The sequence below is a fragment of the Ictidomys tridecemlineatus genome, chromosome 8 (genome assembly GCF_052094955.1).
Source record: "Ictidomys tridecemlineatus isolate mIctTri1 chromosome 8, mIctTri1.hap1, whole genome shotgun sequence".
Lineage (NCBI taxonomy): Eukaryota > Metazoa > Chordata > Mammalia > Rodentia > Sciuridae > Ictidomys > Ictidomys tridecemlineatus.
The window spans coordinates 30,828,807-30,961,809 of NC_135484.1; the positions used below are offsets into that span (position 1 = coordinate 30,828,807).

General features: G+C 36.3%; 3 protein-coding genes and 3 non-coding genes across 7 annotated transcripts; 2 read left to right on the forward strand and 4 right to left on the reverse strand.

Annotated features, from left to right (window-relative positions):
- Positions 1 to 47,628: 47,628 nt before the first annotated feature.
- Rps12 (ribosomal protein S12) lies at positions 47,629 to 50,113 on the reverse strand. Its single transcript, XM_078019106.1, has 6 exons — positions 50,017 to 50,113; positions 49,845 to 49,895; positions 49,550 to 49,666; positions 48,545 to 48,647; positions 48,119 to 48,220; positions 47,629 to 47,713 (listed from the first exon to the last, which is right to left on the reverse strand). The coding sequence occupies exons 2-6, from the start codon at positions 49,856 to 49,858 to the stop codon at positions 47,651 to 47,653; spliced, it is 399 nt and encodes a 132-aa protein (XP_077875232.1). The 5' UTR covers positions 49,859 to 49,895; positions 50,017 to 50,113; the 3' UTR covers positions 47,629 to 47,650.
- LOC120889380 (small nucleolar RNA SNORA33) lies at positions 47,855 to 47,985 on the reverse strand. Its single transcript, XR_005733287.1, has one exon. It is a non-coding gene; the product is annotated as a small nucleolar RNA SNORA33 (small nucleolar RNA).
- LOC120889385 (small nucleolar RNA SNORD100) lies at positions 48,301 to 48,376 on the reverse strand. Its single transcript, XR_005733290.1, has one exon. It is a non-coding gene; the product is annotated as a small nucleolar RNA SNORD100 (small nucleolar RNA).
- On the reverse strand, positions 49,257 to 49,329 carry LOC120889366 (small nucleolar RNA SNORD101). The gene has a single exon (XR_005733274.1). It is a non-coding gene; the product is annotated as a small nucleolar RNA SNORD101 (small nucleolar RNA).
- Positions 50,114 to 58,879: 8,766 nt separating the features above from the next.
- On the forward strand, positions 58,880 to 91,434 carry Slc18b1 (solute carrier family 18 member B1). Of its 2 annotated transcripts, none has more exons than XM_013360519.4 (14): positions 58,880 to 59,086; positions 60,274 to 60,413; positions 65,643 to 65,738; positions 66,304 to 66,377; positions 68,229 to 68,376; positions 71,234 to 71,390; positions 77,336 to 77,472; positions 79,927 to 80,028; positions 82,722 to 82,813; positions 83,875 to 83,970; positions 85,394 to 85,468; positions 87,227 to 87,320; positions 87,423 to 87,475; positions 87,739 to 91,434. In XM_013360519.4, the coding sequence occupies exons 1-14, from the start codon at positions 59,047 to 59,049 to the stop codon at positions 87,806 to 87,808; spliced, it is 1,374 nt and encodes a 457-aa protein (XP_013215973.2). In that variant the 5' UTR covers positions 58,880 to 59,046; the 3' UTR covers positions 87,809 to 91,434. The 2 variants fall into 2 exon arrangements, with proteins under 2 accessions (XP_013215973.2, XP_005329877.2); XM_005329820.5 differs by having other exon boundaries at positions 87,742 to 91,434.
- Positions 91,435 to 99,047: 7,613 nt separating this feature from the next.
- On the forward strand, positions 99,048 to 112,708 carry LOC101975419 (pantetheine hydrolase VNN2). Its single transcript, XM_078019107.1, has 7 exons — positions 99,048 to 99,296; positions 99,420 to 99,550; positions 101,896 to 102,088; positions 104,009 to 104,297; positions 106,048 to 106,421; positions 107,295 to 107,465; positions 112,204 to 112,708. The coding sequence occupies exons 1-7, from the start codon at positions 99,084 to 99,086 to the stop codon at positions 112,378 to 112,380; spliced, it is 1,548 nt and encodes a 515-aa protein (XP_077875233.1). The 5' UTR covers positions 99,048 to 99,083; the 3' UTR covers positions 112,381 to 112,708.
- Positions 112,709 to 133,003: the final 20,295 nt, after the last annotated feature.

Genomic DNA, 133,003 nt, shown 5'->3' on the forward strand with positions numbered 1-133,003 from the left:
GTTTGCCAAACATGCTTGAGGCTGTAGGTTCAATTTCCAGCACCATGCACACACAAAATGAATGAGAAATCTTTATTATTTTCTCAGTATAATCACAACCAAATCCAAATATAATAGAAAATAAGGGAAAATGACAACATATTCTTTATGAGTAGCATTTCAAGGATCAACTTTGCAAATGTCTTCTTAAAAGTCCCCACTATGTAAAATGAACTTTAAAGATACTCTCTCGAATCAAACCCAAACCCTCCCATATAATGTTGCATTGAACTTTCAAATCAATCAAATATGTATTTGAATATATATATGCATATGTACAATTATGTATGTATCTCCTTGGAAAGGTCTCTTGGGTATGCATTAATTGTAGGATTTCCCCCAACTTAGTACCTTATACTTACAAGGAAAATTTGTACTTTTTCAGCCAACTAAATAAAAAATTTTTTCAAAAACTAATTTTGGGATTTACCCTAACTCTCACACTCATTCAGCAAGCACACACACATGTGCGAACACACACATTTTAGTTGTACTAAACTTAATGTGAAATTTTAGATTAGAGTCTCATTTATTGGCAGTTCTGGGAAAGGGTTTTAACTTAATCCCCAGTTAATGAAACCCTTGCTAGTGAGTTTCCTTTGTCAACACTGCGCTTAGTGTATAGTGCTTCATACCTGCTAGATCATCAAAATCCACAGTGATTAGGCTCAACTGGAATGCAAAAGTTGGAAGGCAGGATTTTTGTAAAATTTTATAAAAAGATTATGCTCAGATATTACATGAACTGGCTCTATTTAAAAACTATTTTCCAGCTTCTGTGTTTTGTTATTAAAAGCAACCAATAGCTATGATTCAAGCACACCAAAGCATTTCATGACAATCAAGCCTGAGTGACATATGGTTCCTTAAGGGAAAACAATCAAGTCCAATACCAGATCAGAATAATCCAGCATAGCCACTGCTCCTATTTTTGCCTTTTTAAGCCTAGACATACAAGTGGAAATAAATTCAAAAAATTACAGCAGATGACTATTTAGAATTTCTGGGAAATATATTTGATAATCAAATACTGAGCTTAAAGAAAGTTATCAGCAACTTATGAACTATTTTATGTTATTTATTTTTTAAAATACCTTTATTTTATTTATTTATTTTTATGTGGTGCGGAAAATAGAACCAGTGCCTCACATATGCTAGGCAAGCACTCTACCACTGAGCCACATCCCTAGCCCCTATATTACTTATTTTTTTATAATAACATTCAGTAGATACAAAATGCATATCACAATTTCTCTTTGAAAGTACAAGAGGAATTCTAGATTATATATTGTCTTCCAATATGGTGTCCCAGGTAGCTAAGGCAAAATTCCCACTAACAAATTGTAACCATCACAAGGCAGAAATGTGCATTCTAGAGATTACTTACTATTAGTATGAACAATCCAAGATGAGGCTGAGATTTAATTTACCTTATACTATAAAATTTAACTCTTTGATCGATAAGTACAATGAAATTTCCACCCTGATTTCTTTACCTTTGAGTAAATGAATCCATAATTCCTACACAGTATCACTTTAAAAGAATATATATAGATTCCTAATCAAAGTAAATCAAGGAGATAGATATGAGACCCAAAGTTTATTTTTAAAACTGAAAAATATTGTCTACATTTAAACTTTGTCTGCCAGAAAGGCCTTTCTTCTTGAGTTTCTATGAAGGGCTTTCTTATTTAAAATTGCAGGATATTAAATTAGAATGAGGATAAACTAAGTGCTTTCCAGGAATTTTTGAGCCTTGTCAGGTTGTTACTATTTTCATCTGAAAGAAAGCTAAGAAACTGAATAATTACTACTTTAACCCCAAACTACATAATTTCATTGATATGATTGCTTTGAGTGAATTTCTTCGAAGCTTAGCTGCACATGCCAACATCTAAAACAAAGAACAAAAAGTCCAGATGGAGAGCTGACCCCCAGGTGTAAAACAAAAATATCTATCATCTCTTCATAGGGTTTGGTTTAATCTCTTACACAATGGTGTGAGATTTGATAACCCTATTCTGTATTTTTAGAAATAAAACCAAACATTTGCTCCCAAGACCCCTGGTCCTAAACTCATCATACTGTTACTTCAGCTTGTGAAAATATATTTGCTTTTCTTTTCTCAAACTATTCTACTTTTTTAATTTCAATTTTTACTTTTAATTGACACAAAAAATTTCATATATTTATGAGACACCAATAATTTAGTACATGTATAATTCAATAGATGTAGTGATTATAACATTTTTATTAGAAAAAAATATCTAGATTCTTTGTTCTGTATGAAAAGATATCGTGATAAATTTTACTTTTGAAATAGAAGTATATTATACAAAGAGAGGGAAAAAAAGTACATATACCTATGTTAACATGCCTGTATTTTATAGCAGTCTGCATTACAATGAAAGGATTTGCTTTTAAAGAGAACCATTTGACAAAACAGAAAGTCCAAGGGCAAGAGCCCTCAGCCCTTCCCCCTGTGTACTGAGTGTAGGTGTGCAGCCTGGTGGGAGGCAGAATGGTCTGCAACGTGTCAAGAGGCTTTGCCCAAAATGACTAGAATATTCTTTGCTTTTCCACAATTGCTCAAATGTGGATTCAGAATTCTCTCTCCTCCTTAAACTGGAAACAGGGAATGTGGTACACCTCTTCTTTACAAGAATATTTTGGAATATATATTATCGCACTGATTGAAATCCTCGCGATAGGTGCTGTAATATTAAGAGCCCCTGAAGAGCCTTGAGCTTTTGTGGAAGCGAAGTCTCTATAAATAGTAATGAGGTCAATTCTCTCATATTTTGAAGGGCATGAGTGAAGGTTTATAGAATGAGATGGAGCAAAGGGAGCCTAGGCCTGGATGTAGTGATTTCAAGTGTTTACAACACTTCTGCTCCAGTGACACAGCAAAGCTAAACTTACAGTCCCTTTAAAATATGAGACTTGAGCTCGTTATTACCATAGTGGGTATTCTCTCCATACTTTACTGCTCCCTGAAACCATTCCTTTGGTTTATAGGTGAGTTTGCAATATTTTAAAAAGAAAAAAAAATCTCAACTAAGCCAATTAAAGCAACAATTTCCATAAGTAGCACAAACACCATTTGGATGTGAGTATGTTGTCATAGAAGAAAAGTAGAACAGTTGTGAATTTTTAAAATCTTCCATTAACATTAGTTAAAGATCTAACAGAATAAATAAATGAATGAGATTCTATATATCTGTTACTGGTGGGTCACAGATTTGGCTCTAGGATTTCAAACCACAAAGTATAAATTCAAATATAATAGGTTATAAAATTCAGTATCCATCAGGTTAAAACATAACCACATTTTGGGGAAAGCACTCTATATAATTGAGTTAGAGAGGTTTCTCATTGGTTTTCATTAGCTCTTGCCTGTATAATGTAACAAACAACCTTAATGTAGACATAGCAACTGACTTAATAGGGGCATCTTTATTATAATTAAAGCTAATGACCTCTCGCCAAAAAAGAAAAAAATTGCATAAAAGTAATGGGAGTGATTTAGTGAGAAGAACAAGGAGGTAATAATTGTAGTACACATCTGTGGCTTTCTGTGGCTTCTCCTTAGAATAGAATTTAGAATATCTATGAGTGGACAACATATTTCAGACAACGTTACACACATATTCATTTGAGCCTTCGAAAACTATTAAGTGACATTCATATATCAATTAAAATTTCTATCTAGTAATAAAAGTTATTAAGCAAGAGAAATGTGTAAATAATGGTTCTATAAACTTATTAGAATCTCAATGAAAATATCAATGTGATACTATTTATACAGTGGAGGGCCAAAAGAAAAAAGATACTAACATTTACTTAACAGAAAAAAAAATGTATAACTATTCAAAAAAAAAGGGGGGGACAATGGAAGAGGAGGATAATGTAAATTAGACACTACCATAGATTAAAATCTATTAGAAATCTACAATGAATAAATTTATGTGGAACTGCTCAAAATCATTGGACTAGATCCTGAAACAGACCCTATCTAATAAATATAAGTACTTTTAAAATGATGATTAAATTCTAATAAAAATGCATAAATATATTTAAATATTTATAAATTTTGCTGAACAAAACAACCTTAAAGAAAAACAATAAGAGATACTTCGCAAAAATCACAACTCAAATAATTTCCAGCTGGATATAAAAATTTGCTGCTAGCAAAAAAGAATTAATAAACTATTACAAAATGTAAATGAAACCATTTAATCCCAAAATAAAACTTTCTTGAATTTTAAGAACAATCTGTAATAAGTGGAAGAGATTCATAATAGATACAATGATGAAATATGAATTTTAAATAAAATAGTAAGAAATTTATAAGACATTTATTTGAGAAACAATATGATAAATTCCAATATGGACTGTATATTATATACTAAGGAATTTTGTTAATCATTTTTGGTATTTTAATAACATTATAGTATGTAGAAGAATATCCTTATTCTTAAGAGATACATAATGAAGAATTCATTGTTAAATGTTATGATGCCTGAAGCTTACTTCCAAATAGTTCAATAGGAAATAAATAAACTCTCATACACACACATACACACACACATTCCATGTATAATATTTATATGAGTAGGGGAATGTGACATAATATTATCAACGAATGAATTTAAAAGACTCACTGAATTATTCTTTCAATTTTTCTAAGTTTGAACATTTTTAAAGTAAAACCATGCAAGGAGATTAAGTGTAAACAGGTCAGTTAAAATTACCAAGGCCACTTAATGGACACTACCATCAAATCTGGAAAAAAAAATCCAAGGAAAATGTGCTTTGATATTAAGTATTAACCCAAATTTATGGCAACTTCAATTTTAATTTCAGCTAAAGTTTCAATGTTGAATTTTTTTTCATCAAATGAAAAGTTAACAAAATACTTTCTAATTCCAGTGTTAAAAATATTTTATAGGCTCAAACACTTCTCTGTGTGTGTGTCTGTGTGTGGGTGTGGTGCTGGGGATCAATCCCAGGTCCTGGAGCATGCTAGTTACACACTCTATCACTTAACTACACCCCCAGCCCCAAAGATCACCTATAATTTTATCCAAAGACTAGAAGTAAGCTAAAGTCTACTTTATGCTCTTGAACCTCTATGTACTTTGCATAACTAAAAAAATATATAATTTACTAATAACTAATATAATAAGCACCATTTATTGAATGACTACATTGTTCCAGACAGTGGTCTATATGTTTTGCACACAGTCATCAATTATTTCTTTCTTTCAGCAAAAATTTTTATTTAGTGTAATATGTGACGTCATTTATACCTGACACTGAACAAATGACAATGAAAAAAAGTACAATTCTCAGTATGTTTCTTAGACTTCATTTAATCATTACAATCAATTCACCATTGTTATTAAGTTTTTAAAGAAGAAAATGCCCTGAGAGATTAAATAATTTATCCAAAGTCATATAACTGACAGGGTCTCTGTCTTAAAATTTCTGAATCTTTCCATTTGAGTATACCACCTCTCATTAAATCATTGACTATGGAAAGTGAGACATATTTATAGCCAGGAGAACTGTTGAGAAGCTGATAATCACTGATAATCCATGCCAAGACCTTCTCACATATTACTTGTTCTGTGATGCATTTACTACAAATATAGGTTACTCCCCATAAAGTAATGCTCCCCTTGAAACCAATATTTCCTAAAACACTTAAACAACATTTAAAATTTATCATTGGATTATCACTAGATTGGAATCTAAAATACTCTATGGTCAATATGAACAACTTTCCAGATGTTTTATATAAGGTGAATGCAAGCAATTTTAATGAATCAAAATAGGTCAATTTTGTTTTTATTTTTTATTTATTCCTATATAAAAAACATCTATTATGTGCCCAAACCAATTCAATATACTAGCATACAATAATGAAACAAACAAGCAAAAAAAAAAAAAGGTAATAGTCTGATGGAACTCACATATTTAGTCATATGGTAGCATGTGGTAGCAGTAAAATAAAGAAAAATAGAGCTTGGAAGAGGACTGGGGACATAAAGAACCAGGATTCATAATTTTAATAGATGGTCAAGGAAAGTGCTATGATTTCTCCATTTATATGTTTATTGGAAATTAGTCTGCAATGTGACAGTTTAATTCAGAAGTGAGACCTTTGGCAGGTGATTAGGTTATAGTTGAATAGGATTGGTGCCCTTATAAGGCATGGAAGAGTTTACTTGTAGCAAGAAGTCATCATCTATGAGGAGCAGGTTTTCACCAGACACTAAATCTGCTAGCACCTTGATCTTGGATTTCCTAGGACAGTGAGAAATAAATTTCTTCTGTTTATAAATTATGAAGTCTAAAGCATTTTTGTTGTAGCAGCCTGAAAGGACTGAGATGGAAGGTTTCACAGAAAAGATAAAATTTGAGCAAATTCCTAAAGAATCAACAGAGTGAGTCACATGGATATTCAGGTAAAAGACATATCAAGTTCAATATTGCTGAAATGTTTGAAAGTTCTAGAGTTCAGTGAACGAATAGTAAGTGCATGAAAGTAGTTCAGAGGAATGATCATCTGTGTCAAAAGCTACTGACAGGCTATGGATATGAAGACTGACAACTATGAATTTAGCAACAGAGAGGTCACTGGTGATCTTGATAGAAGATGTGGTACAGGGAAAGGATGGGAGTAGAAGACAGAAAAGTTGAATCAAGAATCAATGGGAAAAAAGGAACTGGAGGCCAAAGGTAGTTACCTCTTTTGAGAAATTTTGCTGTAAGTAATGAAAACATGCAAGAACTGAAGCAGAAAGAAGGGTCAAGAAGATTTTCTTAAAAACAGGTTAAATTTGAATAATAAGTTTGTATATTGAAGTGAATGACCCATTAGAAATTGGTTCGAATGGGTCCCCCAAATTTCACCTTAATCCTCAAATTCAAATGTTGATTGTTTTTGGATGTGGGCATGTTGAATTAAATAAGACCATGAAGATGGAACACCCATGATGGCATTAGTGGTTTTACAAGAAGAGGAAGAGACACTCGAGCTGGCACAACTTGCTCTGTGATGTCCTCCACCATGTTGTAATTTAGCAAGAAAGTCCTCACAAGATGCCAGCACCATGCTCTTGGGCTTTCCATTATCCAGAACCATGAGCAAAATAAACCTCTATTCTTTATAAACTACCCTGTGTTTGATTAAAGTAACAGAAACAGACTAAGACACTCAGCCTTCAAGCAACACCCACATTTTGCCTCTGTCACCAATTAATTCTTTACCTCTTTTCATTTTATTCTTAGCTCTCTGTATCTTCTTTTCAAGTTAACCCATTGGAGAATTTATGTAGCTATGTCCTTCAGTTACCACTTCTACTGTATTCCCTCTCAATTTTATGTCCTGCCCTTCTTGGGTAATATATACTCAGTTGACAACAAGGCATCACCATTTTAAGGTTCTGGAAAATATCTTAAAATATCACATCTAAAAGCAAACAAACTATCTTTTGGCTTTGCCTGTGATAACACTCTTTGACACTCTTCTGCCAATTCCTTAGTTTGTATCCTTCTGGGATTAGGATGAGTTTCTCCTCATCTTTTTATGTCCACAAACATAAATAGACAACAGTATGTTCTGATTCCTGTAATGCAATTGCTTTGTCTCTTATCTTGCCCTCTTTATTGCCATGGCTACTCATCTAGGATAGCACTTCTCACTTCGCACTTGCTTTGAGGCAGTTGACTTCTAAGAGAGTTTCTGCTTTCAATCTCTCCAAGATCCAAGTCATTCTGCACACTCAGATGCCTGGATAATATCACTAAAACATAGATTTCATCATGTGATTGCTCTAATTAGCAGGACTTAAAATGCAAATCTTTAGCATGGTTTTCAAATTCTTCTACCACATGGGATTTCACAAATCCAGCCTTGCTCATTCCATCATATTTATCATTCTTTCTATTCTACAGACAGTCCATTCAAAATAGGTCAGCTCTCCACTTTTCTTAATACCTACCAGCTTTTCTCTCTGCTTTGATTTTCCTTTAGTGTCTCCCTCCCCAGGCACTACCCATATCCAACATCTTCTTCATGACCCAGATTTGCACCCATATCCAGCATCTTCTTCATGACCCAGATTTGCACACATATTCTATGACCTTTTACTACAGTTACCTTTCTCAGTCATACTCCCCTCGACAGGTGAAGATTAAACTTAGAGAAACAAGTCTTGAGTAACCAAATAATACCCAGGCACTGAGATTTTGTGAATGGCAAAAGGTACAATAGAGGAAAGCTACAAGAAAGTCCCCCATTCAAACTCTCAATAAATTTCAGACACATACAAAAACAGTCTCAAGATTATTTTTTAAAATTTTGTGTCTATTATAGCCAATAAGAGTTACCATTTGGCTGTTTCATACCTTCTGGATAACTATTGATAATTACAAAGATCACAGATTATTTTTGTTTTTTGAGTTTTTGTGACAAAAACATCCCAAATTTAAAAAGAAATACTTATTTCAAAAGCATAAGAATTCTACTTGTAGTTTTGTAAATTTTTGGTGGCACTAGGGATTAAACCCAGGACTTTATTCATGCTAGCTAGGCACTCTGTCACTGAGCTACATCCCCAGCCCAATAATGTCATTTTTAAAAATCAGAAAACAAATCTTGCAGTTTCAGAAAACCACTATACAGGATCATATGCTGTAGCATTCAAAGGAATTTGTCATTTAATCATTAATCTATTTTCAGCACTTGCATACAGTTTTGTGAAATTAATGATGAAGTAAGATTTTCCATTGCTATATTTTTACAATCATAGGTACATATTAACTATTCTTTGCAAAACAGAAAATATTGATCGAAGATTTATTAAACATTTCATATTATGAGATAAGTACTGTCATTTATTTCCTTTGTATAGAGTGGTTTAGATACATCTCCCATGTCACATAAATTGCAAATTCCAACATTCAAATTAAGTCTGGCTGTGCTTCTAGAAGCTGTGCTATAAACCATAACCTTATATTGCTATCTACAACATGGCACTCCTTATTCATGCTACCTAATTAAGATAAGATTTTGACATATTTCTCTACCTAGAAAAATTTATCCATAAGAGAATAACAGTTAAAATATTTTCTTTTCTTATAATAAATATCATTCCATTAAAAATGTGGTTTATGTAAACTATATTATAAACTACAAAAAAATTATATATGTTAATATGTATAATGTAATATTTCCAAATATATAATAATTGAGACCCTAAGATATAGATTAGGATGGTTTAATTTGATTGGAGAAATTTGGGGTAAAATATATTTTTTTATTTTGAAGTATTAGATGGATCCAAAAGAGAAGGGAAGTGAGGCCTATTTAAAAACATTAGAGAGAAATAGAAAGATGTATATAATGCATGTGAAATAGAAAAGAGAATAATCAATGCAAGACATAGGACTAGTATAAGGACAGATTTGGGTAAAATGGGCATCCAAAGGGAAATCCAAGGGGCTTGTATTGGTGTATACTATCCTGACCCTTTCCCTCACAGTTGCACCTGCAGAACCTATGGACAGTGGAAGCCTCAAGGAAACTTCTTGTTTGGTAAAATGCATGCTTGAGTTTATTAAAGTATCATGGAGCTTGGCTGTCCCAGGAGATGCAAAGGGTGATGTCTGCTGGTTTCCAAGCAACGAGAGCATGCAAGTTCACCTGCCTCTACTCTGTTAAGTTCCTATTGACTCAGTAGAAGGTGGATGGAAGGCTGAGGAAGCAAGACAGGATGGGAGCTAAGATTTCATGAAGGTTAACCAGTCAGGTAAAAGGTTTATAGCTTTAGGTTCTTTCCAATAGTGAAAGCAAAGTGTCCCATAGCAGATGTCTCAGTTCTGTCAGACCCACCACCATAAAACTCACTAAGCCCAGAAAACCCCCTTTACAAAAAGCTTCACAGTTATCCTAAGTTAGTAAATCACTTTTGCAAGAGTTGTGTTCCACAGGCCACAGATGTTTAAGGAAATGGTTCTGAGCTACAGTAAACTTGAGAGTTACCACACCATCCTCCTTCTAGGGGATCATGGAAAAAATTCTGTTTTACTTTAACACCTAATCAAGCATTTTCCAAACTTAACTATTGCATCCTTTCTTGCAGTATTGCTTATGAATAGAAGTTTAAAGAGAAGTTCCACTAAGAACATACTTTGAAAATCATTCTTTTTTTGGTTATGATACCTTATATGATCTCAATAAATGCAGCAGAAAATGGCATAGAAGGAATTTGTGGAAGAACACTATTCTAGACCAGAAGCTTATTCTCTACAAACAATGTGCTTTTTACTCTCCAGTGCAAGGCACTTAGCCAACACTCAGCAAATGTTTGTTAAATTTCTAACAATCAAAACAGAACACAATATTTTCTTGTCCTTTACACCAAAATGATACAAAGAGACCTTAAATGATTTTGTGTAGTGGATATATATGTTCACATAACAAATATGGACTGATAATTTGCTACCAAAAATAATAAATAGGGGGCTGGGAATGTGGCTCAAGTGGCAGCGCGCTCGCCTGGAATGCGTGTGACCCGGGTTCCATCCTCAGCACCACATACAAACAAAGATGTTATGTCTGCCGAAAACTAAAAAATAAATATTAAAAAATAGTAATAATAATAATAATAATAAATAGGGAAAGGCAATCCTAAAAAGAAATGTTTTCATAAGAATACTGTGAACTTAGTCTTTTTTCCATCATAGTTTTTCAACATTTGGAAAATATCATGTTTCAGTATATCTAAAGAACCAGAAATCACATTTTTTAAAGGCAAGAGCCAGTGTTATTCTCTATAAACTAGTGCAGGAGTTGAATTGTGAACCAAAGTCTGCGGGGACTTGGACTCACTACTCAGTTTATAGCCCTTAGTTATCAAACTGCTGGTAAAGTAGAAAAATACAACCAGGGACCTTGATTATTCTAACTCATGGCTGGTTGTTTAGCATCATATCCCTCGCCTCTCCACTATAACCTGAGAAAGGCATTTTGAATCAGCAAAGCAACCAGAAAAACAGGAAAGGAGGCTAAGTGGGGAGGAGAAATGCAATTTCTGAACTAAAAACGGAAACATGGATGCTGATGCTAACAAGCTTCCTCAAGGAGAGCCCTAGGTAAGCATGCGTAACTTTGAAGTGACCCACAAACATCACCCTTTAAAGAACACTCTGCATCTCGCCCAGATTGTATTTCCCATAACAGGAAACAAAAACCCTCGGGTTCTGCTCAAGTGAATGATATGCCACAGTCACAAGACCAAGCGTCTAAATATTCCTAGCAAGCTCATGTATTTATTGAATCCTGCTTTTAGAGTTTTTCAGAACTTGGCCTTGGAAGAATGAAAGAAATACAAACTGATTTGTTAAAAAATGAAAGTCCAGGTTTTTCTGGGGCTCACAAAGGAATCTGACGTACATTGCTCTATTAACAAAATGCTCCGTATTAGAGCCTCGAAGAAAAAAGTCACCATGTGCAAAACCACTTTTTTTAAAAAGATTATCCCAGAGATCCATTAGATTCTCAGGGACTGCCATTACATATTAAGTCCCTCTCCCACTTCCTTAACTATTATATATAATTATTACTATTATATTACTTTCAATTGTTTCTCTGATGTTACTAATAAATACTAATACTCTGGTGTTACTGATAACAATAATATATCTTAAATATCTAATTTGGATTTATTATTTCCTTATTATGTTCACATATTACACCAGACTTTATGCACTGTGATTAGCTAAGGTTACATATATATATGTAACATATATGTGTATATATATGTATACACACACACACACACACACACACACACACTCACATACACCACATTTCTCCCAAAGTTATTCAAACAATGTGATGAGCACAAGCTTTGGATTTACAGATATACCTATTAATATTATGCTAATCATACCAAAGACCAAAAGTGAGTGTGTTGGTCAGCATTGCCTCACTGTGACCTGACAAGAACAATTTATTTTGACTCATGGTCTCAGTTTCAGTCCATAATCAGCCAACCCCTTTTCTCTGGGTCCGAGCTGAGGTAGAACATTATGGCAGAAAGATGTGGCCAAGGAGAGCTGCTCTACTCATGGTAATCAATAGGCAGGCCTGGGGGAGAAGAGGGCAACAGGGAAGATGCACACTTCCAGGGCACCCACCAGCAACCACCTCCTCTAGTCACACCCCACTTGCCTACAGTTACCACCCAGTTAGTCCATTCATACTAGGATGGACTGATTAGGTTACAATTCTTAAAATCTAATCATGTCATCTCTGAATATTTCTGCACTGACAAAAGAGCTTTAGGGGGACACCTTATATCCAAACCATAACAGCAAGAGAAAAAAACCAAAGGAGGCTTAATAACATAGGCATTAAGAGTATGTCAGATCTGAAAAAGATATTTAACCTCTTAAAACTTGTGTTTCTTCAGCTATAAAATAGGGATGCAAAATAATGCTCAAACCTTCAACAAAGAGAAGTATATGGATTATAAGAGGATAAATTAAAAATACTTGGCTATGTAAATGCTAGCTACTATTGTTGATATATCTTTGTTTTATTGCCATTATTATTGTTAAGCCTCTCTAAATTAAAACAATTTTGAAATTCAATAGAAATTTTACCAATGCTAAATGTGAAGAAGCAAAGAAATGCAGCTAATGTTGTGACCTAATTAGAACTAAGGTTGTTTCAATAGTTCTGAGATGATTCTGTTCTGATCTCTTCTTAGAATATAGCTAATACTAAAAAGTCAGCACTTCTCAAATGAGAAAATAAAAGAGTCTACCAATAAGTAGATAACGCAAGATTTCTGATAAACAAAATGATCAAAATCAATGTTAGTATATGAATTAGATTCACTTTCACTCTTTGAATTGGATTCAATTTGAACTTGAATGCTCATTAAAATTCTTGAAAAATACTGGGGCTGGGGATAGAGTTGGTAGAGTACTTGCCTCGCCTGCACATAGGTCTCTAGGTTCAATCCCCAGAACCACAAAAAAAAAAAAAAAAAAAAAAACTTTTAAAAATACTGAAGTATCATCTATATATACTACAAGTTTATGCTCAGTATATAATATAGGGACTTGTGAAGAGGAGAAAGGCAAAAAGAAAAGACAAAAGGTAAAAATAAAAACATACATAGTTGCCCCCATAAATTATCTTTACTTTATTCTTACTATGTGCTTGAAAAATCAAGTGAAGACATTAACAACATTCCTATATTAAAAGTTTCTCATGTTGTTTTCTGTTCATTGTCTATGGATTCAGGAACATGAAAAACTTTCCAACAATTACTTTGCTAATATAAAACACAAAGAACTTTCTGAGAGGCTATAATTCCATATTTTATATTCAATGCATTTTTCCCAAGACGTTTGACCAAGCATCAAATATTCTATATAGCACCCAGCCCTGGAAAATCATGAATTATTTTTTATGAAAGTGCCTAAGCCTACAAGCAACTGGCTCTTAATAATAACTGATTGTCAACTTAAGAATGTTATTTTCTTTTTTACCAAAATGACTATACAGAATTGTAACAAAATCGTGATGCCAAAGTTGACCATGAGTCAGGTATAAAATATTGCAGACTTGCATCTAATTCATGCTACAATGGGAAGGTTCCTCAGCACTCTAGGTAGGCCTTGGGGACAAATCAGATGACAGGTACCTAAGAGTGTTTTTTCAGTGAAGGCTAGTGAATCAAGATTTTCCTGAAGAGTGGGCATGTAGCCAGAGAGCCTAAAGCTTGGGAGCAAATTTTTACCACTTGCACATCAGATAGAGCACTAATCTCTAGGATATATATAAAGAACTCAAAGAGCTAACCACCAAAAACAAACAAACAAACAAAAAAACACAGATAACCCAATCAATAAATGGGCCAAGGAACTGAACAGACAATTCTCAGAAAGTGATATACAATTAATCAACAAATATATGAAAAAATGATCAATATCTCTAGCAATTAGAGGAATGCAAACCAAAACTACTACTCCAGTCAGAATGACAGCTATTAAGAATACAAACAGTAAATGTTGGCAAGGATGTAGGAAAAAAGGCACACTCATACATTGCTGGTGGGACTGCAAAATGGTGCAGCCAATATGGAAAGCAGTATGGAGATTCTTTGGTAAAATGGAAATGGAACCACCTTTTGACCCAGCTATCCCACTCCTTAGTTTGTACCCAAAGGACTTAAAAACAGCATACAACATGGGGCTGGGGTTGTGGCTCAGTGGTAGAGTGCTCACCTAGCACATGCGAGGCCCTGGGTTTGATCCTCAACACCATGTATAAATAAATAAAGTAAATAATAAAAATATTATGTCCAATTACAACTAAAACAATAAATAAATATTTAAAAAACAGCATACTACGGGGACACAGCCACATCAATTTTAACTGCAGCACAATTCACAATAGCTAAACTGTGGAACCAACCTAGAAGCTCTTCAATAGATGAATGGATAAAAAAATATTATATATATATATACACACACACACACAATGGAATATTACTCAGCAATAAAAGAGAATAATATCATGGCAGTCGCAGGTAAATGAATGGAGTTGGAGAATATAATGCTAAGTGAAGTTAGCCAATTCCAAAAAAAAAAAATGCCAAATGTTTTCTCTGATATAAGGACGCTGATTCATGGTGAGGTTGGGAGGGGGAACATGGGAAGATTAGGTGAACTCTAGATAAGACAAAGGGATAGGAGGGAAAGGGAGGGTGCATGGGGTAGAAATGAAGGCAGAATGAGATAGACATCATTATTCTAAGTACATGTATGAAAACACAAATGGTGTGAATACACTTTGTATACAACCAGAGATGTGAAAAATTGTGCTCTATAGGTGTAATATGAATTATAATGCATCCTGCTGTCATATATAACAAATTAGAATTAAAAAATTTTAAAAAATAAGAATGAGTTTCATGGTAGTACCCAAACACAGTTTTGAAAAAAAAAAATATTTGTTGAATGACCAAACAAAAGATAATAAGTAGCCACATAATTTTAAAAAATTAATTATTCCCCAGTTTTGTTAGAATATATATACCATTTATAGGTTTTGAAAGTCCTTAGCTAAACCAAAATTTGAATCAAATTAGGACAGAGACCCTCTGGCAAACTTTGAGAGACCTTACCTTACATCTGAGAGCATTTCTACTTCTAAGCAAGAGGGTCTTGGGAGACCTCTGACCCTGTAGGAGAGTGGAGGCCAAGATGTGGGTGGTCATATTTCTCGAAGATCTTTTAGCAAAAGGTGCCCATTTCATGTTACATAAAGGTCATAATGATAAAGATGATAATCTCAGCTTCCCCCTTTTTGATTTAAATGTTTATTTCGTGTCATTTCCCACAAAATAAAAAGCCCTATTCAGAGGTAAATTTTTATATTAGAAATGGAAATTTCTGACATAAGCAGAAATGTGCAAGAGTTGAATTTTTTACTGTAATTTTACCCTCTTGTTTTTAGCAAGAAATTAAGAATTTTCTTCTCCAAACTCATAATTTTTATAGTATATGGCAATTTCGATGTGACAGTAACTCGAAGGAATAAAAAAATTTGAGGGAAGGAAAATTAAAACATCATTTTAAGGGAATAAGGATAATCATGAAGTAGTTCTAAAGAGTTTAGAAATACAGTCCAATGACTAGCATGTTGCCAGATCATTTGCCAAAATGTTGACATGAGAGTTTCCTTAAAATTTTGTCTTAAGTTTCCAAAAATTTCAGTAAGGATATTGCTAAAAGAATAAACAACCAGTTCAATTGCATACAGTGAAGACTAAGGTCTACTCCAGTGTGCATTTCTCTGTTTATAGCTGGGAAGAATTTAAATTACTTTCCTAGCATTCCTTTTCTCTTTTCAAGTATAAACTAACTCAAAAATTAAGTAAAAATTGATGATCTAGCAGTGTTTCTCTGGCGGCCATACAGTATGGGCAATGAGTTCTAGACTCCAATTTATTGGTTTGTCAGAAAGTTTGGTTATTTTCATCAATTTAGCTTTACATTTAACATTCCTGTGCTTAATTGAAACCATGCGGACACATTTGGTTAGCATCTACATTCCTACAAAAGTAAAAAGGGCACTTTGTTTCATATTCTGCACAGTTTACCAGTAAGTTATATTTTTCTTACAGTGACAATTAAACGTACAGTTCCCACTTGATACCAAGCCCTTCCTAATCCCTACTGTCAATGGGGACAACTTAGTTTTGACCAACATCCAGTCAGCTTATGGAGGAAAGCATTATCCATAACTTTCTTTTAATAAATGAATAAATGGTTTGGGGGGAACTAATCCTGAGATTTTAGAACATGGCCTTTGGAAAATTATGACCATTTTAGAAGCTTATTTAATCCCTCTCTCCATTCCTTGCTCTCCCGGGATCCCGCACCTAAATGCTGGCAGAATGTTGAGATCTGAGGGGTAAACCAGTAAGCAGCCAACTGATTGCTGTCTAATCTTCTTTTTTTTTTCCCCCTTTTCAATTTCATTGTGAAAAAATGACTCTGAATGGGTTTAGTGAGAAACAGGATTTGTACTTTCTCTGCATTGGCAAAGTAACTCCAATATGGCAATAATGCCACATCATTTTAGCTTAGATAATAGGTAAAATACAATGTTTTAAGATTGACTAACTAATGAAAAAAATAATGATGCCCAATCATTATTATTTATCACAACCAGTTCAATTGCATACAGTGAAGACTAAGGTCTACTCCAGTGTGCATTTCTCTGTTTATAGCTGTTTATCACAAGGAAAAAAAGTGGAAGCAAGAAAGAATGGCATGATCAAAAGGATGAATAAAAATGACCCCTAATCAACAATGACAGGGTGGGTCATCCTCACAGCCCACCTTATACTCTATATAGAATACTCAAAGGCAGGCCCACTGCTGGAGACACTACTCCATCCTTGTCAAATAGTTACTGAGAACTTCCTCTCTGCTACCTCCCAGAGAGGCTGTTGTCACAGAAAGATGCAGGTAGAGCCTTGTCTTCCTTTGCTTACATTCCAGTCTCTCCACCCACTTCCTTCTCTTCCTTGGGTACTGGGATGGCTAAGCACTTAGACTAGAGCCCCATTTCTGTCTGTCAGGACTGAGGCTGGAGCAAGGAGGCCACTTCTCCAGCCATGAAAAAAGCCAGCCAGAGGGCTGACAAAGTCAAAGGAGGGCCAGATGCCAAGTAGTAAGGGAGAAAGTCAATAAAGGTACCAAGGATAAGTCTGAGGGTAGATAGCGACAGGCCACCAAGCTAACAGTTCTCACCAGAGCCACTGATGGCCTCCCAATGCTGCCTTGCTTGCCCTCTTCCCTTTGCACTAAACCAGAGACCTTCCCATATGTAAATATGATCCTGTTACCCTGTTTCCACTGATTGCCTCAAAGATAAAATGAAGAATCATGGCTTGCAATTCCTTTATGAATAGGGCTTTTTTAACCTCTTGCTGCCTTCCACTTTGTACTCAACGTCCAGCCACTCTGAAATTTTCTCCCAGAACTTCTGTGCCTTTGCCCACTTTGTTCCATCTGAGAAAAGTGAGTTCCTGCTCCATTCTGCTTTTCCCACCTCCTTGCCTAAACGCTGGTAGAATTTCAGTTATTTAGAAGTTATTTCTCCTAGAGGGCCTTCCCTGACTTTCTAAATCAGAGCTTCTCAAGGGGTAGGCCTGCAGTGCTTCCTTAAAGTATTTCTAGGCCCTTTCCATAGTAACAGAATCAAAATCTCTGTGGCTAGGGCCCAAGAAATTGCATTTTAGCAAGCATTCCATGTATTGTGAGGCACACATATTTTGTGATCACTGGGTTAGACTCTGAGATGATATTTAAAATAGATAGATAGATAGATAGATCTATCTATCTATATATAAACCCATACAGTATAGTTACCAGCAATCAAAATGGACACAGAATGGACTCTGGTTGTCAATCTCTGATATGTACTAGTATATATAGACTACCCATCACCAGGTATTCCTATGCTGCTTTGTTCTACCCTATGCTGCTTAAATTCTACCCATCTAGAATTTACTGGATGATATTTATTAAGCACTTCCTTTGTCCAAGTATTGCACTAAGTTCTTTTCTTACATCACTTAAGTAACTTTCAAGGTAATCTTGTAAATTAAGTGCTAAGATTGTTTTCATTTTTCACATGGCAAAACCAATACAGAGATGTTAAGCAACTTGCTCAATGTCAAACCCCAGTGTGTATACTGGAGACCATCTTACACTGCCCCCAGCATGGTTATTTTAATTGCCAGTCTGGTTACTTGGCTTTACTATGTTCTTCATGGGATCAAACCTGGTACATGATAGGCTATCAATAAATGACTGGAGAATGGATTATATTCGTTCCGTTTAAAATCAAGAGAAAAGAAGGGTTAGGAGGATACCTGATTGCTTATTTTGGAGCTGCCTTTTAAAGAACTTCAAAGACATGGAGCTAGAAAGATTGCAAGAATTGAGACATAATAACCATCTGAGGTAACTGAGGCCTATGCACTAAAAAGCATCAGTCACAGAATTTTCTTTCTTACTCCAAGTATTTTCAAAGAGACAGAAATGAAACTAACATGAATGCACTTGGCCAGTAAGATCCTCACCCCCCTATAACACACACAGAGTTGAGAGGCAATACCCCTCCATATTAAAAAACAAAACAAAACAACAAAACAAACAAACAAAAAAAAACACCTTTCCAGGATGCTTGTTAGTGGGAACTGTTAGAGTCCTTAGCCTACATATCAGAACTGGCTGTGTCACCAGACTCATCACAGATCAAGACACTTCACTTCTTTCTCCACAATATCAAATTGATTTCTTCTCTCAGATTGGAACACTATGGTTGTCACTTAGCACAGCTGTGATCATTCTTCAGTTTGGTCCCATCTCAAACTTTTCATAACTGCTACAACATAGTACTTCATCGTTTACCCTTCTTCACATTTGCTCAGTCTCAGTCAGCCTCACCTGCATTTCTGCTCAAAACCCCCCTAACTCCAGTTTGGCTGTTTTGTGAGCCAAACTGCACCTCTGCTAGATAAACAAGTTTCCTAAAACCTTCTGGAGGAAAGGCAAAACTTAACTTCTACTTCTTAGGGTCTCTGGCAGGCCCTGAAAATTAAGTTGGCATAAGACAGATGAGCAGGAGAAAAGCATAGAGATTTTTTTTCACATGTACATGGTGTTTTGTGAGAAAATGAGGACCCAAAGAAGTGGCAAAACCTGGGTGTTTATACACTCAGTTGAACAAAGAGCTGCAATTGTGATATGATGTTACTTTTCCATGTTGTCTCTTTCCATGCCATCAGGAAACACAGATGCTTCTCTATGAATATCTATTTCTTCTGTCTGGATATCCTAAGATCCAGTTAGCAACATGTCTTTCAAACAGGGCTCAGTGACCACTCAAGTCCATGTACTTCTCTCTCTCTTTTCTGAGCTCCCATGGTATTCATCTTCAGAGCCAATCCCATTTTGATATTGAGTATATTCTGCATTGATTTGTAAATTAGCTGCAGAACTCAATACAGTGCAATATTGTAGTGTAGTACTCAGTCTAGTGCTGCTGAGTGCCCATTATACTTGGTAGGTGTAATTAAACTTAGAATAGGCCCCAAACCTTTCTCTTAGTGGCCCCCTGCTGCCTTAAAAAGCATTCAGATATTTGTAAAAATTTGAAAGTATTTGTTTAGCCTAATTCTTTTAATAAAAATCAGCATCTTGGCATCCACCCAATGAAGAAGTCCAGAAATCAGGGCATCAGAATCCATTAGGATTCACTTTCCTAACTTCACTTTGACCTGAGAGCCTGGTCAATCTCTGCGGTTGCATTGAATCATGAAACAAGACATCTTTCTGCAGACCAGAATCAGCTGTTTTGGTGTATTTTCTTCCAGCTACTCCAGGAAGCCACATTTCCCCCCCACTCTTTCCACATACCCAACAGTTTCTATTTTCTGGGCTAAGTTGTACACCATTGTGCTTAGGCCCTGATGTTTTTGCTTTTGTTTTGTTTTTTGCTTCAGTTTCCTGAAGAAATGCTTGAAAGATGCAGACTTGCCTCTGACACTCTGATCTCTCCTCTCCTTTTCCTTATTTCTCCAATGAGATTTTCCATTGTTTTCCATACATGGACTGGACTTGACCTGTGTTTATCTTGCCTGTTTGGAATTGTTCTTTTCTAATTGGCCCTCTCCCAGAGAAAGGGAGCAAGTAGCAAAAAGGGAGTTTGGGAAAATAAAAGTTAGAATTCACTCTTCACTTCAACCTGTTAACTTCCTGCTAACCCTCCCTTGCCCACTACCAGGTGTCTACCCACAAGGCCCACCACTCACTCCTGTCCAGCTTTGGTAACTGTGCTACCTGGAACAGTGGTCTAATACAGTACTGCTGATTTAGATCATAGCATAACTGGTCTAAATAGAGAAGAGGAATATAAGAATATTGAAATTAGCACATTAAACTGGTGTCTGTAGATATCAAAATTATAAAAATTTTGTTTTTAAAAATGGATTGACTCTCTTTTAGAACTAGCAAATGGACAAAGTATAGATTTTCGATAGAATACTCAATTTGGATGTAAAGACAGCAGAAGTCCTCTAACTATATTTGAAGCATTTTCAGAATGGGAAAGTTTCATTGAAATGCCTTCAAATTTTTAGTCTGATTCTAAAGTACACATTTCTATTACAATCCTGTTCACTGTTATAACCCATTATTTGTTCAGAGGTAGAAACATTAACTGAAATTCAGGCCATGGTGGGATTGCTACAATTTTTTTTTTATACTCTTAATCCAATTTTTAGAAAAATCTCTATTACTCAGTAAGCAATGAAATCTAGTAGGAGAGACAGTAAACAAGGATGAAAAAGATTAGTTTAGCTCTCTAGAAACTGACTTTTCTTAGTGTTCTATCATCCAGTGTCAGCATCTCAGGGTATTTCCTAGCCCTCACTTCAGTATTTGGTTGTCACTTTCAGAAGATAATTCTATTTCATATACACATTTAATATAAATATATATGTTTAAAAGCAAATTATTATAATAAAAAACATACATTCAAGGCATGCTTATATACTCAGATTTCATCCAGCTAGGAGGTTGTTGACATTGATAAACCACTCAACTCTTGCTTTTTTTAAATTTACAAGGTCATTAGGTGAGTTCAGTGAAACTACAGTCTCTATGTGCAGTGGAGAATATATGAAAGTCCTTATAATTTGTCAATAATTAGAATCCTCCAAAGAAATACTTTAAATTTATTAAGGACTTGACTCCCCAAAGTCTCTCGATTATATTACCCAGTGTAAGAGTAAAATCTGGCCACTTTATCATTGTCAGTAGATTTTCCCAAAGGAACAATCTTTATAGAAAATAATATCACACAATTCTGTTAGTAACTTTGGTTCTATTATCAAGATATCAGATAAATTGGAATTTATAAATTATCCATGTTAGCTAGAGGCTTAATTAAGAAAGTTTTGTCAGTTTGGAAACTCTACATGGAGGGAAATGGTTGAAAAAAAAAAGTAAGTAAGAAAGAAAGACAAAGTAAGAAAAAAAGTAAGAAAGTAAGAAAGACCAAGTAAGAAAAAAAGTAAGTAAGACCAAGTATACTCTAAAATAAATACCTAATAAATTTATGAAAAAATATGCCATATACATTATTTCCATAGCCAATGTAGATGCTCAGATGGCAATTTCCCAAAGATATTATTTTCTATATTTTTATTTATGTTTTTGCCTACTTCACTGTTTACATTCCAGTTATAACTTGAATATCAGTTATAACATTTTAAAGGGTCACATACAACACATTTAAAAGCTTACTATCTTGAAAACATAACTCCCTTCAGGGAGTATAGCATGGGTTTATTGGATTCTTGCCTTTGTTGACATTTCATAGGGTTATATCCACAAGTGAAGTCTTGGAAATTTAGTAACCAACGAATTTTTCATAACACAATGTAACTGATTCCCTTAACAATATGGTGCTAGGACCAGGAAAAGAAAATTTCCTCCATTGTCTGTGGCTATTGCTCTGAGTTTCCTTTCAAGGAGACTAGAAGGCAGGACCCAACAGTTTAATAAACCTGATAGAAAGAGAGAGAGTAAAAATTATGAGCATACACAGAGAGGCTGGGTGAAACTGAACGGTAGGGAGGGAAGCTGACACATCAGGCAGAGATCATCAGTCACAGTGTCAATTTTGCACTGGTTTATGAACCAGGATATTGGGGTAGGAAAGCAGGGCTTGTGAACAGGAGCTAGGAGGAGGGGTTGTTTTTAATATAGTGTTTTTCCTTTTGGTTTTTCCTTTTAATCCTATGGTGTTGAAAACACAGCTTTCACAAAGACAATCTGACCTCTAGTCAACATTATAAATCATTTTCCTAACCTCATAAGCTGAAGCTTTCCGTGAAGATCTGCAATCAATAGTGTAACCCATTCTTCCAACCACATGAGGAAAAAAAAAAAAAAACTCTAACATCCTTATGGTCAACTCTAGAAAGGAAATTTCAAGATGTGGTGCTGTTTCCTTTCTTTCTTTTTCTCAGAAAATTTATATACAATGATACTACTTGAAGTGATTACTTTTTAATCCAGGGCTCAATATCTTGAGCATGACTCCCCACTGACATTTTCTAAAATCAATAAATGTAGGATGCAAAATAATGAGAATATTGTTAACAGTACAATTAATAATTGGGTTACCACCTCAAAATTTAAGATAATGAACATTCTGCTTTTAAAATTCCAATTAATGTTACTTTGAGCCATTCCTCTATGTAGCATTCATGTCACCCAACTTAATAGAACACAGGCTGGTTTCTGCATATCACTTACACAAGTAACTATGTATCTGTAGGACAGAGTTTAAAAAGCTAAGCTCCAGAGTAGCCCAAGTGAGATGTCAGAAAAGTGCTGAAGAAGGAAAAAATAAAAAGATCAACTTGAGCAAAGAAAGAAAGAAAAGTGCCGAAGACAACAGCTCTGAGTAAGAAAATCAGTAAGAGTATATGTGGCAGGATTGCAAAAAAAAAAAATAAATAAATAAATAAATAAATAAATAAATAAATAACACCCCCATAATTCTAAATTTAGGAAATTTTTAGGTCTTTATTCTATTACTGGTCAGAGTGATGGATTTTTTTGACTGCATCTGGGTGTGATATTTTTAAATGAACTACAGAAAACAAGACAGTGTCTAATGGAGAAAGAAAGCATCAACTATGAAGAAAAGTGGCAAAACTAATTTCTGAGACAACTTGAGAGAGAAAATGTGAGGGTAAAATATAATAGTACATGTCAAAAATTGAAATATCAAGAGTAATCTCTGCATCTTCAAAAAACACAACCTGGCAGTTTTGTTAAAATGACGTTTTGATCCATATAGAGCAAAAATGGTGTGGTAAAAAGTAGGGGTGGCCAAATATGATTTTGAGTATCCAAGCAGGGACCTTGTGATCATGTGCCAAGGGGGAATGATGAAAAGATTCTTAACTTTTCACCCAACATTATGATTTCATACACATCACTGCATGATCCTTTGCCAAGCATAACTTTTTGTTTTAAAATCTTTGAGATCAAAAAGCTAGAAATCACTTAAAAGTTTAAATTTAGCATATGACAAAGATACATATCCATCCTTTATTATTCACTAGTTTATCCTACATGTATGGCCGCTAGTACACATTGAATAATGTTATAATAATACACTTATGATGAAATAATAAGGAAGGGCAGTAGATTCAGGCACCACTTATGTTACTGAGCATGTTAATAATAGCTTAGTAATAATATCTCGTAGCAGGTGAAGTCTGTATTATATGCAATATGAGAAAAATGTTAAATATAAACAGTGGCACCAGAATTTGAAGTTGGCAAGGCTGATGCTATCACTAACATTTTATAGAGGATTTCCATATGCCATTTTTACATGTAAGAAAAGGTCATGTGCTTAGATTGGACCACACACCCAGAGGGATCATTTAGATTCCCCTGCCCTTCAGACTCTCTTCTCAGTATCACTAATTAATCTACCTAATCATCATTTATTTAAACACATATTTATACCTTCATTATAAGAGGGCATAAACTCCCTCTGTTTAAATCTATTTCTTTGGATTCTTTATGCTTTAAAAGCATTAACATTCTACTATATCCATCTATACTTTTAATATTTTCCATTGTATTTATGGAATTGCATGGTGAGGATTGATTAGAAGAATTAAAGTATCTTTGTATGTTAGTGATTGCTCTTAGAGTTAGATGCATGCTGAGAAAAAAAAACACAACAATCCTGCATGTTTGGGATCTATAAAGCATTTCCCATTTTTCTGTATTCCTTCCCTTTATTAATTTTTTTATCGTTTTACCACTCCCTGACATTCTGTGACAGGGTCACATCCCCAAACCCAAACCATTAGGACTAGCAATGTTTCAGAATTCAATTTAGAAATTTTTATAAAACTTCACAGTATACTCCAATCAGGGTCTGTGACAGCTCTCCATGACCAAACGTTAATACTTCTTCAGTGTCATGTATTGAAATGTCTTCTAAGTGGGATAAAGTCTACAAATAGCTTCACCTTTCTTCAGGTCAAATTTTACTGCCAGATGAGTTCATGTTAGGTCACTTTTACTGCCAAATGAGTCAGGAAATACTTTTCAGTTCAAAGAGCTTTTGATTTTCAGAATCACAGATAAGATATTGTAGATCTATAAATATTTACTCTTTGTCTATTTTCTGTCCATCTCTCCAACTAAAATTTAAGAGCAATGATATGTTAATATTTTGTGTTTCTTCTTCACTGTGCCTAAAAAGTTTAAAATAATAGAAGACTCAAAATCTCAATAAATAGCTGTTCAGTGAATGAATGATTGAATGCATGAGAAGATCTGCCATCAGAGTTCTGGTTCTGCCCATAAAAGAAACTCCATATTTTATGACAAATCCTTGTTCTTTTAGACTTTACATAGTAATACACAGAGTAGACAAAGGTTATGGACAGATGCAGAAACTGAAAAACAAGAAAAAATTATCTATGGCGAGAAGGAGCATTAAGCAAAATGATGGCAGAAATAAAAGATGCAAGTAAACAGAAGCCATGAAGCCAAAGAAGAGAAGATGTCATTAGTTAAATTTACTAAAAATAACAAAAACAACTGAAAAGAGATGCTTGAGTCTGCATAATGACAAGAGTCTAAAGATTTGGTATCAGTGATACCCTACAGATTCTTAAAATAAACTTCCATTAACTAAATGTTTACTATACAACTTTGTTCCTTACAACTTGAAACAACTAATTCTTTAGAGAAATCAAGAAACTTCTCTGAGCCTTGATTCTTCATGATGAGGTTGAAGAAATGATGTCAAAATTTCTTTTCAACTAAAATAATTGTGTATATGACAGTGATTCAAAACACTAGTTTACAGAATTTCTTAAAGAAATTGTCAGAATTCAGATTGCTAGATACCATTCCCCAAGTTTTTAAGACTAAAGTAAGATTTGAGAATTTACCTTTCTAAGGTGCAACTGATGATATTAGTGTATTAGGATTCCCCATAGAAACAGAACCAATACAATGTATCCCTTTATCCATAAAGAAGGAGGGACAAAAAGACAGATTGATTATAAATAATTGGTTTACATGATTATGGAGGCTGAAATATACAAAAATCTAAGGTCTGAGGACCTGAGAACAAGAAAGAATGATAGTATAAGTTCTAGTCCAAGACTGAGGCATAAAAAAACCAATGTCCTAGCTCAAAGATCATCTTGAAGAGGGAACATTTTTCTTCCTTACCCCACTTTAGTGTTCTTTTCTGTCCTCTAAGAGACTTGATAGGCCCACCCACATTGAGAAGGGCAATCTTCTTTTGTCATTCTACTGATAAAAGTGTTAATTTCATCCAGTAACACCCTTGCAGACATACCCAGAATAATGCTTAACCAAATATCTGGGCACCTCATGGCCCAGTCAAGTTGATACATACAAATACACTGATGCTGTTGCTCTGGAAACCACAGTTTAAGAACCATTGGCCTCTTACATAAACAATGTTTATTTACAAGGCATATATAAACCATTACTCAAATCCCAGTTCCCTCTGAAAATAATTCAAGTTTGTCTATCTGTAAAGGTATGTTTATATTCCCACCAACTTTTGATATTCATTTGTTTTCCAATCGTAATGGAGATCTTCTAGAGAAAAAAAAAAAACATGAAGAGAATCTTTTCCCACTGTGAAACTTATTTAACCATGAAGCTTACTTTAAAAAATTTTTTTTTAATGAAATTCACATTTAATATTTTCTTCAGACACTGAAAAAGAGTCCTCACAGAAGAAATATTTCAGTATTCCTGTTTCCTTTGGACTTTCTCATAGCAATGGCTTATTTTCTTGCAAACCAAAATTTTCAATTTCAAATGACATGGCATAACCAATCTAAGTCCAACTGAACTTAAAGATCTTAAAAAGTTTCTCACCTCCTTGGAAGCAAATCTTAATTCAATGAAAACAGAATAATTTTGATTGCTCTTTTCAATGCAAGAGAGAAGATACACAGCTTTTTTTTTAACACTCAAATCAAAATTATCATTAGAAAAAAAAAAGATTTCACATGTGGCAGATTTAAAAGTAAAGTCTCAGAAAACCTACAATCACCAAATAAATAGACTGACTTCTTTGGAAATAATTATACTTCAAAGAAAGTAATGCCATTATTCACTTTCAAAGGCATGAAAACAAGATATAAATTGTTGTAAGTATTTCATAGTTCACTGGTAAACTTCTTGGAAAAACATTTTATTACCAAATGACACATCAACAGAGATACCTACCCAGGTTTCCTACAGGAGGAAAATTTGAGTGGAGGCACAGCGAGCCTGGAGCAGTTTTCTAGAGGATTGATCCAGGAGTGATTAATTATCACATATATACATGGGTGTGACAAAGCATATAAAAGGCACTCTAAGTGCATGTCTGGGTCACCTGATTTTCTTCTAGAAATGAACAATGGACCTCTGAAGACTGAAATAAGCATGATACCTTAGTCAAGGGGGGGGGGGAAGAAAAGAAAAGATGGAAATGGGAAGATTAAAAGGTTGACAGCAGGTTTTTTATTTTTTTTTTTCTTCCAAAGCCAATTTATTTTTCTTTGAGCTAAAGGGACTTTGGCTTGAGGCTGGGGTAAAATAGCCGTGCCCAGAAGCCACATTCATCACACCGAGCAAAAGCACCACAAAGGAGACAGCATGATAAATACCTGGTTTCAACATTCCAGGATAGAGTATCCAGAAATAAGGGCAAGAATTTATTTATCTCCTTAAACCTGGAATCTAGCAAGCTCAAATAATAGTCTTAACAAAGATTGCCTCCAAACACTCAATCTATTCATTGATTTAAAATGTTAACTATATTAATTACATGATGCTTCATCACTTTCTAAAATGGCTGATAGAGTTGTTCACTCATCTAGGACACACATGCAAGTTATTTGTTATGGTGATTACTTGCTTTGCAGAGTCCATGCCCTTGACCCAGCCCCATAGATCAATGTCCGGCCAAGAGAGATCTCTAGCAAGGGACAACATGAACCCTGTCCTCAAGGTTAGGCTTTCGAAGCTAATAGCTGATCCTGGATTCTGGGATAAGACTAGCCTGGGTTTTAATTTTATAACCAAACACAAAGTTGTCTGACCTTAAGTGACTTAACCTCTGGAAACCTCAATTTCCTCAAGCATAAAATGAACTAATTATAAACCATGAGTCAAAGTATGTTTTTAAGTCAAATGTGAGATATTATATATAAAGTATCTATGTGTGGCACATAGTAAGTGTTCAAGAAATATTAGTTACTATGTTACTAATTTTTTTATAGCAGAGCTTCCCTAAATGACCTTCAATAAATTGATTATCAGATTAATTCACCCTGCTATCCATTCCTTCTGTTAAATATATGTATTGATATCTGTGACATTCTAAATGCTCTAAACAACAGACTTCATCTCAGAAGGCCTATACAATATTGCTCCTGCCAGTTGAGTTTTATGCTTCACAAAAGTCAAATAAGTTTATTTTCAAATCTGTATGATCAGTATAATTGTTACTGGACTTTTGTAATTTAAAACACAATATGTAAAGCTATGAAATAAAAGTGAAACCAAAAAGTCACCTCTCTGAACTAAGTTAAAAGCTTTAAAAAGATATATAGAAAAATGATTTCTGCCACATTAAACCACAAAATTATAAAAGGTTATGGGGGGTAAATCATAATAATTTAGAAAGTACTACACTTAGAATGCCTCATAAGTCCTTTAAAATCTTTCCACATTTTAAAGAAACTACAGTGGAAATTATAAAGCATGCATTTTAGATATTGTTTATGAAGAAGGTATTGCAGAGCTCCAGTCAGCAGACCAGTATGTGCAGAAATCACCCTGGCCCTGCCTCAAAAGACTAATAACGAAAGAGCCATATGTATTTCAGAGTTAAAATAAACTATTTGACATATGAATACATAGTCCCCCCTTCCTTTACATGAAGTTTTAACAAGTGACAATTGCTGGTCCCATCTGAATCAGATAAGAGAAATACCCCGAGTCATTAGGCCTCTTCTTAAAAGAGCTTTAAATTTAAATAGAAAAATGTTCATCAGTGGACACATCTCAGACAGTTGGGAATAAGTTCAAGAGAGCTATTGTACATCACAGTAAATGCACTTAACAATATATTTTATACTTGAAAATATCTGAGAGTAGATTTTAAGTGTTCTCAACACACACACACACACACACACACACACATGCACACACACATGAAGTAATGCAATTGTTAATTAGCTTGATCTAGCCAGTCCACCATGTATACATATATCAAAACATTATACTTTATACCATAAATATGTACAAATTAACATGCCAATTTAAAAATGAAATGTGTTTAAAATTTTTTAACATAAATTTAAATAGGGAAAGGGAGTTACTTTTGCAAGCAGATAGGGATTTGTTTTTGTTGATTTATTCACAACAGTATTCAGTCACATACAAGAGTGGTTTTTTTGTTTGTTTGTTTGTTTGTTTGTTTTTGTAGCACATTTGGTCCAGGATGAAAAAATGTTGTGAGGTAGCAGAAAAAGGCTAGGGTAGAAGTTCTCAAAAGGTGTTCTAATAACTGACTATTTTTAAATCACCTGAAGAACTTTGCAAAACTGAAACAAACAAACAAACCACACACACATTTCTAAAACTCATGTCTGTTATGCTCAAATTCGGGACCCCCAAAAGACCACCAGAGACCAAGATCTATGTAAGCAGCAAAGAGGTGTTTATTGCGAGCTAGCTCGGTCCTCTGCACACACACAGCAACTGGTAATGCTGAGAGGCCCTGAGCCCAGGGTTTGCAGCAGTTTTATACACTCTTTGGGGAAGGCAGGGACTTCACATATATCATAGCATCTCTTAGCAAATCATCACACACCGCAGGAAAATCAAATAACAACTCTAAAACATGATTAGCATATTCACTGGCAGGAACAAGTTGGTTAAGGGTGATTGGTTAGTACAAGAGGGGAATTCGTTTGAACTGATTGGTTTAAGCCACGAGGGGTGTACATGCTGAACTACATGGTTTCCCAACATGTTATCAACCACCATAAACTACTGGGAGGGTCATCTGGCATTCCAAGTATTTTCCCTGTTTCATGTTGATTGGTGGTTGCAAAGGGGGTTGCTATGGGTCCTTACCTAGCCTGACTGAGTCAGGGACACCTGGCTCCACAGATCTCCTGTTATTTGTAGATAAACAACTCAGCAGGATGGGTATGTGTCTAGGAGTGCTCTGTGGGTCTTTCCAAGGACAAGGGTCACGCCCCCTTCCTTGGACAGGCTTTGCTCTGAGGTAGAGGCTGGTTTCTCAATGTCCAGTAGTCTGATTTAGTAGGTTTAGGAAAAGGCACAAAAAAAAGGGTGGGGGGGAGGGATTTTATATGCATCTGACAGATAACTAGGTTTGAAAATGACTGATATTGAACAGTGAAGCCTAATCAAATCATAATGTGAGCCACAAACATGAGCAACATTTTCTAGTAGCATCATTTTAGAAAGAAAACAAAAATTGTTAATATTTTAATTTCTTAATTATATCATATATTTTATTTAAATCAATAAGCCCCAATACTATCATTTCAATATGTAATCAAAATAATAATTACTAATGAGATATTTTACATGCTTTAAACTCATGCTAAGTCTTGAGAGGGTGTGTTTAACACCCATAACATATCTATTTATACCTGCCTGACTCCAGGTACTCAAGACTCCCAATGGTTACTGGTATTCCCATGTTGTGAAGGGAAAGTATAGAATACAAAAAGGTAGACTGTCTTAGTGGTAGAGTCTGTCTTAATAATGATATTGCATTTTAGAAGTTCATTACCATTAAACTTTTAAGGAAAGGAGATAATTAGGAAGATCAAAAAGAATGAAAGAACATGTAAATTTCAGGATTAATATGACATTTAACTCCCAAGTTTGTGTATTATGAATTAATGAAACACATAAATATTTAAAAGAAAATAAGGGAAATTGATGCTCATGCACTCAAAATGGGATAAAGTTTTAGAATTGTTACTGTACAAGAGTAAAAAAAAAAAAAAAGTTGAATGCCATGATATTTTAGTTAAAAAACAGAATTCCCACAAATTTCATGTTCTCCTTTCAGGGACTCATGGGACAATACAGTGTGGAACAGAAATACCTTTACAGAGAAAGTAAATTTCCTAGTGTACAAGGAGAAAGCAAGAAGCAATTCCAAATGTTTTATGCTGTGCACAACTGCATGCATTTATCACATTATCATGTTAGAGAAAACACATTTTCGAGGCTGAAATAATAAGTGTGAAAAAGAGCTTAAGATAGACTGTTGCACATTCTCCTCTGAGAATTCAAAACTAATTTTTTAAAAACTTCAACAGTAAAGTACTCTCATCGGGAATAATATCACAGCCCAAACTGCTGTAAGTCAAACAAAATATTTGTGAAAGAAAGCTCCTTTATTCTATACTAAACATTTTTATCAATAAAAAAATAATGAGAACAGAACAAATTCAGTGTCAGAGATTATGCATGATGTACCAGATTGCAGAACTTTATTATATAGTATGTAAAAGATTCTATAGGGGCCCACTTTTTCATTTCAAGCTGAAAATTGTACCTACACATAATTACATCATGTTTTCTAAATTTTTTTTCACATTTTTCCTCTTACCCAATAACTACAAGTTACATAAAATTATTTTTTAAAGCATCTATAGACATTGATGAAATTCTAACAATTAACCTAAAACTGAATTCTTTAATACACAAATTCATAAACACTTGAAGGTGTTGGTAGAGCTCCTTCACCGGGGCCTACATTTGGTACTGTTCATCCAACAGAAATCACTGGATTTTCCCTGCTTTGTATCTATATTTTTGTTTAGGTAAAGTAGCCAAGGAAACTCAGAATCCAAATTAGAAAAAAGTAGTAACTTGAAGACATGAGCATCTGATTTGTATGTTTACATGTACAAGTCACAATAGCTACATATTAATGGTTAACAAATTAGTCAATTTTTCTGTAACTCTTTTAGGGATAGTGTTGCCAAAAGCTTGGTCCTTGTCCCCGATGCCAATCCAATAAGGAGGACACGGTTTTGAGGAAACATGGGGGTCTCCTGTCCCAAAGGCTGTGATTCTGCTGTGATTCTGCCTATCAACAGGAACAACGGGGAAGGGGGATGTTGGAGGGGTTTAAAGAGGTGATTCAAAGGTTACATTCCATTCTCTGTCTGGAGTTATAATTCACTTGTTAATTTGGGACATAGTCATTTCTGAGATCTTCTGGTACCATCCTCAAAGTCTGGATTGCTTCATTCCTACAGTGGGTGACTGCTCAAGGACAAATAACTCTGTCTATAATGGGGAAGAAAGGTAATCCTATTTCCCCTGAGATTGGGGAGGGGGAAAGATTAGGGAGAAGCAGAGAGAGAGGAAGAGAAAGAAACTTGTCCATTTTAAAGTTGAAATAGCAGAGCAGTATGGGTTATATTCAAATCATTTGAAATCCCACCAATTAAGTTTTAATAAAATAAAGAGATGCTCAAAATTTCTCTTTGATAGGCTTATAAATACTGTTATCAATTAATAGAGCCAACCAAAACAATACTCAGTTAAATAAACAAAGCATTACTGAGAATTAAAAGGGTCCTTTTATTAATATGCTGGTAGTTAGTGCAAATTTTCCCACAGATTAGTTTTTACTCATTCCCTCAACTTTCAATTTACAAAGACCTTTGTTAGGAACTACACTGAGTTAAGTCATTACAATAATTTGTTCATGTCCCATATGTAAGCACTGTGCACACTTGCAAATATAACCACAAGATCAATTTATAAACATTCAAAAAAACAGCTGGCTTTAAACACCATGTGAACTCTCTGAATGTCCAACTTGCTCCCTCCATCACAGGTGATGTAAAATTTTCTCCCCAAAATTTCTCTGCAACTGTAGGGCTTGTATATAAATTGCTTCTCAAATCCATCCTGGTGGCACCTCGGGTTTATTTATTTATTTTTCCTTCTGTTTATTTTGAGTTCCTCTGGCTGCATAAGTGCCCTCTCATTAATCCTCCACAGATGTCTGCCTCTTTAAAACTATTTTCTTAACACAGGTGAACCAATGGTAAAGGGATATAGGATCACATGCTTGTCTATTCACCCTGTCATTTTCCTGAATTTCTCCTCTCAACTCAAATCTCCATTCTCCCTCTCTCATCCTGATTATGGCCTATGATCTTACATCCTGATTTCATTCAGAAAAAAAATAAAAACAATAAGGAAGTACCTAACTGTGTTGCCAGCACCATTCTAACCTATTAACAACCTTATATATTTGATATGAAATGAGTTGGCTTGGTCTTATGCTTCTCTGCAAAGGTGTTCACCTATGTGGTACAGAACAGACCAGGAGAATACAATAGTATTAATCTGGATAGGGATTTTGTTAGATAAGGATGATAAAGGGTATTGGAGACAAAGACAAATTAATTGTAAAATTGAAACTGTGTTACATTCTATTTTTTACAACTCCTAAGAACATAGCTGCCTTATTGTCAAAGCCAGGGTCCTGCCAGTTCAGTAGAATGGTTCAGTCTTGGCAGACATCCCAAGAGGGCAGCACCATCATTAACTACAAATTTACAAATATATGCAGCTTCCTTTAATTATTCATTCTACATCTTACCTGGACACATCAAGAACTTCTTCTTTTCAACCCATACCAACACTTAGAGTAATGTGTTATCTTTTCAATATGCAAAGTAGTTTTCTGTTTTATTTAACTCTTACATGGATTAGCCTAAGTTATAGTGGGGACAAAACTTTTCTCAGTTTGTATTATTCATGATCCCTGTCTTAGTATTCAATTATCATCTTTTCAGAATTAAAGAGCCCCCAATTTTGCCTAAATATTCATAGTAGTGCGAATCATATCTGGCATCCCCCAAGTTAAAACAGTACCACAGATCCTAATCACTTCCTCATTTTTAAGCACCGTTTGGACAAAACATGATATTAACATCATATTAGAGTTGGCACAATAGTACACACCTGTAATATAGCCAAAGCAGGAGTATCACTAAGTTGCCAGCCTAAGCAACTTAGGCTGACTCTGTTTCAAAATTTAGCAAGACTCTGTCTCAAAAATAAAATAAATAAATAAATAAAAATTTTAAAAAGGAGTTGAGGATATAACTCAGTGCTAAAGCACAAAGCACCCCTGGGTTCAATTCCCACAACCAAAATTTAAAAAATAAAATAAAACATGTTAATCATTGGGGAAGACACAGAAAGAAGAATGTCCCTACCGTGAAAAAACTCTTCATCAAATATGCAGCCTATAGGCTAATATGGAATAAAAAAAGACAGAGCCAGAGAAGATAAGAAAGAGCACAGAGGGAGAAGAACAAGAACAAAAGACAAGATTATCCAGATCTCATTGCTCAAAGACCTAAATGGCAATTTAAATAAAACTAAAAGAACCAACATCAAAGAACTTGGAAGGCAGATGGCCTAGACTTCAGAAATATTTAAATGAAAACACTTCAACTCATTTTGCTTCTTAGGTAACAAACATGATCTATTGAAATAAAAAGTAAAACATTGTGTTAAGTACTCAGTGTGCAAGTAGTGTACAAAAACGCATGTTCTATTTGGAAAATGCTGTTCAGAGCAAAGTGACTCTAAAGGGCCACAACCAATGCCTTTAACAAGCATGCTATCTCCAGAGGCATAAAGCCACCGCTGAGAGCAGAAGCCAAGAACAGGAATCTGAACAGACATAACCTCCCATGGGGCAAAACAGCTTTCTATAATCTTTCTAAATAATCTTTAGACCAGCTTCTATGGACCCCATAGGAATGGGGCCCTAATAAAGTCCATGGCCTATGAAACCTATTTATAAAACTTTTCTGAGAAGGTTACACAAATATATTGTCTCAGGCACTGTGTAACTAAAAGTTATAACCTATTCCTTAGGGAATATCTGAGTTTTAGCAGATCTTAAAACTATCTTAATGTAGGGCAGGGTTGTACAAAGGAAATGTAATCCAACTGCATTCTTTTAAAATAATATATGTGTATATATAATATGTATTTAAATCTGCTGTGATAATTCTCTATCATTGTAATAATAATCACTACTCTTTATGTTCCAGACACTGAGATAAGCACTTTATATACATCATCTCTCTTAATCTTCACAAAAATATAATAAGGCAGGTATTATTATAAAAAAGAATTGAGATTTATACAAGCTAATTCACTTCTCTGCTGCCTGACAATGACTAAACGGCAAAGCCAGGATTCAATATGAGCCTCCTATGATTAAACCAGTGTGTGTTCAACAAACACAATATAGACAGATAGATGGACAGATAGAAAGAGCCATTGCACTGCCCTCTTATCACTTTTCAAATGGATTAATTTGGATACTGTAAGAACCTTTACTCACCAGTGTGGTTCCCAGTGGTCAGCTCTACAAATACACCAAGAATATCTGTCAAATATTCCACTTCAAAGTTTTCAGTTTATTAAAAGAGTTGGAAATTGTTACCAGTGTCTGTGCTCACAATTATTGAAGAAAAAGAAACATATAATACGTTTTAAGCTCAGATATGCCTTCCCCACTATTTGTGGAGCTCAGAATAAACCTCTGACTGCATTATGATTAAACATCCATGGTTTTCATTTATTCAAACTCACACTCAGCTCATTATTTCTGATATAGTAACCCTGCCAGTGATATAAGCTGCCAAATAGTATACTAAATTTCAGGTTCACCTTTGGGTCTCTGGTGAACCCATAAAAGCTATATTTATGTATTTGATAGCCTCAAATTTTAATGGAAAAAGAGCATATTAATAAAATGTTCTGTTTAGTACACACAAGTCAAATACATGCCATTATAGAAAGGTTACTTTCTCAAAATAGAATTTTTAAAGCAATCATTACCCAAAGCAGATTATATGCAGACATGAGGAAATTAAAGCTCAAAGGTTAATTAAAATGATCTACAGAAATCTATGGTTTAAAGGTAGGGTTTGGAGAAAAATTGTCCAAATCAGACTTCCAAGAACACAGAATTTTAAAATGAAGACAAAGTTGAAATGCAACTCTTCCAATTCAAAACAATCCTTTGACTACTTTCTTCATTAAAAAAAAAAAGTAAAGACCTAACATAGGCATAAAAAAAACAACCAAAAAAAACCCTTCTATTTAGGTCTTTATTTTCTCCTCTTTTTCTTAATTTTTATTGTCCAGGTACTCTGTTAATAGCTGGTTAAACTTCCTGAAAGAACCTAAGAAAGACTAAGTTTTCTGCAAACAAGAAACACGTATATTTATTCGGAGATATACTTTTAAAGTATCTCAGAAAAATATATCCAGTTTGCATATTATGACCTGTGTTCCTTAGAAGAGGTACTAAATTGGATTCTACAAAGGAGCCAAGGTCTTGAGGCCTATGGGTTTACTGATATATTATTTTCTCTCCTGCACTGACAGTTGTAGCAAATGCTTCTGTATAGTTTATATTCATATATGTATTTTTGTTGACATGAAATCCATATTCCTTATTTATTAATACCTACTTAGAAACCTACAAAAAAGATAAATAAGTAGTGTTCTTAGAAAATTACTACTTCATAAAAAAACTAAGATTAAAAATCATACAACTGTAAAGCCAAGCTCTTTGTTACACATGCCCAGCTTTCTAAATCCCATAAAAATCTCAACATCTGACCCATTTCATTTTTACAGGGAAGGAACTATTACTCTGGAAAATATGCGTAAAAATTTGCAGCATTCAGAGGCATTAGACAGTTTTACTTCGCATTTGTTTCCTGTGTACCATACATAGGAAACACACATTCCTATGTCCACACACACAGTAGCACCTGCTGCTACAACTCTACTCTCCACCAGTTCCCAGCCTTCTCTTTTTAGAAGGGACTGAGTTGAGCCTCTTTTCTGAACCACTGAAGTAATGCTGCCATCTCCTGTTCAGTGCACTGAAGATAATGAAATTACCCTCCAAGAGAATGGAAAGAAATTTTTTAAGAAATTTTATACAAAATGATAATGCTATATTAATTTTTAAATTTAATATTTTTAAGTAGTAGTGATTTTAGAGAAATTTTAGAGTCTTAATATAAACATTAAGTTGGCAATTCTTATTTTTTATGAATCTTATTCTGCTATTACCTAAATTTCAATCATTTATCTTTTACAATATAAACATAAAACATTAGTGGAAACCAATTGAATGGATATTGTTAGCTTACTTCAGAAACTAAAAAGTACTGGTGTACTCACAGAATGTTTATAGTCATTATTCCTGATAGTCTTTACTGACATAAACATGTCAGTTGACAAAACATAATCCTTCTACAATACCAAATATTATAATCTTCAACAAAATGACAAATCCTATAACCAGTCAGTATGCCCACTTGTTTAAAGGCTTCTTGGGGCATGCCCTGAGAGTGGGGCTCTAACTTCTCAACTGGAAAATGATCCAAACTTGATCATTTTGAAGGTCTCTTCCATTTAAAAACTGATTCTACTACAGGTAGAGTGTGCAATGGAAAATATTGCCAGATCAGGACTTAATTCTTCCTAAGCAAGAGACAGCATGTTTTCCAGAAACATAGGAAGGTCACATTTTTGTCAGGCCATATAATTACTTCTAGAAAATAACACAACCAATAGTGATAATAGAGGCAAGATGGATATTGACTCTCAGGAAAATAATTGATCACAATTATCATTAAAGTTTATGTTAGGTGACAATATTAAAGAATTTCACTAATGTCATTATAAAACATACTATAATAGTTTGCTTTAATTGCCTTTATTTTGTATAATTTAGCAATAGCTAACTTTAAGAGGTAATTATGATGGATCTGATGCATGTTTTTTTTTTTTCTCAAACATCACAAATGGTTAGTCTTTATTTTTTTTGAAGATTAAACCCAGGGGTGCTCTACTATGGTGCTATGCCTTCATCCCTTTTTATTTTTTATTTTAAGACAAGGTGTCACTTAACTACGAAGGCTGGCCTCAAACTTGCAATCCTCCTGCTTGAGTCTTCTGAGTCTTTGGGATTGCAGGCATGTACCATTGTGCCTCTGCCTGGCACTTAAATGGTTAGTTTTAAATACAGCCTACAATAACATAAGTCCCTTCCTAGTAAACTCTATCCGATATACTGAAATTGAACATGGAACAATTTGGGAATTCCTAAGAGAGCAAAATAAAATTTTTAAAAGTGTCCTTTTTGAAATAATTATTTAACTCTTGTTATCAAGGCCTCAAGACAGAAATCAAAGAATCATAGGATTTCAGAATTATGTAACAAAGTTAAAATGAGACAGTTTTCAGGTTATACCATTCAACTCCATGGGGGTTTGTTTTTACCTACATGTTATTTCCATGTTAAAATGATTTTTGCTTGGTTGTTTTCCAATTTAGGTAAAGTAACATAAATATTAAATGTACCATTTTCCTTAAACAAATATTTCCATTTTTCATCCAAACTAGTTTTTAATAGGCAAGCAATAATTATGAGATATAATGTGAAGTTTTAATCTATGTATACTATATAGAAAGACTTAAACTAATTAACATACCCATTATCTCACCCATTTCTGCCTATAATTTTCAAATCTGAGTGCCTTACCAGTAGTATAGAGTCAAACTGCACAGGTAGGATAACATATTTTACTTGGCTACCTTAAGAAAAATTTTCAGGATGATAAAAGCATAAATCTGTGGATAGGCAATTATTCTAAGCACTTTTCATTTCAATAAAATGCCACTTCAGTTAAGAATATCTGTGATCATCACAGAAAACAACTATTAGAGTTCTACTCAAAGCAGTAAAAGTAGAATCAGTCAAATAATATTCAATTTATTAATGCTTATTTTCTTTTTCTTTTTTTTTGAGAGAGAGAGAATTTTTTTAATATTTATTTTTTAGTTTTTGGTAGACATAACATCTTTATTTTTATTTTGTGCTGAGGATCGAACCCAGCACCCCGAGCATGCCAGGCAAGCACGTTACCACTTGAGCCACATCCCCAGCCCCAATTAATGCTTCTTTTCAACTAATGATTTACAATATCAAAAGATGCTGACCTTCCAAAATAAAAGATAAATGCTGGCATTTTTAAACATTTTTTAAGAAAATAATGAGAATGGATTTAAAATACAAAAGAAATTCTTTGTGCTAATATATAATGACCTGAATATGTCTTCTTTCTTTTTCCCCTCCTACTCTCCTTTTTTTTTTATAATTTTATTTTTTTATTGGTTGTTCACAACATTACAAAGCTCTTGACATATCATATTTCATACATTAGATTGAAGTGGGTTATGAACTCCCAATTTTACCCCAAAAGCAGATTGCAGAATCATGTCGGTTACACATCCACAATTTGACATAATGCCCTATTAGTAATTGTTGTATTCTGCTACCTTTCCTATCCCCTACTATCCCCCCTCCCCTCCCCTCCCATCTTCTCTCTCTACCCCATCTACTGTAATTCATTTCTCTCCTTGTTTATTTTCCCATTCCCCTCACAACCTCTTATATGTAATTTTGTATAGCCATGAGGGTCTCCCTTCATTTCCATGCAATTTCCCTTTTCTCTCCCTTTCCCTCCCATCTCATGTCTCTGTTTAATGTTAATCTTTTCTTCCTGCTCTTCCTCCCTGCTCTGTTCATAGTTGCTCTCATTATATCAAAGAAGCCATTTGGTATTTGTTTTTTAGGGATTGGCTAGCTTCATTAAGCATAATCTGCTCTAGTGCCGTTCATTTCCCTGCAAATTCTATGATTTTGTCATTTTTTATTGCTGCATAGTTCCTACTCTCCTTCTTTTCTGTTTTCTCCATGCTCCCCAGCTTCTCTCTTTCACAGAAATATTGCTTACTCTTAGAATGTTACTTTCATTGGCTAAACTTTGAACACTTGTTTAAAAATTGTTGTTATGCTAGGGGGCACTGGATTCATTGGTCAGACAGGTTTCTGGTTCATCAAAGGTTCTGTTGTTTCCCATTGCTATGACAGAGAAACACTTCAGCAATTTAACTACAATGAAGAAATTTCTTTGAAGATCACCTCATTTCTTGTCCCTTTTTTAACTGCAACCCCAAAACAGTTTCAAACTGTGATTAAATATTAAACTCATATCTGTGCTGCCATCCATTCCCAGCATGCACAGATGGCAGCAGTACAACAACCCAATATGCTCTAAATGAGATATGCTTCACAAGACGGCCTGAGGTAGCAAAAAGACATTAAAGGGTGTTTTGGATGCCTTAGTCAAGCTGTTAAAAAAAAAATCTAAAAGATTTAATATGTATCATTTTCTCTCCACATGGGGCTCTGAATTCTGCTTTTACACTTTAATATCTTTCTTTCATGTTATCATTTTCATTTTTTATTTTACAGTATAATTTTCTAGACTCTACATGACATAAAAAATAGAACAACATATTTTCATTGAATTGGATGATTTTATTTCAAAATGCAACTTTTGGGGAAAGGTAGAAAAGTCTTTAATTTCTTCTTAAAAATTATATGTGTATTCCCTCCTCAAATAATGGCCAATGGCATCACTTTATGGCCCACGTGTGTCAAGTACCTCCCAGCAAGACACAACACAAACCCATTTAGTAAAACATCTGCTGACCCCTAGAATTCACCAACTTTATCCAACATCACATCTGAAAGAGAAGACAGGGTTTTATATTTGTACCATTTTGTATGTTAATATTTTATTTTCCCCTTATGGATCTCAAATTTATTCATTTTTATGTGCATTTTGTTCCTTTTAACCTGGTGGCAGCACTGTGAAATATCACAGGCCTTTTACTCAGTATTTCTCTAACAAGCCAACCAGGTACAAACAGGATTTTTATATCCGTTTGTAAATTTTAGTGAGGGGTGATTGAGTTGAGAGAAGGAAAATAAAAAGACAAATACTACATTTGTGTAATGTTTAATTCACATCACTTGTAACAATACTATGTTGTTGGCATATGTCTCAATAAATAGGCTTCAAAAAGGAATTATTGCAGTGTAAAAATAGTTTCCCTGAATTCATGTGTTTTTTACTATTCCCAGGTCTCAAAATGGCTTTTAAAATTATTTTTTCAGACTCTTAGAGCCATGTACCCCATATTGTGATAGGGTATGTTTCTCTGCCCTGTTCCCTAGAGTGGAACTGCAAAGAAGAGAAGTTGAGACAGTTTGGCACCATACTAGTCTGAAAGAGGCCAATCTAAAAGATTCACTTCTGTTGCCAGAGAGAAAAGAACATGAAAAAGTAAAAGGTTAAAAGAAGGTTGAGGAGTCTAAGCCTGAAAAGAAAGGCCAGAAACAAACAGGTCAAACATACTCATCTGATGAAAAAGCCTAGAGCACTGATCCACCCAAACACTGCTCTAGGCACTGATGCTACAGCACAGAATATAGTCCATGCTGCCATGAAGCAACTATGTGGAGATCACAACCTCCAAAGAACACCACTTGCCTTGATAATCCAAATTATGTCCTTTTCCCAGAATAGTATTTTTCTGGAAGCTTTTTTCTTCAAGTAGCACCAGTTATATTCTCAACAAAGAAAAAAATTTTAACAAAACATCATTCCACTATTATAGATCAAAACTATTCCTTGAAGGAATACGTTGTAGAGTCGATTTTCAGTTGAATATAAAATAACTGTAGTAGGGTTGGTGATGTAACCCAGTGGCACAGCATTTGCCTAGAATTTCCAGGAGGCCCGGGGTTCAATCTCCAACACTACCAAAAAATAAAATACATTCAGTAGTAGCTGGGGGGATGAGGCAGGATTGTAAGCAAGTTCATAGCCAGCCTCTGCAACTTAGTGAGGCCTTTAGCAACTTAGCAAGACTGTTTTAAAAAAAGGGGAGGTGGGAGCAAGGGATGTGGCTCAGTAGTCAAGTGCTCCTGTGCTTCTAAGGTCAATTCCTAGTACCAAAATAATAATAATAATAATAATAATTTCAGTAACCTCAGCTGACAGTCTATCAAAGCACATTTAAAAATGCTACTCTGCACTGACCTCACTAGCTAAAAAGTGTGCATTCTGTAATGAAGTTAAAGATGTTCAATCTGACTTGAAAACCTGGAATAAGTCCTCAAAATTCATGCTTCTTACAGACAGACAAAAGTTTAAATAGTCTAAATATGATTAAGAAGTACGCACTAACAAGGAAAAATGTCCATGATATTGTTAAATGAAAAATAGCAAGTTATGAGCCACTATTGAAATAAAATTTCATTCTTTTAAAAAAATGGTAAAACTTTATTAAAATTATCTTAAAGGGAGAAAAATCAACCAGCAAAAACAAAACTATGTACTATTTAGACAATTAACATTTGCTAATGGTTTAAAATATTTTTTTAAAGAGAGAGTGAGAGAGAAATTTTTAATACTTATTTTTTGTTTTCGGCAGACACAACATCTTTGTTTGTATGTGGTGCTGAGGATCGAACTTGGGCCGCACGCATGCCAGGCGAGCGCACTACTGCTTGAGCCACATCGCCAGCCCCAAATGTTTTAAAATATGTTGATCTTTAAAAGGATTAAAAACTTTTCCAAGATTAAATATGATAGCTCACCAAAGGGATCTCACAATAAGATCTAATTACTTCTGAATTAGGATGAGAAAGGGAAGTGCCCAATTGCTTTCCATTACTATATGGTTTATGGTATGCATCCATTGAAAATCAACTGTTTACATTTTTTAATTTCTGATTTGTATTTCATACAGATAACATTGCAAATTAAAATTGGTGAACTTTGAAGAAAGAAAAAAAGGCAATATTAGTCAGTGGTTTCTTGAATTCTAATAATAAGTAATGTTTTATTTATAAAATGTCTTTAAGCTATTTCATATCATAATTAGAAATAGAAAATGCTGTGCAAATAATGCTAGTTCAATGGCTTAAATATTTAAGTGGTCTCAAGGCAATGCTAATATCAGGGTTTTTGTTTTGTTTTGTTTTTGGCTGCAGTGGGGATTGATCCAGGGGCTTATCTGAGTGTGGTAGGCAAGGTCTGTACCCATTCCTAATCCTTAATTAGGTCTATTTCAAGATATATTATTTTTAGAAGCTTTTTATTAAATTCAACTCAAATGATGATTTCATGTATAAAAACAAATGCCCCAAAATACTAAATGAAAGCTCAACAGTGGCCTGTGTTCTCTCATCCTATCACCAGCAGAATTCTGGAAAACTTAAAAAGAATGGGAGAAGAATCTTCTAGGAAGAACTGCTGTAGTTGCTACTCTTTTGTTTTTCAAGTTCCACACTTGAGGCTAGCCTCATACTGCCCTCTGCTGGCTTGGTATGAATTCAATATTCAAGTGCAATTTTATTAAAAAGCCAATAAATAAATTTATTCATAAAATAAAATGTTTTAAAATTTATTATATTAAGGGCACTTGAAATTAACCCCCAAAACATATTGCAACATTACTTTATTAACTAAAAGATTTCTTACTACAAAAATAATACATGTTGATTAGAGCAAAGAAAAACAAATGAGAAAATGAAAAACCAAAATGCCAACTTTTGTAGAAATAACTGTTAACACATTGATGTATATATATCCTTCCAATCTATTCTCTTCTGTACTGGCACTCAACTTTATATTCTTTCATCTCCTCTTTTTGTGATTTTTCAAAATGCTAGCCTATTGCATATGTTTGAATACGTTGTAAAAATATTCATATTAAAATATGGTCTTCCACACTTTCCATTATTATAGCACCATAATATCCCAGAGATTTTCAACTTAATAATTCTCCTCCTCCAACCAACAGAATTACTACTAACAGCTGTGATTAATACATTAGCGCTATTCCTATTATTATTTATTTATTTATTTATTTTGGTGGTGCTGGGGATTGAACCCAGGGCCTTACAGGCATGCACTCTACCAACTGGGTATAAGCCCTACTCTTATTCTTTTATTGGTAATTGATCTAATAAATGTGTTTTCTTAACTAAAGACATGCTTAATTAATGCTGTCTAATTTCTCTCTCCCTTTATCATCAAAGAATGAAAAGTTAATAGAACCTCATGGATTGGCAAGTCCATAGAAGGACTACTAGGATACTTTACATGTTTTATAGTCAGTTTGGCTAGCTCAAAATTAAAACAAACAAACACAACAACAACAACAACAAAAAAAAAACTTGAAGAGTATAAAAACACTTTTCTGTCTCTTCTCTGGTACATTTCCCTCCCAAAGCTAATTTGAAAAAAAAAAAAATCAAATTAGGAATGTGATCACGAAGATGGTTAGTGAACATGGAATAAAAATAAATATTCCTAAGGGGTATATTTCATGCAAAGTAGGAGAAAGCTTAGAAAATTGTCCTGTCAATGTAGGTTCATTGTCCGTCCTGCTTTCCAAGCCTTTCAAGCATTTTACCACTGAGCTATACTCCCATCCCCTTTTCTTAAAATTTTAAGACAGTATCTGCTAAATTACCCAGGCCCCAGTAGCTGGAATTTCAGATATGTACACCAGGCTGTTTGTAATGCAACTTTAATTAACTAACCAAGATTAAGCTATAGAAAAGAAGCTGACTGGAACATATCATTCTCTTAATTTCAGTTTCTATGTGCTAATGCTCTTATATAAAGTGAAAGCCATGATTATTAAAAATAATTTTTTTTTTTTTTTTTTTTTTTTTTGCCTGGGGAGCCTTAGTCCTAGTCTTCTGAACACTCTTGATGTGGTGGGCTTGCACTTTTAAACTCCAAACTCTAAATGCTTGTTCACCCTTTTAAAGACAAGTTTTCAACCCCAAGCATCCCTCCACCCCCAACACATGGCAACAGCATTGAGTCAGACTTCTAACAAGTTCCTCGGGGAAGGAAAACTTGCTTCCTTCTGTCTTGGGCACCTTCTTAGTCCACCATGCCACCAATACTGCTTATTTGAATTCATCACTGAAGTTCTATTCTCTTGGCTTTTGAGCTTTCTGAAAATGCCTAGCTGGGAGGACCATGCCCTACCTATCTCAGCGGGCAAACTGCTCCATTCTGAGCCTGGAGTGGAGAAAGCTGTGACCTTGTTTCCCCTCCTTTGGACATACTCCCTTGCCTTTACTATAGATCTCAGGAGTGCTTCTGCTTAATTATCACATTCCTTGAATCTAAGTCTTTGTAATAAAAGAAAACTCAAGTATGATTAAAGCATAATATATGTGGAAAAATATTCAAGTTCCATTTTAAGGGCTAGAATAGTCCTTAGCATGACTAATAGATGTTCCAGAGGTTTTCTAGGGCTTATAACACCTCTGCCTATAAAATGGTTCAACTGCCTCAACAATCCAGTTATAGACTGACAAATTCTTGTTTTAAATATACAGCATAATACAGCCTTTTTAAAAGTTCTATGTGGATGTCCCGACTCATTTTTAAAAGCATTTAAAGTAGCTTATGAGAAATATATAAATTTTAATAAAATCAGAACCAAACAACAGTGAAGAACAGAAAGAAATGGAATACTAGGCTTGGAGGACTTTTGTTGTTACTAGGGATTAAACTCAAGAGCACTTAACCACTGAGCCAAACACCAAGGCCTTTTTCTTTTTTTTTTTTTTTTTTTTTTTTTTTTTTGACAGGGTTTGGCTAAATTGCTTTAAGCCTTGCTAAATTACTGATGCTGGCTTTCTTTAAATTTGCAATCCTCCTGTCTCAGCCTCTGGGATTACAGGGGTGTACTACCAGGCCCAACTGGCTTGGAGGTTTCTTACAGCCAATATAAACAGGACTCATCAGTCTGCCCATTTGAGCATGAAAATATTACCAAGCACTTGGAGACATTCTGAGCTCACATAGCAACCTGTTTCATAAAACTATTTTTACCAGGCTGGGGATGTGGCTCAAGCGGTAGCACACTCGCCTGGCACTCGTGCGGCCCAGGTTCAATCCTCAGCACCACATATAAACAAGATGTTGTGTCCACCGAAAAGTAAAAAAATAAATATTAAAAAAAAATTCTCTCTCCCTGCTTCTGTCCTAACACTAGAGCTCCCATGGGCTCCCTGGTGAACACTGTTTGTTTCACATAGAAGTTACAAATCACATGGACATGATCACTTTTAACAATTGAGACTGGTTAGGATGAGTAACTGACACGCAGCATGATAATCATCCAGATAATTCATAAAAGCAGTTGAGGATGCCAAAGGGCTCTGGCCAGGGAAGTTGCTACCAAAGACTGATGGTCAAACACTTGGACTCTGGTACATACCAAATAGCTCTTGCTTTTCCTTTAACAATGTTTTTAAGGTGACTAAGTTCACTTCAGTGAAACGCAAAAGAACTTGAGGTGCACATGGGCATTAACAAGGTCTCTGGATGCACAATATAGTCTAAAGCTAAGCAGAGTGAAAACATTTGGACCACAGGAACCTATGGATGTTACAAGAAGGCTGCAAAAGCTGAAAGTGGTGGTGCATACCTGTATTCCCAGTGACTCGGGAAGCCAAAGCAGGAGGGAGGTTAAAACTAGCCTCAACAACTTAGCAAGTACCCACCCAATTTATCAAGACTGTCTCAAAATACAAAGTGTAGCTCAGTGGTTAAATGGCCTTGGGTTTAAAGCTTGGTACAATAAAGGCTGCAGAGAAATAAACAGACTGAACTTTGGGCATTACAAACAAGGCAAAGCATGGCAAAGGACAAAAAGGTAAAAAGATGCTGGTTGATGAAGACTTAAATTTTGACGAACCTACAGAAGGATATAAGCACTGCGAAGGCACAGTGGCACATGCCTGTAACCCTAGCAGTTTGGGAGGCAGGATTGAACAAAGACAGCCTCAGATTTACAAAATGCTAGGGATGTGGCTCAAGTGGTTAACTCCCCTGGGCATTAAAATCAAAAGGGGGGTGGATATTGCAGCTACATTGTTGGACATGAAAGCATCAAAATAAGACAGGTGCAACCAACCTGTAGGTTCTACTGACATAAGATTAGATCATTTCAGCATTGTTCTGTGAAACAAGACTAGGTGACACTTCAAAAAAAATACACCAAAAATTCCAAAACTAGGTGAGGTCTCAAGGCAGTTTAAATTGGACCCAAAGCTTTCAAAAATGGGCAGTGGACCGAACAATACATTGATATTTTTTGTGGTGCTAGGGATTGAACCCAAGGCCTTGTGCACCAATGGGATGCACAATAGTCTAAAATTTAAAGCATTCCTAAAAGCCAAATCTAAATCTCTCACAAAAAAAATGCATCCCACCCTCCAATGATCCAGACTGCCAAGGATAGAGTGTACATTTTCAGGAAAAGTCAGCACCTAAACATGCTTGGATGGGTTTATTTATGTATTAATCTGAAACCGCTAGTGTAACAGTTGAGGAAACAACCACCATGAATACCATGTTCATAGAGCTCAGTAAGCTCCAGTTTAACTGGTTAAGCTCAGTGCAACAAGCATTCAATACCATATTTGGCTCATTTAAGGCCTTAAGCCACATGCTCTTAATCAGAAATCTAACATAAGCTTGAATATACTGGTCAATTTTTGAGACTGGGTTATGTTGAAACATCTCCTGCTTCAGTGACCAAATCTTAGATCAAAGTTAACTAGGATATCATGCATTTGTAGCATCCCATAGCCTAAATCCATTTGTTAACCCTTCTGTTAGGCCTATTTTTGCTTCTTAGGCTACTCAAGTTTAAATGCCAACACCGCATCAATAATTGTTTTTTTAGCTAGAAATCATAGAATCGTTGTAGAACATGCTTCCAGAATTTGCTAGTTAATGTCCCTTCACTAAAAGGACCTTATTTAACTGCCCCAAATAAAAAGCCAGAGGTGAGGAATGTGAACGAAAAATTTATTTGCTCATTTCTTGCATTTGAAGTACTCTTCGATGACATCCTTGGCCTGAGATTCTTTGCCATAATCCTTTAAAGAAGAAAAAAAACACGTACAATTTCTTATTAACTTTTGGAAGTCTCACCCAAGTTCTTAACACTAATTACATATGAAAGCCTTAATGAAGCTTTAACAACTGAAGTTTGTTTGGAAATGTTTCTCATAACTATTTATTGTAGCCATTTTCAGGGACCTTAAGGACTTCAGTGTCTTTAAGGCTCGTAAGATGGCATTATTATTGCCAGCTTTTTCTAAAATTTCTGCAGAAACATTTGCAGGTAAGCAGATTCACTAGCTGGCTTTAAAATGTCTCATTTTTCTTTTCAAATACCCATAAAAATTATTAAAAAACACATTTTTTTCCTCTTACATTTCCTGATTTATCTCAACACAAGGATACACACAGAAAAGCCTTCATCCCAGATACTGACTTACCTTAACAACTACACAACTGCAACCAACCACTTTACGGGGCTTGCCCTCTCGGTCAATTTTACAGAGGCCTACCCATTCTCCTAGTTTCTTGTTGTCATCGACCTATTGCAGTAATTAGACAAATGAAACTTCATTATTAGCAGATATTAATGCCACTAAGAGTAAATTAAACCCCAAAGGTAGCTGTAGTCAGAAGGGTGACATGGCATTTTCCTCATGGCAATTCAGTAGAGGGAGCCAGTTGTCATCATGTACAGCACCAAGATCAACAATTAGCATCTTTGCAGGCATAATGTTTCGTCTTTAACACAACAGAACAATGTCAGTCCCATAAAATGTATACTTGCTGAAAGCAACATGTGACTGGATACAAATAGCATGATTTAAACCAGCCCAATTATACAAAGCTAGTGCAAATTAACTTACCTTAATTAGATTGATTTGGTGCTCAGCACAAAGGGCCTCCACCAATTTGACATACATAGGCTCATTACAGTTGGATGCAAGTACACAGAGATGGGCCTGGCGCCTGAAATGAAAAAATGCAACTAAAATGAAATTCAATGCTCTTGCACTAAGGGTTGTCTCTGTTTTGCTACACTGACAAAACATTTTTAAAAAAACAACAAAACACATATCTGCACAAAACTCTGCTGAGAAAACTTTAGAGGGGGGAATTTAAATAAAATCTGGCCAACACAACCACAACAACTTTCTTATACAAAACCTACTATGTAAAGACAAACTACTGCATAAGGGATTTTATTTTAGAAAAAATAACATTTAACACTGTCAAACTATATATATATATATATATATATAATGTAAGACTGCTACCAGGACCGCCTAGGATTCAAAGGGTCAACTTGTAGTGAACTGAACTGACACAGAAGTCCTTAACACGTTCAATTTCAACTCAAGCAAGATGCTTCAAGCCCAAAAACCAATAAGACAGCCAAACAAATTTACAAGTATTCTAGATTTCTGATTAAATTCCTTATTATACTTACAATTCCTCAAAGTCCAGATGCTTCTGCAACAAATATCAGCTTCATGTTTCATTCATTTAGCATAATGCTTCATTTGCTAGAATCAGGCTCAGAATCCTCAAAAACGAGAATACAGCCACAACCTACAGGTTTGTCAGACTGTAATGTTTTCACCCATGAAAGGAGTGAAGGGGTATCCGACATTTAAGTCATCATTCAAACACTGTAGTTTTAAGAAATCAACGGCTTGCCCCCATTCCAAACAGCAATCCACAAATTAGTGGGCTATATAGATCTGAGTCTGATAGCTTTTCCTAGGTTTCCTGTAGAACGGATCCATTCAGAACTTTTGTGCTAACACCATGAACTTCGCGCTTTCTTCCCTCGGCTGAAGTTTTGTTCCGGTTGCAACAACCCACAGTATTGAGACTGATAAACGTACTTATCTAAGGCTTTGGCAGCTTCGCGAATTCCACGTGCAAGGCCATCGTGGATGAGGGCGGTCTTCAGCACCTCTTGTAAAGCAGTGTTGACGTCCATTACACCTCCAGCAGCAATGCTGAAATGCGACAAATCAGAAACGTCAGCCAAAATTCGCCAACATTTAACTCCTTGGACCCGACGGAGACGGGCGATGTTCGACAGGTACGCTTATGGCGCCTCAGCTGACCCTGTCCGGCGCGTATGGCTCCGGGCCTATTTAGCACCCTCACCCCAAACCAAGCCCCCGGGCTCACCCTTCCTCGGCCATGGCGGTGGATTACGGATGAAGCTGAATCTTGAACAAACTGAAAAGCAAAAACACTGATCAGACGACTGTGTTTAAATCGGACACTAATCCCCCATCCGTGACAGAAGTCACCAGTCCCACTAAAACCACCGCATTCGCCGACCCTAGACGTAACTCACCCCGAGCCACCGCCTCCGCGCGACTCGGCGGCGGCAGAGAAAGAGACCGCGCGTGACCGCAAGACGGTATTTAAGGGTTTTGCTAGGTACCCCTGCGCATGTGCGTTCCCGCCCACAAAAAAAAAAGGTGGCTCTCGCGGTGCCAGACTTTTAGATTTTCTGTTTCCGGTTTAAGACTGTTGAGAAACAAGAACACTGTGAGTTCCCTGCCTCTGCCTTGGCCAGTGTTTAGCGCGCACAACCGGCAACACCCGGGCAGCTTCTCACTGTCCTTTTCCGCGGCAGGCGTGGCCTGCGAAGACCAGAGAGCTCATCCTACGGAGTGCCTGAGGAACCAAATCTTTCTGTCGCGTGGTTTAATCGGATCCTGGGTGCCAATGCGCCCTGGGTCCCTAAGAACATCAGTTTTAATCCTTTCCACGCCACGTTGTAATTTCCTGCCGGTTTCACGTTTTGCCCCTTGGTTTCTAAGTCATTCTGTGGGCTCTCTTCATCTTTGTTTCCTTAAAACGGGAGCCAACACGTTTTGGCTACTTCTAGCACTTAGCAAACCCACTTGGCAGGCTGTGTGTTAGTTGAGCGGAACACGTGACGCGGCGGTCGGTTCCGGTTTCAGTGTGGTGGGTTTCAATGGAGTCTTGTGCCGGTTTCCTAGTGCATGCAAGGCAGGGCTCTCCCGCCGTGTCTTCATGCCCACTTTGTGACGGGCTCGGCTTCGGGTGCTATAGGAATGAAAAGCGTAGCGTTTGGAAAACAGGAGTCGGCGAATTCGGGGTGCAATTCGAAAAACTCCAAACTTGTGATTTTTTTTCCCCCCTAAGAATTATGTTTCATTTTGAAGTAATTGGCCAGTTCCCCAGTCCACGTCTAAAGCAAATTCACGGAACTGCTGAATATAATCTTTTTTTTCCCCCTCTCCTCTTTTAACAAGTTGACCAGCCATTCAGCAATTAGTAAGCCTTTGTTATGGGCCTGATGGGTGTATACATAGAGCAAAGTCAGCCTCCTGAGTGCTGTGAGAAAATTGTCCATGTGATAAGATTATAGGGAGAGTTATCAAGACAGAAGTCCTGGGATTTTAGTAAATTGTTGGAGTTCATTTTCAGCTTTTCAGTTGCTTTTGAGTTTCATTTAAAAAGTGTTGAGTCGTCTTCTGTAACGTACACAAATGTTTATGAAATTTTGCCTTGAGAAACAAAAAGCCAGAATGTACCCACGGCTCTGCATTTTTGACGTGGGATTGAGATTTGAGCCCAAGAATAGATTGCCTAAATGCCACAAGAGTGGTGCAAGGTAGTGCAAGGTAGCCTGGGGTTAAGGAGAAGATTTTGAGCTTGTAGCAGCTTGTGAAAAGGGCTCCAAAAGGGAATCCCATCAGCAGGGGAGAAAAGGAGAGAGTATTCTAAACAGAGTAAGGGCAAGGCACAGATGCCTTTTTGATTTTTTTTGACAATTACCCTGAAAATATTTTTATATTTGAGAAAGAATGTGGTTAGGAGTGTTTAAACACTCTTTTCAAATTAAAGTTAACGTGTTAGGACTGGACAAATAACTCTGATATGCTAGCCCAGCATCTGTGAGACCCTGGATTCCATGCCCAGCACCAAAAAAAAAGAAAGGAAGAAAGAAGAAGAAGAAAAGTTAACGTGCTAAGCATATTATATTTCATTTCCCCAAAACATCTTATAGAAGAAGCAAGCAATTTGTAAAGACTCTGGAAATGTAAATATGGAAAATAACTGTTTTTAAAGCATTTTCATGAAGGAAAAGTGACCAAGGGCCTTTTAGTTTAGTGACTTTAGTGCTGGGGTTCCCAGTTTAGTACCTATCAATTCAGACTTGGCTTTCCTCTTCTAGCAGTTCCTAATTTGTTCTGTTGACTCAATATCACGGACCTATGCCCTCATATTTTACTTTACCTTTTCTATCAGCCACAAACCTCCCTCCTTAGGACTGGACCTATATTTTTTTAAAAAATCATCTTAGTTATATAACTAGTTCTAACCCCCACCCCACACCCTGCAAATAAAGTTAAAGGGCATACTCATGATAGAAGGAATCTTTAATATAGGTTCTCCAATTCACTTTTTAAAATTTACCTCCTTCAATTTTAGATATTGTCAAAGGTGGAAGAAAATATATATTAAAAGGTTAGTATCAAAATATTCTTATACAAACAGATTATAACATTTACATAATGCACACAAATATGAGTTTGAAATCCTACATATAAAAAATAAGTACACGCAGGCGTGGTGGTTCCTGTCTATAATCCCAGGAATTCTGAAGGCCAACGCAGGAGAATCAAGTTAGAGGCCAGCTCAGCGGGTTAGCAAGACCCTGTCTCAAATTTTTAAATTTTTTTTTTAAAGCTGAGGATATAGTTCAGTGATAAAGCTGGTTCAATCTTCAGTATCACAAAGAAAGGAGGGCGGGGGCAGTTAGAGTATAGCTCCATGGTAGAGTGCTAAATTCTTATTCTGTGTTTTCTCCCTAGATTGTCATAAAGACCTTACGTACTAATGCCAATATTATCTCTCCTTAAGAAGTAAGGAAACCCAGGCTTAGAGAGTTGTCCAAAGTCAGATGACTAGTAAATGGAGAAACTGGTCTTTAAGGCCCATACTCCTAACCATCCAAACCATTTGAATGATTGTTGAAATGTGGGAAGGAGATAACTGAGAATTCAAGAATGACTGTATCTCACATTCGGCTGTGATACAACTGGTTCCATCTCACTGTAATAAAAGGTTTCATCAATAGAAAAAGAGAATATTGCAGTTAGAAAGAGACAGCAGTAGAAATTTGTATTTACGTAGTTTATAATTTGCTAGAGCTGTTGTAACTAGGTACCCTAAATTGCTTTAAAAAAATAGAAATTTAAATTGCTTTAAAAAAAATAGAAATTTATCATCTCGCAGTTCCACAGGCTAAAAATGTGACATCAAGATGTTGATAGGTAGCTGTACTCCATCTTGGACATTCCAAGAAAACCACTTTCTATTTGAAAACTTGAAATGTCTCTACCCTTGGGGGTACAAACGATATATGTACAATAGATGGAAATGAATGTTGTGAAAAAAACAGAAAAATGTTACCCTGACGCAGCTCAGGTTTAACCCTCATTTGTTATAACATGTACTATAGTTTGAAATATACTTTAAGAAACATTAGTTGTAGACAAAGATTTGGATAAATTCCCATATGTCAAAGGAACAATCCAAAGAGAAAAGGAGTTGGCAAGAAGGAAAATAAAATAAGAAAGTATATGAATAAATAAAAGTGGAATAGACTGACACAGGCTATTGGTAGTCCTGTAGCTTGTAAAGTTAGTATGTTAGGCCTTTAATTGCAAAACCCAGTTTATTGAGGGAAAAAAATATGATTGTGTGAGAGAATGGGACTGATAATTATATAGCCAAGTATGAAGCCTATGCCAATAGTTTATATATTTTGAGAGTTTTGTGAAATTTGTATCCACATTTCTAAGCCTTACTAATGTTACCCTAAATTTTATAAAATCAGAGAGACTTTCCCAAAGAATAATGACATTTATTTGGAAATAGCCCTGAATGGAAATATTAGAGCATTTCAATGGCTGTGTGCATATTATAGTAAACTATGGAAATATCCAAGGAGGTTTAGGTAAAGAAAGTTTTTAAAGATAAAAATGAAGGGATTACATCAGCTAATTCAAAGCAATAATCCTTGGCGAGAGTGAATGATACAAGAATGATGTCAATATGTGGTAGAATGGACAGCTGCTGGCCAGATGCCCTGGTAAAAATACGTTTGTATAAGGCCATGGTGGCTTCTGTGCAAACTTGTGGTTCTGATAGTGTTTTGTGATAGTTACTATTAGTCAATCATGCAGAAGAACTCTTCCTTTATAACCTCTCAGCTTTATTTATTTTTGTTAGGACATAAGCAACTCCATTTTGATTACAGCAGCTTCACATTTCATTTGTACAGAATATTTTCTCTTCCACTTGTTTCAGTTGCTACCTAGCACCAGATGTGGTAGATACTCACTACAGGGCTGAATCAAAGCTCCTGAGAACTAAGCATACTATGGAAGGTAGAGCTGATACTTAATGTTTATAATTCAGTCCATTATGAACTAGCAACAAGATAAATTTATAACTGAAATAGAGCAGAGTGGCCCAAAGAGCAAACCCTAAGTTAATATTAAATGTATTCTCATGGGATAGAAGGAAAACCTGAGTGTGTGGGACTCCAGCTGCCAGCGCTGCTTTCATTAGAGTAACTTTACTGTTTTCTGATGTTTCTTTTTAAAAATTGTTTCTGGAAAGACTGGAGATTTAAGGATTCTTTGATATAGATTCTCCTCCTTATCATTGTCTGACTATGTAGGCTTCGTTAAAACATTTCCAGTCTTTTAGCTAAATGAATCTGAAATCATCCAACTTGAAGAATGGAGCAGGGATGGGGGAGAGAAGCAACTGAAAAACAATAGAGCTGCAATGACCTGTGGGACAGAAGTAAAAAAATCAAAAGCTCTCGTATTTATAATTGAAAGGTCTAACATGCTGTGTATGCGGTTGAAGGGCCAGAAGACAAAATAATGATATAGAAATACTTGAAGAAATAATATTCAAAAGTTTCCCAAATTAGTTAAATAACTAAATTTACAGATTTAAGAAGTTCAGTGAATTCATGACACATACTTGCACACACCCAGGGACATAAGTGAGCTACTGAAACCCAATGGTAAAGAGAAAAATTCTCAGGGCAGCCAAACTAAAGAAAAAAAGAAAAATATGTACATTAAAAATGGGAGATGAATAATATAAAATATCATGGATCTGTAAAACTGCATGTTTCTTAATTAAGGTGATCTGTTAAATTACAAGGTTTTATATGACGTGTTACAATTTTAACTAAGTAGCCCAGAAAAGTTAGGAATGTGTATTATAATACCTAAGCAAACAATTAAAAATAACTGATAGAGATAGAGACAGATAAACTAAAGTGGAATTCCAAAATGTTTTTTCAATTAAATCAAAAGAAGAACTGAATAAAAAACAGAAGGGATGATATAAAACAAATAATTAAAATGGTAGACTTAAATTCAACCATGTCAGTACTTACCTTAAATGTAAGGTATTTATCTACTATCTAACTAAAGAAGTTTCAGCAAGTTTCAAGATAGAAATCTTCTAGAATAGTTCTTTGTCAATAATAGAATGTAATTAGAAATTAACAGCTTCAAAATTGAAAGAATTAAATGATATAATAAATTCAAAATTGTAGGTAGATATTTGAATCTCCCTCAATTATTGGTTGATAGAACAATTAGGCCAAATAAGTAAGATTATAGAAGATATGAACAAAACTGTAGCTTTGACATAATTGACTTTTGTAGAACACTACACCCAACAATGATAGAATATTGTTATTTTCTAGTACATATGGTACCATTTACAAAGAGAGAATGCATGCTGGGTCATAAAACAAGTTTCAATAACTTAAGATGGAAATCTTCTAGAATAGTTCTTTGATTATAATAGAATTAAATTAAAAATCAATATAAAGATAATCTAGCAGCTGGGGAGGCTGAGATAGGAGGATGGTGAGTTCAAAGCCAGCCTCAGCAAAGTGAGGCATTAAGCATCTGAGTGAGACCCTGTCTCTAAATAAATTACAAATTAGGGCTCAGGATGTGGCTCAGTGATTGAGTGCCCCTGAGTTCAATCCCCGGTACACCTCCCCCCATAAAAAAGATAATCTGGAATTTCAGAAATAAGAAACAGAGGTCTTATTAAATTGTGGATAAAAGAAGAAAACATAAGGGAAATTAGTAAATATTGCAAACTGAGTGATAATTTATGGGATGTAGTTAAAGCAATGTTCATATAGGGAAATTTAAAGTCATAAATGTTAGTATTAGAAAAGAGGAAAAGGATAATCAGCAATATAAAGTTCTGCCCTAAGACACTTGAAAAATAAGAACAAAATTAACCAAATGAAAGTAGAAGAAAGAAGAAATAAAAATGAGAGTAGAAATGGATAATATAGAAGTTAAGCTTATAATGATAAGTTAATAATAAGAAGCTAAATAATTAAGAAAAACTTAAAAAGGCAAAGTTTGTTTGAAAAGAACATTAAGCTGGGCATGGTGGCACATGCATGTAATCCCAGTGGCTCAGGAGGCTGAGGCAGGAGAATCGCGAGTTCAAAGCCAGCCCCAGCAATTTAGTGAGGCCCTAAGCAATTTAGCGAAATCCTGTCTCTAAATAAAATATTATAAAAGGGCTGGGGATGTAGCTTAGTGGTTAAGTGCCCTTGGGTTCAGTCCTTGGTCCCCCCACCAAAAAAAAAAAAAAAGAAAGAAAGAAAGAAAGAAAAGATCATCAAGATTTTTTACCCATAGCTACACTGTCCAAGGCAGTTGGACTGCAATAGAAGAATAGCATAGAATGGGTGGTTTATAAATAACAGACTTTTATTTCTGATGGTTCTGAAGATTGAAAGTCTGAGGGCAGGGTGCCACTGTGGTTGGGTTTTGGTGAGGACCCTCTGCTGGGTTACAGACTGATGGTTTCTGGAAGAGTTATCTTAGAGTGGGAAAAAAAACTAACTAGCTTTCTGGCCTCTTATGATAAGTGTACTGATCCCTTTCACAAAGTGCTCTTCCCTCAAAACCTAATCATCTCCCTAAGACTCTACCTCCAAATCCATCAAAGTGGGATTAGGGTTTTAACAGGTGCATTTGGTGGGGAGTAGAGCACAAACATTTACTTCATCACACACACTGATTAAGCAAAAGGGAAGAGGATTCAAACTTAAAAGGTCAGGAATAAAGGGGAACTAGGTCAACAGATCTTACAAACATCAAAAAAAAAAAAAAAGAATACAATGCAAATTTTAATGCCAGTAAATTTGTAACTTAGATGAAAAGGAAAATTTCTTTAGAAATTTACAACTTATCAAATTTGACACAAAATAAATAGAATATTTGAATAGCAATATACTTAGTATATTAACAATTTGTTATCAATAACCTTCCTAGGCCCTGATAGTATCATTGAGTTCTATCAGACATTTAGGGAAAAATAACACTAATATTATTCAAACTGCTACAGAAAATACAGAAGGAAGATAACTTCTGACTTGCTTTATGAATACAGGATTATCCTCATACCAAAACTTGATAAAGAAATTATAAATCAACATTATTTATAAAAATAGATACAAAAATTGGCAAAATACTATCACATTAATTCCAAAAAAGACAATATATTATGACCAAGTTGGGTTTATACAAAAATGCAAAGTTATATTAATATTAGAAAATTGTTCAGTGTTATTTATCATATTAGACTAAACAAGAGAAACCATTTATAATAAAAGCAGAACTTCCTTAATCTGATAATGGGCCATATGAAAAGCCTGCATCTGACCTCATAATTCATGGTGGAAGACCAATTGGGAACAAAGCAAGGTTCATCAGCTCACCATATTTATTCAACATTTTACTGGTAATCTTAGCCAGTGCAATAAGAAACAAAAGCATACATTTCTGAAAGAAAGAAGTAAAAACTCTATTCACAGATGACATCATTTTTACATAGAAAATATAAATCTATAAAACAACTACTGGAACTAATAAGAGAATTTAGCAGTTTGTAGGATACAAGAGTAATATAAAATTCATTTACTTATATATGTATATATATAATCAACAAATGATTGGAAATTTAAATATAGAACAATTCAACTTTAATAGCTTCCCAAACTAGGATATTTAGGAATAAATTTAACATGGACTATGTCATACTTCTACAATAATGAAGAGTCGTTTCTGAAATAAAGAAGGCCTACATAAAGAAAGAGATATACTATGTACCTGGGTTTGCTAAGAGCCATAGCCAAGCAGTATGATGCATGGCATTTTTGGTTGAAAGGTGATGCCAGCAAGCCATTGAGATGATATGATTATGTTAAGATCTGCATTCAGGGGCTGGGGATGTGGCTCAAGTGGTAGCGTGCTTGCCTGACATGCGTGGGGTGCTGGGTTCGATCCTCAGCACCACATACAAACAAAGATGTTGTGTCCACCAAAAACTGAAAAATAAATATTAAAAAATTCTCTCTTTCTCTCTCTTTAAAAAAAAAGAAGAAGAAAGAAAATAGTCTTGTTTCACTTGGCCTAAATCAAGACTTTCCCATTCTCCAAACAGCCCTTCCCAAAGAGTACATAAGGTGAATTAAATGAAACCTTTTGTGTGTGTGTGTGTGTGTGTGCCTGTAAATTGTGAATGGGAGAGTAAGGTAGCAGCCACATATTCACACTTATTTTTTCGTTTTTGTACGGGAGATTGAATCCAAAGGTGCTTTATCACTGAGCTACCTCTGCAGTTCTTCTTGGAGAAGCTGACCATGCTGACCTAAGTCACAAATGGCTTGAGAATCCCCTGAATTGAAACCATATGCCTAGCCACTCTGCCATGCTTTCTCGTTCATTATCATTCCTGCAAATATATTTTTCTGCAAGGGCTTCACATTGTTTAATTCATTTCCGGCTTACTAATATCTGGTTTCAGTGATTACAAACACTATCTCATTTGCACACGATGAAAAATAAATAACCGAACTCTTTAAAAAGATTCAGTGTGAGTCTAATTTTCTAATTCACTTTGTGTCTTTAGCGTAGAGGTCCAACTATATAAAATATAGACTCGTCTTCCCTTCCCCCTCTCCGCCCCACCTCCTGCCGAATCAAAGGGACAGCATTAATTATAGCCCCTAAAGCAGATTAAGATAATAGTGGGAAAGGACCCGCCCCCTCCTCTGCCCAGCCCCGCCCCGCCCCCTCCTCTGCCCAGCCCCGCCCCGCCCCGCCCCCGGGCGCTTACTCTCCTCGAAGGTTTTGCAGAGCTCCACGCAGATCGCTGCCAACTGCGAATCCGAGATGCCAGGGCCAGGCTGAGCGGTGTCGACCGGCGGGTCAGATCGTGAGAGGTTGAGTCTGACAGCACCGGCTTGGACCTGGAGGAAACGCCGCACATGGACGCGCCTGGTCCCTTGACTCCTGGGGGACCAGGAGGTGACCGAGAGAGCGGGGACGGGCGCGAGGCGGTGGCTTGGGGCCTGTCTCTTTAGTCAGGATCGAATTGACTTTAGCATGGTTTGTTTTAGAGAGATTGGAAAGGCTGGGTCCTGACGTGGGGTTCAGGCCAGCGTTTCTTTCTCTGGGAAGGGTAGTTGGAGGCCTGGCTATAGTTTGTATCTAGTGACTTTTCCCCCATAGCTCTGCTTTTAAGTTCTGTGTGTTTAAGAATGAATTCAAATAAGTATACCATTAGACAAATGTAAAACATTATCTTTTAAGTATTCACTGTTGTTCCCCTTTCTTTTTAACTTTCTCTCATTTCCCTTCTTCATTTACTACAAAATTTTTATAAAGATTCCTAAGACTTCCCCATGTTGCACAGATTTGTTTTCTTCTGGACTATAGTGGCAACCTCTGGGAACAAGTAGAACAAATCGAATATATTTTTCCTTTCTTTTTTTTCCCTCTCAGAATCATTTAAAAAAAATGCTACTAAATGTGCTGCAATGTTTGAACCTGAGTATTTGACTGGATGTTTAAGTTAAATGACAATTTAGCCCTGGAAACCAGTGTTAAATGAATTGATGCAATAGACAGTAATTCGTGTTAAAAAAAAAAAAAAAAGGATCCAGTTAACAGATTTGTGGGACTTGCCTTTTCAGAGATATATCATATTATTAATCCACCATTTGAATTTTTGACTTACTTGCCACTTGACTTCAATACTGCCCTAGAATTCCTAATAAACAGCTAAAATTCTATGCTTAAAACATTTTTGAGTCCATATAACTTATGAAGCTAGTAACTTGAGAAAATAAGGGACATTAATTATACTTCATAGAGTGGTACCCTTTGGAGATCACCCTGCTGCTCATCTTTCTTCAAGTGATTTATTAAATACCAGGGAAATAAACTTTATGGTGAAAGCAAAACAGATGGCAGGTAATGTATGCATTGAGATTCTAATAGATGGTAGTGTGTGAATGAATATAATATGTTTTCAATATTGCAGTGATGTCTCCCAGGATTGTTCTCTATTTGGTCACATGTGTTATATTTAAAATAGTCCTAGCTCAACATATCTCTTCATAGTACATTGTTTTTGCACAGAAATGACACTTCTGTATTTCCATCCATAGTCCCAATTACATGACTGTAATTGCAGTGTGTTTGCATCCAAGGTGATGGCCCTTCAGGAAGTTCAAGAGAGACACCCAGACGGCTTTCAAGAGAACAACTGTTTGTACTAATATCTGCTGCTTCCATGAACTTAGGGTCCATGATGGCCTATTCTATCCTTGGACCCTTTTTCCCCAAGGAGGTAAGATGTTTTTGTATCCTTATGAACTCTAATTTAAAAAAAAAGCTTTTTGAGTTATTTTATTTTATAATATTTAAAATATAAAAATCTGCTTATAATATAGTTAATACATAAGATTTCAACTAAAAGAATATTTCTTCTAGAATGTTTTAACACCAGGAAAAAATAAAAAATAAAAAGAGAAACAAGTCTAGAAAGACTATTCTCTTGGAAGGTAGTTCAACTAAAATATAATTGACCCTTTGAGTATTACTTTGTTTACCACGTAGTTTGATTAATCATATTTGATATTTGCAATTAAAAAAAACAAAAAGGAGGTGCTTTGAATAGTTGAGATTTAAATGTTGTGCTACAGGTCTCCATTAAGACAGGACCCTAAGACAATAATGTGTTCACTTACTGGTTTTCTGATTTATTAGTATTTTAGAATTAAAATATAGTGTTCCAGTGAATTCCTTTTTCTGACTTGAATTTCTTATAGACTCTAGTAACGTGAAGGAAAAACTCTGATTAATATTGCCTAGCTCTCTCTAATCATAGCCTTTTCTGGTGTTAGGATCTATAGAAAATGTCACAAAGAAAATAACCCCTGGAATCAAGGGGTGTAATATGGGATGAAGGGGACGGGCTTGGGCAAGTGGAAATAGTATGTCCATGTGTTTTATTTTGTCCTCTTTGCCAAAGCCTTGGGCTTACAGTGTATCAGCAGTTTCTCAGCCCTCTATCTGCCTTGATGACGTGTAGTCCTTCATTCTATATGCTACAAAAGAGGATGAAGTGGCTTCTTTGCTAAAAGAACAATGAGGCTCTGTACCCATACAACCTTCTCCCGTTTTCATTACATGTTCCACCCACTTACCATTTGGTGCCTACCACAACCACATAAGAAGGGTAGAATAGTAAGAATCCCATCATGTTGCAAATGAAGGCCATCATATTGCAAATGAAGAAACAGTTTCAGCAGTGAAGTCACTCCCCCACTTCAGTCCTATTCACTAGAGGTTTAGTAAGTTCCTACTCTTAAGTATGATGGGTTAGAGAAAAAAAAATCAAGAAAATGATCCTCTCTTATCTGTCCATTGGGAGTGAAGAAATATGACAAGAAAGGTTTCAGACTATTTGAATATCCTTTAAAAAGAGGATGCCCAGAATGTTATGAAACTCAAGAAAGAGGATGGTTAATTCTGCCATGGGCAGAAGAGTGGCCAGGTGAAGATGTGGTATTGAAAAGAACTTCACGAGATAAATCTAAGATGGGTCTTAAGAGATGGTGGTGTCTAAGGTGAACACAGAGGGGAGGGCATCCAAGGTATGTATAGTCATGCAAAGAACAAATGAATGGCGTGGTCCTGGAAAAGAGAAGACAGTTCAGTGTAAATGAGCCTAGGGTGAGGTGAGATCTGATAGGAGTCCAAGAATCCCAGGGGCATGCTGCATCTAGAAGGCAAGGGCACTTGGATACATGCCAAGGGCTCAGTCACTGGGAAGTCATCAGAGGTATTTGAGCATAATGGTCTGACAAGACTTGGGGTTTGTAAAAAAAAAATGATGGGAGCCTCTGAGGGTATAGAAGGAAAATCCAACCTGAACCATTTCTCTTGCTATGCACTCACAGCACAGATCACTTCTGTGGCCTCAAAACAGGCGGGGATTTCTCCTCTCCAGCCAGCGAGCAATTCCTGCAGCAGCACACACCAGCTAGGTGTCCTCTAGTGTCAGATAATGTTCTGACATTATCTTTTTGAAGATAGCATCAGATCTCATAGGTTGAGAGCTCAATTCCCAAAACTGCCACCTGCCTTCAGATGCCAGTCACTAACTAGTCCCAGATGTTTTTTTTTTTTTACCTGTTCTTCTGGCTGTCTGGCTATAAATTGGGGTTCCCATAACCCCCTCCTTGGGTTCCATTACTTTGATTGAGTGGCCACACACCTCAGGAAAACTCTTAAGTGTCGCAGTCTGGCTGGGCACAAAATCACGAGCCACTCAAACAGGAACAAACTTTATTTTTGAAACTCCCTCCAATGCCCTGTATGCTCCCGGGAAATATGCCGACCCACACACCTGGTGTTCTCCCGGACACACACCAACAGGAAATCCCTCCTCCGGAATTCCCTCCTACCGCACAACCAATGGGAACTCTCCAGGAGTCCAGTAGCAGGCCAAGGTGGACAGCAGGGGTCTAATATCCATTTGAATGCAGATCTTAACATAATCATATCATCTCAATGGCTTGCTGGCATCACCTTTCAACCAAAAATGCCATTCATCATTACTACTTGGCTGTGGCTCTTAGCACTTAAGTTTACTGATTTATTATTAAAGATATAGGTGAAGAGATGCATTGGTGAGGCATGGGAGAAGGAGCATGGAGTTTCCATGCCCTCTGTGGACACTACCCTCTAGGAACCTCCATGTGTTCAGCTGTCCAGATGTTCTCTAGACCCTGTCCTTTGGGTTTTTGTGGAGACTTCATTGCATAGGCCAAGTGCTTATAGATTGGGTGGAGAAACTCAAAGGACCTGTACATACAGTTTCATTTTGGCCTCCCTGTACAGCATTCCTTCTCCAGGGGATACAACAGGACTCTCTGTAATGAGGAGGCTTTCGTAACAGACAATGTAGGTCAGAGTTATAAGCCAGGAACCATGAATGAAAACAAAAATATATGTATCATAATATCACAGAACCTGTTGAAATAAGATGGAGAAAAACTGGAGTAAGTGGATTGACCATTTAGAAGGGCATTTCCTGGCTCACTTGAAACTACTAACTGAGCACAATTAATGTTAGTTTTCTCTAAGTGGAACAGGAGCAAAGGAAAACCCGACTGTGGGTTTGTGATTTTAAGTTTTTGTTGAGTTTATTTGCTTGTAGGGGAAAAGGTCAAAGGAAATAGGACAAATACAGGTGAGAGAGAGCATTGTAATTCTAAAAATTGTAGCTATGAAGATCAGGCTCTCCCTTTTCATTCTTTATAAAAAGCTTGTGGTCACAAATGCATTGATAAAATCTCACCCTGCCTTCTGCATGTTCTGTCACCCTATTAGCCAAAGCTATTTGAGCAGAAAGAAATAGGCCACTCTTTTTAGTTCAGGTACAAGATTCCTACTTCTATTCATCATTTTTCTGGCCATCCTCATCCTTTGCAGATGATTCCATGTGAATTAGAAATTTCTTTCAAAAGCTGTTGTTGCTGCTGCTTGTGAAGCAGGATCCATGTTCCAGAAGTAGTGTTTGCTATTGTGACATGTGACTCTAGGACGTCCCATGTAACCATTCTGTCTCCACTGTGATTGTGGGTACACATGATGGAAGCTACAGTGGTTCAAAAACTGTCATCTTCACAAGCCCATGTCTTCATCTACAAATGGGGCCAACTAAACATATATCACTCATTTGATTGTTAGGCACGTGTGAAACAATATTTAGTGGTGATTCTGGCTCATGGTAAAGATCCAATAAATACTAGTTGCTGTAGCCAAAATTCTATGTTTTCTGCTCGATTCTAGAATTAAATACTTACCAGATCTATTAAGTGATGAATGTTCTATCTACTGACCAAAGTATGTTCTTCCTACATCTTAATTGACTCCTTTGATAATATTTTCCCTTTGCTGATCATTATGTATAAGAAATGTAGACTTCAGGTTTCAGTCTACATATAGGATGACCTTTTGCTAAGATACCATTAAAAGTATCTTAATAATGAGATAGTTCTTATCTCCATAACAGTATCTCATGTGTAAGTAGTACATGGAAAGGGAATGGCCAATTATGAAGTCCATAGAATATTAGATTCAAATTCAACCTAAACAGTGACTTCAGTGCTGTGGGCCCATCCTCTCCCCACCCACCACCAGTTGTCTAAGGACCACATTTATGGATGTCTTCCTGGAAAGAGATGTAGGCCTTCCTAAAGTTCAGCTAAAATAGTCAATTCACCTGTCTGGTTTCTTGTGGTATGATGCTCTAAGAAATATAGGGTTTAATTAAAGGTGTGTAGTCTGACATGAAAAGAACATCCTTGAAAAAGACAGGATTTGATAACAATGATATCTTATATGGGAAGGGATGGAGGGATTTTTATCTTAAAAGTTTCATTAGAAAGGTAAAGAAATGCAGTGTTGGCTGTTGTAGACAATGGATTTTGAAGGGTGTGTGAGTGAATGTTAACTTTCTATATTAAAGTCGAGTTATTTGAAGCTTTGGTGAAAGGATGAATCTAAATCTACCTCTCTGACCATTAATGTTCACTGCTGGTGTGGTGCCTAACACATGGAAGATGCTCAATAAAAGACTGCTGATTGTCTGAGAGGATGGAGGTGTGTCATTCAGGCTTTGAGCATCACAGTATGCTAATCTTATCTTAAAAACATTAAAGTCATATTTTAACTTCTTGCATTGCTGGAGCCAGATAGAAGGATCTGCCACATTTCCAGAGTTTCTAAGTTATTAAAAAGTTCTTTGTATGTTTATATTTGAATTCAGTTATGCATTTACAGTAGTAGCATTTTGAGTTCAAAAGTAGATTCAGGATAAGTACTGCATCATCTGTAGTCAACTTCAGAGCTCCCTGATGGAACAGGCTGTAAACATTAATGATTATAATGTATGGATGATAGACTACCCTACGTGTTTCAGGAGAATGTGGAGTGTCAGGGGGATTTTTTTTTTTTTTTTTTTCATCTGGGTTGTGGATGTCAGAAAGGAAAACTGTCTTCTCAGTCTGTCAGGTACTAGGTTAGAACAGCAGAAGCAGGGGACCAAACCGAATAGGATTTAGTGTGACCCACATTTTGGTTTATGGAATTTCCTACCTTGAATTTTTTATGGACAAGTGTTTTTGGATTTTTTTGGTTGAGTACAATTCTGTAACTAAAAGGGATACTAAAAAGGAAGTGTGTCTAAATCAGCTGTTTCATCAGTCCTGTGACTATGAAGTAGAGCCCAAATTTCCTCACCCAAGGTATTTTGAGTTGTGTATGTTCTTTAGTTCTGACTTTTGCTAGCTTAAGGGAACAATTCTTTGTAGGCATGGTGAAATGAATTATTTTCATGTCAGAGACTGGTTTTTAATATATAGTTTCCCTTTGAAAATAATAATTTTTGAAGTTACTGTATAGATAAAAGTCACAAGAAGAAGATGTTCTGATTGCATATTTTTGTCTTTCCATACTGTGCTGTGTTTGTCTTTCAAACATTGTTCCCATTTGTATTTTTTCAAAGGCTGAAAAGAAGGGAGCCAGCAATACTATGATTGGCATGATCTTTGGATGTTATGCTTTATTTGACTTGCTGGCATCCTTGGTATTTGGAAAATATGTAAGTATTAAAGTTCATATACACATTTTAATTTTTAAAGACTGTCAGATGAACCAATCATGGTGGTGCATGCCTATAATCCCAGTGACTCGGGAGGCTGAGGCAGGAGGATCATAATATCAAAGCCAGCCTCAGAAACTTAGTGAGATCCTAAGCAAGTTATCAAGACTCTGTCTCTAAATAAAATAATAAAAAATGGCTGAGGATGTGGCTTAGTGGTTAAGTGCCCCTGGGTTATATTCCTGGTCCAAAAAAAAAAAAAAAACGACAAAATTACCAAATGAGATGTTCCAATTTACTAGTCTAGAATTACTATTGATATAGAAATAAGCACCATTACAGTTTAAAAATTCTGCTACCTGTGACAATTCCATCTTCAGGGCTGATTAATTTTTAACTTCCATGTCTGTATATCACCATTCATTCTTTTCAAAGAGTTATTTTAGTATTGTATTAATTATACATGTCTTCCCCATTTTTAAAATTTTCTGATACAGTGGATATGTTTATATAAATATGAACTTGTAGAAGTAATCCATGTCTCTTTTTTTGACATTTATTACAGCTTGTGCATATTGGAGCAAAATTTATGTTTATAGCAGGGATGTTCGTCTCAGGAGGAGTTACAATTCTCTTTGGGTAAGTCACTTTCTGATGTTTGAAAGATTGCACAGATTTTATGATCTCTCTTCAGTTTAAAATGTTAATCGCTTATTGAACTGATCAGTACTATTACTGTCTGTTTAATGACAGCATGCAAATAAAGGTGGAAGGAGTTGGGTGAGCAGAGAACAGGAATCCAGGGGCTGGGGTTGTGGCTCAGAGGTAGAACACTTGCCTTGCACGTGTAAGGCACTGGGTTTGATCCTTAGCACCACAAAAAATGAATAAATAAAATAAAGGTATTATGTCCATCAATAACAAATAAAATAAAATAAAAAGAATGAGAACAAGAATCCAAGGGATTGTCTTTAAACCGGCTACTGAATCTATTCACGAAGACTCTTGTGACTGTAATGATAGAAACGTAACGAATTTTTGAGTCACAGATACATTCTGGCTTAGCAAAAACGTGAAAATTGTTTTTTTTTCCCTAAAAAATCTGTTCAAGTTGGGTACAGTGGTGGGCTTCTGTAATTCCAGCTACTTGGCATCCTGAGGCAGGAAGATCACAAGTTTGAAGCCAGCTTGGGCAACTTAGGCAGACCCTCTCTCAGAAAAATGGAATGGAGTAGAACGGAATGGCTGGGGATATAGTTCAGTTTAGAGGGCCCCTGGGTTCCATCCTCAGAACAATAAAACCATGCCATCAGAAGTCTTTCTTCGCTTCCTGGCTTTGCCTTCCTCTTCTTGGGTAAGGTCTTCCTTTTCAGTTGCAATATGACCCTTGCAGTTTCAGCAGAGAGTACCCTGTTCCTAATAGCTTCGGTGAGAATCACAGAAAGGAGTCTCACTGGCCTCATCTTTATTCATGGCCCATGCCTGCATGGTGGCCATTGTTGCCCAGGGGAAAGAATGTTCTGCTTGGCCAGACTAAGTCACGGTGCTTCCTTTTTAGAGCATAAAGCAGAAGGTTTCTTCCCCTTGGTGTTATAGGGAAAATGAGTACCAGAGGCAAAACAACTATAGAATTCTTAAGCTTAGAATCCTTAAAGGAGCAACATAGTGGCAAATTCTAGGAAACAGCTCATGTAAGTACTTGGGGAACGTAAAGGAATGATAATAAATATAAAGAGATAAACTCAGAAAACCATTACATTAATTTTTTTTTTTTTTTTTTTTGTGGGAGTCTTCTATTTTCTAGATTCTTTCTTTTTTTGAAGTTGTGAGTTCCACCACGGGAGAAACCTGCTAGTAAGAAGACTTGTCAGCATGATTCTATGTGCAGTCAACCCTCCAAATCTATAGGTTCAGCCTCTGTGAATTCAGCCAACTGCAGATGGCAAATACTTAAGAACAAAGGGTCTATACTTAATATGTGCCAATTTCTTGTCATTATTCCCCAAATAGTAAAGCATAATAACTATCTACATAGTGTTTACATTACACTAGGTACTATAAATAATCTAGAGATGGCTTAACCTATACAGGATAATGTGCACAGGTTATATGCAAAAACTATGCCATTTTATAAAGGGATTTGATTATCCTTCACAGCCAGGGATTCTAGAATCCATTCCCCATAAGCACCTACGAAAAACTGTATTCTAAAAAGGCCTATTTGGTATTTTCATGCAAGAGAACAATTTTGTCAGCAGTGAAGCTATCATTATGACTCAAATCATAATAAAAACCAACCAAACAAAAACTAGATCGGGGGTGTCCTACTGAAAGTATAACAAAGCAACTTTTAAAAACAACTCATATTCTAAAGAGATTTATTCTAATAATTATGAATAACATGCTATTTTTTTTGTACAGTGGGTACAGTTAAAACTTTAAAAAATTAAAACCAGCTTGGCTTTTGATAATTGTCTTATTGCTTTTCAGTCTCTTGGACCAAGTTCCTGATGGACCTGTATTTATTGCTATGTGTTTTCTAGTGAGAATAATGGATGCATTAAGCTTTGGTGCAGCAATAACTGCATCATCTTCGATCCTCGTAAAAGCTTTTCCAAATAATATTGCTACAGTACTGGTATGTAGTTTATACATTTTTCTTACTTTCTTTTGAGTGTAGCCCCAAATATTTGTTGGACCTTTCAAGTTAAAACTAGCATCCATCCTTCTAGACCTGCTTTTCTCCACTCTTGTGTTTTGTTAAATTTTCACTGATTTTTACTCTGGCAGTAAGGATGTCAAAAAAGTGTACTGTTCCTTGTACTCAGGTGCTCTTCCTGATCTTAGAATTCCCTGAATGGGCAGTTTGATAGGTAAATGTGGCTCAAACCAACTATTCTCTTTACCACTTTTATTTAAATCACCTGAGTCATGTCTTGCTGTCTATTTGTGACCAAAATTGTGGGAGAGATGCTTGGGGCATTCCTCTGCTATAGAAGTGATTTTCCTGGTGGCAAAACACTTAATTCATACTAGAGTCCTTCCTCCACTTTCCCCAGATATGTGAAAGAGGTTTTGGGCATCATCTTGAAGTCTTTACATGCTTCTGTGCTGCGTGAGGAATGCTCTCTTATTTTGACACAAAATTCCAGAACCTGGCATCATCACATTGATACCCATTCTCGTGTATCATCTAGATGCATACAGACCTGGTATTAGAGGTATACCAGACTCCTGTCCCAGCTCTGGAAACCTGCCTCTTTGACTCCAGGAGGTTTTCCCATGACTCCCTCTCTGTGCCCATGTATCCATGCAGGAGACCTCTGGCTTCATATTGGACCAAATGACACCTTCATATAATTGTCTTCTAGACTTCAGAGTCTAATCATCTTAGTAACAAGGACCCTTCATTTATTCATTTAATACTGTCATAGAAAATTTTTACTATCAAATAAACTATTTTCTATTTGAATGGTTTAAGCATTAGGTGCCTACCTATATAGTTTAATTTGGGGTTTTATAATCATTTGATCTGCCATAGTGGGCATGGTGACAGGCATGCCATTTATATTTCCTTGGAATATATTTCTCAGAAAGGATTCAGAAGAACACTAGTTTGTCGAGCTGCCTTGTAAAACACAGTTTGGTGGCTAAACAAGTTTGAAGTGTGCTGTGTGTGGTTCTCCAACTTAGAGATGTCTAGTTCACATTAGTGTTTTAAGGCTTTGAGAAATCCTGGAGTACGGATACTTTATCAAATGCTCTACAACTCAATCTGTCTATGAACTTTTTCCCAATAAAACCTGTGGAGCTGTTAAAGAAGTGGTTTTCTGCAGATCACTCTAGAAAGTGCTACCCAGGAAATTCCTATAATGATGGCAACAGTCCATTGGAGAAACTTCAGTGTTGTCATTTCAGCTTTCTATATAAAATTGTAGCCAAATGCTAACACTTCTAACAAAGTTTTGGCCTGGATGGCTTTGTTGTGATGAAAGGTAGACTCCCTATATTCTTTATCAAATTTTGAAAGTTACTAATGAATGGCTTTTGCTTAAACTGTGAGGTCTGAGAGTGAAGGTTGCAAGCCACAGGTGTCTGTTTAAACTCTCTAAAAACCAGATTGATTTAAAAGTGGTATAATTTCTTTAATAGTGAACTATTCCTCCCATTGTACTGTTTAACATTAATTAACAGAACAATTTTGCATGGTGCAAAATTTATAAGTATGAAAAGGAGTATAGAATATAATAAATATATTTGACACATTGAATTGCTCATTCAGTGCCTGGTGCTTTACCCCCCTCCCAAAAGGCAAGAGATATTGTAGGTTTCTTCCAGAGAGGTCCCATGTTTGTGTATGCACACATACACACATATATACACACCAAGAGACAGCACAGTTCCTCTCCTCTTTTGTTTTCTTTTCATTACTGGTAGCCTACTATACTCACCATTGAGCACCTTGCTGATTACACTAACAAGAAAGTCATATTGGAGATTTTTTTTTGTACTTACTTATAAAAAGCTTCATTTTTTTTTACTGGCTATGTAGTATTTCATCATATGGTTATAACCTAGTTTGTTTACACTGTTAATTAAAATTTAGATCATTTATATCTTTTCCATTTCAAACAGTGCTACAGTGCATAAAAAGCTTGTGTGCACACCATGTTACATCTTTATGGCTATTCCTATAAGTTAAATTCCTAGAAGTGGAAATTTGGGTCAGAACTTACATTTTTGATGCTGATAGTTTGTCCAATTGCCTCTGTATTTACTCAGTTAGTAGTGTGTGAGACTGTATCTTTCTACACAGCTTTAGCAACAGAGAGGATTGATAGGTGATGGGTGAAAAAAAGGTATCTTGAGGTCTAATTTGTTTATTTCTCTTAAAAAATGAGAACAGGCTGCTGTTGCTTCTAAGAGATATTTGTATTTTACTTTCTGTCAACAGTTTATAGCCTTTGCCCACTTTTTTTTTTATTGAGTGTTTCAATTTTTTTTTTCACTGATTAGTAGTATCTCAGGATATCTATGGGGAATTAGTTCTTTGTCCATATTTTCCCCAGTTCACCATTTGTCCTTTGATGCGTTTTCCCATGCATTTTGGTGTATTTTCATATCATCATATATATCAGTTATTTCTTTCATTTTCTCTGAGTTTTATATCATAACCAGAAAACCTTCCCACCATAAAAATTTGAAAAGAGGTCAGGCATGGTGATGGCACACCTGTATTCCCAGCTACTCAGGAGAATACAGGAGGCTGGAGGCAGAATAATTGCTTGAGTTCAGGAGGTTGAGGCCAGCCTAGGGCACATAGTGAGAATCTCTCATAAAAAAATTCCATATATAATTTTTTAAGATCTAAATATTTAGAATTCAATTAAATTTGTGTGTATGTATAAATTGTGAAGTACATAGTTGTTTTTTCAGATAGTAACTCGTTAATTCTTCAAATGATCTATATTACCTCCTTTCTCCCCCATTTTTAGGGAGGTCTCGAGGTGTTTTCTGGACTGGGACTAGTACTAGGTCCTCCTTTAGGTGGCTTTTTGTATCAATCCTTTGGCTATGAAGTGCCTTTTATTTTTCTGGGATGCATAGTTCTGCTGATGGTACCACTCAACATATATATTTTACCTAGTTATGGTAAGTCCACATCCTATTATTCATTTGAATAATCTTGAATTTATTTTTATGCCTTTGTAGGAGACCAATTTACTAGATATTCATTTTTGTTTCATGTAATTGCTAATAACTCTTTAGGACACTCTAAAAGGACTGATTTTCTTTACATAAATGTTCTAGGCGATTAGTTTATAAAAAAATTTCTGCATATAATCAATTCTCTCCCCAATCTTTAGTGCAAGCAAATACTTAATTTCTGTTCATAACCTATCACCATAGGCAGTGCCCACCAGAAGTTGTCTTGGACTGAATTAAATATTCATATCAAGAAGTTCCTGTGGGTCACACACTGCCCCATAATTCCTAGGAGGCTGTAAGAGAGAGCAAGGCCATTTCTTCATTTCCAGTGGGCTTTGAACCTGTCTGTGTGACACAGCACAGGGGCAAGGACACAGGTCCACATCAGGCAGGAATGGGCTTCCTCCTGGTTTCAAAGCTTCGTGCCCCATAGGATTCTCCCTGCCCTGTGATAAGTTCACGCTATTGCAGCCAAGTATCCATGAGGGACGTCCTGATGCATGCTCAGGGAGGCACAAAACAGAGTCCTTATCAGGTACTTATGGTTCATTTGTAGTTTCTTTTGTCCAGATGAAATTTATCAGTCAGGGTTATTTATTTGTTTAGGTACTGTGGATTGAACCCAGGCGTGCTTTACTACTGAGTTACACCCCCAGTCTTTTTTATTTTTTAATTTTGAGACAGGTCTCACTGTGTTGCCCAGGCTGGCCTTGAACTGGGGATCTTTCTGCCTCAGACTCCCAAGTCACTGGGATTACAGGCGTGTCACTGTGCCCAGAGAGTCATGGCTATTTTTGTTATACTCAGCAGCAGAGAACAGAGCCAGAGACACACTATCACACTGAGCTGCATAGTGATGTTTGTCTTTCAAAGTGAATGACACCCTTGGTTCTGTAGTTGAGCCTCCTGGACTGTGCTCAGGTTTGCTTGTTGGTTACTTGGCTAATAATTAAGAAATGGACACCAGTCAGATTCTCATGCAGCAGGAGAAGAGTTTTTGATAACACTTCATCACACCAGGTGATAGAAAAAGACTTTGCCAAGATCCCAATCCATGGCAGAACTAGGTGTTTAGTTAGGACTTCTGTGATTACTGCTAGGCTGACCTCAAAATCTGTTGCTCCTGGAGTTCTGGCCTGCTCTCCACATGACCTTCTCTCTCCCTCCTCGTTTGCTGTCTTTTTCAACCATATCTAATCACCAGCCTAGTTACTTTGTACTTTTTTCTTTTTTTTCTATTATTTCTCAAACTTTTCCTACATTGTTACTGAACTTAAAGTCCCAGATAGCTATATTTTTATGAGCCCTCCCCAACAGTTTGACATTTTTTTTCTTTACCTAGAAGGATCCTTTATTTAAATTGAGTCAGGGGTGTGAAGTTGGAGGGGGGGCGGAAGGGTGGAGTTGGGGGGACTCACTAAAAAAAGTTCCTGGGGTTGATAATATTAAAACTTGTAAATGCAGATTTAGGTGTTCCTGTTTAGGAGTATTTTTAAAAATTGTTCTTTTAAGAGAGTTTTCACACACAAGTTTGAAAATTAAACTAATTTTTTTTTCTTTTGATATTGGCAAAATTTGGTATTCTACAAGTTCTACCACTTCTAGACCTGTGGACATTTGTGGCTTTAGCTTTGGGTGCTAAGTGTCCCTGTCCCTAATTCTTTAGACCTGTTCACAAGCCTCCTCCCTGTATATATAAGAACATATCTAAATTAAAGTCATGGATATGCCAATCTGTTACAACTTGGTGGGTTCCTGTGCTTTCCATCAGAAGAGTCAGCTGAGAATACAACTGTGATGGGAAGGAACTCTTTTTGGGTACTTTTTGCTTGAGCAGAGGGGAGACATAGCATTTAGCCAGAGAGTGTCAGTTTGGCTCTCTAGATAAAAGAAAGAGCTAGTTTTATTCATATGAAAGGGCTGCTTGCAGGGATGGGCTAGAGTCTAGGAATTTTAATTGGTTTTGGGTACATTTTCTGAGTCTCTTTCTTTGTGGATCCTGGGCAAGCACTTTAACCTTGAGGGAGGCATGGTTAGCCTGGGGTCAGAGTTGCTACAGTTAAGAGAACATAAGGTCTGTGGGGAAAAAGCATGTCCTTGAGTAACAAGTTAAGAGTCTGGGAAATTGCTGTTTGAGTGACTCCTCAGCAGTTTTATCTTCTGTGTTATTTCTCCTCGAAGAATCCTGGCAAGAGGGTACCCTGACTTTAATGATGCACCTGGTTTTTGAGACCAATAGGTGGTTGTCAGTGAGAGGGCGGGGAAAGATACATACCATACTTTTTTTTAAATTATTTTTTTTAGAGCTTTATACTTACACATAGTTGTAGGATGCATCTTGACAATCTCCTACATGAACTGGAAATCTATTCCAGTTCATGATTCCCCCATTCCCTCTTCCCTTTTCCTCCCACCCTCCTTCCTCTACTCTATTGACTTCCTTTCACTAGTCTGTTAGTTTATATTTGATTGCATACCATACTTTTAGTAGCTAATAGCCATGAGTTAAGGTTTCTGAAGTGCATTTACTCTTTTCCAGGGGTGGGGGTATTTGTCTCCGTTCCCTCCTCAGAGTTTTTACTTCTTTAATCTTAAGGGGTGCTGCTTTTCATGGGGGTCCCTGTCCTCCTCAAACCCTCTTTATTAAAATTCTTAAATCCAGTAAGTTCAACAGACCAATCGTACCTCCTGGAGATTATAGTTAATAAAAATATTTTGTATACAGTGGTCTCCCCTTCTCTGTGGGGCATATGTTTCAAGTCTACCACTGGATATCTGAAATCATGGATAGTACCAACCCCTATATACAATCTATTTTTCCTACACATACATATCTTTGATAAAGTTTAATTTTTAGGTACAGTAAGAGATTTAACATTAATAACCAATAATAAAATAAAACCATTGTTTTAGCTATACTATAATAAAACATTTAAAATTTATGAATTGTTTCTGGAATTTTCCATTTAATGTTTTCAGACCACAGTTGACCATGAAGAACTGAAATCTAAAACTGCAGATAAGGAGGGACTACTGTACTTGAAAATTACTAATAGAAGAGATTTTTAATGTTCTCACCACAAGAAAATAAGTATTTAACACGTTAAATAAACTTGATTTAGCCATTCCACAGTGTATACATGTACATCAAAAATATATACAATTTTACTCCTTAGTTTAAAAAAATTGAAAAAAAGTTTCAAATTCACCAAGTACAAACTTTATCCTGAAAACCATTAGGAGCTATTGTTAGATTTAGGTACAGGGGTCACGTTCTCTGGAATCTCGCCTCCCACACTTCATAACAATTATTTATACTATAAGACTTAATTTGTATTACCTCTTCTGGGGAGTTTTCCTAAGTGTTCTTTACCATTGGAATAGATGTTGAGTAAGTAATGCTGCAGTGCTTAGATTTTTGTCCTGTCCTCCAACACCTAAGGACTCCCCCATCTCCCATCTCTACCTGAAGCTTCAGGGCAGGCATTGCCAACCAGGGAGTCACATCTCTCCAAGAAGAATATATCAGCATATGGAGGAAACTGAGGGAATATCCAGGTAGCTTTGAAACACTCCTCGGGTAATTCTACTGAGCGTCCCTTGAGGTCAACTTTAATTGATTAACTAATAATGTGTTCCTTTCCATAGATGTTTTTAAGGGAACCATTTATGTCGTAACGGTTTCTGTTCTACCATAACATATACTATTTTTTGCATGTATGATAAAGGTAGCCAATTAAAATTGGAATCTTTAGTAATTCTTATTTTAAAGGTGAATAATAAAGAGTATATATAACTCAATATTCACACTCAGCCATCTCCCAGCTGACAATACCTCACAGAGCCACATGATGGTGCTACTTCTCCTAAATTGAACTACATGCTGTTTCTGAAATGAAACAGGGTGACTGTGCTGAGATTTGTTTCCTTGTTAAATAGTAAATTAAAATTGTTAAATTGGTAAATTAAAAAACTAGCATGAGGTTTAACTTTATCTGCTGTATCCTGAAAAAGTCTTAAGCATACTTAAAATAGTTGAACCACTCGGTGAAGTTTTTTGTGCTTTGCCCCATACTTAGTCATTATTCAACAAGTCTTTTCATTTATTTATTCATTTATGTGGCGCAGAGGATCGAACCCAGTGCCTCACATATGCTAGGCAAGCGCTCTACCACTAAGCCACAACCCTGGCCCTCAACAAGTATTTTTAGAGTGATTAGCTGTGCCAAGTGCTGCAGGAGAAATGACGATATATGAGGGCTGATCCTCACCCTCAAAGAACTTCCATGTTCAAATCCAGCATGGTATCTGGATAGGATTGCTGTGGCCACCTGCTAACTATCCCTCTCCGTGGGGCCACAGAGCAATCTCTCTGAACCACATATTTATTCTCATTCCCGGCCGGAAATCCCTAGTGTTTCTCAGGCTCCTTGGCTGGGTTCCCAAGGTGTGATCTCTGCCCACTACCTTGGTGTCTTCTGCCTAATCTTGATCTTCCGAGTGTACTTTTTCTCTTTCATTTTCTCACACACCAAATAGTTTTTTTCTCGATTCTAAGTCTTTGAAAAACATGCCTGGATTTTTCTTTCTTCCTTCTTTACTTGCTCATCTCAAGCTCATTCTTTAGGCTCCAGCTTAGATATCACTACTTTAAAAGCCTTTCTTGTGTAGCTCTGCGATGCATTTTAAGACAGCTCTCTCATATCCTACCCCCCTTCAGATTCCATCCTAGCTATCTTCACCCCTTGTTGTAACTTTTCTGCAAGGACGGAGTCTGGATCTGTCTTGTTCATCCTTGTGCATACAGTTTTGTGTGATGCCTGGATCAGCAAAGATTTTGCTCAGTAAATTAACTGGAAGAAAGTCATCAAACAATAGTAAACACAAAGGGAAGTGTGATTTCAGTGATAAATTATGTAATATAAATTGGAAGTGCAATAGGAAACCAGAGGAAGGTAAAATCAATGAGTCAGGGCTAGAGCCAGTTCTTATAGCATAAACAGAATTTGAAAAATTAGCAAGGAAATAAGAAATAGGTCATGCAGTACTTGTGGAGGCTTGGAGAGAACCGTGCCTAATGCTTGTAACAGTGAAGAAGTAGGATTACTATTGAAGAATGGTAGGAAATGGGAGTTCATTTGAACTTACACCTTGGATGTTAAAAGTAATTCCCATAAGGTCAGTAGCCCCACTTCCAATCTAAGTTTGCTTTGCCAACAGAAAAATGTTTAAGACATAACTTTTTTTTTTCTTAATTAATGTGAGTTGCTCCTTAAGCACACCCATATTCTTCCTTGGTAAGGAACTGGTGATACTTTTCCCTGTGTCAAATCAAACTCTGCACATTCTCTATCCTATCAAGGGGAGGCCTTACTTTTTGGTTATAACCTAAAACCTGAGACCATTTCTTCCACTCATATTCTGATTCCAGTTGATTCTTTTTGGGTTTGGGATTTTTTTTTTTTTTTTTTTTTTTGGTCCTGGTGATTGAACCCAGGGTTGCTTAACCATTGAGTCACATCTCAAGCCCTTTTTATTTTCTTTTTTGAGACAGGGTCTCACTCATTTGCTTAGGGCCTTGCTAAGTTGCTGAGGCTGGCCTTGAACCTTTGATCCTCCTGCCTCAGCCTCCCGAGTTTCTGGGATTACAGATGTGCATCCCCACACCAGGCTGGAAACTATTTTTTATAAAACTAAATGTGACCTCTAGATTTGAGTAACTCATGTACAAAGATAGATGATATATAATTTTAGATGAACTCAGAGGTTCAAAAGTTATTTTGATTATTATAAAAGATGGCCTTACCAATATGACTTTTAAAAATAAGTTATAAGATAAAGAGATGTGTCTATGATTTATTCCTTTCTTTTTCATTTTTTTCCTCCAGAGGCTGATCCAGGTGAACACTCATTCTGGAAACTTGTCACTTTACCGAAAGTTGGCCTGATAGCCTTTGTCATCATCTCTCTCAGTTCCTGCTTTGGCTTCCTTGATCCGATTCTGTCTCTCTTTGTTTTGGAGAAGGTAAGTAACATGAGTGTGGAAGAGCTCTTCTTTGTGACAGGTGGATATAATTGCATGCTCCTGGGCCCTTCCTAGGGAAAGACCTTACTGGCTGTGAGAGGAGGTGCACCGGGAGCTGTGCACCAACGTAAGCTGTGCCTTCCCTGTGTGATTTGAGCTGGGGATCTGATCTTTTCACAAATGCCCAAAATGTTGGTCTCTTTTCCAAGACCTTGCTCATGTCACTGTAGGACTGGCTTGGGCATCATCCATATTGCTTAACAAGGACACGTTTCCTGTATTTGTTTGAGTTCCAGGGAGGCATGAAGGGTACTCATTAGCTCATGTGATTTGAGGTGTACTCCTCCAGCAGTCTCTCCTGATCCCCTTACGTTTTAGTTTATTTGATACAATCAATGTAATGATGACTTTGAACTATGTCAGTCTGGGATGGGAGAAAGCAACCAAGAATCTCCTGTGCTACAAAGTTGAGTTCTAAATGTCTGTTGGCCTAGAAATTCATTCTTAGATATTTTTTTTTTCTTCTCTCTTTTGTGTGTGTAGTGTTAGGGACCAAACACAGGACCTCGTGCATGCTGGTCAAGTGCTCTACCACTGAGCGACATCCCCAGCCCCTCCCTGCTTTTAGATATTTATGAAGAAAGATAATGATGCAGTCAAATTAATTACTGGAGAATTAATATGTGTCTATAGAGACAAAAATTTATAACTTTAGCCCAGACTGTCCTTATATAAAGCATTAAAATTAAATAGTACCATTACTGGAAATGTAAGTTTCAGTAAATTTTCTAATATGGTAATTTCATGTGCTTTCTGATCATTGACCTATGGTATAATGTATGGATTAAACTTAGATTTTCTTATAATTGTACACTATCCCTTGAAATCACTAAAGACAGTTTTGAGTATTTCACAGAAGAACTTGGGAGACCTTGTGCTGTCCAAGGTTTAGAGAATAATATGAAATGGCCCTTAATCCGTGAGATCAATGAAGTCCATAATGATCATAATGAAAATACTGTGTGTTTAGGGTTTCACAATCCATCCACGTCTTCAACAACATGCCCCTTTCAGTCATTTTTCTGTGCTCTTAATAAGTTGTGTCTACACACACACACACACATATCTGTAACTGATCTTGGAGAAAATCAAGTTGTTTGTATCTTAGAATAATTTTTTTTTTAAAAAAAGATTGGTTTTGCTCAAGAAAATAGTGTATTCAAAAGTGAAGAAGATGAGAGGAGGTTTCTCCAAAGACAACTGTAGTTGACTCATTTGTGGCATGATAGGTTGGGGCACCCCTGCTTGTTCCTGTTTGATTGGCATCAGACTCATCATGTCCCCAGGGGTTCTGGTGGGTCTGTTGCTTTTTTTCCTACTTCAAGCAGGTGCTGCTGCTCCATCCTGTTAGCCAACTCCAGTCTAAGTAATCTGTAAACATTTATTTTCCTATTTGCCCATCAACATTTTAAAAACTGTTTTTCTTCTGATAGCTTATAATTTTTAAATTGGCAGTTTGCTGTAGGATCACTGGTTGTGTAGACTCTTGGATTAAAATGGTGCTACTCTTTACCCTTCTAGTCGTACAATAAGAAGAGGAAAATTCCGGGCTCTTGTATCTTGTTACTATCTTTAAAGGATTAATTGCTTAACATGTGCTAGTATTTGTCATACAAACTCATAAATATATTGATGATATCTTGACTCGTTAGTTAAGGAAAGTGAAAATAATTTAGATACTGCTCCCAAAGATATCAATATCAGGTTGGCAATATTATCAGAGTTGTATAAGAGCTTACTGTTTGAAAATTCTTTTAAATGGGTCATGTCTTATAAGTTTAAATTAGATATAAATATTCTTTTGAGATGGAGAAAGTAGGTACATCAGTGGTTTTCATACCAGTGGGCCCCCGAGTGCAGTCTGTGGATTATGAGTATCAGTGATGCTTATTAGAAATATACATCCTCAGGCCCCATTCCATTCCCCAACTTCTAAATCACAAACCCCAGGGCTAAGATCCAAGAACCTGTTTGAATAAGCTCTCTGTGTAATTTTTATGTACACAAAAAGTTGTGAAACACTGGATTGGACATTAAAATGCTATAATCCATACAAACTAAATTATGGTTTTTTCCATATTTTTATTGGTGCATTATAATTATACATAATGGTGCAATTCATTGTTATGTATTCATCTAACTGAATATGATTAATATCAGAAATTACAAAACAAAATATCTATGTCCTCTGACCCCTGGTTAGGATCCCTCCCAGAGGCGGGGGAAAGTCACCCAATGTTCAAAAAGTAAGACAAAAATTAGGAATAATGCTGTGTGTTTATCAGTAGAATTGTGGTAATAGTAAGAGTTGAAGAAATGCAGGTGGGAGAAGTGGATGCTTGGTTTTTGAAAATGACTTAACCATGTAACTTGAATGTAGGGTTTGTTTTTCAGTTTCATTTACCAGCCGGATATGTGGGACTGGTCTTCCTGGGTTTGGCACTATCCTACGCCATTTCTTCACCACTCTTTGGCCTGCTAAGTGATAAAATGCCAGTATGTACATTTTATATGTAATCTTTTATATGTGATCTTTTATATCAGTGATCTTCCAACTGTTCCTCTAAAAATAATGGTCCATTGATGAAAGTTGACACACTCAATTGGACTGCTAGAGAAACTCCAGTGTCTTCTGCAGATTCACTTTTAATTGCTTAATCTGGGAAAAGAGAAGTCTTATGTTAAAAGGATTATACTTTCTATTGTGTATATGTGCCATATTTTTTTTATCCATTCATCTACTGAAGGGCATCTAAGTTGGTTGCACAGTTTAGCTATTGTGAATTGTGCTGCTATAAACATTGATGTGGCTGTGTCCCTGTAGTATGCTGTTTTTAAGTCTTTTGGGTATAGACCGAGGAGACGAATAGCTGGGTCAAATGGTGGTTCCACTCCCAATTTTCCAAGAAATCTCCATACTGCTTTCCATATAGGCTGCACCAATTTGTAGTCCCACTAGCAGTGTGTGAGTGTACCTTTTTCCCTACATCCTCACCGAAACTTATTGTTGTTTGTATGCATAATAGCTACCATTCTGACTGGAGTGAGATGAAATTTTAGAGTGGTTTTAATTTGCATTGTGGCATATATACACAATGGAATAATACTGAGCAATAAAAGAGAATAAAATCATGGCATTTGCAGGTAAATGGATGGAATTAGAGAAGATAATGCTAAGTGAAGTTAGCCAATCCCCCCAAACCAAATGCCAAATGTTTTCTTTGATATAAGGAGGCTAAATCATAGTGGGATGGGGAGAGGGAGCATGGGAGGAATAGATGAACTCTAGATAGGGCAGAGGGGTGGGAGGGGAAGGGAGGGGGCATGGGGTAATTAATGATGGTGGAATGTAATGATCATTACTATCCAAAGTACTTGAATGAAGACATGAATTGGTGTGAATATACTACGTATACAACCAGAGATAGTGCTCTATATATGTAATAAGCATACTGCTCTCTTAGGTAAATAAAAAATTTACATAAAAACATAAATTTAAAAAAATCAACCAAAAAAAAAAAAAAAGGATTATACTTCCTAAAGGAAAAACTCTTGGGTGCAGGAAAAAAAAAAAAAAAAAAAAGATTAATTGGAGTCCTGGAGGTTCTGACCGGATTTGATCAATTGAGAGGTTGTCCTTTATGAGGGGGTAATTTAGGGTTTCCTGGGGAATGAAAGGATTGGCATGTAAGTATGCATTGATTATCTTATATCCTGTAGTCCCCTTAGTGGAAAATTCTGTTTGTTCTCTTTTAAATAGGCCTAACCTATTAAATCCAGGTAACTAGTATATAGAACTAGTCTGGTTATCAAATCTCACATTTCTGTGGCTTCTTCTATGACGTTGGTACTTATACACATTTTGCTTTCTATGGATTAAGCACTTATTTTTTGCATTTTCTCTTTTGCATTTTTCTAAATATTTTCTTTTCTTTTTTTGTTATTGGTACTGGGAACTGAACACAGAGCCTTACACATGCTAGGCAAGTGTTCTCTCAGTGTACTACACTCCAACCCATTTTTATTTTTAATTTTGTGACAGGATTTTGCTGAGTTGCTGAGGCTGGCCTCAAACTGACATTCCTCCTGCCTCAGCCTCTCAGGTACCTGGGAATACAGGTGTGCACCACCATGCTCTGCTCTCCCTCTTCATTACCTGTGCATATATATTTGTCAGTGACAAGGAGCCAGTGTCTTAAACAATGTTTGGAACTTGGTTTTAAGATGTAGTCTTATATAACTTATTATGCCCCTGTAACTTTTAGGCTGATTCAAGTAATTTGTAAGGAATAATTTTACTGGGTACCATCCTAGGCTGCTCAGATTGCCATACAAAATATCATAAACCAGAAAGGCTAATAGAAAATAGAAGTTTATTTCTCATAGGTCTGGAGGCTGGCATAGGTCCTAGAGTCAGGCACTGGCAGATTGGTATCTGATAAGGGCCCATTTTTCTGATACATAAATGGTATTTTTTTTAAAGAAATTATTAAAATTTTTTTGTAGTTGTAGATGGATACAATACCTTTATTTTACTTATTTATCTTTATGTGGTGATGAGCATCAAACCCAGGGCCTCAAGCCCTCTAGGTGTTGGGCAGGTAGAGTGCTAGGCAAGCAACTACCACTGAGCTACAACCCCAGCCCCCCTAAATGGTATCTTTTTCCTATAACTTCACATGGAAGAAGAGGTGAAGGAGCACTCTTTTGCCTCTTTTGTAAAGATACTAATCCCTTTCAGGAGTGCTCCATCCTCCTGATCAAATTACTTCCAAAGCTTCACCTTTGCATATGATTGCAGTGGGCCTTGGGATTTAGCATGAGTGTGGGGGGTACACATTGATTCACTCTGTAGCAGATACTTTTTAAAGATGATCAGTCTAGGTATTGTAGCTACTGGCTGAGTTCCTTACAGTGGCTACTTTATAAATCGCTCTATAATCAGAGTAGTTAATGATGTGCAAAATCTGCACTTCATCTCCTTCCTAAGGAATTCTTGTCCTTTATTCAATTTTCTATCCTGTGGTCTACTGTCCTTGCTTTTGATTTTTTCATCTGCTTATTTTCTCTTAAATGAAAAGTTGCATTTGAATTTTTGAATATCATGACTTGTGTGCTTTAATGATTATGTTTTATAATGTTTGAAAGAGAGTCTTTAAGAGTTTCTTTGGACTCTTTCTCTTTATCAGCATCTAAGGAAATGGTGTCTGGTTTTTGGAAACTTAATCACAGCAGGGTGCTACATGCTCTTAGGACCCGTCCCTTTCTTGCACATTGAAAGGTAATTTTTTTTTTCTATTTTGGACAAAATAGCATAAGGAATTATTTTTAAACAATGCTAATACAGTTTAATATTTTAAAAGCCTTAATATTTAAATAATTTTGATTTAGGCCTATATTGAATTGTTTGTTATATTGACAGTATTTTACTTTACTAGAAGCTAGCATAGGTTCAAGCAAACAGAAATGGCTGAAATCTTTACCAAATGAGAAAAACACTTATCACACACGTGTTTGTACTCACTTTGAAAATAGGATTTGTTGCTGTTCACCTGTGGTTGATAATTCTTAGAATATATTTTGTTTTTTCTATTTTTCTTCCTCACTTCTGAGGCAGAGACCAAATCTTTTATTTCTGTGTCATCCTTAGCATGTATTCAGTGCTCATTCAAGCTTGTTTATATAATTTATTTGCTAAAGTAAGATGAGTTTCTTAGACCTTTTTAGATACTTCCAGGTTAAGATATGGCATCATGGAAAGAGAAGGATTTCAGTGTCTTTCAGACTTGAATTTGAATTTTGGCTTTGCCACTTAACTGGTACTGTGAACTGGGGCAAACACAATTTTTAAGAGCCTCAATTTTCTTATTATTTACCAAAAGGAGCCAATGATTACAGTAACATTACAAGGATTAAATGAGATACTGTTCATTAAATAACTGGCCTAGTGCCTGATGTAGAACAAACATTAATTTCCTGTCTTATACCTTTTTTCTTTGCTGTTGTTTAGGGTTAATTAAATTTAAAATCAAGAGATTCAATGAGCAGAGTTAGTATTGATATTTTAACCACTTTCAAAAAGATTTTATATGTTGGGAAGGCAGGTTGGCCCCAGACCTGTGATGTGTGTGACCAAAGAGACTGAGACACTGCATGGGTGAATATGAGGGACTAAAGGGTGACTCAACAGAATGAAACACCATCAGAGGGGACTGAGAACAAGGCCAGTCACCTCATCTGTGAAACAAACTTCTCTGGGATCCTGCCTGTCTTAGCATTAAGTTTTATAGCTCTTAAAATGCTAATGTGTTTGTTTTTGTGTTCTCCAAAACTCTTTTGTAGTCAGCTGTGGCTGCTGGTGTTGATATTAGTTATAAATGGCTTCTCTGCTGGAATGAGTATCATTCCGACTTTTCCGGAGATTCTCAGTTGTGCATAGTAAGTTACTCTCGTCGCTTGAAGAACTGTGCTGCAAACAGCAGTGAGTGCCACAGGCTTTCTTGAATTTTTCAGTTTTGTAGGATATTGGATTTTTCCCCCTAGTAGTAAATCTTCATGCTATAGAATGTATATGTATGTATATGCATGTAAATTATGTAAATAATAATAAAATTATGTAAGTTATAATATATAGTATTATTATTTTTTTAAAAAAAGATTTTTTAAAGATGGACACAATATCTTTACTTGATTTATTTTATTTATTTATTTTTTATGTGGTGCTGAGAATCAAACCCAATACCTCGTGTGTGAGGCAAGTGCTGTACCGCTGAGCTATAATCCCAGCCCCAATATATAATATTATTAACACACATAGGTAGAGCATGTTGAAGATAGATGCTTGGCTTGGTTTTTGCCTTAGCATATATGTAATTTTGAAAAGCCATTGCAAAATAGAAAGGCCTTTGCCTTGTGCCTCTTTCATGGAGGAATCCATACAAGACCACAGGATGACCAGGCTTCTGTCACCTGGCCATCATTCCTTGGTTTGATGAGCACATTGGTGAAGAACACTAAGTACTAAGGCTATGCTGGGTCAGTTCAGCAATTGTAGAAATAAGAAGCTGCCTGTGTTTTCTTAAAGCTGCCCATTATTCTCCTCACACTTTCATCTCATTTTATGAATTTCTTTTTTTATATAAAAGAAATAACTTATTATAATTTTCTACTACATTTCTTTGTAAACTTTTTTTGGTGGTTGTTCTATGGATTTTAATATATAATCTTAACTTTCCACTATCTACTTAGGATAAACACTTTACCACTTAATTTTTTTCCTCTTTCCACATTTTTTTAAATTGGTGCATTAGAGTTGTACTATAATGGGTGGGATTTGTTGTTACATATTCATACATGAACATAATGTAACCATATAATTTGGCCAGTTTCACTCCCCTGCACTTCCCCTCTCCACCTTCTCTTCCCACCTACTTCCTGATCCTTTTTCTTTACTATTGCGCTCTGATTTTCATGAAATATCTTCCACCCACCTTTCTTTTTAATTTTTATGAATTTCTTTGTTATATATTCTATAAGCACTTGATATGATGAAAATTCCTCCAAATTAGTTTTTTTTTCTTTTTTCTTTTTAAATTTTTGGTGCTGGGGATTAAACCTGGGCCTTTGCATGCTTAGCCCATACTTTGCCACTGAGCTGCATTATCTTACAAAGCAGAGTGTTCTGGGATCCTACCTGTCTTAGCATTAAGTTTTATAGCTCTTAAAATGCTAATGTGTTTGTTTGTTTTCTTGCTCTTGTCCAGATTACCTGTGGTTTCTCTTAATGCATCTATCATACAACTTTTTTATTTTATGTAGGTTTTCCTTTTAATAATGGATGCACTCATATTTCTCTTTTCAGTGAAAATGGATTTGAAGAGGGATTAAGCACGCTGGGACTTGTTTCAGGTCTCATTGGTGGCATGTGGTCAGTTGGGTAAGTAGGCATTGCATTTCATTCACACTTGAAAGACTTCCTTTTGCTCATCTATTAATTTGTATTTGAAAATAGCAGCTCCATTGAAATTGAGACACTGTGAAGTCAGATGAGCTTTTTAAAGAAAAATTGTTGGTACAGGGTAGAGCCAGAAGTCTGATCTACACTTTTAGGCTCCAAAATCTGATTATACCAGCAGATTTGAAACCAAAGCAAAATGATCTCACATACTTTGTCTTATTTAAGTGGTATTTGGAAGTTCCCTAAACAAAACTATACTTCAGATTTTTAAAACCTTTTAAAAATTGCTTTTATTTTTTAGATACATGACAGCAGAATGCATCACAATTCATATTACACATATAGAACACCATTTTTCATATCTCTGTATATAAAGTATGTTCACATCAATTCATGTCTTCATACATGACTTTGGATAATGATGTCCATCACATTCCACCATCATTGCTAACCCCCTGACCCCTCCCTTGCTCTCCCACCCCTCTTTTTTTTTTTTTAATTAGAGCTTTATGGTTATACATAGTAGTTGGGTTCAACCCAACAAACTCATACATGCATGAAAATTGATTTCAGTCATTATCCCCCTTTTCCTTCCCCTCCCTCCTCCTTCTTCTTCGTCTACTCTACTAGACTTCCTTATGCTCATTTATTAATTTGTATTTGATTGGTTCTTTATGTATTCTTATCCTCCCCCTTCCTTTCCTTTATTTTACTCTATTTTCTGCATATGAGAGAACATTTAACTTTTGAGTTTCTGAATTTGTCTAATTTCACTTTGCATGATATTCTCCATTTCTATCCATTTAGTAGCAAATGACATAATTTCACTCTTTTTAATGGCTAAGTAGAACTCCATTGTATGTATATATATGATATATATATGTTATATATATACTATGATTTCTTAATCCATTCATCTGTTGACAGGCATCTGGGTTGATTTCTTAATTTGCTATTGTGAATTGTGCTTCTATAAACATTGATGTGGCTGTGTCACTATAGCATGCCAATTTTAGATCTTTAGGAAAAATACCCAGGAGCAGGATAGTTGGGTCATATAGTGGAACCATCTTTTAATCTTATTTTTTTATTTATTTGTTTATTTAGTTTTTACTTTCTACTACATCATAAGGGTAACTACGTGTCAGAAATGTTGTATATGATCAAAAATAAGTATTCAATTGAATTATATTAGATGAAAATACTGAGGATAGAATAATATAAAGATCCTTCTGAATGTATCATCTTTTAAAAAATTTTTGAACATCATTATCAGGTAGTTTTTCTGTTGTTTTGTTCTGTAGTGGTTGTAGGAATCCAACCAGCAATTCATACCTGCCAGGCAAGCTCTCTACCACTGAGTGGCAGACCCTGCCCTACAATTCTTTTCTTATACCCAATGCTATGCCCCAGAATCGACATTTTGTTGTTGTTGTTCTCAGGAAAGTTGAAGACTGTATTTTATTTTCTTTTTTAAAATTCTAATTTGTTATATATGATGGTGGAATGCATTACAATTCATATTACACATAGAGAGCACAATTTTCATATCTCTATTTGTATACAAAGTATATTCACACCATCCATGTTTTCATACATGATATCCATCTCATTCCACTATCTTTTATTCAGTATTTGTAGTCCTAATTTAAGGGAAACCTGGGACTGAGGAATCGAGTGACTTTTACTAAGCAATTATTTTTTTTATTGTTTAATAATTCATCTATCCATTGTCAGTGCTTTTGCAGGACCAATGCTGGGTGGATTTCTGTATGAGAAAATTGGTTTTGAGTGGGCAGCAGCTATACAAGGCCTGTGGCCTCTGATAAGTGTAAGTAACCCATGTTTTCCCCTCCACCTCCATCTTCTTTACATTTTGGAGAAAGTTGTCATGGAGGATTTACATTAACCAGTATTTTTCACTGTGTTAAAGGGATTAGTGATGGGCTTATTTTACCTCCTGGAGCACTCAAGGAGAAGAAGAAGGTATGGTCAACTTTTAGAGTTCTTCTTGCTGCCTTTAGAGGTCAGCTTATGGGTGTGGTCAAGAAATACCAATTTATATCCATCCTTCTAGTTAGCAGATTTCTGGGAGCCCTGAGGCTCGTCCCTTACTTGGTAAATATGTTTGCCAGGTTTAAGGGGATAGTTGGTTAGATATGTAGGCACTGTTTATGTCGTTGTTGTTTGTTTGTTTGTTGTTCATTTTTAGATAAGAGATACTGAGATTCTCTTTTTTCCTCTCAAAGTAGATCTAAGTCTCAAAACATCATTGGCACAGAAGAGGAACGAACTGCTCTTTTACCTGATGAAATCTAGCCTTCTGAGTCCTGGATGGATACAGATTGGGAGGCAGATGCTGGTGGTCCTGCATATCACTGTTGGGAGGGTCTTCTCAATTTTGGACACAGAGCTCCATGGGGCCTCCACCACTCCCTGAAAGAGCCCATGTGCTTTTGGATGATCCTTGGTGGGCTGTACTTAAAGTTGCCCTGAAAGGGTAACTGACTGAGCCAGCCATATTTGAAACATTAATTATGAGAAAGATAGTTAAAAACCAGCAAATTTTTTTTTTTTTTTGTGGTGCTGGGGATTGAACCCAGGGCCTTGTGCATGTAAGACAAGCACTCTACCAACTGAGCTTATCCTCAGCCCCAGGAGATTGTTATTTTAAATGACCAAACTTCTCCTTGAAGATTCTGTTATGAATTGTCTAGCCTTCTTGCTTCCTCTGTTTACTTTTTATTCTGAGTGCACTGATTTTGTGAATGGAATATACCTTCATTTTTACTGACAAGGAAAGAAATGATTTGATTTGACATATGCTGAATATATCATGATTTTACACAAAATGTATAGAATAATTAACTATGAAATCAGGTTTTAAAACATATTTTCTCTGACTTGAGATTTTTGTCTTTGTTTAAAAAGCAAAAGTTCTGCCTGCCATGCAAAAATTCTGTAGCATCCTTCTGGGCCCTCAGTTTTTCTCAAAATTTCAGATGTGTGAAAGGTGCTTGATATAACATTACTCATTCCCTTTAACATATCTGTGTTTTAGTTCTACTTTTCTTTTTTCTTTCTTTGTTTTTTTTTTTTCAGTACTAGGGAATGAACTCAGGGCCTCACACATGCTAGACAAGTGCCCTATCACTGAACTATGTTACCACACTTTTTAAATCTTATTTTAAGACAGAGTCTTGCTTTTGCTCAGGCTGGCTCAAACTTGAGGTCCTGCTGCGACAGCTTCAGAGTAGCTGGGAATACAGGCATGCACCACCATGCCTAGCTTGTGTCCTGGTACTCTTGGTAGATTTCATCCTTAGATCAGATCAGCATCCCAACCCCATCCAGGAATTTATGTTGTATGTTAGGGACACACTCCCTCCATGGACATGTAAAATCCATGCTGTTATTTGAAGCGAAACAATGTCAACTCTCATACCTCCTGGTCCATTTCATGCTGTAATAGCAACATTAACTTTCTTTTTTTAGAATAAATGATTTTATCTATTTATTCAAAAATATCTTCGATCACCTCTAATGAATTGATACCAGGTGCTAGGAATTTAGCTGTGATTACCATAAACATAACCTCTGCCTTTATGTAACTTTTAACCAGGAAAAGGAACAAACAGTAAATAAATGCCAGAATTATTTATTATCTTACAAAAATGTTCTGAAGGAAAAAACATGATAAGATAGAATAATTAGCTGGTATTGATTAGGTGTGGGGCCTTGTTTGGACAAAGGCTCTGCATGGAGGTGAGATTTTTGAGTTGAGAGCTGAAGAATGAGAATGAGTCTGCCATTCATTCATTTTGAAGAGAGACCAGTCCTTAGCATGTGCTTGGTGTGGTAGAAGATGAGAGCACTCTATACTTTCCAGAATCCTGTAAATAGAGTTAGGGAAGTGGGGAGTAGTGGTATTTAAATGGAGGTGTGCAGAGTCTACTTGAAGTTTCAGGAAGTTCTTTGGATCTGCATGTGGACAGCAAGTGGGGTTGCTGATAAGAAGGGATTGAGATGCAGGGAGAACTTTGGAGCTTTGGGAGAGACAATAATGGTTTTAACTAGAGAGGTGGAGGGGTGGAGAGAAAAAGATATATTCAGAAGTGGAACTGACACGATTGTTGCTGTGGAGGGGGAAGGAGAGAGGAATCAAGGATGATTCTAGGTTTTAGCTGGAGGATGTGGGTGTCGATTCTAGTGCTTCTAAGTCACATAGAGAAGAAAAGCAAAACAGATCCTGAAGAGACGAATAATCAAAACCATGATGGGATGCCATTTCCCACCACCAAAACCAACCTAAATGGATACCCAGGGTTGAAGAGGACTGCTTTTGGAAGGGTGCCTGGCACTAACTGTAAGGTTGGATCACAAGGGTCTTATGAACTCTTCCCTATTCCTCTCAACCTCCTTCATCCTTGGAGGTTGGTCAGTGCAGGAAGAGCACCAGTGACCTGTAGGTCAGAGTATGACCACGTTCCCCTGAACCAATGTGAGGGCAGAGCAGGGACAGGCCTGGTTCTCCCTGGTCAAATTTCCTGACATACACTTGCGTTTCTTCTCTCTAAGCCCACTGGTTCAGGGATGCCCCCTCTTCCGCCCCGTGGCAATGCCACTGAACTCATGCAGTTCCAGATGCTGCCTCAGGGTGGTGCTATTAAAGCACTGAGGCCACAGCAACCACTTCTGCTGCCCCAATCTGGCCTTCGGACTTTGCTCAGTACCTCCACCCATTTCCCTTACCAGCACAGTTAAATGTTGAAAACTCAATGTCAATGCAAAGATTCTAGGTTTTTTTGTTGTTTGTTTGTTTTTAAGAGCTTTTTAAATTCTAATTTTCAACATGCTGCTCTCAGTAAATGCCTCAGATACAAGTGTTAATAAGATGCTCTGTATGAAAGCAACTCTATCCTTTCCTCATTGTATGATTTTGTAAGTATTAAGATGCATGACAAAAATGCTTTATGAGAAAGAATAAAGGAAAAAAAAAGAAAAGAAAGGATAAAGAAAAAAAATGTTTGGGACTATGAAACCCAAGAAGTAGATCAAAATCATCAGAGGATATTCCTATGTATATGTTTGCATTTTTAATATATTTATATTTTAAATATATTAAAGGTACTCAGATTAAATGAACTCTTTAAAAATGAAAATTATTATTTTATGTAGCTAACTGCAGAGTATATTAATAATAAATAAACAAGGATATTTTTATGTTAAGACAATATTTTATCCCATATTGGGATAATACACAAATTAAAGGAAAAATAAGGATATACAGATCATATTTCTTTTAATTAAAATTTTAGGATTTTGAGATAACTGCTGGTTCACATGAAGTTCTAAGAATAAATACACTGATCCTGTTTCTCCTTTCCCTGTTTTCCCCCCAATAGTAACATCTTGAAAAACTATGATATAATATTATAATCAGGATGCAGAATATTCCTGTCACGACACCCCTCATGTTGTCTTTTGCAGCTACTCTTAATTCCCCTAATTCCCTTCCACCTTTACTAATCTCCATTTCTGGCATCTAGTCATTTCAAGAAATGTAAAACTGGAATCAATATGTAATTTTATTTTGGGATTGGCTTTTTTGACTCAGTATAATGCCCTTGAGATACACTCATGTTCATTCATTTATATTGGTGAGTAACATTTCATGGTACGGATGTCTTGTGTATCTACCTATTAAAAGATGTATGGATTGTCTCTAGCTTATGATTACAAATAAAACCGCTATGAACATTTACAAACAGATTTTTGTGAAAACATAAACCTTCATTTCTCTGAGACAAATGCCAGGAATATACCTGCTGGGATGTTTCATGGTTGCATGATTAGTTTGCTTTACTTTTCCCCAAATAACTCATTTGTTTTAGATAGAAAACTTGATTTTGGCAATAAATATTAAACATCACATATTGATGAAATATCATTCTATTGGCTTATTTTTTTTCATTATCAAGATTTAATATGTTACATATACTCTCTCAAATCTAGCTATCAAAAGAAGTGGTTAATAAATACAGTCCCAGATTATGGTGGTTCAATTTAGAAATTTTCAACTTTCTGATGGTTGTTCTTAGAAACCATATTACAACTAATAGTAAGATGTGAAGGCTGGGTTTGTGGCTCAGTGGTAGAGTGCTTGCCTCACATGTGTGAAGCACTGGGTTTGATTCTCAGCACCACATATAAATAAGTGAATAAAATTAAGATCACACAACTAAAAAAGTGTGTGTGAGTGTGTGTGTGTGTGTGTGTGTGTGTGTATAAAGAGGCTGATACCTCTAGATATAATCATGTTGAAAGGAAATAACCTAAAGATCAGTCCCATTGTATTATCTTTTCCTTTAGAGTCACTTGCATGGGCCCTCATCTAATGAAATAAACACATACAAGAATAAGCCCAGAAACAATATATTTAGAAAAAATAAAATGTTACCTAGAGTATTAACTAAGAAAACCATAACCTCAGTTTTCAGGGCTACATAAAATGAGCCTTCATTAGGAACTACTCACAATTCTTGAATATTTGTACCAATTCCTTTCAGAAATCCACAGTTCCCTTCTAATGGCAGCCTGTTTGTGCTTGAGGGTTAGAGTGTAGGCCCAATCCAGGAAAACCTGGTGTTCAGTAATAACCTCTGATTTCATTAGCAGTACTAAAATGAAGAAATAAAAAGTCTGTTTTTTGTTGAACATGGGTCAACAATAGCATTACAAATACAAAACTACATTCAAATCAAGCCTGGTATGGTGTCGCATGCCTGTAATCCCTGTACTCAGAAGGCTGAGGGAGGAGAATCTCAGGTTAAGTCCAGCCGGGGCAACACAATGAAATCCTGTTTCAAAATGGAAAATAAAATGGACTAGGGATATAGTTCAGTAGTAGATTGCTTATCTAGTGTGCATTAGAGCCTGAGTTTGATCCTTAGTACTGAAAAAGAAAAAAAGAAAAGTCTTACAAATCCAAACAAAAATTGAAATCCAAATCAATTAAGTTCTAGTTTATATATTCAGATATGATAGTCATAAAATCAGTTGCTGAATAAATACAGGTAGAGTTCTTTTTCCTTTTAAGGTAATTAAAATCAGTGTAGATAAATCTTTGTCCTGAATGCAGTACTAATACCTTATTTTCTTCCTATGTTTTCAGAACTTTTGGCTATTTTCATTTCTTCTTCTATTATTATTATATTCTGTTCAACTATCACCCTTATTGGTTTGCTTTTGCCTCTTTTGTTCGTATTTGATAAAGAGCCAAGACACTTGGTTATGGTGAGCTGAGTCTAACCTCCTGGACTGGAAGATGACTTGGTAAGGAAGATGGGGGCACACATTAGGACATAGGACATTCATCTTAGTGAGTAAAGGAGCCACAGCCCTGGAGTGTGTGCTTGAGATTGCACCTTGTAAAAGGAAACATATTCTTGAGGTCAAGCAGCATTGTTAATGGGGAAGAACTGCTTAGAAAGGGAAGATCTGTCCACAGCTTCTTCATGCCTAAAGCTGAACACACCACTCAGCCTCAGCTAGTTGATTTAGATTAGTGAGAACTCCCAAATTGATATTGCAGATTAATTGGTCTTCCATTTAAATGAATTCCATTCAGCAGAGTTATGGCTTGAGACTACATTCCAGGAGGGTAAAGCAACAATTGCAAGACTCCAGCTTTTCTTTTAGGTCTTTGCATGTTGTCACTCTGCTTAGTGGCATAACCTGAAACTGAAGAAATAGTTCCCCTCCCCTACCAAAACCTTCCTGTCAGAGTCCTCCTGTCAGATTTCTCCAGAATAGAGAAGATGAAGAGGAGAAAAGAGTGCTTCAACCTCATCTTGAGGCAAAGACTATCTCCAGTGAATTGTTCCTCCCTGCAGGGAGTTGTAAGAATTTTAATGAAGCATCTCCTGGGAGGCTCCATTCCTGTCCGTTTGGGCAGACATGGAAAGACACCCCTAAAAGGCTTCTTCCCCACATTTTGGCCCATCTTTTGGTCACTAGTTATGTAGGCAAGATAAGGGGAGAAGGAGGGCATGATAACAAAGAAACTCTAAAATGTTTAAAAAGGGCAGGACGCCCCCACTTCCTTAGACACACAGCTCTGGGCACCCTTCTGTGCAGAGAAGTCTCTGTTTATTCTAGTCTTTAAATAAAACTTGTTTTGTATGCTTGCCTGGGCATTTCTTGGTTGTTCAAACTTCACAACTGGGGAAACAGGACTTGTCCCTGATTGATTCTCATCATTGGCATCAATCTCACCCCCCTGCTTTTCTGAGCCCCTAGCTGAGTTGAGATTTTTTTTTTTTTTTTGAGAAATTGCCAAGCTGTTTTCCAGAATGGAGGTACCATTTTTAAATTTCCAGCAGCAATGTACAAGTAACCTAGTTTCTCTGCAAGTTTTGTGCATGTGTAGGAGTTTTTACAAATGCATAATAGATCAGGCATGGTGGTGCATGTCTATAATCCTAGTGACTCTGGGGGCTTGAGGCAGGAGGATTGGAATTTTAAGGCTAGCCTCAGCAACTTTAGTGAAACCCTGTCTTAAAATAAAAAAGTAAAAATTGCTGGGGATGTAGCTAAATAGTAAAGCACCCCTGGGTTCAATCTAAGTATCAAAAAAAAAAAAAAAAAGAAAGAAAGAAAAAGAAAAAAGTGATAAAGGGAGACTCTGTGGTGCAGTTGTAGGGAAAGTCATCGACACTAGCTAGTATAACTGGAAGTTAAATTAATTTTAGGAAAAAACATTTGGATCATTTGACTTGAAAGCAAGGAGCCATAAAAGAGTTTGTGAAGACAGACAGAAAAATAAGAATAGAGAACATGGATTTACTGAAGTTCTCTTAACAGGACAGGTGGGGTTCTGACCAGAAACCTGGGTCAAAGCTGCACTGGGCATCACCTTCCCAGTAGGGCTCAATCTTGTAGAGATGAAGCAATAATAATAATAACAGCAAAAATTATTTGGCACATATTATCATTGTTTGGCAGATGAGGGAAACAGAGGCCCTGAGAGAATATATACCTTGCTCATAACCACACAGCCAGGAAGTAGTTCACAACAATCATTAACTACAGTAAAAGAAGGTCATGCCGTGTAATTTAGCAACAACTAGACATAGGACTGCCCATAGGTCATGCAACTCTCTCCATATCTAGAGGGGAGATTATGGTGATAAACAGAAAAACTACGACATGGATATGAGTCGACTTAGGCTTTTCAGGCTAATCTCCAGCTTTTATTGCTCTTGGGGCTTCTACTGACTTGTGTTCCTGTTCAGCAGAAATTGCACCATTCCATCTGGTCTGAGTTCCTGGCTCTTAGGGCTGCTTTAGAAGATAGAAACTAGACTTGTCAGGATAGGATAAAGCAGACTACATCTTAGTGTCTAACTGCTGTCACTCTTGAGATTAGGGCCCGCCTAGAGAATGACACCAAACCAGAAAGTCACCAGGGGGTGACTGTCAGAGCAAAGACCACGGAAAGAAGAAAACAGGAACCAGAGGAGTATGGGCACCACCGTGACTGAGATGTTATCATGGGAGAGCATATTTTTTCTTGCTCTTGTTCACTGAGAACAAACAAGTTGAATCATTGATGAATCATTTTGAGGTCCTTATATAATTTGATTAAAATAAACAAATGCTCCATAGCTTGATACTTTTCACTATCTGGCTTGGCATGATATGATCAAGGAGTTGGTAACATATTCCCTATCACTCCTAAGTAACACCATGCAGTTCTTCAGTACTTACATAGATGAGAAATGTTTACTTGAACAAAAGTATTTTTGTAGTCCTAACAATAGAATAATATTAAGTAGCCAGGATCATTATATTACTATTACCCATTTTTGTTAATTCATTCCCACTATGAGTTACAGAGCACTTTCATGCATCTTTCACTCAGAAAGACCTTTAACGTGTGAAGGAGATTGAGCAGGTATAATTGACCTGAACTTAAAGGAAAGAAATAGCCAGGTGCAGTGGTGTACAACTGTAATCCCAGCAGCTTGGGAGGCTGAGACAGGAGGATTACGAATTCAAAGCCAGACTCAGCAACTTAGCAGAGCCCGAAGCAACTCAGTGAGACCCTGTCTCTAAATAAGATATAAAAAAGGCTGGAGATGTGACTCAGTAGTTAACTATTTCTGAGTTCAATCTCCAGTACCCCAAAAAAAAAAAAAAAAAAAAAAAAAGAAAGAAAAAGAAAAGAAACAGGTTCAAAGTGGAATACGAAGCTGAGAATACATGGTAATTTTTTTACTTTTGAGAAAGTGGAACAGTGAGATTTGAAAAAAATCACAGTTAATTGAATATCTTTCTATCAGATGATCAGGTTCACAGAAAAAAGCATTTGAACTATGACTATTTTTTATAGTGACTCTGGTTGGATTATATTAGATCAATTATTTTAATAATCTTTTCACCTTTTTAATTAAAGTCTATTAATCACAAAATGATAAATTTGGGAGTAGGCTCTTTTAGCAGTGAATTATAATTAATCAATGTTCCCTGTGGCTAAGTAACCTTACCTTATTGTATAGCTCAGTTCCACTAAAGATATTAAGTCTTGCTTGACCAATCATCTTTCTGAGCACAAAATTCTGATTCTTTAAGTTCTATATCCTGAATTTGATATTTTATTCCTGGGCAAATGTTTTTCTTTACATTTCAAGGACCTTCATATATTAAGCTTCTGATATTTTTGTGCAGTCACCTTTACTGTTTGGATCCTCAGTGTCAGATAGGCTTTTGAAATGCTACAGAGAGAAAAAAGGGAACGTGTTTGTTTTGACTTTACATTGGAAATTATATTCCCTTTCCCCTTCTGATAAATGATAAAACATACCCAAACAACTAATCAATGCCCTTCCTTCCTTCCTTCCTTCCTTCCTTCCTTCCTTCCTTCCTTCCTTCCTTCCTTCCTTCCTTTCTTTCTTTCTTTCTTCCTTCCTTCCTTCCTTTCTTTCTTTCTTTCATCACAAGCAAATAAAAACATCCAAGAACATTTGAGGACAATGAGATGCCAGTGACCAGTATGATTGTCCTAACTCCTCCTCCCCCAAAGTAAAAGCTGTTATCAACTCTTCACCACTTTACCTGGCTAAGTTCTTAGAAGCAAAATAGAGGATAAAATATTAAAAATTGGTGACATCAATTCACATGAAAATAGATTACTATAACCCAAATTATACTTACAGAGATGGATGAGTGTGGAGGGGCTCAGTTATCTTTACTAGACATCAACTGCATCAAATGTTCATTTAGCACTTGGAAAATTCACAGGTGTTCTTCTTATGGTGATCAGTTTGGATTGAGTTCCTTAAAAGTACTAGGGAACAAAATCTACCAAATTATGTATGTCTGTGTATGAATATACTCAAATGAATCCTACTTATGCATATATAATTCAAATAATAATAATAATAATAATAATAATAACAACAAAAACAAGAGAGATCAGTAGAGTAGGGAACAGAGGGAATGAGGGAAAGGGAAGGTACTGGGGCATGAAATTGATCCAATTATGTTGTGTGCAACATAAATATGGCACAATGAATCTCACTATTATGTAAAATTACAATGCACCAATACATTTTTTAAAAACAGGAAAAAAAGACACATGTGTGTATAAGCTTGGATTCAGATATTAAAACAGATCCCAGGTATATGCATAATGTCTTGGGTATAAGAGATTTGAAAGCTGGGCATGGTGGTGCATGATTATAATCCTATCGACTTGGGAGTCTGAGGCAGGAAGATTGCAAGTTTGAGGCTAGCCTCAGCCATTTATCGAGATCCTAAGCAACTTAGTAATACCCTATCTCATAATTGAAAGCCTGGGGATGTAGCTCAGTGGTAAAGTGCCCCTGGTTTGAATCCCCAGTACTGAGGTGGAGTGTGAGGTGGGTATTCCAAAATCAGAATGTGAAGAATACCTTGCTCTAGTCCCTCTGCCTGTCTATGTCTTACATTCCTGTCATGTGATATGTAGGCATTAAGCCCTATGATCTCTAAACTGTAAAGGCACTTCACAATCTATCACTTACCAATAATTGATACGCATTCCCTAATTATATATACTGTATATAGTATAAATATAAACTATACAATTATATAGTTTATAATTATGCCAGCAATCACTAACAATCAGTATTATATAATCTGCTAAAATTCATTAAAATAACTGCCCCTTTACACTTTCTCCTAAAGAGCTTGAACATTTTTCTAGAAATTACTTCCAGTTTTCTTCTCTGTATAGGTAAAACAAGTTATTCCTTTAATAGAAACATCTATTGCAAGCAGAAAATATGAGCAGATCTTATTCCTAACCCTTAGACCTTACCCTTAATAAGAATTCTATCTCAGTATGAGGGAAAGCATAGAATGAATTTTATTTGTCATTACTCTTCTATGCTATTTGAGAGTGTTTAAGGGACTTTCATCTAGACACCCATATAAAATAAACAAAGCCTTTACATTGTGTTGGGACTGGGGAAGGGAGAATACAGATGTTCAGGAGGGAATCAGAGATCACATGTTGGTGTGTGTGTGTGGTGTGTATTTCATCAATGCATGTGGTTATTTTCCTTTAACAAAAATGGAAGTTGTACATTAGCTGAGTTGTAACAGAGATGATGATCTTTATCATCAACAGTCTTAGATGCTTCATTATCCCTGGCGTCCACCTCCCACAATAGAAAGAAGAAAGGAATTAAAGAAGGGAGGAAGGGAAGAAAGAAGGAGAGGAGAAGGAGAGGAAGAGAAGAGAAAGGAAGAGAAGGAAGGAAGGAAGGCAGGCAGGCAGACCAACCAGCTGGCCTGGGGCCTGGGGCCTTGAAGAGGAAGTCTTGATTTTTCCTCTGAAACAATCCTAACTAGGCAGCAGTATCTGGGAGTCAGTGCTTTAGACTCCAGGGATGTAGCAGTGCACACACTAGATAGCTCTTCTTTTTTTAAAAAAATTATTATTATTTTTTTAAATACACAACAACAGGGGAATGCATTACAATTCTTATTACACATATAGAGCACAATTTTTAGTATCTCTGTATAGACAGCTCTTCTTTATGGAGCATAAATTCTCAGTCTCTAATAGGAATGAGTAAGTTGGAGTGTTGATTTGGGTGAATTTTGTTCTCAATACTGTTGTGCATTCTCCCAGTGGTAAATATTTAAAATTTTTTTCTCCCCTTCTAAAAATAAATGTGATGTTAAGTCAACCAACAGAACAAAAACTTGTTACTAATTTTTAAGGTTAGTAAACAAAATGTTTGTTGTGCTACAATTTTTCACATGAGAGTTAATTTTGTTATTATTTCCTTTCTGTTAGCAAGAGGATAATTGCACTATATTTGAATTTTTAAAAACATGACACTAAATCTTATCAATAGTTAATGTTATTTACTCTTTAAAATACTTTCTGATTGTAATCCTTAAAAGTGTCAGGCCAGTTGTGTTCATAAAATTATAAAATGAAAGTCCAGTAGTTGGCAGTCACGTTACATAAATGTTCTCCCTTCTATAAATACCACTTAATGTTAGTTTCATTTTCAGAAACCACCCAACCTTAGCCATGTCCACTTCTTCTTTTCCAACCTCTGCAGTAGTTTTTGCCCTGATCACCCTGCCTTTCTGTGCTCCGGATACTTTTAAAGCTGCAGTATATGAACATGCAGTCATTTTGCCAAGTGAAACAGAAATACCTGTTTCTCAGGATGATGCCTTGATCCTCATGAACAAGAATATAGATATTCTGGAGACAGCAATTAAGCAAGCAGCTGGTCAGGTATTCTTTTATTTCTGCAAATTACAATTTTGGGGAGGGACAAGGGAGTTGGAATAAGATTGGTGGTTGAATTGTCAATTTTGCACACAGAAAAACAATTTTGATTTGATTGGTTCTGAACAGGGTGCTCAAATCATTGTGACTCCAGAAGATGCACTTTATGGATGGAAATTTACCAGGGAAAGCATTTTCCCTTATCTTGAGGATATCCCAGACCCTAAGGTGAACTGGATTCCATGTCAGGACCCCCAGAGGTATTCAGCTATCCTAGTTGTTTGTACTAAAGTGCTGTAATTTCTAAAGCATACATGTTCACCAAAGGAAAATTATTTTATCATATTATGGTATGTATTATGTTTATATTTGGACATTTGTCAGGTTTTGAAAAATTACACTTAGAGGAAAATATTCCAAGCTCTCCATTGAAGGGACCACATTGGACATTCATAGAGTTTATCTGTCCTATCTTTTCCTAGGTAGAGAAGTCTTCCCATGGACTTTCTAGTGAGTCATCAGACCTTCTGCTTTGGAACCGCATTTCCCTGTGCTCATAGAGCTAATCTCCCTGGAAAGAGGTTACTTAGAAACCTTTCAATGTAAAATATTTAATATATATGTTTATATTGAATATATAAATCCTCTGTCTAGCATGATGAGAAGATGATTCATTTAGACACAGATTGCACACACACTCATTCTTTGCTCTTTCACAACTCATTTCCTCTTTCTCTCTCTCTGCTTTTAAGTGCCAGGGATTGAATCCAGTGATGCTCCACCCCTGAGCCACATCCCCAGCCCCTTTTATATTTTATTTTGAGACAAAATCTTGCTAAATTACTTAGGGCCTTGCTACATTGCTGAGGCTGCCTTTGAAACTGTGATCCTCCTACCTCAGCCTCCCAAACTGCTGGGATTACAGGCATATGCCACCACGCTTGGCTCTTTGCTCTCTCTTGTTCACTCTTCACCTCATTCTTCTACCTCATTTACATTTATTAAATATTCCTTTGTCATGATCTTGGTGGAGAATCTTAGATATCACATTTTTTTAGGCACTTCTGATGATTCTGAAGTTTATCAGAATAAGAGCATGGGGGAAATGACTTTTCTTAGCTCTAGAGAAATGAACTGCAATAAGACAGTACTATCAGTCTCTGATATAAAAAAACCCTCTCTTTTGTGAAGAAAGTCAATAGTTGACCTCCAGATTTCTCATTAAAAACAACACATGTGGCAAATTTGCAGAAGAGTCAAAGATCATAGTGGCCACAGGAACTAGTGAAAATTTGGGAGTAGCTTCTTAATAAATAGCTCTTTCATAGTCCCTAATAGAAGGAACAAACTTTGACCAAAATGAAAAAAAAAAATAGAGCAAGAGGAAGTGTTTTGCATCATCACCTGAAACAATAGAATTACAGTTATCTCAAATGGAGGATTGAGATTGCCCTCACAGACATAGGGAGTGCTCCAAGAACAGCAGGTCTGGGGAGGCAGATCAAGAATTCAATTTTCCGTATCTTAAGTTGGTGCTGCTCTTTAGTCACCCAGGTGGAGATGTCCTCCTGGCAGCTGAATATACACCTCTGGCATGAGGGGACAGATGAAAGTCTGGAGACAGAAAATCAGAAGTCCACATACAGATGATTTTTAACTTCCAGAAGAGTCCACCTGTGAATCGACGTAGAGAAAAGAATAGAGAACAGGCTTGAGCACTAGGAAGTTCCAGGGTTGACATGTAGAAGAGATGAGGAGGAACCAGTGAAGGACACAGAGAAGAGCAGTCAATGAGCAGGAGAGTGAAAGGGTGAGTGCAGGGAGAGAGAGACACGTTTCCAGGAGGAGAGTGGAGCTCTGTCAACTCCTGTAGATAAGTAGAGTAAGATTTGAGGTCAGGTAAGACTGGGAGTCATTATTGGTGTTATTGAGAGTTCAGATGATAGAAATGAAAGTTCATGTGCAGTGCTTCCAACAAGAATGAGCCAGGAGCAACTGATGACCGCAAGAGGGACAGCTCTCTTGAGGATTCTTTTTTTTTTTTTTTTTTTTTAAAGAGAGAGTGAGAGACAGAGTTAGAGAGAGAATTTTTTTAATATTTACTTTTTAGTTCTCGGCGGACACAACATCTTTGTTGGTATGTGGTGCTGAGGATCGAACCCGGGTCGCACGCATGCCAGGCCAGCGCGCTACAGCTTGAGCCACATCCCCAGCCCTCTCTTGAGGATTCTTGCTGTAAGAGTGAGCTGAGAACAAAAGCCATATGGAAGGGCATAGAAGGTCAAAAGAGTTTTTTTTTTTTTTTTTTTCCTCCTACTTTAGAAGGTACTAGAGCATATTGTATACTGTTGGGAATAATCTAGTAGAGAGGAGACAATTAATCATGCAGAAAAGTGAGTAGTGAATTGCTGGAGCAATAGATATGGCATAAAAAGTCTTCATCAGTTTAAGTATAATTTGTGTTTTTAAAAAATATGCCCTTCTCTCTGAGTGGTTTTTATATTGGCACCAATTGTACATAGACCTTTACTATTGTTATTGTCTGTGTATGAGCTGACTTAAATATATTGAAAAATTAAAATGTCTTCATTAAAATTTGATTTAGATTTGGTCACAGTCCAGTACAAAAAAGACTCAGCTGCCTGGCCAAGAGCAACTCTATCTATGTTGTGGCAAATATTGGAGACAAAAAGAAATGTAATGCCCGTGACTCCAAGTGTCCATCAAATGGCTATTATCAATATAATACCAATGTGGTGTATAATTCAGAAGGAAAGCTGGTGGCACGCTACCACAAGGTAAGACAGAGAGAGTAGAGCCAGATATGAGAATGGGGAATATTATGTTTAGGAGTTTGAGCGTTAGTCCCTATATAATACAATATTATTGGAGATTTTTGGTGAAAATGAGTAAGTGGAATTCTAGGGGAAAAAAACTGATTTGGAAAAAAAATGTAGAGAGAGACCTGATAGAGAAGTGTCATTATGGTCCAGGATTGATATAAGGTTTTGTGTTTATAAAATAAATAATTTTACTATTGATGAAAAAGATATAAAGCTGATTGTAATGTGGATACCATTTAATTAAGATATGGTATGAACATGCTTCAAAATTGTAAGAATTAGTTTTTTGCATAAATTAAATTTTTATCAAATCCCCAAATATTCAATTTTCAGTACCAGTTAATTTAATTACCTTCTTGTAGATTTAAGTTTAAAACATACAATTAAAAAAAACATTTTGAATTTATATATGACAGCGTAATGCATAACAATTCTTATTACACATATAGAACACAAGTTTTAAATATCTCTGGTTATATACAAAGTATATTTACACCAGTTCCTGTCTTCATTTTTGTACTTTGGATAATAATGATCATCATGTTCCACCATCATTTCTAATCCCATGCCCCCTCCCTTTCCCTCCAACCCCTCCACCCTATCTAGAGTTCGTCTATTCCTCCTATGCTCTCTCTCCCTATCCCAATATGAATCAGCCTCCTTATATCAAAGAACACATTTGGCATTTGGTTATTTGTGATTGGCTAACTTCACTTAGCATTATCTTCTCTAACTCCATCCATTTACCTGCAAATGCCATGATTTTATTCTCTTTTATTGCTCAGTAATATTCCATTGTGTGTATATGCCATGTTTTTAAAATCCATTCATCTATTGAAGGGCATCTAGGTTGGTTCCACAGTTTAACTATTATGAATTGTGCTGCTATAAACATTGATGTGGCTGTGTCCCTGTAGTATGCTGTTTTTAAGTCCTTTGGGTATAGACTGAAGACAGGGATAGCTGGGTCAAATGGTGGTTCCATTCCCAATTTTCCAAGAAATCTCCATACTGCTTTCCATATTGGCTGTACTAGTTTGCAGTCCCACCAGCAGTGTATGAGTGTACCTTTTTCCCCATATCCTTGCCAACACTTACTGTTGTTTGTATTCATAATAGCTGCCACTCTGAATGGAGTGAGATGAAGTCTTAGAGTTGTTTTGATTTGCTTTTCTCTAATTGCTAGAGATGCTGAACATTTTTTCATATATTTGCTGATTGATTTTTTATATCATCATCTGAGAAGTGTCTCTTCAGGTCCTTGGCCCATTTATGGATTGGGTTGTTTCTTTTTTTGGTGTTTAACTTTTTAAGTTCTTTATATACCCTAGAGATTAGTGCTCTATCTGATGTGTGAGGGGTAAAAATTTGCTCCCAAGATGTGGACCTTCTATTCACCTCACAGATTGTTTCTTTTGCTGAGAAGAAACTTTTTAGTTTGAGTCCATCCCATTTATTGATTCTTGATTTTGATTCCTGCACCAGAGGAGTATTATTAAGGAAGTTGGGGCATAGTCCCACATGATGGAGATTAGGACCTACTTTTTCTTCAGGAAGAATAATGCATATCATTAGCTTTTAAGAAGTATATAGTTTTGGGGGCTCTTAGGGAGATATTTGGCTCCTGAGAGACAGATAGACAGACAGAAGGAGAGAGAGAAGAGGAGATAAAAGAGATGTTCTGGACACAAGTTGCTTATTTCTCTACATTGGCCTTGTAAATTCACTTCTGATTGTCAGATTCATTCACTTTCTAGGATATGTCCTGTTGTCCACTCTAGCAAAATCTTTTACTAACTTTGGAGGGCTTTTATAAGTCATCTCTTCTATAAACAAGTCTTAGTTGGTATACTAAATACTATGCATTTATTATAGTACCATCTCTACTCGGAGCCTCAGTTTGATGCCCCTGACAAGCCGGAGTTAGTAACTTTCAAGACCACATTTGGAACATTTGGCATTTTCACATGCTTTGACATACTCTTCCACGATCCTGCAGTTACCCTGGTGGAAGATCACCAAGTGGATACCATACTGTTTCCCACAGCTTGGATGAATGTTTTGCCTTTTTTGACAGCTATTGAATTCCACTCGGCTTGGGCAATGGGAATGAGAGTTAATCTTCTTGCAGCCAACACACATAAGGTTGGCCAAAACATGACAGGTAATTTATAACCAGGTATGATGTGTAGCGTATACTTCTACACATAGAGAAACTAATGCCTCAGAGATGATCTGCCTTGTTTTTTTGCTTTTTGGGTGAAACGTCTCACTACGTCCATCCTCCTTTTAGAAGAAAAGCTAGGGCGGATTTGTTAGTTATGGTTATGATAAAACTTTACCTGTATTATTTCGTGTAATCATTACAACTCTGTATGAGAATATTACATGCCAATTTACTAACTAAGAGACAGCACAAATAATTTGCTAAAGTCTCCCCAGCCAGCAAGTGGCCAAACAGGGAACTAAACAGAGATGTGTTTTTAAACTTGCAAAGTCAGAGGCTTATATTATTTTTAGGCTGCCATATGATAAATTACCTTAAAAGTTAAACATAAATGTGACTTAAAACAACAAACGTGTATTATTGCACAGCTTCTGTTTATCGGGAATTTGGCAGGGGTTAGCTGGGTGGCTTCAGATCATTCTTGTCTCAGGTTACATCAAGGAGTTGGCTGGCTAGCCAGTCATCTGAAGGTGAGTCTGTGTCCAGCATAGCTGGCTCACACCACCCTCAGTAGGAACTCTCAGTTCCTCAGTGGGTGTTGGCAAGAGGCCCTCATTTCTTGCCACATGCCTGTCCATAGGACTTTGTAATAAATGTATCCTTGTGACATAGAAATGTACTTCCTGCAGGGCAAGAATTGAGAGAGTAGAGAAGAGAGGCATAGAGAGACAGAAACAGAAAGCAAGGGAGGGAGGAAGAAGTTATGGTGCTATTTATGGCCAGTTATCACCATCACTTGTACCAAGTTTAGTTCATCAGAAGGGAATCACTAGGCTAGGGAAAGGGAATTAGATCCACTGTTGGATAGAAGAGGATAGGGTATTGATGTAACATTCGCACAGCCATCTTAAATGTTAACCACCATCTCATTAGATAAATATCACTTTCCTGTACTTCCTTTTACACAAACTCCCCTGCCCCATTAGTGACCTACCCCACGGTACCTTAATCCTAAGCCAATCCCAGAAGGACACGACCCCTTTTGCTCTGGAAAGCCCCATGGTACCATCAACCTAAGTCAATCCCATGCTATTCCTCACCCACCTAGCTCTGATGTAAGCACCTCTGAGCCTATCCCATAGCACCACAGCTACAACTCCAAACTCCTACTCCCTAAAAGCTGAAGCCCCTTACATTTTGGGGGCCTGGGGCCTCTCTACTTTGTAGAGGAATGACCTTTATTTGTCAGCTTTGACAAGTAAGCCTTTGTGTGGATCTCTGCCTGGTCTCCGTCCTTCATTTCTCACTCACCCATCTCTGGCTTTCTCACTTTCCTTTCAAAGAGTGTTGAATAATTTTTGGACATATTTGAAAACTGCCACAGTGGAGAACGGAAAAGAATTTTGCATTAGCTTTCCCTACACTTCAGAGACTCTTGGAATACAAATATTTTTATATTTGGTTTAATTTTCCATAATGCTAATAAAGAATGCTGTCATATTAAATTTATTTGTAAATGAGACCATCAAACTTGTACTTCAATCACTTACTTCCAAGAGAGAATAGAAAAAGTCATTGGGTGTTCAGTGTCACAGGAAGTCTGTATGGCCTCTCATTGTCCCAAATGAGGATGGGATCATACGCCCAACTCTGAGGGGTGAATTATTTGTGTGTGTGTGTGTGTGTGTGTGTGTGTGTGTGTGTGCACCTGCAATATTGTTTCAAAAGACTTGTCTTCCATTCCCAGGCAGTGGTATCTACGCACCTCACTCTCCCAAGACGTATCACTATGACATGAAAACAGACTCAGGACGCATCCTCATATCAGAGGTGGATTCACATCCTCGGAAATCTCCGAACTACCCAGCAGCCGTCAACTGGAATGCCTACGCCAATACCATCAAACCCTTCCCAGTACAGAAAAAAACTTTTGGGGGAAGTGTTTCCCGCGATCAGTTCAACTTCACAGAACTTTTTGAAAATTCAGGAAACCTTACAGTCTGTCAGAAAGAGTTATGCTGTCATCTAAGCTACAAAATGTTAGAAAAAAAAGAGAACGAAGCCTACGTTCTGGGGGCTTTTACAGGACTTCATGGCCGAAGGCAAAGAGAGTACTGGCAGGTAATCTAAGCTTAAGTAAATGGAGTGTTTACATGTCTGTAAATTCCAGGTGAACTTTTAATATTTATTACGGAAAGTCCAGTGCCTTTCTTGTCAAGGCACCAACAGGATTTCTCTCACACATACTCACACACAGGGGTTAATCAAATATGGTATTTGCTATGATATTTAAGTATTATCTGGTCTTTTTGCTTTGAGCACATTTTAAGCAGTGATTTTATCATGACAATTGTCTATGACTGATGATGAACTAGTTTGCAATTGTGGTGAACGCAAGAAGTCTTCCTTAATTAGGTTTTGCCAGCAATCTGAATATAGTCTTATTTTTACTTGTGAAACCAACAATGAATTGGAGTGCAGTTTTTACTTAGTTCCTCTTCTAATTGGATGTCCTAGTCTTTTTGTTCCCTTCAGATGACAAATTTTAAAGGTTGAGACTTTTTCTAGTATGTTGGTTATGAGTTTGCATTTTCTTAGACTCTATGCCTTACTACCTTCTAAAGAGAAGGATATGGAAAGAGGTGAGGTTCATGGGTGGTCCAAACTTTAATCATCCTTTCAGCATCAGTACTATTGTGGCCCCAAGACCCTCCAGTTCCTCAGACTTAATGCCATCATCTACCATACCAAAGTAATGGTTTGAGTCTAATTCTGAACTGATTTATTCCTTTCAGTTCACTTGCTTTTCAGGAAATGGATCAGTTCTCAAATGGCTTAACATTTTCAAGAAAGCAGATGATTATAAAAAACATGATTCCAATCTCTTTATGGAGAAAGGAAGCTTTGCTTTGCTATGGTTAAAAAGCCAGTCAACAGTTCTGGGACAAGTAACCGACATATCAGGTGTGTTTTATCTGCATCTGTTCCACATAGGTGTGCACAATGCTGAAATGCAAAACAGCTGATTTGAAAACTTGTGGACAGCCAGCAGAAACTGCTTCTACAAGATTTGAAATGTTCTCCCTTAGTGGTACATTTGGAACAGAGTATGTTTTTCCTGAAGTGCTACTTTCTGAAATTCGCCTGGCACCTGGAAAATTTGAGGTAAGAGGATTTCAAGAGTATTTCCATCTTCTCTTTCTCTGAAGCCAAGTCAAACAAGCTGTGACAGTTGCTATGGCGACTTTATCAATTAACATTTGCTGTGCAATGAAATTCCTTAAAACATATAACATCTCCAGACAACGGCTCTTTCCTTAGCCCTGATTTTGTGGGTTGTCAGTTTGAACTGGGTGTAGACAGCCTGTTTTTCTTGTTTGAGATGGGCTCAGCTGAGGTTGGCTAACCTCATTGTTTTTGTCACTAGGTAGTGGGTTGGTTGGGGCTGACTGGTTTGTCATGGGATTGTGTTGAACAGCTGGCATGATTAGGGTCATCTCTCCTTGTGGTCTCTCATCTTTCACCAAAGATGGACTTCTTCATATTTTAGTCAAATGAGTCCAAGAGCATAAAAAGGAAAAGTCACTTTGGACAAGTTCTTTGCAACCCTCAGTGTGCCTATTTACATGTGTCTCATCAAGCAGAGCAAGCCACAGGAGCAATGTAGAACCTATGAGCTGAAGTCACTATTTATTGAAGGATTTTTGTTTCTAGATTGCCATTTTCTTTGGTTGCAGTTGGAGACAAGCTGAAAGCTGGACATTTATTTTATAAATTGTAGTGCTTAACCAATTAATTCACAAAAGAAGCTACACTCAAATCAGAATTATGACTGCAGGTTTACATTAGCTAGTATAAGACATGCACACACACATGGTCATAACATACACATACTCTACCAATTAATGTCATCTCCGAACTGTGGCAACCAGTGGCAGGGTTTCAGTAGGCTGGAGTTCTATAAGGGGAAATAAGAATCTAAGTTAACTCTTCCAAGGTATTGGGCAAAGAAAGCATTAGAATTGCAGATTTCTAGTGGTCATGTCACATGTCTATATTTTTGCACATTATCAGATTGGAAAATATCATATTTATAAAAGAGATAATTCTGTGAAGCTAACAGTTTAACGTATAATACAGGCTTAAGACTGTGAAATCCAGAAAACAGGAATCCTCGACTGCTATAGAACCTGGTTAGGTTGACTCTCACTAGTCAATTAATAAACTGAACAGCCAACTATAGAAAATCATGATCAGATCTGAAGTGAGGAGCCTGGAGTCCAAATTCCAGTAGCTGAAAGGTGGCTGGACTGGCAGAAATAAGCATAGATGAACTGAAAATATCTGAGCTCACTTCAAGGGAGTACAAGAGGAAAGCAGAGTCTCATAGCTGAGTGAAGTCTAGCCCTCCTGGTACATGAAATCCTGCAGGCTTCCAGACAACTGAGCACACACACTCGAATTTTCCATGTACTACTTTGATATTTTTTCTATGACATACAAACATAGACTCCCCACTCCAACCCCTGCCCTGAGGAACTATCCCAGAGTAGGACTGAGAATTAAAACTCATGAAACCACCTCATCCAAGGGGAAAGAATAAAAAATGCTAGAATTTTCTAGACTAGGTTAAAGATCTGAAGGCAGAAATGCCGTTTAATTCACTCTGGACCACACATCAGAATGTGGTATTTGAAAAGGTTGGATGGAAACAGTTGAAGAAGAATTTGAGAATATATCAAGAACTTTGTCTGTAACCATTTTCTTTCTTTGTTTTAACATTTTCATCCCAACTGGTGTCAGAGAATTAGGAGCAATTAGAGAATGATACCAAAGTCTAAATGTTAAATTGTTGAACTCATAGGAAGTGTAGGGCTCAACTCTAAACTTAGTCATTCTTTGGGGGTCATTCTGTTTCCCATCTCTGGATGTGAGAGAGGGAAGGAGGGAGGGGAAGGAAAGGAGGAAGGAAGAAGAAAGGGAAGGAAGAAAGGAAGAAAGGAAGGGCCCCTATCCTTTAAATTAGGAACTTACAATATAATTATCATTTGTATCTTACTTAACCTACTCCAGCTCATTTTCAGAAAGAAAAAAATGAGATACAGATTGCATTAGAAGAGGAAAGACATATAAAAGGCCCTTGACAGACAAGATCTTTGGTATAGCAGGTAGGGACTGCTACAGTCAGGGTGCTATAGATGTTTGTTTTTACATGTGCAGATTCAAAGTGGCATGAATTTCCCTGAAGGAACAAATACTAACCAAAGGAACAAATACTAACCAAACTCACAAGATGGATGAAAAAAAACATCCATTAATTATTTTTGAAAATAGTTACTGGAGAACAGTGAACTATCCTTTCAAGAAGGCTTTGCACTGGCCAGTTTCCTCAAGAGTCCAAACAGAATTAATACAAAGCTGGTTGGGCGTTCATGGAAAAGATTCCAAGAGATAATGTGTTTCTCTGCTTGATCCAAAGACCATGTAGGATTAGGGTGACTAGTTTTCTTCAAAGAGCCAAACAAACAGTAAGCACTTCTTGATTTGTTCAGTTCTTTCTCTGTTAACCTTGAAAAGCATGGCCCTTCTGTTAATATATTATTTCTGGAGAGACCAGTTATAATACTGTAGATGACAGATATTTTACATCAGCTATGCTCACAATGTCTTCTTGAGCGTTTGTCCAGTTCCATTGACCAGTAAACACTCACTGGGAAAACATTTACTTATTATCTTAGACGCCCATTTTGGAGAAATTTTAACATACTTGGTAAGTATCTTTTCCCCTCCACTACTCTAGTTTTACTCTAAGAAGGTGGAGTATTCTTGACCATGCCCACAAGTGTCAAAATGTCTTGCTCTAGTACCACAGGCAAGTCAGACTTCTTGCTGACAGCAAGAATGAAGTCTGACCTTAGAAACTAACTAGTTATATAACCCAAGAAAGCCACTTAACCTCTGAATTCTTATGGAAGAGGAAAAGATCCTTTTATCCTCACTGACTTGGTTAAGATGCAGTATGATAATGCACATGAAAGCAGTTTGTGAATAGTGAAGCATAAGAATTGTCTTCTAGAGAATAGAAACATGGCATTTGCAGGTAAATGGATGGCTTTGGAGAAGATAATGCTAAGTGAAGTTAGCCAATCCCTATAAGGAGGCTGACTCATAGTGGGGTAGGGAGGGGGAACATGAGAGAGAAATAGATGAATATTAGATAGGGCAGAGGAGTGGGAGGGAAAGGGAGGGTCAGGGGATTAGCAAGGATGGTGGAATGTGATAGACATCATTATTCAAAATACATGTATGAAGACACGAATTGGTGTTAACTTTATATATAGCCAGAGATATGAAAAATTGTGCTGTATATGTGTAATAAGAATTGTAATGCATTCTGCTATCATTTATTTTTTAAAAAAATCAATTAAAGAAAAAAAAGCTTCATGACCAAATGGGAAAGACAGGAAGCACTAGGGTTAAAGAATCTTCTTGTGAAATAGTTATACTAACTTTACATTCACACGTTGCATAAAATTAAATGAAATTTCACAATTGTCTTCTAGGATATTTTTTTTCTACTTCCAGTTATAAAATATGTTTTCCCAGTTCCCAACTTCAACCTTGTTCAAACTGTCTTTTCCCAGCTGATTGGTTTCTTTTTTTTTTCCTCTGACTGTATGATTTATTCTTTTCTTCACTAATCTTGAGTTCTAGACAATAGTGGGATATAAATTTCAACAACTTGCTTTCTGAGGAAGAAAAGGGAAAAGCTCTGATTTCTGGCATTTGCAAATTATTTTGGTGTATCTATTCTCACCATGATCAACTTCTAAAATGGCTGGTGCTATGGTTTGGAGAAGTGCACCTCAGAGTTTTCCAGACTTGGTGCCCAGGCTGGCACTATTGGGATGTTGTAGACCCTGCAGGACGAGTGGCCTATGGGAAGTCCTCAGGCCATTGTGGGTGTGTCCTTGACTCTGTGATGTAAGCAGTTTTGCTCCACCATGCACTCCTGCCATGATGTGCTTCCCCTCAGAGGCACAAACCATTTTGATCTGGGACCTTCAAAACCATGAGCCAAAATAAATCTTTTCTCTAAGTTAATTATCTTAGGTATTTTGTTATAGTAACAGGAAACTGACTAACATAGTTGGCTTAACAACACCTATGACTGTTTCTGGAAATTTAACAACCTGTTCTTGTGAACCTACACCTCAGTGGCTCCAGCACACCAGTGGCTCTAACTCAACTAGAGAATAAAAGCACATTGCCTAGGCCTGTCACAAACACTTCCAAACCAGAATGAACCTTTGCTGCTCAGATTTCCACTTCCCATAATGTTTCTCTGCCATACAGCTGTAGGAAAAAAAAATCCTAACTTCTTTTCCTAGATTGTATCTCATTCTGGCAAGTAGACCAGGCCAGCTGTTTTTCCTGAGACTTCCTAAGTTCTTATCTGTTTTCCTCTCCAGTATATTAATATAAGATTTCTCTATGGTTAGAATCTGCTCAGTTTTACCACCAACTTCTCAGTTGCTTAAGGGAAAAATGTGCTCTATTTTCCTATTTTCTTGCAATAATTCAACCCAATGAATCATTTCTGCTGCTGCTGATATTGACTTTTCATTAAAGGTCACATTCAATACTTGAAACTGAAATCATGAACCCTCTTAATTGCTCTAGTTTTCATTATATGTAAATAGCTATCCTGCCAATCCTGTCTGTTCCTCCTTCCTGAGCAGGAATGACTTGATCAACCACTTTACCTAGGGTGGTTTCAAAATTATTAGTTCAATTGCAATGACTTGATCAACCACTTTACCTAGGGTGGTTTCAAAATTATTAGTTCAATTGCAATATGTGTTTTAATAAAGCTGACTGTACTTTACTACTTTCTCTTTAGGTGCTAAAAGATGGGCGTTTGATAAACAAGGGTGGATCTTCTGAGCCTATCTTAACAACGTCACTGTTTGGGAGGTGGTACATGAAGGATGCGATTCAAAATTCATGTCCACCCAAGAATTCAGCTATAACTTACCTGCTGACATCTATATTACTAATTATTTATAAAATATTATAATGATAATAGAAATCTCTGTCATTTTGAATGTATTTTTTCAGGTTCCCAAGTGAAAATCTAAAGGCCTATTTAAGGTAGCATCAATCAAATATTTCTTTTTTTTTCCACTAAAAATTATTTTTAAGTATTGTAATTTTCTTTCTTTCTTTTTCATTTCTTCCCCTTTTTGACTATTCTAAAATGTTGCGGTGTGGTACAATGAAAAAAGCATGGAATTTAAGATAAAAAAATGGGCATCACACTTACTAAGTTTCAATCTGTGACCCCTAGTGTATACCTGTGAGTGTGAGACAGTGAAGAATAAAGTTTCCGGGATATTGTAAACATAGCTGTGTCTTTGAATTGAATAAGTTCCCTTTGACATTAAAGACCTTTTGAACTCACATATTTTTCTGTGCTACTGATTAGGGAGAATCTGCTTTCAAATCAGATAGTAATGTCAAAGTTCATCTTACAGTAAAGTGTTATTTTGAGATATTCTTGAAGAAATGATAACTATTCGTATGGGCATTCTGGCACATTCTGATAATCCCAGCAACTTGGGAGGCTGAGGCAGAAGGATTACAAGATTGAGGCCAGTCTGGATAACTTCAAAAGACCTGTCTCAAAAAAAAAAAAAAAAAACCAAAAACCCAAATTAAAAGGAATGGTGATGTTACTCAGTGGTATAGCACCCTTGGGTTCCACCATCAGTATAAATAAATAAATAATAACTATTCCAAGTTCAATTCAAGGAGACCTAACCAATGATCCCAAACTATTCCACCTGAAGGCTACAGTTTAATTTAATAAGCTCAAATTCCACAACACAAAGACTATTGTTGTTAATGGTGTAATTCAACATTGGATAGTCTACTTCTTTCAATGTACATGTATATTCTATGTTACTTAAAACATCTCATGTATTTATTACCAGTCACTTAATGGTAACAAATAAATATCTTTGCATTTTTAGTTTTTAAAATTTTATATCTTCCCAATTATTTTTAGGTTGATTACTTGTACAGTAAAAATTATAATTGAGGCATTTGTGTTTTTTTATATTGCTATCAGTCTACATATAGATTCAATTTAAATATTCTAAAATGCAATAGAAAATAAGACCACTTTATAATTTAGTGGCTACCTATTAAGAGAAGAGATATGCCCAGCAAAATCAAGCTTCAGAAGTGAAAATGAAATTAAATTTTTTATAATAAACAAAAGTTAAAAGAATTCACAACAAGAAAACCTGCACCACAAAACATATTTAATAAAATATTTTATGAGGAAGAAATGAAAAACAAAAGTGAAAAACAGCAAAGGGAGAAACTATGCTAGAAGAATAGCCAATCAATGGAGAAATTAATTCAAATTAAAAACCAGAAATAAATCAAAATGACAGTAAATGAAAATCATTTCTCAATAATAATTAATGTAATTGGCCTAAGCTCACCAATCAAAAAACATAGATTGGCAGATTGGATTAAAAAAACAAGAACCAATAATATGCTATGCTTTCTCCAAGAGATTCACCTCATAGGCAAAAACATCCAAAAACTGAAAGTAAAATGATGGGGGGGAAAGTATCATTTACATGGATCTCATAAACAAGCAGGGGTTTCTATCCTCATATTGGATCAAGTGGACTTCAAGCCAAAGTAAATCAGAAGGGACAAAGAAGGCCATTACATACTGGTTAATGGAATTATACATCAACAGGATGTAACATTAGTAAATATTTATGCCCCAAACAATGGAGCATCTACGTACATCAAACAACCCTTTCTCAATTTGAAGAATTAAATAGACCAAAGCACAATAATACTGAGTGAGTTTCACCTGATTTTCTCACCACTGGATAGATCTTTCAAACAAAAATTAAATAGAGAAGCTATAGAACCAAATAATACATAATAATTTGGACTTAACAGATATATAAAATATTTTATCCATCATGACTTATCAGCAGTAATGAATCTTTCACTAAACTAGAACATATCTTAGATCACAAAGCAACTCTTAGCAAATACCAAAAAAAAAAAAAGAGAGAGAGAGACAATACCTTGCATCCTATTTAGATCATAATAGAATGAAATTAGAAATTAATGATAAAATAAAAAATAGAAGCTACTCTAACACCTGGAGACTAAATAATATATGATTGATTGATGAATGGATAGCAGAAGAAATAAGGGAGAAAACAAAAAATACTTAGAGGTAAATGAGAATAACAATACAAGATATCAAAATCTCTGGGACACTATTAAGGAAGTTCTGAAAAGAAAGTTCATTGCATTGAGCTCATTCATTAAAAGAATAGAAAATTGCTCATAGATCACTTAACATTACATCTTAAAGCTATAGAAAAAGAACAAATCAACATGAAAAGCAAAAGACAGGAAATAGTTAAAATCAGAACTGAAATCAATAAAATTGAAATTAAAAAATTCTATGAAACAAAAAGTTGATTCTTTGGGAAAAAAAATAGTGATAAGGCCTTGCCAAGATAATGAAGAGAAAGAGAGAGAAAACTCAAAGTACTAAAAATTTATGATGAAAAAAAGGGAATGCCACAGTGGACACTAAAGGAATACAAGTGATAATCAGAAACTATTTTGAAAATTTATACTATAATAAAATAGAAATCTTGAAGCCAAATTTCTAGAGACATATGAACTATACAAACTGAATCAGGAGGACACATAAAATTTAAACAGATCAATTTCAAGCAATTAAGTGGAAGACACCATCAAAAGCCTACCAACAAAGAAAAGCCCAGGACCAGATGGATTCTCGGGCGAGTTCTATCAGATCTTCAAAGAAGAATTAACAACAATCCTACTCAATTTATTCCATGAAATAGAAAAGGAGGAAACCCTTCTAAACACGTTCTATGAAGCTAGTATTACTCTGACATCAAAACCAGATAAAGACATATCAAGGAAGGAAAACTTCAGACCAATATCCCTGATGAACATACTAAATACAGAAATCAATAAACATAATTCATCACATCAATAGACTTAAAGACAAGAATCTCAAGAGATGCAGAAAAAGCATTTTACAAAGTTCAACATCCATTTGTGTTCAAAACACTAGAAAAACTAGGGATAGTAGGAACATACCTTAACATTGTAAAAGCTATCTATGTATGTTAAACTGAAGGCTAGCAACATACTAAATGGAGAAAAATTGAAATCATTTCTTTTTAAAACTGGAACAAGAAAAGAATGCCCTGTTTCACCACTTCTATTCAACATAGTCCTAGAAATTCTATCCAGAGCAATTAGACAAAAGAAAGAAAGTAAAGGGATATGAATAGGAAAAGAAGAGCTCAAACTATCTCTATTTGCCCATGACATGATTCTATATTTAGAAGAGCCAAAAAAAATCCTATCAGAAAACTCCTAGGACTCTTGAATAAGTTCAGCAAAGTAGCAATATATAAAATTAACAACCACAAATCAATTGAATTTCTATACTTTATTGATGAATCAACTGAAAGAGAATTAGGAAAACTATCCCACTCACAATAGCCTTAAAAAAAGTGGTTGTTGGTGGTGGGAATCAATCTAACAAAAGAAGTGAAAGCTCTCTATAGTGAGAACTACAGAATACTAAAGAAGAAATCAAAGAAGACCTTAGAAGATAGAAAGATCTCCCATGTTCTTAGATAGGCAGAATTAATATTGTCAAAATGGCCATACTACCAAAAGTACTATACATATTTAATGCAATTTCTATTAAGTTATAATGAAATTTTTTATAGAAATAGAAAAAGTAGTCATGAAATTCATTTGGAAAAGTAAGAGGCCCAGAATAGCCAAAGCAATCCTTAGCAAGAAAGGTGAACCAGGAGACATTACAATACCAGACCTTCAATTATATTATAGAGCTTTAGTAACAAAAACAAAAGCATTGGCCCCAAAACAGACATGTAGACTAATGGTACAGAATAGAAGACACAGAGATAAACCCACATAAATACAGTTATCTCATACCAGACAAAGGTGTCAAAAACATACATTGGAGAAGAAATAGCCCCTTCAACAAATGGTGCTGGGAAAAACTGGAAATTCAAATGTAAAACAATGAAGTTAGACCCCTATCTCTCCCTCTGCACAAAACACAAAGTGGATTAAGAATTTAGGCATTAGACCAGATACTCTGTACCTAATAAAAGAAAAAGTAGGCCCAAATCTACATCATATTGGCTTAGGAACTAACTTCTTCAACAAGACTTCTATAGTGTAAGAAGTAAAATCAAGAATCAATAAATGGATGAAATCAAACTAAAAGCTTCTCTACAGCAAAGAAAACAATCAAGAATGAAAAGCGAGAGCCTATAGGATGGGAGAAAATCTTTGCCACCTGCACCTCAATGCAGCACTAATCTTCATAAAGTACTCAAAAAACTTAATACCAAAGCCAAAGCAAAACAAAAATCAAATAACCCAGTCAATAAACAGGCAAAGGAGTGAACAGCCCCTTCATAAAAGAAGAAATACAAATGGTCAATAAATACATGAAAATATGTTCAATATCCCTAGCAATTAGTGAAATATATATTTAAACTACACTAACATTCTATCTTACTCCAGTCAGAATGGCAATTATCAAGACTTCAACTAACAATAAATGTTGATGAGGACGTGGGGAAAAGCACATTCATACATTGCTGGTGGGACTGCAATCGGTACAAACACTGTAGAAAGCAGTATGGAGATTCCTCAGAAAACTTGGAATGGAAGCACAGTTTGACCCCTTTATTCCACTCCTTGGTATATACCCAAAGGAATTAAAATAAGCATACAAAAGTGATGTGGCCACATCAATGTTTATAGCATTTCAATGACAGTAGCTAAGTTATGGAACCAACCTAGGTGCCCTTCAAAAGATGAATGGATAAAGAAAATGTAGTATACACAACCATAAAGAAGAATGAATCATGGTATTTTCCAGTAAATGGATGGAACTGGAGATTATCATGTTAAATGTAATAAGCCAATCCCAAAAACCAAAGGTCAAATGTTGTCTCTGTTATGCAGATGCTAACACCCAATAAGGTGGAGGAGAAGAAGTTCATTGAATCAGACAAAGAGGAATGAAGAAAAGGAGGAGGGAGGGGAGTAAAAAATAAAAGTAGAAATGAATCGGATTTTACATTCCCATGTTCATATCTGAATACATAATATATGACCAGTGTAACTGCACATCATGTAAAACCACAAGAATGAGAAGTTAAATTCCATGTATGTATAAATATCAAGAGTCAAAAGACACTCTACTGTCATGTATAACCAAAAAGAACAAATTTCATAAAAGAGAGAAGGAATATGGTGGTTAAGTCATGCTGTTTGTTTATTTTTGAAAAGAGCTTATATGTTCCTATGTTCAACGTTGGGACACCGATAATGGTCTTTGAAAGTTGTGGTGCATATAGTTCCAATCACGCGATCATCAAAATTTTATGTTCTCTTGTCTTTTCACAACTTTTGGTTTGCAAGGTTCTGCTTAAGGAAGTCAGATGTTGTGTAGTGGCTTTGTTGTGTGTATTTGTGACTCTTGAGCAATGATGTCATATCCAGAAGGTTAGAAGCTTACTGGAAGTTAGCAGTTAATCTTGAACCCTTTGATTTGAGTTAGATACAAACAAGGAACTCCTCATAGATTCCACAATACAGTTCTTTTGATCAAAGCTTACATCTGTCAGTGGGGCCTCAACTCGTTAAACAAAATCAAAAGCCACCAAATCTCAAGGAAAATAAAGAACACTTATGCTCAATTGTGAAATTGCTCCCACTAAAACTTTTTTTTGTTTGTTTCTTTTTGCAGTGCTGGACTTAAAATCCAGGCCCACACTCATGCTAGGCAAGTGCTTTATCAATGAGCTACACTCAGCTCTCCCACTACAATATTTTAACCCGTGTATCCACAGTGGTTTCACACACGTACATCATATGTTATCAGACAACCTCAGCATGGTTTCATCTGGCCTTAAATCAGGGAAGTGAAATTGTGAAGCAGCCCCCTAGTTTCTAGAGTCTAACATCACAGTTCAGATTCTCTGATAACTCAGTTTTACTTCCCTTTAAAACTTTGTGTTAGTTCTTAAGCCCCTGTGATTCTGGGGATCATAAGCAAAGCATTCCTGTTCGGTTTGTGCTAGATCTTTTCCCCCCTTGATGTTCTTTTACAATTTCCTCATTGGCAACCTCCTGTGTGGCAAACCCACATCCTGTGGCAGACTTCTCCTGGGGTTTTCTTCACTGTCCACCTTGCTTCTTTCATTCAGGCAAAGTTTGTGTCCCAAGCCCTAGGTACTAGGGCAGTGGTCTGAGCATTCTCTGCTTTCTTTTCCACTCTGTAACTCAGCCCTGTGATGCAATTTATGCAGTAATTTTTGTGATATACTCAAAGCCATGACCTCTGCCCCTACTTTCTACTTTTGATTCCTTCATTGCATTATTATTAGTATTTTATCTTTTTTTTTTTTTTCCAGGGCTTCAGGTTGTTCTACACAGGTAATTTCTAGTGGCATTCTTTCTGTTTTGACTCGTTTTCTAAATTCTATACTGACCATATCTCCTAGATGTTACGTAAATAAAAATATTCTAAAAGAATTCAGAAGGCAAATACTAGCTAAAATAAGGTCATCACACACAAGCATGTGCGAACCTATCTCACATAAAGGCATTCCAGAAAGGACATTTGGATATAGAAATAATTGATAGCTGACACCAGTCAGTAGGACTTCTTGAATACACAAGTGGGGGTAGGGAGTACTTGGAATAGGAAAGAAGGTATTTCTTAGAGAGTTTCCAGATCATTTTAATACAAATCAAGAGAGAAAAAAATGGGAATGAAATTGTAAATGTTGATAATAATATGAAATTATTCTTGTCAGATCCAGACAAAATTGGTCAGAAAGCTATGAAGGAGTTCCTTTCATCCATGCTTTACACACCTTGAAAGTATGCACAGAGTTCTGTAGCCACGTGTATCTTTAACATTCTTTAAGACTGTGGCAGTTCAGATAAGATGCTCTGAACAGAACATTTGCCTAGCAACTGTACCTTCATCAATGAGCTGGAGCCCACCCCAGCCTCCAGTCTACTAGACCAATGAACTCTGTATCCAAGTAGCTGACTTAACTTTCTATATTTTTGCCTTTAAAACTTCACCTTGCCTCACCTCTTTGAATATGTTCATGTTTCATTGTGGCATCTACCATTCCCATCATGATACTCTGCTTCTCCCAAATAAATGTTATTACTCTTTGGAGAATTTTTCTGTTTACTAAGGTTGACAAACTGAGTGATTTAGATTTACCTGTCTTCAGGAATATTATGACATTTTGTTTTATGTAAATATGAATTGAACAACTGACGACAGCTTTGATCAGCTACATGTTATAAATCTTTGTTCCTTCATCATCTATGTACTTTGAATTTTGCAATTCAGAAATTAATTTTATCTTGAAATGATGTACCCGTCATCAATCCCTACTGAATTCTTGAATTTCAGTCCATTGGTTGGAGACTCAGAATATGTTTTAATAAGGCATTTTGCATGATAGTTTCAATATCTGCTATTATAAATAATTAGTAAAAAACATTTTAGGAGATTATAAGATTCCAATTATAAGATTCCTATATATGTTGTTTAAAGATAAAATCTCTAACATATATTTTTGTTGTTATTGTCTTTCTTTCTTTCTTTTTTTTTTTTAACTTTTCCAGTGAGTTTCATCTCTAGTTAAATCATGTTTTGGAGTCCCAAGAGAGAGATCACAAAGTACCCAGGTCCTTCTCTATCACTTTGGTAGAAGTACAGAGGTCAGGGGAGAGGTAGGGTGGAGCTGTCTGAGATCTTCTCAGGAAACACACCTCTGTCCATTGGTCGTCTTGGATTGAGACCCGGCTGGTTCTGCCAGCAGTACTTAGACTGGTTTTGAGTGGGAAAATGACTATCAAAAGGGACAGTCTTATAGGGTCTTCTGCCATGGTGCTGAATTCTAAAGATGCCTCTGAAGTAGTGCACAGTTCAATGTCATGAACACTCTTATGTGTGATGAAGAAAAATGACAGTTCATAGATCTCCTAGAATTAAATGTACACATTTTGAATATAGTTACCTATAGTGATTAATCAGCCCCAAAGTCTTGATAAATTAAAAGTAGACATAACAGATATCTGGAGTCTGGTAGGCCAAGATGGAGGTGTTCATAGGAATTACAGAACAGGATTTCACTGTGTTATTTTTGGCATCCAACGTTACATAAGATATATGTTTGTCCTTTCATCATGTTATTCATCTACATCTAGCCTGCTCCTCTTATAATCTTCTATAACCAGACAGTAGACTGTAGCAAATTTTGGGATACAGAAAAGTTTCCATTTGCTGGAAGTAATCAAGAAAGGCAGAGCTAAAGAAATAAATAATAAAAAACACGTGATTATATAGATTCTCATTTGACTTAAAATATAGAAAATGCTGGATTTCACAGAAAACAATGTGAAGCCTAAAGTATTTTATTTTCTACAAAATTTTATATCTATCTTAAATTCCTGTAACTCTTATGGCGTTGGTATTAGTGGCCTCATTTTACAGATAAGAACACTGAAGTTCAGAGGTCTGGACAGATTCCCTAAAGATGGATACAACTAATAAGTAGAGAACTCCTTATTAACTTATTACTTGACCCTAGCTCAACTGAACCAAAACCCTGGCACTTATACTAAAGACAAAGTACTACCACCAAATGAAAAGCAGCTATTTTGTGTTCCTGCCAAATCATCACATTTCATATATTTACCACTAAATTGGGTTTCTTGAGGATATAAATTACATTTTCTCATCTTTGATAACTTTCTAATGCATAGCTCAGTTCCTGGAGCTGAATGAAGGGAGAAAATCACTAAGAACAGAGGTTTAGGCAGCGCCCAGAACGAATATTGGCTCTGACTTGGGACATAGTAGTTCTACAGATCCAATTAGATGAAATAAAAATATTTGTTTAAATTATACTTCCAATGTAACCATAGAAGAATTCAAACTTAAATATTTTAGTGTTCTGTAGAATTTTACTCATGAGTTAGTGAAAGCGCTGTCATTTGGAGTTGACACATACACAATTACTTCAAAGCACTCCTGTTGGGAGACGTCTAATCTAACTATAACCTTGATCACATGAAAATGGAAGAAGAAAGCATGTAGTTAGTTAGCAGATGTGTGCCTTCCTCTCAAGTCCTGGGTTAGGAACTCATTCATTGGTTAAACATCTCAATGATTTGAGAGTAATCTACATAGATTGCAAAAGATGATAAAGTGTCTAAGAAGTTAAGTGGGAGAATAAAATTTCTAAGAAGGAATGAAAAAAGTGTTAGTAGAATAGATGTGAGGAAAGTTGACAGGCAAGGCAAATTATTCTGCCTGGTTGCATTGATTCTCCCAGGAAGAGAAGGCCGCAATGACCCAGGGAGTCAGGGATTCTACTCAGGAACTCTTACAGCTTCCTGTAGTGAATGCATGTTGTTTCCCCCAGCTGGGCCTCCCTTCTCCCTCTTTCACAAGGGAGCTTATTACTTGTAGCCTGGTTGTGGATCATCCTTTTGGGCTGCAGGGTGTGTGGAATATTGTCCAGGCCTTGCCAATCACAGACCAGGCCTACTACATTCAGAGATTCATGCAAGGCTGAGCACATGTGTGAAGCCAGGTTTGTGAGAACCTTAACTAAGACTATTGATTTAACAATTGAAAAATAAACACAGTCTTCCTCAACAGAACTTCAAATACACATTTGTTTAAAGTAGTTCTTTTAAAGGAACAATTAATCTGGAGTCCCTAACAGCTATCTTCAGTGCAAATTGAAAAAAGTCCATGCCCAAGGACAATTATAATGGAAAAAGGAGCTCTGAAGATGTCACTTAAATACTGGGATCCAGACAGGTAAAGTCAGTGTTCACCTGGACTTTCCAGCTTTGTGAGCCACAGAGTGTCATTTTTTGGTTCAAATTGTTCTGAATTGTATTACCATCAAGTGGACAAATGCACTTCCTCATTTTTGTTACCCTTACTTAATAGCAGAGCAAGTTGCACAAAACTTTGAAATGCAATTGCCTCATGAACTTCCTTTCAGAGAGTGGTATTTTGAAGGCCCGTTGCCACTCTTCCATCAGTCCTGAAAATCAGGAATTGATGTCAATATGAAAAAAAAAAAACAGAACTGCATGGCTTTTGTGATACAGAGGAAAAAAAAAAACAAGGAGAGAGGCCTTATTACCCTTAAAGAAGGATGGCATAGCAATTGTTACTGTCTAGGGGTGCTGGGTGAGTTGTCTCCATCCAGTAAAGAATTGAAGAACAGAGCATAGAGATAGCAAGCAAGAAGTAGGTTTATTGCAAAAGCAACAGAGATGCAGAGATAGATTTCTCAGAAGAGAAGAGGCCCCAGAACTGAGAAAACGGTGGGGGAGCTTTGACCTGTTCTTTTTATGGTCTCTGGAATTTCCTTATCTTATCTCCTATCCACACACTCCTCAATATTATTGATCAGTGCCTCCTCTGTCCATGTGTCTCTTTTATTTTCTCTATTGGATCCCCCACTTAGGAGCACAAGTGTCTGATTGGGTCTCCGCTTGTGTCCACAAGTGCTTTCGTCAATCAGGAAGTTGAAAAGTGAAAGAAATAAATTCAGAAATCAATAAATGGGATGGATTCAAACTAAAAAGCTTCCTCTTAGCAAATGAAATAATCAATAATATGAAGAGAGCCCACAGAGTGGGAGAAAATCTTTTCCATATGCACCTCAGATAGAACACTAATCTTCAGGATATATAAAGAACTCAAAAAAACTTAACACCCTCTCCTCCCCTCAAAAAAAAACTCAATCAATAAATGGGCTAATGAACTGAACAAACACTTCTCAGAATAAGATATACAATTGATCAACAAATATATGAAAAAATTTCAACACCACTAGCAATTAGAGAAATGCCAATCAAAATTACTCTTAAGATTTCATCTCACTCCAGTCAGAATGGCAATTATCAGGAATACAAGCAACAATAAATGTTGGCAAGGATGTGGGGGAAAAGGTAACACTCATACATTGCTGGTGGGACTGCAAATTGGTGCAACCACTCTGGAAAGCAGTGTTGAGATTCCTTAGAAAATTTGGAATGGAACCACCATTTAACCCAGCTATCCTAATCCTTAGTCTATACCCAACAGACTTAAAATCAGCATACAGTGACACAGTCACATCAATGTTTTTAGCAGCTCAATTCACAGTAGTTAAACTGTGGAACCAACTTAGATGCCTTTAAATAGATAAATGGATAAAGAAACTGTGGTGTATATACACAATGGAATATTACTCAGCATTAAAAGAGAATAAAATTATGGCATTTTCAGGTAAATGGATGGAGTTGGAGAATATCATGATAAATTAAATAAGCCAATCCCCAAAAGCCAAAGGATAAATATTTTCTCTGATATGTGGATGCTGATCAATAAAGGGGCGGTGCATGGGAAAAATGGAGGAGCTTTGGATTGGGCAGAGGGGAACCAGGGGAGCAGGGGTATGGTGGTAGGAAAGATGGTGGAATGAGATGGACATTATTACCCTAAGTAAATTGGATGAATGATGTGACTCTACAATATGTACAATCAGAGAAAAGTTGTTCTCCATTTGTGTACAATGAATCAAACTTCATTCAGCTGACATGTATAAGTAATTAGAACAAATACAAAAAATACAAAACAAGAATACAGCCATTTCAAAATAAAATGCAAATAGCCACATAAGAAATAGTTGAAAAACAGTCAATTTCATCACCTATCAAGAGAAGGTAAATTAGAATTACGAATGAGATTTTCTTCCATAAAATATGTATTCATATATTTGGCCTGATATAGAAGACTAATAGCATTAACATTTGTGTTGATGTGGGGAACTAATCTCCATGATAAACTAGAGATCACTATTTTCATTATACACCTACTTTTGAGAAAAATTTGGACAACATATAATTTTAAAAAATGATTGAATATATGTATTTATTATCACATGAGTGACAACATAACACCATGAATGAAATAAACACATGAAAAGCATGTAAAATACAAAAATCTCATTTTTAATATCTTACTAAGTTTTCCTATGCATGTAGTACAGTACAATGATTTAATGTTTACTACTCAATAAACCATACAGATATCTATGCCAGTGTAACCTCCACATCTGCCGAGAATTGCATATTTCCAACACTCAGAGAAGACTCCTATATGTCACGTGGCTGAAAACCATTCAGAGGATCACCATCTGTTCCAATTTCTAACAATATTAATATAATTTCTGTGAGATATACTCAAGTCTTTTTGTCAGTATCCTGCTATTTTTATTGCACTGCAAAGTGCATTTAATAAACACAATGTTTTCACTAAAATAAATAAATAAATAAATAAATAAATACCCTTCTCTATGCTCATTTGTTCTGGCCCTGCCCTTGATCTCCTCACTTGCCATTTTTCCCTGGCTTCTTAGGCTCTCCTACATTTCCCTCACCATCACTCATGTACCCACTGTCCAGCTTATGCAAAAACAATTTCCAAACAGAGCAGAAATCTCTTGTGTCATCTTGTCATTTTAACTCCCCCTTTCCCTGAGAAAATCACTATCCTAAGATTTTCATAGATTATTTTATGACCTCTTGGTAATTTATTACATATGCATGTACCTCCTTTTTAGTACAATTTTGGCATCTTTTGAAATGTGTAAATTATACATATTTTGTTTATTTCTTCTTTTTATACCATGGAGAGCAGTGACTTGGATTATGGTCTCTGATGGCCTCATGGCTGTGGCTGCACTTGTGCGGGAAACTTTGTGTGCAAAGGTGGATGACAAGGTTGCCCAATTGATATGGTGACACCCTGCCTAAGGGAGCTCTGGGCAAAGGCATGGAACTATATCAGTCTTGACCTTGAGCTCAGACACCAGTTTCTGGGAATAAAGAATTCTGGGCATGATAAGATAACACGATGTCTCAAAACTGTCACGACCTTCAAATCTGTCTGCTTTGCAGAAACTTTTTCCACAAATTACCTTTTGATGATAAAACCTATGTAATAAAAATGCTGTTCCAGCTCAGGTAATTGTTCCTCCATCAGAGGATGCTGTCACATCTGGTCCCAGCTTTCTCTTTGTAAATGTTTGTGTGTCTTTCTTTTCTTTTCACTCTCACTGTGCCACTGAGACAAATCCCCAGCTTTATTTTATATTGTATTTAGAGACAGGGTCTCACTGAATTGCATAGCACCTTGCCTTTTCTGAGGCTGGCTTTGAACTTGCGATTCTCCTGCCTCAGCCTCTGGTCTAGTGGGATTACAGGCGTTTATCACCAGGCCAGCCTGCTTGTCTTTCTTAATCCTGCATCACCCCTTTCGAGTTTCTAAAGTTCAGCAGTGCGAGTCGATGCATCATACCCTACCTGAAAGGTCTTCCACTACAAGATGTCTGTTTCTTGACTCAAATTCCAGAATATTTTACAAGCTAATTTCTTTCTTAGAAACCATTCATTCTTCAATAATTTATGTACCCCCCAATACATTTTCTATTTTCTCCTTCTCCAAAGAAAAGATATGAACTGAATCCATGTGACTAAGTGTTGCTTTATTTCATTCATTGTTCCTTCTCCATAGTGCACAGTTATATTGGTGTGCTGATTGTTAAGCTACTGTTTCTCATTTACAAACCCACTCTTCTGTATGTAAAATTATTTCTTGTGATCTAAAATTATTTCTCCCTTGCTGGTTGAATTCCTAAATTCTGTTTGCGCTAGCAAAACAACAAAGGCTAGAAGAAGAAAAGGACTTGTTCCTCCACTCACCTAACAGAGTCTTCTTCCCATCAAAGAATTGTGCATGGTGCCACAATTTGTGCCATTAGAAGTTGATTCTAGTCTATAGTTCCCCCCAGCATCATTACTAGTCTTCCAAACTGCTGGCATAAACCAGTGCCCTGAGAAGAGTTTTGAATTCCAGTCTGAGCTCCTTGGGGGCCTCATAGCGCAACCCTCAGCACCAGCTGCAGAGTGCACCTCCTCCAAGGTGGGAGTCTCACCTCCTCAGGGTCAGTTCTCAGGCAAGTCGCTAGCTTCCAGCAGTTACTTTCTTTGTTATCTGGTGTTCATATGTTGCCCCTCATTCATCAAACAATGTTTAGCCAAATCTGTATATTGAATTTTCTTAAAATAACTGACGTAGAGTCTGGTTTCTTGATTCCATTTTACTCAACACAGTGGTTAACACTTTAGGATGGAGGCTCAGAAAATGATGCCCTATAAATATAGGTTTTTTTTTTATGCTGAGCAATTTGATCTAAAGGAAATTGAAGACCTTAAAAAGAAGTTCAGAATCAATATCCTCTCATCCTGTATTGCTTCTCCCCATCCAAGTGTAGGTGGAGACTCTCCCTGGAATTGCCTGCATTAAGACCAGACTGCAAAAGGAAACACTCTTGCCTTCTATCCCACTTTATCTCAGAAAAGGAAACTGAAGAATATAATAACCACACCTGACTGGTCTTCCATTACAAGATGATATCTGTTCTTTTGACTCTGTCAAATTTCAAAGAGAACTATTTTACAAGTTCATTTCTCTCTTGGGGAACCCTAATAAACAATTCACAATCTTTCCAAATTGTCTTCATTTCCCACTTCCTCCCTCCCATGAAGTAAAGGCGTGTATAAGCTCCTGAACCGTGTTGGGCATGTGGCTAATTACACTATGTGACGGGTTCCATTCATGTAAATTTGTGTCTTTTCTCCAGTTACTTTGTCTCTGCCAGTTTATTTTAACAAGACTTCAGAGGGTGAAAGAAATTGTTTCCTTTACCCTTGCATCTCATTCATTTGTTATTATCTGTGCACCTGTATGGCACCTGTATTCATTTTCCTATTAAGACAAGTGGCAAGCATGTCCAGTCCTGTTGCATGGATATTGTGGGTAGACTGGATGATGTAGCAAACAAAGTGTGGATGTATTTGACCTTGATATTGGGGTGGACCAAGGGATATTCTTGGCCCCTAGACCAGCCATCAATAAAAGGACTGAAAACCCTTGTCAGACTTTCTAAGCCCTGGCATTCTTCACTCGTTGAAGCCATGAAATTTGGGTGTACCTCTGTGAAAGCACAGACTTGTTGGCTACTTGTATCCTTGAACTTAAACATAACTTGGTGATGCTCATATGATTTCCTGGCAATAAGCTGAACCAAGAAGCAAGGGTCACTGATTCTGAGCTATCATCTTTAACAGCCTTTGTCCCTGTACCTGCTTACGTGGTTTGATCTAGTTCAATAGATATTTAGGTTTTCTACTTTTTTTATTGCCTATAATTATTTTTACTATTATTACCTATTCTAAAGCTTCTTGGAGCAGAAACATTCTGGTATGTGCCTCTTTCTGCATCTTAAGAAGTCAGTTGACTTTTGGGATGCCAACTTGAGCTCAGGCCCTGTGCCAGATGGTGATGGTAGATAAAAGTTCAGTTTCTTAAGGTCTCAGTCTAGAAGAGGAAACAGAGCATCTCTACTATCACATCATTAATAAACATTTAAGAACATACCTCCCTCTGCGCTAAGCATTTTGAAACATCTCAGTTAATGCATAAAATAAAAGTTTTAGAATGTGATAGTGCTGTGATCAGTACAAGAACCAGAAGTGGAGCAATTCCATTTTGGTAGACAGGAAAAATATTATAGACAGCCAGATAATTGAATCAGGAGATTTTTGGTGGACATGGAAGAGGAGCATGCTTCAAGCAGAGTCCAATATATTGAGGAGGGGGAGGATGCAAGAAGGCAGCCTAAGGAGGGACAGTGTAAAAAAGAAACTGGAGAGATAGGCAGGGACCAGATCACTGAAGTACAGGTTAACTCTGGACTTTCTCCTGGAGCTAAGAGAAAGACCTGTTGAAGAGTTTTAGAATCAAGTAGACATGAAGGACTCAATAGTTAGGAATGCATAAACTTGATGGTAATTTGAAGGATGGAGTGGAAGAGGAAATTTTAAAGGAAAATGGCTCGGGACTAAACAATTATAATGGTCCCCGTAGGTAGTGGAAATAGAAGAGCACCTGGAAATATACTTGAGGAACAGCAAATAGGTCAACACAACTGGAGCAAAATGTACATGGGAAAAAGCAGCAGGACCTGTTGGAATCAGTAGGCTCTATAAGCAATTGGCTTCTTGCTTTGAGTGGAATAAGAAGCCCCTGAAACATTTTGAGCACAGCAGTGACTAATGGGTCTTAGGTTTTAATGGGCTCAGTCACTGATGTTGTGTAAAAGTAAAAGTAAAAGTAAAATACAAAAACCAGGTGGGAGGGTAGTGGAGTAATCCAGGCCAGAGATCATGGTGACTTGCACCAGAGACGGAGGAGGGACAGAACACCTGATTGAACATGTGTAGAGTGAGAGATAATGAGAGAGGCAAGGCTAACTCCAAGGACTTGGGTGCGAGCAACTCTAATATTACAGAAATCATTAACTAAGATAGGGAAAGCTGCAGGTCCAAGGGCAGCAGGAGGAGAATGTCAGGATTTCTGCTTTGTTCATGTTGTTTGATATGACTTTCTACTCCCAGCAGACTGTTGTGGGACACAGGAGCCTAGAGCTCAGGGAGAAGTCTGAGCTGGAGATATAAATCTGTGAGTCACTAATGTAGAGACAGACAGTATATAAAGTCATAGATAAAATCACCTAGGGGATAAGTGTAAATAGGAGCAAGATTTCCATAACTGGGCTCCACAGCACATACACTGATGTGTGTAAAAAGTTAGGGTTGGTGATAAGAAATCAGAACCCTCTCCCCACCCCCCCCCAAAAAAAAATAGTACAAAGTAGAACAAAATTCAAAACGAGGAAAGAGGAAAGTCAAGAGATTGTGGGGGAAAAAAAACTGCATCAAGAATGGGTTAGTAGCAGTTTGTCAAAAGCTGCCAGGATATCATGTAAGATGGGACTGGGGATCAATTACTGGATATAGTAATGTGGCAATCAGTGGTGACCTTAACAAGGCAGTGAAGTTGTGGGGTAAATCCTGTTGAGAGGAAAGGAAGTGACACAAGGATCATATCAACTTCTGTAAAAGAGTTTTACTGTGAATTCAAAGTGAGAATTAGGATAGGAACTGGAAGATAATGTCAGATTCAGAGAGTTCTTTGTATTTTGTATATTTGTATTTTGTATTTATTTCAATACAGAAAGAAAAATTAATTATAAGCAAGCCTTAAGAACAGACTTCTAGAGCAATGTCTTTGGGATCCAGTGCACAAAAGAAGGAGATAGACTTATGTAGCACATGGGTAGTCATTTGTAATGTGACAATGAGAGGCAGGATTCAAACACGACAGGTGCTGGCAGCTGTGTTGAAGCTTGTGGGAGCTTATAGAAGGTCTCTATCCAGGTCTTTAGCTTAAGCTAAAGTCAGAGATAGTAGTTATATGTTTGTAGATATGAGGAAGAAAAGGATCTTCCAAGTGGAAAAGAAAGTAGAGTAGGAATTTAAAGACAACAAAACAGCTGTAGACCATAAGTCCATTAAGAGCTCAGAGAAAGGAACAGAAGTGGCAAGGCCCTTGAGCCAGAAGGACAGGATTTGGTAAGGAATCATTCCATATCAGAGCAGTACATATCAGTGCAGAGAAAGAAGCATCATCAATGGCACTAGAATCAGTCATTTTGTTAGTCAACTGTTACTGTACCAAAATATCTGAGATAATTAACTCAAAAGAAGAAAAAGGTGAATTTTGACTCACAGTTTTTAAGATTTTAGTCCATGGTCAGTTGCCCCATTCATTGCTTTGGAGCCTGTAGGGATGGGGCATATCATGGTGAGAGTACAAGATGGTGCAAGCTGCTCACCACATAGCAGATGGGAAGCCAGAGAGGAAAAGTAGGGGCGCTGGTAGCTGTGTTGAAGCTGCCATGATCCCATGATCCCCTAAGGGGACATGCTCCAAATGGCTGAAGGCCACCAACTGGGCTCCATCTTGAAGAGATTCCATACCTCCCAGCATCTCCACTGTGGGGACCAAGCCTTGTAACATGGGCCTTGGGGAGACATCCAAGATTCATATCACAAGACTGCTCATGTTAAAATACAGTAAGAAAAGTGGTTTTGGTTAAAAATAGGGAACATAAAATAAAACACAGTAAAAGAAGGTTTTAATTGTCTGCCTTGGCTCTGCATGCACAGTGGAAGTATCTTAATTAATGGAAGCGAAGACTAAGGCAACTTAAATGGTTTACAGTGTCCACCGAATGCTATTGAATGCTAGGATTAGAGAACTGGGTTCCAGAAACTGTAGTAACAATTCTTGCTCACAGAGTCAAGATCCTGATAATGGGAATGGAGAGGAGGTTTTACAATAAATAATAGAAACAAAGATGAGGGGGACTATTAGAGATTTTATTCCAAGATTTCTTATCTCCTTTAAAAATTTCCTCTACATATTTAAAAGAAAAAAAAGTTATATTAGTTTTAATACAAAACATCAGACTCTCAACCTTCTAATCCTGCAATGATTCCAAACTGTCATTTAGATTACATACAAATACCTTGTTTCAAATAATCTTATCTGCAATTCTGCTTCCTGATAGGTATATGAAGCAAAGGTACTAACCACACCTGATAACAAAATGTTTAATTTCTATTGATTTCAACATAATGAAAGGTTGGTACCTTTCCTGGAATTAGGGACTGGGAAAATGAAGGGGAATTCCCAAAGGCTTCCTTTTGATTCTATTCCGAAAGTTAGGTGAACCAATACAAGTTAGAGTGACAAACAGAAATAAAAGTTTCCTTATTCTCTTTGTAAAAGAAGACTGTTTTATCCAGTCTTCTTATTGTCTTCAGATAACTTTTTTTTTCCTGAAATAAATTCATATCTGAAAGATGTCCTTTCAGTACATAAGAATGTGAAAACACATACATACCAGAGGCCCTGGGAGAAGGCATATTCAGACAGTAAAAATGTTTATTGGAACCAAGGGACTTTGAATTGTAGAAGCGATCCAAACAACAAAATGACCCAAATCTCCATAATCTGTCCCTAGATCAGACAAAGATTTGAAAGTATTCCAAGAGAAAGAAGTATCATCAATGGCGCTAGAATCAGTCATTCATTCAACTCATGAATATGAGTTGAAAGTTAAATTTCTCTCAAGATTTAGAATCAATTAACAAATGTCCTTCAGGCTCATTCATATTGGTATAAATGACAAGATTTTGTTACTTTTATGGGTGAATAATATTCCATGTTGTATATTTATAACATTTTCTCTATCCATTAATTTATTGATAGTCACCTAGATTGATTCCACATCTTACCAGTTGTGACTAATGGATGTAATAAACATGGAATGAAGACTTTTTTTTTTTACATACTTTTGGATATATACCAATAGTGGAGTTGCTGGATTATATTGTGGTTCTACTTTTGAGAGAAACACCATGTTGTTTTTCTATAATAGCTCTACTATTACATTTCCACCAAGAGCATATAAGAGTTACTCTTTCTCCACATTCTTGCTAATATTTTTATTATTATTTTCCTTGTCCTTTTGATAATAGACATTCTAACTTGGGTGAAATGATATTTCAGTATGGTTCTGATTTGCATTTCTCTGATAAAACATTCTTTCATTTATTGGCCATTTGTATATCTTTTTTTGAGAAGTGACTATTCAGTTCATCTGCCCATTTTAAAAATCTAATTGTTTTCTTTTTTATTGTTAAAGCTTTTGAGATCCTTATATATTTTGGATGTTATGCTCATGTCAGATGAAGAGTTTACAAATATTTTTTTCCATTCTATAGGTCATCTCTTCAATCTGTTGTTACCTTTACTATGCAGAAGTTTCTTAGTTTAATATAATACCATTTATCTATTTTTGTTGTTGCCTGAGCTTTTGAGGTTCTTACTCCATACCACCAAATCTTTTCCCATACCAATGTTTTAGAGTATTTCTCACAGTTTTATTTTTTTAAGTTTCATGTCTTACACTTAGGTCTTTGATCTATTTTGAGTTGTTATAGTGGTTGTCATTTATGATGAAAAATGGAGGTCTACTTTCATTCCTCTGTATGTGGATATTCAGATTTCCAGCACCTTAATCTCTTTAAGAAGACAAGACATAAATATACAAAATTATGTATTAGTATAAGATATAAATTAAAGATCAAAAGAATAGTAAGCAGTGATAGACATTAAATAGCACTGAAAAAATGCTATAAAAATTCAGAAATATTGGGGCTGAGGTTGTGGCTCAGTGGTAGAGGGCTTGCCTACCACGTGTGAGGCACTGGGTTTGATCCTCAGCACCTCATAAAAAAATAAATAAATAAAATAAAGGTTAAAAAATAAATAATTCAGAAATATCACCTGGGCTAGAGTGCATTTGTGAGAATTACAGGAGGAGCTGAAACTTAGATAAAGAGCAATGACTTTCCAGAGAGAAATGGGCCTATAATTGTCTAAGCAGATGAGTGCATAGAATACTGATTGTACAGGGAAAGATTTTCCATCACTGAACAGAGTGTATACAGAAAAATTGAAGAAGTAAATCCAG

Excerpts from the sequence above, each read along its gene's own strand:
- LOC101975419 (XM_078019107.1), top strand. The coding sequence starts at position 99,084 with ATGTCCACTTCTTCTTTTCCAACCTCTGCAGTAGTTTTTGCCCTGATC. Across the intron at positions 99,297-99,419 it reads TTAAGCAAGCAGCTGGTCAG|GGTGCTCAAATCATTGTGAC; the intron begins GTATTCTTTTAT and ends GGTTCTGAACAG. Across the intron at positions 104,298-106,047 it reads GGTTGGCCAAAACATGACAG|GCAGTGGTATCTACGCACCT; the intron begins GTAATTTATAAC and ends TTCCATTCCCAG.
- Slc18b1 (XM_013360519.4), top strand. The coding sequence starts at position 59,047 with ATGGACGCGCCTGGTCCCTTGACTCCTGGGGGACCAGGAG. Across the intron at positions 83,971-85,393 it reads GAGATTCTCAGTTGTGCATA|TGAAAATGGATTTGAAGAGG; the intron begins GTAAGTTACTCT and ends TTCTCTTTTCAG. Across the intron at positions 87,321-87,422 it reads GCCTGTGGCCTCTGATAAGT|GGATTAGTGATGGGCTTATT; the intron begins GTAAGTAACCCA and ends ACTGTGTTAAAG.
- Rps12 (XM_078019106.1), bottom strand. Across the intron at positions 48,648-49,549 it reads GCTGCCAAAGCCTTAGATAA|GCGCCAGGCCCATCTCTGTG; the intron begins GTACGTTTATCA and ends TTTTCATTTCAG. Across the intron at positions 48,221-48,544 it reads ACCAAATCAATCTAATTAAG|GTCGATGACAACAAGAAACT; the intron begins GTAAGTTAATTT and ends TTACTGCAATAG.